The sequence below is a fragment of the Prionailurus bengalensis genome, chromosome C2, assembly GCF_016509475.1.
Source record: "Prionailurus bengalensis isolate Pbe53 chromosome C2, Fcat_Pben_1.1_paternal_pri, whole genome shotgun sequence".
NCBI lineage: Eukaryota > Metazoa > Chordata > Mammalia > Carnivora > Felidae > Prionailurus > Prionailurus bengalensis.
The window spans coordinates 158405494-158527389 of record NC_057350.1 but is presented as its reverse complement, the minus strand read 5'-3'; the positions used below and the strand labels follow the sequence as shown (position 1 = coordinate 158527389).

General features: G+C 44.5%; 1 protein-coding gene across 3 annotated transcripts; it reads right to left on the bottom strand.

Annotated features, from left to right (window-relative positions):
• Positions 1-4189: 4189 nt before the first annotated feature.
• On the bottom strand, positions 4190-63849 carry SNRK (SNF related kinase). 3 transcript variants are annotated; one of them, XM_043595915.1, is made up of 6 exons: positions 63721-63849; positions 45710-46404; positions 19672-19813; positions 14380-14592; positions 12008-12142; positions 4190-8152 (listed from the first exon to the last, which is right to left on the bottom strand). In XM_043595915.1, exons 2-6 carry the CDS (start codon positions 46296-46298, stop codon positions 6961-6963), a joined length of 2271 nt encoding a protein of 756 aa, XP_043451850.1. In that variant the 5' UTR covers positions 46299-46404; positions 63721-63849; the 3' UTR covers positions 4190-6960. The 3 variants fall into 3 exon arrangements, with proteins under 3 accessions (XP_043451850.1, XP_043451853.1, XP_043451851.1); XM_043595918.1 differs by lacking the exon at positions 63721-63849 and adding an exon at positions 37862-38364 and having other exon boundaries at positions 45710-45824; XM_043595916.1 differs by lacking the exons at positions 45710-46404; positions 63721-63849 and adding an exon at positions 20683-20828.
• Between the last annotated feature and the right edge of the window lie 58047 nt (positions 63850-121896).

The window sequence follows — 121896 nt, the reverse complement described above, 5'->3', positions numbered from 1 at the left end:
GCAGATTTAAACAACCAGGTTGATAATTATGCTAAATGCAATTGACCTAAAACACTCCAAATGAAAGGGAAAGATTCGCAGATTGCATAAAAAGACCCCACTATATGCTTGCTATCTGTAAAAAAAATCCAAAAGCAAAATAACTCTACCTTAAATATAAAGACAAAGGTTAAAAGTAAAAAGATGCAAAGTAAAAAGATGGAAAAAGATACAGTCCTACAAATCAAAGAAAGCTGAGTGGCTATATCACACCAAGGAGATTTCATGACGAAGAACAATTTACCGGCGATAAAGAGGAACATTTCATAATGATGAAAAAGATCAATTTGTCAGGAGGGTTGAACAGTCTTAAATGTGCGTGTGCCTGACGACAAAGCTTCAGCTCGAACTAAATAAACCTGACAGAACGAAAAGGAGAACCAGCAAATCCGCGATTACGGATTTCAATAGTCCTTCCTCCAAAGTGATACGAGGCAAAAAGTAAGCGTGCAGAAGTCTCAAATCGACACTGGTAAGCAACTTAACTGACTGACACCCAAAGAACACTTGGCCGAGACCCGTACTTTGCCGGCACTCACAAAAACATTCGCCAAGGACGTCCGCTTAGCTGAGCCATAAGAAGAGTTTTGGTAAGCTTAAAAACATTTAAATTATACAAAGCATAACTTCTGGCCAAAACAGAACTGCACTAGAAATTAGTAACAGAAACTTATGTGGAAAATCTCTAAATATTTGGAAGTTAAATACCTTTCAAAACATAACATGATTTAGCTTTTAAAAGGGTCACTCACACAGGAGACTCCGAAGAGCCAAAATAATGTTGAAAAAGAAAACCAAAGCGGGAGGCATCACAATCCCGGACTTTAGCCTCTACTACAAAGCTGTAATCAGCAAGACAGCATGGTACTGGCACAGAAACAGACACAGAGACCAGTGGAATAGAACAGAGAACCCAGAAGTAGACCCACAAACGTATGGCCAACTAATCTTTGACAAAGCAGGAAAGAATAGCCAATGGAATAAAGACAGTCTCGTCAGCAAGTGGTGCTGGGAAAACTGGACAGCGACATGCAGAAGAATGAACCTGGACCACTTTCTTACACCAGACACAAAAATAAACTCAGAATGGATGAAAGACCTCAATGTGAGACAGGAAACCATCAAAACCTACGGGAGGAAACGGGCAATAACCTCTTTGACCTCACCACAGCAACTTCTTACTCGACATGTCTCCAAAGGCAAGGGAAGCAAAAGCAAAAATGAACTATTGGGACCTCGTCAAGATAAAAAGCTTCTGCAAAGCAAACAGTCAACAGAACTTAAAGGCAACCGGCAGAATGGGGGAAGATATTTGCAGATGACATACCAGATAAAGGGTTAGTAACCAGAACTTAGCAAACTCAACACCCAAAAAACAAATAATCCAGTGAAGAAATGGGCAGAAGACATGAATAGACATTTCTCCAAAGAAGACATCCAGATGGCCAACAGGCACGTGAAGAGGCTCAATGTCACTCCTCATCAGGGAAATACAAATCAAAACCACACTGAGATACCACCTCACGCCAGTCAGAGTGGCTGAAATGAACATATCAGGAGACTCTAGAGGTTGGCGAGGATGTGGAGAAACGGGAACCCTCTTGCACTGTCGGTGGGGATGCGAATTGGTGCAGCCACTCTGGAAAACGGTGTGGAGGTTCCTCAAAAAACTAAAAACAGATCTATCCTATGACCAAGCCACAGCACTGCTAGGAATTGACCCAAGGGAGACAGGATGCTGATGCACAGGGGCACTTGTACCCCAATGTTTATGGCAGCACTTTCAACAATAGCCAAATTATGGAAAGAGCCTAAATGTCCATCTACTGATGAATGGAGAAAGAAATTGTGGTTTATATACACAATGGGATACTACGTGGCAGTGAGAAAGAATGAAATCTGGCCACTTACAACAGTGTGGATGAAACAGGAGGGTATTCTGCTTGAAGTAAGTCAGAGAAAGACAGGTATCATGTTTTCACTCATGTGTGGAATTTGAGGAACTTAACAGAAGCCATGGGGGAGGGGAAGAGGAAAAATAGTTTCAAGCAGGGAGGGAGGCAAACCATAAGAGACTCTTAAATACAGAGAACAAACTGAGGGTTGCTGGGGGTGGGGAGTAGGGGGAGGGGAAGCTGGGGGAGGGGCACTGAGGAGGACACTTGCTGGGATGAGCACTGAGTGTTGTGTGGAAGCGATGAATCGTGGGAAGCCCCTGCCGAAACCAAGAGCACACTGTATACGCTGCGTGTTAGTATGTCAGCTAGCTTGACAATAAATTATATTCAAAAAACAAAGAAAGAAAACAAAACCAAAACGAAACAGTAAAAGGATCACTTGCACTGCCGAATGGAGAACAGACAAGAGAAAGGCAAGGGCAGAAGCGGCAAGGTGCCCCAGGAGGAATTTCCAGTCGTGCACTCGAGTGCGTGTGAGTTGTGTGAAGAGGATGGTGGCATGGGCTAGAGTGTTTGTAGTGAAGGCAGTAAGAAAGGGTGAATTTGTGTGTGTGTGGTTTTTTATGGTCTTTTTTTTTTTAACGTGTTAGTTATTTTTGAGAGAGAGAGAGAGAGACAGAATCCAAAGCAGGCTCCAGGCTCCGAGCTGTCAGCACAAAGCCCGATGTGGGGCTCAAACTCACCGATCGGGAGATGATGACCTGAGCCGAAGTCAACGTTTAACCGACAGAGCCACCCAGGCGCCCCAAGAAGGGGTCAATTTTTCAATGGTGCATAAGATTTTCTGTTGGGGGGTACTTAGGTGCTCAGTCATCTGAGCGTCTGACTCGATTTCAGCTCAGGTCGTGATCCCGGGCTCATGGGGACCAAGCACACTCAGTGCGGAGCCTGCTTGCGACGGTCTCTCTCTCTCCCTCTTCCCTCTGCCACTACCCCCCCCCCCCCCCGGCTCACGCACTCTCCCTCTCGCTAAAAAAAGAAAAAAATTTTAAAAAAGGGAAGGGTGATACCAAGATTCTTGTACAAAAAGGTTGAGAGCGGCCACTTACGAGACGGGAAAAGTCAGGAGGGGAAGGACTTTGAGGGGAAGGTTGTAAGTTTCGAACACGAACTAAGGGGCTCATCAGACACGTCCGTGTGGCTGAGTCCAAGAGGTTGTTGGAGTCTGGTGTTCCTGGGATGTGGGCTGAATGTATCTTGGGTTCTACCAGCCCGTAAACTGAATGGGATGGCGGAGAGACTGAGCGCAGAGAAGGCTCCAGGAATGAACTTGCAGTACTCCCAAGTTCAGAGTTTGGGAGAACTAGCAGCGGGGGGATGGGAAGCCGTGAGTTGAAAGCGGGCCCCAGAACAGCAGGGGGTTCACAAGGAAGGCTGCCCAACTCCTCACACGCTACCGTGGGCTTGAAGCTGACCACTGGGGTTGTGGCCGCCAGGGCCTAAGGCTATGGCGGGGGGCCGACGGGAAGGGAAGAGGCGCAAACACGTGCAGATTTCTTTGGGGGTTCGTGGTAACGCTTGCGCAACATCTACACGGAACCCCCTGAATCGTACGAGCGGTGCATCTCAAAGCCGTTTTTAAAAAACGACCACTGGTTTTAGCACCTGGAGGTCACCGCTGACCTTGAGCAAAGCAGTTACCGTGGGACGACAGCAGCGAGAGCCTGACTGGAAGGGTCCAGAGAGCGAAGAGAGAGAACAAAGACATCTTTTTAAGACCGGGGAACAAAGTCCAGTTTGTTTTGTTTGCTGTTAGGGATGATCTAGCAGAGAAGCGAGAACGGCCAGTAGTCCCCACGGCTGCCTCACTTACACGTGGACAGGCTCAAGGTGTGAGCGAAGGAACTGACCTTGGGATCCCACCGCCGGGAGGAAGGGCGGGGCACGCGGCACAGGTGAAGGTGGGGGGCGCAGCGGGCGCCTGCGGCCCTTCCCTTCCGTCGCTTCGGTTCAGCCCACCGTCAGGGAGCCCGGTGGCCCAGCCAGGTGAGGAAAGCGATGGACCCGGGGAGCAAAGCATAGCTGATGGGCAGTCCTGGGGCCACCTGAGACTTGCGGTCAGGAGTTTCAAGCAAGAACAGTCACAGTTCGATTTTTTCCAGTCACCTCTGGCAGCACAGGCGCACACCACGCAGGCTGGGTCTCGACACAGCTGCACTCGCGAGAAGACACAGAAACACGGACTCGGCTTATATTGCTGAACACCAATATGCCACTTTATTATTTGGATTGTTTCTTCCCATCTGTCACATACCTGTCAATGTTTACACAATGAGGAAAATCCACCAGCAGTGGAAGCAACCGACCAAATCAGCTGATGATTCTGTACCCTCTTAACACACATCGGTTCTTACTTGGTAGGGAGACCCTTACTTCGATTCAGTCTCACGGCTATTCTTAAGATCGGTGTCGAGATTGTCACATCTTTAAATACAGATAGAATTGCCAGAAGTACATAATTTTATATATATATATATGTGTATATATATATAATATATGTACACACACGTACAGAAAAATACAAGACTAATTGTTTTTCCACAATATTTAATTTACACACTACTATAACTCTATGCAACTTCTGAAGACAGGTTAAGGGGTACAAGAAACTGTTTAGAGCTAGTAAAGAGTTTGGTCCAATATTATCTTCATGTAACGGTTATCTGCTCCCTCCCTTTTATGTGACGACATACTATGACATACGACACATGCACAGTCATTCACTTACGAACAGGTGAGTAAGACGCCACTCAGACTGACCTCTGTACACCCAGAGGGCCAACCAAGCACACGCGACTAATAAGGCTCTATGATACAGCTGTGCAGCATGAACGGTCAACACTGCCGCTCCTAGAGTGAGCACCACATATACGTCGGAATATAAAAAACCATCGGAGACCAAACACACGTGGGTTAGTTAAAAGGTGCCATTCCAAGGCTATACATAATCACAGGAAGAAGTATTTACATTACTTGGAAAACAGCTGCAACAAAGAGTTTATTGCCAATGCCCTTTAGAAACTTCTCTCCTACGTTTAATACAGATGTTACGCTCACTGTCTATGTGAACCACACATCTTATTTCTGGCCCTTTATAAGATCCCTGCTCAGAATTTCAAGCAAATATGTTCTATGGCTTCACCCACACATCTTTTCTGGTAGCTTTCAGTTATAAATATCACAATGAACTAGAGCTGTAGCTTAAAACATATCTAGCCTAGGTCTAGAAAGTAAAAGAAGTATTTTAAGTATCACCTTTACTTAGTTTAGTAAGTATACTGTGAAATTCCCCAGTGCGGACTAAACTATACGCATCGTGAGTAGCACAGTCAGCGTGTACTTGGAGGAGCCGAGAGCCATGGAATGCAGTCCTTGGGTGCTCTGCCCCCTCTGCAGACAAAGCAACGGTCACTTCAGAGACACGAAGGGAAGCTGCTGGGAGTGGGAAGGCCCCCCACCCCCGGCCCGGCCGCATCCCACCCACCCCCGGTGTGGATAAGCACCGCTTTGAAGACCCCCCCCGGGGCACAGCTTGCAGAGGCGGCATCCGGCCCCTCTCAAAGTTAGCCATCTGCGGTATAGTGCGTCTTACGAGACAAGACGCCACGAAAGAGGATTATCTGGTCAAAAGTCGCCTTTGTACAGGAACAGTTTAAAGCAAGAGTTCTTCGATTATTGTTTTGGCAGGAAGGCAAAGTGGAAAACACCTCCAGAAAAGAAAAAGAAAAAAAGAAGAAAACCAAAACAATAACAAAACACAAAGCAGGCTTTGTGCGTTTTGTCTGCTGTACGTGTGAATTTCACTCTTTTATAGGTGTATTTTTTGATCAGCCAATTCTCGTAGCTTACTGGACAGCCAGAGAACATAGACGAATGGAAAAAACAGAAGAGACCACCGAATTACCAAACTGCGAAAGATCACATCCCAGTAATTTTTTTTTTTAATTTATAGGCTTTTGACGTTGCCACCCTCTGTGTGCACCTTTGCTTCCATATCAGGCCCTACAGTTTCTTCTATCTACAAGGTTTTCAAGGAAACCCTAGGATGTGCCCTACGGGAAGGAATTTACACCGAGCATCTTTTTGTTCTGTTGGACAGACGTACACTCTATGGGTAGAGTTAAGACACCATCAGTTCACTTCATCACGTTACAAAATAAGATTGTCTGCTTGTAATTTACCACTACGGGGGAAGCTGCCTTATAAATCTAAGTACTTTATCTCACCTAGTACAAAACAAGAAAATCTTTTTCAGTTAAATTTTACGAGCCCAACCTTGTTTTCACACTAGAGCTTAAGACAAACAGGTGTGGGTGTATTGAAATCATGGTTTTAAGGTTCTCAGTGCAGACGCTCGCTGTACTCCGCCCCTCACGGGCCTCGGGAGGCGGGGCTCGCACGCGCTTGCTCGCACGCTCGCTCGCTCGCTCGCTCGCTCGCAGGCTCCAGGCCCGGCGGCAACACAACGTTATTGCTTTGGTTCGGTCTCGGACAGCACGGCGTGTGCCTCAGGGCACGGAGTTTCCGTTCTCGCAGAAGGTCAGGACGGGAATTTACGTTTCTCACCAGGAGACAGAAGCATTTTTTCTCCGTAGATTAAGTGCAGGACATCCAATTTCTAAGTGCTCCGTGTATCTTAGGTCCCAAATATACATTTTAATTTAATCCTGATCATCCACATTAAAATTATAAATGTAAAAATGACACAAGAGACTTTTCGGCTGGAAAAGAAAAGCAGTGTCTAGCAGCATGCACAAAGACCATGCATTGTCACGTCGGCAGGCGAACAAATGCGAAGGTAATAAATAACTGCTCCGAACGCCCCCTCGAAGGGAGGAAGCGCGGAGAGCGGCCGGAGGGGCGGGCCGGGCCGGGCCGGGCCGGCCGGGCCGCACCGCTCTGGGCGGGCCTGGGCGGGCGGCGGGCGGCGGGGGGCGGGGGCCAGGGGCCGGCGGGGCCGCGGTCAGATGACGTGGCAGCAGCTGGCCTGGCTGGAGGCGCACAGCAGCCCGTCCTTAGGGTTCCGCTGGATGTTCACAGAGATGGTCTTTTCGCACAGAGGTAGCTGGAGCACGTTGTTTTTCAGGTTCTTGCTCTTTATCCGTTCGAGCTCCGCGGCGCCGTCGGCCACGTGGTCGGAGAAAAACTTGACGCCGCCCGCGCCGGGGGCCGGCCCCGCGCCCCCCGTCGAGCTGATGCACATCTTCCACGTGGACTTCTCCTGCACCTTCACGCTGGAGAACGGCAAGCCGCCCTGCGCGTCGAGAATGTACCTGGCGCCGCCGTGCAGCTGCGAGCCCAGGCAGAGGCTCATGAGTTTGAGGCTCTGGACCAGCTCCCCGGGGCCGGGGCCGGCGCAGCGGCGCGTGCTGCCCGACGTGCCCGTGGGCTTGCCCCCCGAGCCGCCCGCGGGGCTGCCGCCGCCCGCGCCGCTCTCGCTCGGGCTGGCCTTGTCCGCGCCGCCGCCGCCGTCGCTCGGCTTGCCCTGGCCCCCGCCGTCGCCCTCGCTCCCGGGGGGCCCCTCGCCGCTATCCCGCCGGTGCCAGGAGTAGGTGAAGCCGCCGTCTTTGTCCAGCCGCCGGCGGCTCTCGGAGTCGTCGTCGCTGGTCTCCGAGCTGCTGCAGCTGGAGCCGCGGCCCTGGCTTTTCCTGCGGTGGTAGCGCTTGTGCACGGTGCCCGGGGAGGCGATGTTCATCTTCAGCCGGCTCAGCTTGGGAGGCAGGTTCTCATCCATGTCGAACTCGTCGTCGGACTCCCCTTCCTCAAAGATCTGGTTGAGGACGGGCGCGCTCTTCCTCGACGTCAGCCGGTTGGTGACCGAGGGCTTCCGGCGCAGAACCACCTGCGTGGAGAGGGACACGGGCTTCTTGTCCTCCTCATCTTCCTCTTCGTCCTCCTCCACCCGGAACAGGCACTTGCGCCCGCCGGCCGTGGGCTTCAAGCTCGCAGGTGACACCGTGGAGAGCGCCGGTCCGGCCAACTCGGGGAGGTCGTCTTTCTTGGCCGAGTCACACAGGCCTTTGCTCCTGTGGCCGTTGAGGACGCCGTCGGCAGCCCGAGCAGGAGACTGAGGGACGGTCCCGTGGGACAGAGGAGTGGCCGTGAGATCATCCTCCAGGTCCTGGGGCACGTCGATCTTGGTTGGCCACGACTGCCTGCGTAACAGATTGGAAGGAGAGAGCCATGTAATAATAGGCAGACTCTACCGACACGCCACGCCGCGCGATACTTACGGGGCAAAATCCACAGACTGACAAAGAAAAGAGACAAGAAAAGGAAAGACCACCCCAGCGGCCTTGCAAGCCCGTTCGACATCCTCTAAAGATCAGCAAGGGCGCCGGCAGGGCGAACGTGGTTCTGAACCACGGGTCCGGCCTGGGTCTCACTGGCCAAATGGACACATCAGAGCTGGCGGGAAAGAGGGCCAAGAGCCAGCCCCGTCTTCCCACACACATCTTACACCACAAGCAAGCAGTTTTAAACAGCACAGGGAGGTCACCAAAGCAAAACTCAAACACCACACATTCTGTTCCTTTGGGTCTTGGCGCACGACCTTTGAGGTATATGTTTTGCTAATAAAATTCACCTGAAAAAATAAAATACAATTCACCTGAAATGCCCAGTCTTCCAGATAGGACAGGATGGTGTAAAAGTGGGAACAGCTCAAGATCAAACAGGAGAGTACTGCAAAGGAAAGTCAGCGTACACTGGCCTGCATCTCTTCATCAATTAAAAAACACACCAAGCTAAATATAAATGCACGTATTTTTAAAAACTGCTTGTAATGTTTATTTTTGAGAGAGCGCGCGTGAACGAGCAGGGGTGGGGGGAGGGAGTGGGAGACACAGAATCCAAAGCAGGCTCCAGGCTCTGAGCGGTCAGCACAGAGGCAGACGCAGGGCTCGAACTCAAGAACCGTGAGATCATGACCTGAGCCAAAACCCAGAGTTGGACGCTTAAACTCACTGAGTCACCCAGGCACCCCTAAATGCACGTGTTTTTAGATGCCCACACAAGCGAAATGGGCGCCAAATCCATAACTACTGAACCTTCAATTTTACTCCCCAATCTAGAGTCACCTAAGAACAAGAACACTGCTTGGCAGCCAAAGAAAAAGACTTCTGAAAATGAGGTCTCTGGCCTGTTTTGTCCTCTCTGTCCGGGGTAATAGCAGATGCCAGAGATTTAAAGTAGCCCCTTCCACACTATGACACTTTTGTTTCACACCAATTATGTTCCTAGAAATAATCAATTAAATCTATAGTTGGAAAAAAAACCACCCGGAATTTATGATAGACCTCTCTTCTGCAGCTCAGTACCAACGGTCCTTTCTCAGCAGCCCGTTGGCTAGTCACTGCTGGGTAGTTTAGGACAGCCGAGTGCCGGATAAGGTCTTTGAGGTCACTAAGTGCCTCTGGACAAGTCACCCGTCCCCCAGCCACACAAGTACGTGAAGCCGGCGGCTCTGGGGCACCCTGGGGAGCCCCGGGCTGGGAGGCCAGCGGCCCACGGTGTCCGACCAGCAGAGCGGCAGCCGGCGCAGTCCAGGACGCGGGGACCCGCCAAGCGGCGGAGGCTCTTCACGCCTCACCTCCTGAAAAGAAAGCCAACGCCGTTCTCAGAACCCGCGCCCAGGAACAGGACGGCTGGGTGCTGCTGCTGGGGTGGCGCCTCCACTGGCCACGTCCGAACCGACCGCTTTTATAGGAGTGAATCAAGTTGTTAAACGGCTCACGTTAACCGAGCACGCATGTGAGCTCCTGTTGTGCTAAACTAAGTCACCTTTATTGTCACAACACTGTGAGCAAATCTGGCTTAACAAAACAGAGGAGAGACAGCTAAACAAGAATTAGGAAGGAGTCACATGGACGGCACGGTTCACTGCCTCAGTGCTCACCAGAGCCAGCGCTGTCCCGGGAGCCTGACGGGGGTTAGTGCACTTGGCCCCCACGGCTCCACAAGGGAGCCACATCTTCCCCCTTCACAGACGGGAAATGAGAACACAGTAAGAAGCCTGCCCAAGGTCATGCAGGCTTGTGAACAGTGGCATGTGGGTTGGGTTCCACAGTTACTCCCCCCCCCCCCCGCCCCCGAGGCAACCTAGGAAGCTTCCGGATGGCTGTGGCTGCACAGACAGACCTCTGCGGTCTGGCCTCAGTGGTTCTCCTCACCTCCAGGTCTCTCAGAGGATGCCGGCCCCGAGCCCTCCCGTGCTAGGGTCAGCTCCTCAGAGGACCCCGCGAGGCCTCTTCTAACACACAGACCGCACCACGCTTCCATCCCGCCCCGGCAGAACACGAAGAAGGTGCGCTGTCTACGGCCGGGGGTCCCTGCCCCTCCCGGGGAGCGAACTGCTGGTTCAAAGGCCCATCTACTGACTCTGGGTCACTGACCTGAGGGCATGTCCAGCAGCAGAACCAAGTCAGGTCCAGGGTTCTGGCAAAGTCACAGTGACGATAAAAAGGCAAGGAAGCAGACCTACCACCTTGCCTGGGCCCGGGAGGCGGCGAGGCCCTCGCAGCATCCCCAGGAGGATAAGAGGAAAAGCTGAGGGAAGGTTCTGATACTTCGCTATCGCCTCTGTCAGTTTTGTTAACTTTTAGAATAAAGCAAAACCAACTTAACTCGTTAACATACGTGACCAAGTTTAGATCGAGTTCTGATCTGTTTCCCCAAAAATAGCTCGAATGCAAACATTCCCTTCTCCAAGGCTGGGGGGACTCCAGACTCGGTGGCCCGACGTGTGGTGACCCTGCTCTTTCCCATCAGGGGCCTCAGCCCGGGACTAGGTTGACCTCACCACTCAAAGTCATGGTCCCGGTTGGTCTCACTCCCAAGAGCCCCCACCCAGCCCCCGGGGCCCCAGTCCTCTTCCAAGCAGATACCACACAGCATGCCTAGGTTTTATTACAGAAGACTCCATCCAGGATATAAATGAAGTTACGAAGACCACTTTCCAGTTCTAGATTTCTAAATCTTTATTCTCTGGCCACCCAGGAACATTTTCGTCTCTCTTCTCTGTCGCCCCATCCCAAGTAACAGCCTACACATGGCAAGCTGACAGCACGTAATGTAAATCCAATGGCTTTCTGCCTATTTTAAATAATAATTACTACTTAATATTCACACATACACACTTATTCCTATGCGGATGTAAGAGTAGAGAATTATTGAGAATTGGGAGCATCCTTCTCTTTTTGAATCACTACACTTCCACGGATTACTTCATCTGAAGAGGGAAAGATAAATTATATATAAGTTTCATAGTGGTGATGTCAAAAAGTAACCCTCTCCACGCTTTCATTTTAAATAGAAAGCTAATATGGCAGAAGAAAAAGCAAAGTGGGAAAGAGGGGGTGGGAGGGGGGAGGAGGAGAAGATGGAAAGCACACTCACGACTTTATCAAAGACAACGGTGGTGGTAAAATACTCATAACAGTGACAGCACACAGAGCAGCCCAGTTCAGGAGGCAGACCGTATTCTCACTCCCATTATCACTCCCAGTCAGGAAGAGGTTAAGTGACCTCCCAAGGTCAGGCAGCCAATAAATCAACTAGCTGATGTGTGTAATCACTGAAATCCTGAGCTAACACAATGGCACAGAAATGCCCTGGATGTTCTTAAAAATCATTAAAAAAAACTGAGGGGAAGTATGGCCTTGTTCCTGGAATGAAAAATTAAAGAAAATAACACATTAATACATCTCAGATCTGGAAGAGTTTAATGGCAAATAGTTGACACACACTCAGCTGCTTCTCCAAACGTGTTTTCCTGGCCAGGCCAGCAGCCACAGCCCCTCTCCCCTGAACGCAGGAGGGAAGGTGTCCTTGGTGACGAAGGGACAGGACCCCCACACGCGGAGAGCCCATGCACGGCCTCTCCCATGAGGCCGCCACCCCTGTTTATATTCTCTTGCCCCAAAGAGTGATTAGGAAGCATTTTTGAAAAAGGGGTTCACTATTTCAAAACATTAAACTTACTAAAATCAGGGAGGATTTTTTTTTCTCACCTAAACTGGGCCTTGATATTGCTAGGGCTTGCAGATCTGGTTTGTATTTCTTTCTCTTGTTTCTCCCTCAGGATCCTTTCAGCAAGCAGGAAGTATGTGGCCGTGATGTGGTTGTACCTGTTGGTTTCCAGGGCTCTGAGGAAAAGAAGGGGGAACAGACACAAGCCACGTCAGAGGGTTTGCTTTTTTACAAGCAGAACTGATTTTTTTTTTTTTTTTAGGTACAAGCAAATGAAATCCAATGCCCTAGAATCTTTAAAATTATGAAAAAACACAGACAAGAGGGAAAAAAAAAACCCAAACAAGTCATTATTTAGATCACTCCTGAAATTCTAAAAAATGACTCCATAAAAATGTTCAATTTGTAAGAAAAATAAAAAATGCTGATAGCTGCCGAGCTGGGTGTCAGTTTTCCACACATAAAAAAGGTAGCAAAGCTTTCCAAGAATGTATGTGTTATCCAAAAATGCAATGTGTGTGTCAAAGTGTTTGTTTTCATTAAACTGGTTCACGTGCTCCCACCAGAGTAGGAAATGGCAGTGCGTCTGAGACACTAATATCAATCAGAAAAATTAGGAAAAGTCTTTATTTTTACACGCTTTGCATTTATTGGCATTTTACACACTAACGAATTGTTAATGTATCTGAGAGCACGCCATTAGCCTCCTCTTTGAATAAAATCAACGTATTCATTCCTCCACTTCAAAAGAGCGCCCGGAGTACCTAGTCTGGGCACGCACCGTGCGGCCAGGGGCTGTCGCGGCACACGCACAGGGCACACGGCCACCCACTCTCCCGCAGCCGGCCTGGCCTGGGGACTGCAAGAGTGCGCGAAAAACGGTCTACCGGGCCCAGAAACACATAGCTGTACTTTGCAGAAAGTTTCCATAGTAGAAAATACACAATGAACACTCAGGAAAGAAGCAATGCAGCCACTGCTTTTCACAAAACGAACAGGGTTGCGGGGGGAAGGGTCGCAGCTCAGGGGCTGGGCAGGCTGAGGGGCCACTCTGAAGAGCCCCCGGATGCAATTCAGGGCTCAGAACGACTTCTGGGAGTGGTTTCCTAAGCGGAGTACCAGATAAGGACATTGGCCTGTGTTCGGGGAACCAAAACACGTGTCTTTGAGCTGAGGAGTCATGCTCAGGAGGAGGCGTGGGCCACAGGCGAGACCTGAGACCAGCCTGGGGGAGCCTTGGGCCTCCCTTTCACCATGCACGTGCCCACTAGTGGACAGGAAAACAGGGTCACCTGACCCAGTGAGACTGCCCTTCCCTTCGGATTTCTCATTGAATTTACAGGAATTACAAATCGTTCTAAATGATACCCCTGCATGTATTTATTTAAGCTAAGAACATTAAGCCACTTCAGCCAGATACAAAGAGCCTTCTATCCACTCAAAATGAAAAATCACTTTCTACACATTCCTAAAGCGAATGTCCTTGGCAGAAATAGCAAGTGTCCTGCTCTTCCTGTTCATTTAGGTCATTAAGTAGCCATGGGATCAATCTGAAAACTCATAATGCAGCTGGCTATCTGTAGAAATGTGTATTTACACCAAAATTTTGAACCTGGTCTTTTTTGTTTTGTTTTGGGTTTTTTGCCCCCCAGAATACGTCCTCTTTCCATTATACCTGTTTCATTCAACAGGTTAACCAACTTTTGATTGTTCATTTGTGGAAATACTTCATAATTTTCTAGACAGGACCTCTTATAGGAACCAATCATTGCTAAAACAAAGCAACAGCATCTTTATATTATCCCTAATTCCACATTTCTTAGGTTATTAAGACCTAGCTTTGGTTTTAAGGGATTTAATTAACAACTCTGTATCTTGTGGGTTCCAGGTTGCTGTGGCTCTGAAGGGCCAGAAAGTATCACAGCACGATGCAGCCAGTGACGATACCCAAGCCACCAGGCACGGCGGCGGCCCACTAAAATGTTACTTACAACAATGTGTGACTGGCCCCATAAGACAAGCCCTGATTTAGAGGCTGTGGTCTGCCCCATTCTCCCTGCCCACTGTGGGACCAGCGTGAGACACGGCAACAAAGAGGATACTGCTGTGGATAAGACGTGCACTGGGATGCACAAGAGGCTACTCCAATCCCCCCTGTAGGAAGCGAGAGAGGCCACATTACTCGCTGACACCGAGCAACGGTTCACTCGTTCACTAGTACAAAAATAAAAACAATAAAACAACAAAACCCATGAGACAGGCACCGGGCCAGGAACTCTAGAGATAAATGACATAACCCCCACCGGCTGGAAACTCTACCCATTACGGTGGCCACAAGCCCTGGCAAGTCAAGAGGAGAGCCCATTCCACGAATCCTAAACCCATGGCCCCATGCGCACGAGTGCCGACATACTCCACAATGGCGTCTCGGTCCGCTATGTCCCCGAGCACCATGCGCTGAATGATGCTGTTGTGTTCCTCCTCTGAGAGGTTTTTGTATGACACCAGGGGGATGTTATACTTTGTGGCTGGCGAAGGGTCCACTCCTTGAAGCCAAGGATGATTCTCAATCTCTTCCAAGGAGGCCCTTCTCTTCGGATCTCTCTGTAGCATCCGTGTGATCAGGCTGGAAAGGAACGTAAGTGCACTGTTAGAGCAAACTGCTGGAAGGGATTAGTAACGGTGGATTATTTTATTCATCGGAATTGTTCCCTACATTTAGACCATCAATTCCATTAGGTTCACCGGTGGTGGTGGTGGTGGTGATGGTGGTGTGGCAGATGCGAATAAAGAAAATTCAGCGTCATCAGATTAATAAATAGAAAAACACAATTGCCGGAAATACTGACAAGCCGAACAGCTTCCCATCATCTACAATTAACTCTAGGTGTCAATATCTGTCCTTGATTAACTGTGGCTTAGCGACATACCAGAACCAGCTACGATGATCAGCAATGACACACAGGATAGAGTGCATGAGCCAACTTCTGCTTCCGGAAAAATGAATGACCCTAAATGCCACATGCATCTTGTTTAAAATGCACCGTGCTGGCAAGATAGTAAATGCACACATACATCAAGATGGAAGGAAGGGGTACTCAGGTAAAAATGGAGTCAAAGCGGGAGTCTTAGGAGGCGAATGACAAAGCTAGCCTTTGACCTGACTGCTTCTGCTTTGGGTTAGAAGGCTACAGTGAGTGCATAAAACAGAATATAATGTGTAGGGCCTACTGAAGGCAGGGGGCACAACTAGAGCCCTCGTAAGGAGCTGGGATCCCAGCTTCTGTTGAGAAAGGAGAAACAAATCTACTGCTAAGGTATCAGGCAGGAAACCTGCCTGCCTCGACACTGGCTGTGGAGGTCGGGCATGGAAATCTAAGAATTTCTAGCCACAGGCGGCTCCTCAAACATGCCACATGTTTGTGGTCCAAATTAATAATATGTGCGTGGAACACACAGGGAAGAAGTTAACTTCAAGTGATTTTAAGCTGGAGGTGCTCCTGGGCTCCTACAAGAAGGAAATGCAAACACTCTCTGTAGCAATGGAACTGAAAGAATACATTACACATTGCAAAGAATACGACCTCACAGTCAAAAAATAAAAAGAAACAAGCACCTGTAGCAGGAACAAAAAAACACACAACGGCAAAATCAGAATGCAGTCTTCAAATACTGAATTTTTCAGACACAGACTGTAACTGTGTTGAGCATGCTTAAGACATGCAGAAGCCTATCAGATTCTGTATCTCCCCCTCTCTCTGCCCCTCCCCAGCTCACACTTTGTCTCTCTCTCTCAAAAATAAACAAACATCAAAAAAAAAAAAAAAGACATGGAGAAGCCTTGGGGCGTCTGGATGGCTCAGTCAGTTAAGTGCATGACTTTGGCTCAGATCATGATCTCACAGTTCATGGATTCAGCCCCATGTCAGGCTCTGTGCTGACAGCTCAGAGCCTGGCACCTGCTTTGGATTCTGTGTCTCCCTCTCTCTCAAAAATAAACACTTAAAAAAAAAAAAAAAAGGTGGGTGGAGGGGCCTGGGTGGCTTAGTAGGTTCAGCCTACTCTTGATGTCAGCTCAGGTCATGATCTCATGGTTCCTGAGATCAAGCCCCGCATTAGGCTCTGCACTGACAGTGTGGAGCCTGCTTGGGATTCTCTCCCTCTGCCCCTCCTCTGCTCTCTCTCTCTCTCTCTCAAAATAAGTAAACATTAAAAAAAAAAAAAAAAGCAATGGACAATTTTTAAAAATTAGGCATAAAGAGAATTAGAATTCAAAGACAGAGCCAAAGAAATAACCCTGCATTGGTGGACTAAGAGGTAGAAAATATGAAGGTTAAAAGACATGGGGGACAAGAGTGAAAATACCTAACGTACATCTAACCCACGTTCCAGAAGGGAATGAGGGAATGGGCAAGAAACTGTCTTTGAAAATACAGTGGCTAAGGGTTTTCCAAATTCATGGAAGAAAACAAATCCTGATCCAGGAAGCCCAACACATCCTAAGCAGAATGAACAGAAGCTCTCAAAGCAGCCTGAGAAGAGACAAATCACCCATGCACGAACAACAGGAGGTTGAACGGCTAACTTCCCAATAGCAACAAGACATATCGGAAGGTGTAGAACAACATCTTCAATAACCTGAGAAAGATCACATGTAACATAAAGCTATCTTCAATGAAAAACTGAGAAAGCTGATCACCAACAAATGCTCATCAAGGAAATTCTAAAGGGTATAATTTTGGCAGAAGAATGTGATCCCAAGTAGAAGGATATACAAAGTTCTTATGAAACATCTGGGTAATTCTAAACAATTTTTTAGTACATATAATAATACTGTCTAATTTGTGGAGTTAAAAAAAAAAAGGTTACTGAAATATTGAATGATACAGTATTCTAAGGATTTTGGGTTGTTTGGGAAGAGAATAAACATAAGGATTAACTTTCAATTTTATTAAATTAAGTATACAAACATGTATGTGTGTGTTAAAACAGACTGTAACTTCCAAGCTAGTTGAAGGGAGAGAGCCAAATAAGGTGAAAAAGAAAAACTTCCATCAATCCCAAAGAAGAACAGACAAAAATAAGAAAAAAAAAGAAAAGAAAAGAAAAGAAAAGAAACAGAGAAAAGGAGGACAAATATGAAGCATATAAAAAGAACATATATACATCTACATCTTTCAGTGAACACAATAAATATGAACGGGAAACTCTCTGATTAAAAGACAAGAATGCTTAGATGGCTCCGAAAACAGCTCCCAGCTGTTAAAAAAAAAAAAAAAAGATGTACTTAAAACGAAGATGATAAAAGGTTTATTTAAAGGAAAAGAATGGAAAACTATATAGCATACATAAATGCTAACCAAAGATGACAGGTTTGGCTAGCTAAAACTAGATAACACAGATTGACTTTAAGGCAAAAAGCATCATTAGAGATAAGGAGTGATATGTAAGTTCAATTCACTGGTAAGATACAACAATTCGCACCTGGTAACATTGCCTCAAAACAATCAAATAAGAAACTGACAGACCTCCAAGAATAAAATCTACCATCACAGTGGAAGAATATCTTAGTAAGTGATAATATCAAGTAATTAATCAAAAAACTCAGAAAAGATGTATGTAATTTTAAACGGCATGATTAACAAGCTTGATCTTAAGGTATATAGAACTGACCCCAACAATTGGAAAATATACATTCTTTTCCAGAACAAAAGGATCCTTTACAAAAATTGACTCCATGCTATGCATTAAGCAAGCCTCAACAATTTGAAACAAACAAAAAACTAGTTACTATATAGACTATATTCTTGAACTACAATGCAATTAAGTTAGAAATGAAGAACAAAAAGCTAATTACAAAAACTCTATACACTTGGAAATGTAAAACTCCCTCCTAAAAATTTACAGGTTAAATAAACCATTTGAAACTAGAAAATCCTCAGAACTGAATAACAGGTCTATAAATCAAAACTAGTTAAGATGCCAGAAAAATGGTGCCAGAAGGCAATTTATATAGCCATAACTCTGTCATTAGAACAGGAAAATTTGGGGCGCCTGGGTGGCGCAGTCGGTTAAGCGTCCGACTTCAGCCAGGTCACGATCTCGCGGTCGTGAGTTCGAGCCCCGCATCGGGCTCTGGGCTGATGGCTCAGAGCCTGGAGCCTGTTTCTGATTCTGTGTCTCCCTCTCTCTCTGCCCCTCCCCCGTTCATGCTCTGTCTCTCTCTGTCTCAAAAATAAATAAACGTTAAAAAAAAAAAAATTAAAAAAAAAAAAAAAAGAACAGGAAAATTTGTGAGCTGAGTATCCAACATAAGGGGGGGGGGGGGACGAAAAGAGGAAGAATTAGCCCATGAAACAGGTAGAAGGAAAATAATACAGATAAAATTCACAACATAAAACAAAAAATACAAGCAAATTAATAAAGATAAAAGGCAGTTCTTTGAAAAAGACTTAATAAAATGAACAAACCTCACGTAAGACTTATCAAGAGAAGGCAAAAACTATCAATATTGGAATGATAACGTGCAACATCCCCATTGATCTATACACTTTACAAATATAATCAGAAAATATACTTAAGGCCAATAAATTTGAAAATTGACATAAAATGGACAAACTCCTTAAAAAACACAAGTTAGCAAAACTGATATAGGAAAAAGCAGAAAAATGAATGGTCCTACGATTACTAAAAATAATCCCTCTAGGAGGGAGAAACAGAAGGCTTCTAAGATATTACTACTGTTCTATTTCTTAAGCTAGAACAGGTTCTACCACTGTCACATCATTAGTAGCTGGAGAAGCCAGTATCTGAATCCAGAGAGTTTGAGTATGTAAATTCTTAACCATCCACCACACGGCTTAAGATGGGGCTCCACTTGGAGAAAAGATGTCTCAAGCTATCAGATTTTCTTACCAGCTGATGGGAAAAACTAAACTCTTTGCTACTACAGCAAAATCCTTTAAGCAGTAGCTACAATCTCAGCTGAACTTACTTAAAAATATCACTCATTAAAAAAATAATAATAATACACACACACGCAATGTCAATGAAATACTGAGCTTCTAACAGTTCTTTTATATCTGTCACTACGTTTATCATAGAACTATAAAGTACTCTAAATTCCAAAGAGTCAACTTGAGTGTACTTTTGTTTGCTGGCTTCCCACGGTCCTATAAACCAAAACAGAGCTCTTCTGTCGACTGGGGAGAGTCATGTTGTGAATAAAATCACGGGACACCTTCTGTAACACCAAAATGGTGTGTTGGTGGTTTCAGGATGGGATATTTCAGGATGGAATATGCCTTAACTTTTCTCTGGAATTTAAAGTAATTCCAGGTGGTCTTGCTTTTTTGCTGATGCAAAAAGAGAAAGGTAGTTCCCATGGTAATATCTTCATTTCAAGTGAGTAACTAGCATTCTTGGAGGCTGAAGAGGCATGCAATGGATTTCAAGAAAACAAATATATTTAAGAAACAGACTAATACATTTTGTACTCTACTATCAAATTTCAAGTCATATTCTGGGTTGACCCCCCAAATACACTTAACAAGAACAAAATATCAAGTTTGAAAATTAAGAGAAACCCAGATGCTCAGGTGCTGAAGTCACCTCAAATTTTTTTGACGTGTGAATAAAATAAAACTTCTGGTTTTTATATGAGTACTTAAGTTTCCACATTCTTTTTTTGTTTGTTTTTACTTACTCTTTACACTCTTTGGACACATGGGATGGTACTGTATATTTGCAATCCATAATCATGGTCAATGTCTCACTGTCATTGGCCTCTTGAAAGGGTGGCTGTCCACACACCAACATGAAAAGGATCACTCCCAGACTCCAAATATCTACAAATTAAAAGACAGACTGTTAAATATTGGACGAGTTAGAAAACCAAAAACACTAAGAAGAGCAAAAGTAGACTAACAACATTATTTTATTTGAATAGTGAAAAGCATTTATATCTCAAAACAGTAACAACAACAACAACAAACATTTAGGGAAGAAAACTTAAGCCCCAGTAAGGCAGGGAAGGTATCTGTCTTGTTCACTGTTTTTCTATTCACTTCAGCCACAGGGTGAATGGTCAATAAATGTTCAACAAATTAATTCATTTATTCATCAGTGAATGGCAAGAACATCAAGTGGAAAGTAACAATCAAGGTTCCCAAACCACTGGACAACAGACTGCTGTTTTTCTCATGACATTATTTACCAGAGAAAAAACTATTAACACTCTGAGACATGAAACAGATCTTGCCTAATGTCACAATTATCTCAGTTGTTCTTTACCTCGATCCTGGTTAGAGAACCAGATAATGTTAAGTCACAGTCACAGTCATTTTATAGTTAAGAAAATTAAAATTCAGAGAGGACAGAACTGTTTCTGTGTTGTCAATAAAGAAAAAGACAGGTTATATATTATTTCCAAGGCCAGAGCTAGGTCTGAACGTGTAAGTAACCAGGAGCCACACTGTGGCTTAAAAACAGCAGAGGCTACTTAAATAAAGCACTGGAAAAGACAGTAGGTTTTCCATCACCGTAAGTATTTCAGCAAAGGCTGAGCAACTGTCTAACATTCTACATAAGACATTCCTGTACTGACTGTAAGTCTGGACGAGCTGACATCTGAGGACCCTCCCAACTGTAGCATTAGATTAACTCCCACAATAACAAATAACCCCCTACACTTCTTGCCATTAAATAACAAACTCACCAATCAGTTGGAAAAATGATGGCTTTTCAAATGAAAAAAGGAGGACTCCATTTAGGAAGGATAGCACAAATCATTCATTCATTCCAGAAACTAAAGTACAGACATGCTACATAAACATTCATATAACAAGAGATGATGAATTCAAGAAGCTTTCTACCAGAAAAAAGGCCACCACAAAGAACGGAGAGGCAAGCCACGTGGACTTTGTCACCACATCTGTTAATACTCAACTACTATTTTCACTTAACCTTAAACACTCAAACTAATGAAGGATCCATATTATTTTCCAGCAGAATTATAATTTGTTAATAAAGTATCTTTTCCTTCGTCCAAACTAAACGAAGAAGGCAATAAGGCAGAAACCCAAAATTATAAACACTTGTGACTTTTTTGTATGTATACGATAAATTTTACTAAGGATGCTTCAGTGGAAATTAGTGAAACAGATGGAAAAATCTACTAAAATTGAAACATTACATATGTAAGAATGAAAGAGACCTAAAGAGCATTCGGTCTGAACCTTAAGCTCTGCAGTGTCCCTAAGAGGCCTGCCTGGCATTGCTTATAGGATGCATGAATTATGTGACCTACCGCCCCAGGACAGCAAGCTGGCTCCACTCACTGACCCACATTTCTTTACCTTGATCTTGGAATGCAGAGGGCCATCCCCGTGCAAAGTCCAACAATCTGCATAATGGTGGCTAGCTGCACCTGCTCTTTAAACCTCTGGTGAGAAGAATTTATAATCCCAATTCTAGTTGTAACTTACTAGGAATTTCAAAGGAAATTTACCTAGTTGATGGTTAACTTAAACCCTCTTTGAACAACCTGAACCTGCTATTTTGGGGGGTCACCTGCCCCAACTCCCAAGCCACTACTGTGAACAAGTGGCAATTACATTTATTCTCCTTTAATGCAGTGCCCCTCCCTCATTTCACAAAGCAGTTATATTCTAGAAACTCACGATAAAGTAAACTCACCTTTTCAATGATGTTCACTACACAAGGAGGGAAACACACCACATTTTTTTTTTTTGGTTCGTTTATTTTATTTTGTGTTATTTTATTTTTGGCTATCTCTTCTCCGAAGAAGGGAAAGGGATTTTAAATGGCTCGCAATAAAAATGCATAAAAATAAAAATCAGGGTAGTTAAAATAAAAACTTTCTTCTGTTGTTCAAATACTGACAGTGTCTGAGGTTACTACTATAACCAAGCCTAACCATTAATACACATGTATTTGAGACACACTAAATTCGTCTTTCCATATAAATCCTACAAAACAACAATTTGTATAAAATGAATCTGGTTACATTATTTCTTCTACCATCTCGTATTTCAACTGTGAATGAACTAGTTTGTTTTTTAGCTTTTTACTTTTTCTCTATGCTAAATTGGAGATGATACCTGACAGTGCAACTACACAAAGCTTATGTTTTAAAAGCATAAGCAATAATATAAATATCAACTAATAATTACCCCAAGTTCTTATCAGGTTAAAGAAAACTTTCTGTTAAATATCAACCTCAACAGTAACAAGGAAGTCCAATTCTTTGGAAAGGTTCTCTGCAGGATCATTTCTCCAAGCAAACTCACACACTCCACTTGCTAGGAAGTGGTGCACGATCAGAAGAGTAAAAGAAGAAAAATAGCATAAGTATATATACCGTTTCCACTGCTTCCGGTCAGAGATCAAATAATTTCTGAACATACAGATGCTGAATATTTGAGAAATGTGGAAAAATAATTCTATGCCTGGTAGTCTGCAAAGCTAAGTGACATCAGGCGAGGCATCTAAACTAGACGAGAACAGCAGTGCGGTCAGGGGGACAAAGTTTTAGAAAGGGCAAATGACCCTCTCACTGGGACAACCTGATTATTTGCGGGGCCGCTTATGCCATTTATTTATTTTCCCGGCTTTTAATTTCTCTTCTTATTCTACTGTCTTGGAATGATTTTACTTTTCCATCCTAAGGCCAAAGGAAAGAGATAAAAAGTCACTAAATAAACACAAAGTGGTATGACTTTAGCCAAGTGATTTAAACGTGTTTCTCCACTGTTCAACGGGCACAGTAGCAATAACGCACTTCCTCTTAACGTTGTTGTGGGTATTAAACAGAAAACTCGAATGCGCGCCGAGTATTCGGACAGAGCCCAGCACACATTCTAAGGAGGCTGCAATGCCTCGCCCCCACCCGTTTGTGTTGGGCGGGCACTGCTCCTGAGCACAGGGGACACAGTGATGAATGGGGGACACTCGTGCCCTTACAGGACTCCCAATTCACTGTGAGAAACAGACGACAGATAGCTCAGAAGGCACAAAGCCAACAAGAAACACCAGTGGAGATGAGGGGAGAGGAACAGGAAAGGCCTCTTGGTAATACAGCTAAAAAAGGTGGTAATTCATAATCTTGGATTCCCCAGGACAAGACAGGTGGTATCACAGGGCTAAGAATGGCAACAAGAAAGATTATCTATTACTTTCCCCTCAAATGGGGGAGGGAGTTGGCACACATCTTAATAAAAATTCCTTTTTTAAGATTTTTAAATTTATTTATTTGAGAGAGAGAGTATGTGCTCATGCGTAAGCAGGGGAGGAGCAGAGGAAAGAGAGAGAATCCCAAGCCGGCTCCGACGCTGTCAGCACAGAGCCTGATGCGGGGCTCGAGCTCACGAACTGTGAGATCATGACCTGAGCCAAAACCAAGAGTCAGACACTTAACTGACTGAGCCACACAGGCACCCCTAAAAATTCATTTTTGTATTTTAAAATATCTTTTTCCATTAAAAAAACTTGCTTATAAAACTACACACTCCCGAGGTATAGATCATAGACTCAGCTTGAGATTCGCCAAGTCTTTATGGGGGAATGGATGGAGGGAGACAGGTGAGAGAAAGAGCATGGAATGGGGATTTTCTATTATTTTTTATTTTTTTTTTAATGTTAACGGAATTGTTTATTGTACACAGGTTAACAAATATCAGCCATCTGAAAAATCAAACTTAATGTTTTGACTTCAGACCCAGGTATAGGCCCTTGGTTAAAAAAAATGGAAAAAGAAAATATTACTTAATACATATAGTTCTTCTGGTTAAAAAAAAAAAAAAAAACTTCCAACTTATGGAACCGTGGGAAGGGGTGGAAAGATAATGAAGTCCTTCTTAATATAAAGGCTGGGAGTTACTGGTCTCCCTCGAGCTGCCAAAAATGAGCAGTGAAGTCTCCTTTAGCTGCTAACATTCAGTAGGTCAACTGTCATAACACAGTTTAATTATGCCATTTCTAGGGTTGGAGGTGGAGTTTAAACTACAAAGATCATTTTAGGAAGGCTAACAAAAGATCAAAATGAAAACAAAACAGTCTAAAAGAACATACTAACAATTTGAGGAAACACTACTGTCAAAGGGTGGGCGGGGGGTGGCTGGAGGGTGTCATGACTGCTGAGAGGTCTTCTAAAAAGTCACTTCTGAAGTGAATTATCTAGAGACCAAAAAAAAAAAAAAAAAAAAGAGCAGGGATTAGAAAGTAATAAAAATGGGAAGACCAGGAGAAAAGTTCTAGGCAGAAACCTCTATTTTTTTCTTCTCACTTTCTTTTATCAGTGTAGCCATCAGTCACGAAAGCAGCAACAGAATGTTCTAAAACCACTACAGACAAAGTATGGCACCTTTCACGACACCCCTTAAAACCGGCAGGATTTAAGCAAACACTTTTCAGTTCCAACTGTGGTTAGCAGCAACCGACATATGACCCAAAACGAATGTAGAAAGCAATGCTTTCTTAGAAGAGCAGCACTGTTACAGAAGCGTGTCGGTCTCACGACCTTTGTTTCTGGTACCGGGGTCTTCTGGTGTGAATTCCTACCTACACAACAGGATCTACATCTGCATTCAAAACCACCTACAGCTCCGGATGCTGGAGATTCTTGTTCCCAACAAGATCAGTGGTTGGTTCTGAGGGGCCTGACTAGAGACCACTCTCCAAGTGGTAAGAATGGGGTAGACAAGGAATGAAGAATTTGGACAAGCCCATGTTTTAGGGTATCTACCTTATTTCCGGTTTTACCAACACTCCAGTTAGAAGCAACTTTCTATTATTTAACCACCAATCATTTCTTCTCTTAAAAAGAAAGTTAAAATAGGGGCTAACTGGGTGGCTCAGTCGATTAAGCGTCTGACTCTTGATCTCAGCACAGGTCATGACCTCATGACTTCATGGTTCGTGAGTTCGAGTTCTGCGTCAGGGCAATACTCACTGTTAGTGTGGAGCCTGCTTGGGATTCTTTTTCCCTCTCTCTGTCCCTCCCCGGCTCGTGTGCGCTTTCTCAAAATAAATAAATAAACTTAAAAAAAAGAAAATCAGTGGGCTGCCTGAGTGGCTCAGTCAGTTTGGCATCCAACTTCGGCTCAGGTCGTGATCTCACGGCTCATGAGTTCGAGCCCCGCGGCGGGCCTTGTGCCGACAGCTCAGAGCTTGGAGCCTGCTTCCGATTCTGTGTCTCCCCCTCTCCCTCCCCTCCCCCACCCACGCTCTGTCTCTCTCTTCCAAAAATAAATAAACATTAAAAAAAAGAAAAAAAAAAAAGAAAGAATGAATGCCATCACTCAAACCTACTTCAAAACAGTTCTTTCCCACACCTGAATCCACCTGGGGACTTCAAAACTCAATGCTGTCCAAACTAAGCTCGTCACTTTGTACCCAAGCGTATTTGTCTCATTTGGGTTCTAGTGTGGTCTGTGGCACCTCCACCTACCCATCAAAACTCAGGAGGCATCCTGGACTCTGTACCACAGGTGTCCCCTCACTTCCACATCAGGAAGATCGTGCCAGTTCCGGCACGGGCCCACAGTCCTCCAGGGCTCCTACCGCTGACCTCCAGCTCCCCGAGAGCCCCCCAAACCGCCCTCCCAGCTGGCAACCAGGGCATCGCCGCGGTGAGCTGTAATCGCAGACGTTTTCCTCCATTACCCGGAGCTCCAGGGCAGCACATGTCCCCTGCATCCTCAGAAGTTTGCTGAACGAAACCGACCTGAAGCTAAAGAGACGGCAAACGCTTCTGCAAATACCGTTTGGACAGGACGCCCCAGAAAGGCAGCCGCCGCGGAGGTCCTCGGTGCGCGGGCAGTGACGGACGGCTTTCAAATAAAAGCTAGGAGGGAAAGGAGAGGGAGTATCTGGAGTGGGGACAGAGGGGTATCAGTGAAAACAAGCTGCAGTTTCTTTTAGTGAGGGGTTTAACGCCTGGCGCAAACCTGTCTTTTCAAGTCGAAAGAAAATAGGAAAAAGTTCAAGAAGTCCGAAGGTTATCACACGTGTGGGACGGCACACGTTCACGCAAGTGCAGACCCGACAAGCAGCAGACACCCTTCCAACTCCGCATTCTTTCATAAAACACCTCCCAAATCTGATTTTAGCACCCTCGCTAGATGGAGAGCGAAAGATAGTGATTTCCTTCAGTGCGGCCTAATGAGAAAGCATGCCTGGGCCAAAGCATCCAAGAGACCTGGGTTCAAATCCTACCTTGGCCATTTAATTAGCTCTGTATTCTTGGCCAAGTTATACCTGCCTTCTGTGCCTCTGAGTTTTCTCTCCTACAAAAGGTGGACACCACCGCTCAGCTGGCGATTTCCGTGACGGTGTCCAGGCAAAAAGTGCCACGCGGATCCCCGCAGGACGTGGAAGGGTTGATAAAAATCCTTGCCTCGAAGTGAAGGAGTGAGACTGGCAGGGAAAAGCGAAAGGAATTTTATACTTTTTATTCAACACACTTCTGTACTATTTGAATTCTCTCACAAGAATATTCATTTAGGGGCGCCTGGGTGGCGCAGTCGGTTAAGCGTCCGACTTCAGCCAGGTCACGATCTCGCGGTCTGTGAGTTCGAGCCCCGCGTCGGGCTCTGGGCTGATGGCTCGGAGCCTGGAGCCTGTTTCAGATTCTGTGTCTCTCTCTCTGCCCCTCCCCCGTTCATGCTCTGTCTCTCTCTGTCCCAAAAATAAATAAAAAAACGTAAAAAAAAAAAAAAAAAAAAGAATATTCATTTATATTCATTTATTGCTTATAAAAAAGTAATTAAAAATTAGCTGTGCTTAACAGAACATTACGAAGTGTACACACTTCAACGGGAGAAGCAGAAGCGTCTTTAGAAGAATGTCAAGGTAATGCGGTAATAAAAAAAAAAAAAAAAGCCTGCTCACTGAGACAGTGATTCTCAACCTGTACGTCTGGGGACACTAGATTCCGTAAGATTCCCTTGATAAATTCACAGACCCATCTCTCCACAGCATGAACAGTTACAATCAGCTTAGCTTTAATTTTTAGCACAAATAACTTCTGCCAAGGACCAGAAGTACTTCAAGTGTTCAACTCGGGGTCTTGTGCAGCGAGGGGAGTCCGGTCGGTGCTGCCGGCCACTCACCCTCCGGCCCGTCTCTGCGCCTCAGACACACCCGCGGGCTCCCAAGGGGAAGGGGACGCCGGAGCCACAACCGCCGCAGCGCGGCCCACCTCGGGGACAATCCCGGAGTCTGTTTCCGAACAGCCCCTCAAGGCACTGCTCAACATCCAGGCGAGGCAAGAGTCGTTTACAAATCCACAGCTTTCCAAAACTACACCTTTTAAAAAACACCTTGTGAGGACGAGATGCTTCCTTTTACAAGCTTTTGGAAAAATCAAAATCTCTAGTTTTTGTCCCGTTATTGTAACACCGGCCCCAAGTCTAATGTTCCTGTTTTAGAAACACTTTTCCAACGTGGAAACAAGGGCCATCAGCATGGCCCCATGCACACGAGCACATTCCTCTCCTAGGAATTTCAACACGGATGCTCTTCAAAGAGGGGGCTACTGCCACAGACGCACGGCAACCGGAAGTTCAGTTTTCAGAAGAGACTTCACACTTCAACTCCCGCAAGAGTATGACCGACGCAAACCTCACAAGCAGAACACTGGTCTAGAAAGGAGGAATGCTGAGATTTAGTATCAGGTCCAAAAGCCTCTGATTCGATTTGTCTAGACAAACAACATAAACCACCCCGATGGAAGAACTATACGAGTAGCATTTTATACACGTGAAGTCTGCTTGATGCTTCAGTTTAGTATCTGGTGGAGTGCTATGATGTTTTCTTAAATTTATTCTAAAAGCAGAGCTTTCTGTATAAGGTTGAAGTATGCTAACGTAAGACAAATATACAAGCCATGAAAATACCAGTTAATAAAAATCATCTGCATATGCCAACTCCTGTGGGTTTTCTTTCAAAAGGCATGCAGTGTTTAATGCAACACATACAGTTTTCTGGGTGTGGGGGATAAAAGTCAATTGAAGTGTGCCCTTTGACACAACACAGCATTGCCCTAGAGTCCCCAAAAAGGTTTAAGCTTGTCAAAAGACTTTTTTAATTCTCATTTGAGGATAAAGAGAAAAAAAAAAAACTTTAAAATACTGTATTTGCTATAATAAGATTCAAAATTCAAAATATTGGTTCTTCAAAGGTTTGATTTTGGCTAGTTCTCCATACCCAACACCTAAACAGGCATGTGGTTGAGAAGTGTATACAACTTCTTTTCCTACATTACAAAACACAAACAAACAAAAAAAATCAGCATGTTACACCTTTCTAGGAATAACAATCAACATACAACCTGATTGGTTCCACATAGGATATGACTTTCAGATTATTCCTCCATATTAAAACTTTAGCTAGAAAGTTCTCTCAAATATAACCGCACATTTCCCAGTTTTTAAGTTAACATTTACCTTTTTCAGATTATGAGAGTAATACATGTTTAATGACAGAAGATTCTATTAGCAGCCTGTAGGAGACTCCCACACACTCATCAACACCACAATCTTTAATATTAGCCTATTAGGCAAAAATATGATAGATTTGGTTTTATTTGTACTGTCCTGATTATTTTTCCCCCATTTCTTCAAGGTATAATTTACATACACTGGAAGTGACCGTTGTTAGTGTGCATTTCTGCTAGTTCTAACAAATGCACTCATGAGGTCACTGCCACAATCTAGATATGGAGCAGCTCTATCACTCCAGAAGGTTCCCTGTACCTTTACATTCCTCCCCTGTTCCCGGCCCAGCCCCTGGCAACCACAACTCCATTTTCTGCCCCTGGAAGTCTTGCCCATAAACGGAATCCTACAGGATGTAGTCTGGCTTCTTTAACGAATACATTTGAGATTCATCCACGGTGCCGCACATGTCAATAGGTCATCACTTTTTTTTTTTATAAATTTTTTTTTTTCATTTTTTATTTATTTTTGGGACAGAGAGAGACAGAGCATGAATGGGGGAGGGGCAGAGAGAGAGGGAGACACAGAATCGGAAACAGGCTCCAGGCTCTGAGCCATCAGCCCAGAGCCTGACGCGGGGCTCGAACTCACGGACCGCGAGATCGTGACCTGGCTGAAGTCGGACGCTTAACCGACTGCGCCACCCAGGCGCCCCTATAGGTCATCACTTTTTATTGTTCCAATGATCTTCCACTGCACAGATGTTTCAAAGCTTATTTCGGTCTGGGGCAACTATGAATAAAATCAATAAAACCATCTGTGTACAGATGTTTGTGCAGACTTAAGTTTTCATTTCTCTTGGGCAAATACCTAGGCAGGGGTGGGCTTCCTAAGCCATACAGTTAAGTGTCCATGAGCTTTAAAGGAACTGCCTGACGACTTTTCACGGTGGCGCTAGGATTTTTACATTCCCATCCTCAAAGTATGAGAATTCCAGTTGTTCCATTCACAGCCTTGTAAGCCCTTGGTACTGGCAGTTTAAAAAAATCTCACCCATCCTAACAGATGTACTTTTAGTTTGCATTTTCCCTGATGACTAATGATGTGGGGCATCTACATGAGCTTATTATTCTATTATGCCTTCTCTGGCGAATTGTTTATTTGCATCTTTCGTCCATTTAACATCGAGTTGCCTTTTAATTTACTGAGTTTTGAGAGTTATTTTATATATAACCTCTAGTAATACAGAAAAAAGCTTTATTTTAAAATGGTCATATTGACCGTATTTACATTTCCTGAAAACAGCTTCAAAAGCTTTCTCAAAAAATGACTTGAGTATAGTTGACATTCACAGTTATATTAGCTTCCACCATAGTGTCCAACATAGTGATTTGACGATTCTATACATTACTCAGTGCTCATGGTGAGAAGGGTAGTCACCATACAACATTATTACAATATCATTTGTACTTTCCATTTCTGTGACTTACTTGTTTAAATGTATACCTCTTAATTCCTTTTATATTTTTCACCCCTCCCCCCATGTACCCCACCCCTCTGGCCACTTGTTTTCTGTATTTAAGAGGCTGATTTTTTTGTTCATTTGTTTTGGTTTTCAGATTCCATATGTAAGGGAAACCGTATGGTATTTGACTTTCTCTGACTTAATTCACTTAGTACAATACCCTCTACGTCCATCCATGTTGCTGCAAATGGCAAGATCTCCTCTGTTTTTAATGGCTTAGTACTCCATTGTGTGTTGTGTGTATACAAACTACATCTTCTTTATCTATTCATCTATCGATGGACACTAGGTTGCTTCCATATCCTAGCTATTGTAAATCATACTGCAATGAACATAAGAGTACATAAACCTTTTCAAACTACTGTTTTTTTATTCTTTGGTTAAATACCCAGTAGCAGAATTACTAACTGTATGGCATTTCTATTTTTAATTTTTTTTTGAGGAACCACTACACTGTTTTCCAGAGTGGGTTCCACCAATTTACTTTCCCACCAACAGTGCACAGGGGTTCCCTTTTCTCCCCATGCTTGCCTAACACTGGTTATTTCTTGTCTTTTTGACACTAGTCATTCTGAGCAGTACGAGGTGATCTCCCATTGCAGTTTTGATGTGCATTTCCCAGATGATTAGTAAGGCTGAGCATCTTTTCACAGGTCTGCTGGCCATCTGTTGGTTCTCTCTGGAAAAATGTCTGTTCAGGTCCTCTGCCCATTTTTTAATTGGACTGTTTGTGTTTCTGGTGTTGAGTTATAGAAGTTCTTTATATATTTTGGATTTATCATTTGCAAACATCTTCTGAGCTCTGAGAATTCTTTATGTATTCTCTATCAAATATGTGACTTCCAAATATTTTGTCCCACTTGGTGTCTTAATAAGATCTTTCAAGAAGCACGAGTTGAGGGGCACCTGGATGGCTCAGTCGGCTAAGTGTCCAACTCCTGATTTCAGCTCAGGTCATGATCTTACAGTTCATGGGATTGAGCTCCACATCGGGCTCTGCACTGACGATGTGGAGCTTGCTTGGGATTCTCTCTCTCCCTCTCTCTCTGACCCTCCCCGGATGTCTCTCTCTCAAAATAAATAAATAAACATTTTTTAAAAAAGAAGCAGGTTTGGTAAAATCCAATTTATCAACTTTTTCTTTTATAGATTGTGCTTTTGATGCTCTATCTAAAATAGCTTTGCCTAAGTCAAAGCTACAGAGATCTTCTGTTTTCTTCTAGAACTTTTACAGTCCTATGTTTCACATTTAAGTCTATGATGTACATTTGAGTTTTTGTAAGTGTATAAGGAATGGACCAAGACTCATTTTTTGCATATGGATATCCAATTGTTCCAGTACATTGTTGAAGACTACTTAGGCTTTGTCCACTAAATTGCTTTAGCACTTCTGCTGAAAAATCAGTTGATCATATGTGTGGGTTTATTTATGGACTATATTCTATTCCACTGATTTATATGTATGCCCTTTTCTTAACACCATATAGTCTTGATTATTGTAGCTTTATACTAAGTCCTGAATACTCCAGTTACTTTTAAGGTTAAACTTTTCCATCTTTATTGGTTATTCACATGACCTTTTAATGAACTCTCTTTTCATTTGTCTTTAGTAGAGTTCCTCATTGACTTGTAAGAGCTCTTTCAATAGTGAGGATAGTAATCATCTATGTTACAAATTATTTCCTTGGTTTGTTTCCTAATTATAATTTCTAAAAAAATACATGTACAACCATACTATAAACTGGAATCAAACCATATCCATAAACTGGAATCAAATCTATTACCTTTTCCTTATGATTCCTGTTTAGAAAGGCCAAGATCTTATAAATGTTCGCTTTTTGGGGGGGGGGGGGGGCGTGTAATTCGTGTTATACAAATCCTTAATTCACCTGGAATTTATTTTGACACATAACACAGACAGGAACCTGTCATTCCTTCTTCCTTAAATGTTTAACTATTTCCAATACAATTTATTAAATAATTCCTCCTCTGATGCCTTCTGATAATTGAGGAAGTTAAAACTATTAGAGCCTGTTTGCCTACATCACTTAAGATCACCAGCTAAACAACCATGCTGAGGTACAGCGGTGTCCTTGGGGGAATCGGTCCTTATACTAAAGGGTCACAAAGCAGACACATACAAGTACTCAACAAATGTGTGGCACCACTATTTGCCAGGCACTGTGCTAGGTGCTGGGATGTAATCATAATGAGACCTTAGAGGTTGGCAACAAAGGGAGAATGTCCAGGACAGATGACACTATTGCCCTTTGTGTCCCTTGCCACAATTCATCTCTCTTGATTCATTTGCAGGAAAACAATGACCATCTGGCTTATAATTGATGGCTCCATCTTACCTTCCACCGAGGATACCCGTGTTAGAGTTGCTTCCAAGTATGTACCTCACCCTACCTCCAAGAGCCCATAAGCACTGCTAAAGGCTTGGGCTCCATGTAGTAAACAGAGGGACTATCATATTTGGTTTGTTCTCCTCCCAGTTATGAGAAATAACTGATATACGCCTGCATAACTTTAACGTGTAGAACGACAGTCTGGTTTACGCATGTTGTGAAATGATTTAGTTAACACCCATTATCTCATACAGAGACAATAAAAAGAAAAAATAATTTCTCCTTGTGATGAGATTTCTTAGGATCTATTCTCTTAACTCTCCTATATACCACACAACAGTGTGAACTATAGTCATCATGCTGTTCACTGCATCCCCGGTACTTATTTAATCTTATAACTGGAAGTTTATACTTTTTGAACACCTTTTTCTAATCCCCATCCCTTGCCTCTGGTAACCACACTCTGATCTCTTTCCCTGAGTGTGGGGTTTGTTTTGGTTTGGTTTTAGATTTTCACATATATAAGTGAGATCATACAGTATTTATCTGTCTTATCTCACTTAGCACAACATCTGCAAGTCCATATTGTCACAAATGGTAGGATTTCCTAATTTTTTATAGCTGAATAATATCCCATGGTGTGTGTGTATACATATATATACCACAACTCCCTTACCCATTTATCCACTGATGGACACTTAGGGTTGTTTTAATGTCTTGGCTATTGTCAACAATGCCGCTCTGAACACGGGGGCGAAGAGATCTTTTTGAGTTAGTATTTTCATTTCCTTTGGATATATTCCCAGAGGTGGAATTGTTGAATCATATAGTACTATTTTTAGTTTTCTGAGCAAACTCCAGTTTTCCATATGGTTGTACCAATTTATATTCCAACCAACAGTGCAGAAGGTTTCCCTTTTCTCCACATCCACAACGGCATTTGTTATCTCTTGTCTTTCTGATGACGGCCTTTCTAGCAGGCACAAGGGAGTATCTCATTGCGGTTTTAATTTGCATTTCTCTGATGACTAGTGATATTGAACATCTTTTCATGTAACTGTTGGCCATTTATATATCTTCTTTAGAAAAATGTCTATTTAGGATCTTTATCCATTTTTAACTGGATTATTTGGTTTTATTGTTGTTGAGCTGGAGTTATTCTATATATTTTTGATATTAATCGCTTATCAGATACATGGTTTGCAGATATTTTTTTCCCATTCCATAGGTTGCCTTTCCACTTTGTTGGTGGCTTCTTTCCCTGTGCAGAAGCTTCTGTGTTTGACGTTTTTATTTTATTGTTTGTGCTTTTAGGTGTCCTATCTGAAGAAATCATGTCAAGGAGGTTTTTTCCTGTCTCCTTCTAGGAGTTTCATGGCTTCAGGTCGTACATTTAAGTCTTTAATCCCTTTCAAGTCAATTTTTGTGAGTGGTGTTAAGACAGGGGTCAAGTTTCATTCTTCTACATGTGAATATCCAATTTTCTTCAACTTATTGAAGAGACGGTCTTTTCTCCAGTGAAGATTCCAGGCTCCCTTGTCAAACATTAGCTGACCACATATGCTTATTTCTGGACTCTTGATTCTGTTCCATTACTCCATTTGTCTGTTTTTATGCCTGTACCACTGTCTTCATGACTACAGCTTTATAGCATAGCTTGAAATCAGAAAGTATGAGCCTCCTGCTTTGTTCTTCTTTCTCAGGATGTCTTTGGCTATCTTGGGTCTACTGTGGTTCCATATAAATCTTAGGAATGTTCTTCTATTTCTGTAAAAAACGCCATTGGAATCTTAATAGGAATGGGCTTTTGGTAGTATTAACATTTTAACAACATTAATTCTTCCAATCCATAGACAAGGGCTACTTTCCATTTATTTTTGTATCTTTGATTTCTTTCATCATGTCTTATAGTTTTCAAAGTAGAGATCTTTCACCTCCTTGGTTTAATATGTTCCTAAGTGTTTTATTGTTTTTGATGCTATTGTAAATGGGATCAATTTATTTCATTTTCAGAAAAACTGTTAATGGATAGAAACGCTACTGATTTTTGTACATTAATTTTGCATCCTACAATTTTACTGAATTTCTGATTAAGTTCTAAGAGTTTTTTGGGGAGTCTTTAGGATTTTCTCTATATAAAATCATGTCATCAGCAACTAGAGACAGTTTTACTTCATTTCCAATGCTGATGTCTTTTAATTGTTTTTATTGCCTGATTGCTCTAGGTAGGACTTCCAATACTGTGTTAAATAGGAGACAGCGTCTTGTTCTTGATCTTAAACGAAAAGCTCTCAGCCTTTTACCACAAAGTATGATGGTGGTGGTGGGCTGGTCATATATGGCCTTTATTATGTTGCGGTACACTGCCTCTACACCCACTGTAAGTTCTTACCACAAATGGATGTTGAATTTTGTCAGATGCTTTTTTCTACATCTATTGAGATGATCATGATTCTCTTCTTTCAATTCTAGTAACAATAATTGATTTGCAAATGTTGAACCATCCTTGCATCCCAGGGATAAATCACACTTGATCATCATGGTGAATCACTTTAATGTGCTACTGAATCCAGTTTGCTAGTATTTCATTGAGAATTTTTGCATCTATATTCATCAGGGATATTGGCCTGTAGTTTTCTCTTCTACAGTGTCCTCTTCTGCCTTCAGTATCAGGAAAATGCTGGCCTCATGAAATCAGTTTGGGAATGTTCCCTCCTCCTTGATTTTTCCAAAGAGTTTGAAAAAAGGATTGGTATTAATTCTTTAAATGTTTGGTAAAATTAACCAATTGGATTTCTGATTACTGAGTCAATCTCCTTACTAGTAATTGGTCTATTCAAATTTTCTATTTCTTCCTGATTCAGTCTTAGGAGGTTATATGTAGAATTTTCCCATTTCTTCTAGGTTATCCAGTTTGTCAGCATACAGTTATTCATAGCAGCCTTTTTGACCCTCTGTATTTCTGTGGTATCTGTTGTAATAGCTCCTTTTTCATTTATAATTTTGTTGATTTGGGTCTCTCACTCTCTTTTCCTTGATAAAATCAGCTAAGGGCTTGCCAAGTTTGTTTATCTTTTCAAAGAACTGACTTTTAGTTTGGTTAATCTTTTCTATTGTTTTTTTCTGTTCTCTATTTATTTCTGCTCTTTATTATTTTCCTTCCTTCTATGTGGGATCTTTCCTGCTTCTTAATGTAGGCATTTATTGCTACAAACTTCCCACTCAGAACTGCTTTGCTGCATCCCAAGTTCTAGTTTTGCATACCCACAAGTTCTAGTATATTGTGTTTCCATTTTCATTTGTCTTCAGAAACTTTCACTTCCCCTTTAATTTCTTCTTTGATCCATTGGTTGTTCACGAATATCATGTTTTTTAAGAGTTTTTGGTTATGATTTCATGATTCTTTCTCTTCTTTGCTATCAGTGTGCCAGTCTCTAAGAGGTCTCTAATATTACCTATCTGTAAGTTGAAGGATGAAAATGTGAATTTGCTGAACTTGCTAGAATTTTATGTAAAATTAACCAAATAAGGATCTGAGTGAGACCCTGATGAAAACTACAAACAAAATACATGCAGTTTTACACGGGCTTAGGACAGTCCATTTCAGCATCCTAGGAGACTTTATCTGCTTGCTTCATGGTGCTCTGCTATGGGACAAATCAAGAAATGATCTAAAGAAAGTGATCAATAAATAGTTCTCTAATTGGTAAGAGACGCTGATAGCTAAGGACTCTGAAGTTCAATTCTCTTACGTGAAGTAACACAAGAATGAAGCCTTAGAAGCCTTCCTTAATGATTAAAAAACTGTTCCTTCTAATCCCCTGACAGCAGCTAGAAGAGTCAAAAGTAGAAACGGAACACAACTTCGCTAACTCTTCTTACCTCTGCTGATTAATGAACTAACTCATCTTGATACTGAAGCTGGATAGTAAATCCAAAAAAATTTTATCAAGCTGTTTAACTGACAACTTCAGAGCAACATAGCCCACCCACGAACTGATAACTGAGAACAAAATTAGGACTAATCTAAAACTACTGGGAATCTTCTACTTCTAGGTAGACTGCAATGTGTTGAGCAGACTGAAGGTCCTGCTGTTAACAACTAGAAACAAAATGATAACTTGCAGAAATCCGGTTTTCAAGGCCTTGGAAGCAACAGAAATAAATGAACTGAAATTCCAGAATCAGGAAGAGCTCTAAGAGCTGAGGCAGAAATCCAAACAAGAATCATGTGACCTCAGGAATATCAACAGATCACATGCGTTCCTAAACAAGGTTAAACCAAATCAACTTATACTATACCTAAAAGAAGAGCCTTTGTCTACCAACTTTTTAGAAACCTGAAAAATAGGTAAATTTAGGAAAATACAGCTAGTCTGATGCAAGAACATAAGCTTGCAGTGGACTGACATTCAAAGTCTCATGTAACAATCAACTGGTTTTTGTACACATTAGTCTCCTGAGAATTTGTTAAGCTGGTTTCAGTCCTCTAGAAACTAATTACCACTGAGCACAAAACTGAGAATCACACTTTGGAACTGGGGGATCACACCGTCTGAGGGGCTTTCCTGCCATCTACTGGAGCTCCTGATCCACGTTAAGTCTCTTTAAACTGTAACAAGGACCTAAAGTCAACGAAGAGTTGATACATACAAACTGTTCATGACACAAAATGGGTTTAAAAAAAAAATACCAAACACACCAAATACCTACAAATTAAGTCTTTGGCTTTAAAAAACAAAAAGGACACCATATCCCCAACGATCTGATGTTCCTTTTGGGAGAAGCCCTGTCTATAAGCTTACCTCCAGCTTTCCATTACCATCTTCCCAAGTCATAGCTAGGAAATTTAAAACACTATAAGGAAAATGAGAGATTAATGTATAAAACAAGTCGGTCAAGTAGCCAAAGGCACAAAAATAAGGACACAATTCCACACCTCTATTTTATGTTCCAAAGCTTACTTCAAAACTGCTTCAAAGTTGTGGGCCCATTTTTTACTCAGCCCCACAAGCCTGCAAGATCAGATCTAAAATAAGCTTCATAGCGGTATGTTAGAACATGCTTCAAACCGCAGACCTGCCTCAATGTGCAGAGAGGAGGTGAGTCCAGGACATGTTAATATATAGGCACAAGTCAGGGAAAAGGAGTTCCAGTATGAGCAAGGGTATCGGGCGGGCCATGGGGGAGGGGGCACGATTACACTTTGTAAAAAAAATTTAGCAGAATGTAAGTTTTCATTTCTTTAGTTCGTTTTCTGTAATATTTAACTCATTTAAACAAACATTAGGGCCTGTCATGTTTACCTGGTGACAGGAATGGAACACAGATAAGATATAAACAAACACACAGTTCTCTTTCTCAAGGACCTTACTGTTGAGCAAGAGGCACAAGCGAGCCATCTGAAATGAGTGAGGTTTGGCGTCATCCCATCTAATTCCAATGGGAAAAGGCCATTAGGGCATGTGTCCCCTTCATCTCATCATCCTCTGTTTTTAGCCATGTTTTTAGCCATCTAACACCCCCCCCCATTATTTTTATCCAACAAACCAGGGCACCTACTCTGTGCCTGGCTGCATCCCAGGCAGAATTTAGACGTATCTACCAAGAGCGTCTCCCTCCACAGTCTTTTTCTCCTACTTGCTGGACAGGGCCCAAACGCTGAGGTCCTTACAGAGTTTTTCTTAGGTTTCAGGGTTTAAAATAATTGCAAATTAAACTTTTATAATATTGTTAGGCGCTGTTCTACACTATCGCGGATATAATTTTTAAAATATCACCATCAGGCCAACCAATAGAAACGAGGTGAGATAAATCAACGTTTTTGTGAAGACGAAGTGGGTTAGACAGAAAATGAGTTAATCGAGGATGACGGGAAGAGGACATTTAAAAACAGCGAGTCCGTGTACTGGGATGACGGGCGTGAGGAAGGGCCGGTGCCACAGAACGTCCCGGCTAATGAGCTCGGCTTAGCCCCGCGGTGCCCTCTTCTAGGCCCACTCGCCATCTTCCTCCGCCGAAGCCGGCGGCGACGTGTGAAGATCCGGCCGAGGGAAGCCACGGCCCTGGAAAGAAGACGACCACACGGCCGTGTGTGTGACCGTGACCGTGACCGTCGAAAGCGTTTCCTGAGCAGCTGCTCCGCGAGTCCTGACAACTTCGGGACCCCACAGGCGACCTCCCGATGCGCGGGGACAGTCTCCCCAGAAACGGAGACGCGTCGCCACCAAGTCCCACCAGGCCATTTCGGAGCGAGCCCGAGGGCGCCGTCGAGCACAGCACCTACGTGTCAACACGTGTCACCCGTTTTTAAGAAGACCACGGTGACGTCGCTCAACATTCAGGAGTTCGGACCGTGTGGCGACGCGTATCGTGACTACCTCGATTCCGAGTTTACCGTGTTGCAGGTGTGCGTTAACGGCTGAATTTTTGTTTTGCCAGCGGGTCCTTCTTCAACAGGTTTCTGCGTCTCCCCACAAAAAAGATAAAAAAAATTCCCAAGTAGATTTGATACTTTCAACTCCCTAAGGGTTTCCTGAGGCTACAACCCGAAGTGAATAGATTTAATTTCTGTATTTCTGTATGGAGACAGTTACCTGCTTTAAGTGGCTGAGAGAGCTCTTCTGAAGTTCCAGGAACCCAACCCGTTACCAAGCAAATCCTTTCATTTGTTTTCATCTAACGTTAAAAACACACACTGAGAAAAATCCCGCCTTTAGAAGTTAACCTATCCCCCACCTTCCGAAAGTTCACCACCGCTAGAAACACGTGTGAGAAAAACACAAGGGCCAAGGGCCCGGCCGCCCTCGCTCCCGGCTTTCCCACGGCGGCCGACATTTCGGCAACTCCCCCGAGGCCAAGCTTCCCAAGGCGCCGAAAGCCCCTCCGGAGGAGAAACGAGGCCGCCATCTCCGACCGGCCTTCGGGACGGCGGCCCGGCTCCACGGGAACCCGGCGTCTGTGCCCCTTCCGCGAAGGCGGTGGCGACAGTTACGCCGGACCGAAGGCCGACTTCGGGTCCGGCGCCGGGCTAAGCACCAGCGCGTCCTCCTTCCTCGAGCCGCCGCCGTCCTCGAGGCGGCAGCCGTCACTACCCTCGTTGCACACACGCCGGTGAGGGGGCGGCGGGGGGCCGAGCGGGTGGCAGGCGGGCAAGAGCCGTCGGGCCAAGGGACGGGAGGCAGAAGGGCCCCGAGGCAGGACTGCGAGCGCAAGGTGACCGACCGCAAGGGGGCGGCCTCGCGGGGCCGCGCGGGCCACTGAAGGCGCGGGAGTCGCGGGTGAGGACGACACGGGGGAGCCGACCCTGGGGACCGCGCTGCCGCCCCGAGGCCTCCGCTTCCCACAGGGAAGGAACGGGAAGACCTCCGAGGATTCCGAGCAGAGCAGAGCCGCGCACTGAAACTTCAAAAGGAACGGGGAAGCGGTTCTCCCCGACGGGCGGTGACCGCCTGCAACGGCCGCGTCCCCGGCACGGCGCCCCCTTCCGGCCGGTCCCCGCTGCCTGTGCCGGCTCTTGGCGCCCGAAGACCCGGGGCCAAGTCTCTCCCGAACCGTCAACGTCCGGGAACCGGCGGCCGGAACAAATGACGGGAAGGCGGCCTCCGAAATCCCTGCCTTCTCCCTCCTTCCGAAGACGCACAGAGTCGTCCGGGCGGCCCGGCCCCCACCTCCTCGCGCCAGGAGCCCGAAGACTCGGGGTCGGGCTCGAGAGCGAAAAGCGGGCCAACCGTAACTTCCGGCGTCTATTCCAGCGGCACCTGCGACCCCGAGCCCTGCACGCCGCTGCCTTTCCACGCACGCTCTGACAGGGAGGGAGGAAGAGCGGCCCGAGGCCAAGTAAAAGCAAACGAGACCAAACCCGAGTCGCGTCAGTTGGCAGCCAGGGCCCTGAGAAAAGTACCAGGTGCCACAAATCTTCCGGACGAAGGACACGGTTTCGAACGAGGCAGCGAGGGAACCTTCCGACCTGCACGAGGCCAGGGGACACCTGACAAGAAGCTCTGGGAACGGCAGCGGGAGGGGAACAAGCAGGACGGCCTCCCGGCTCCCAACGGGACAGGCCCGGGTGTCCAGCCTGAAGTTCCAGGCGCGGGAACAACATCAGGAAAAATTTCCAAAGGACCTGAAATTTGGTTTTCACTTACTTAGCCCCGAATAAGCACAAGGTGTGATTAAAATGGGGCAGAGGGAGGCGAACGAGAGAAGTTTAAGCTCAATCATCAATATCAAAAGAAGAATTTTATGTTCTTGTTAAAAATTTTTGAAACTGAAGAGATTTAAACATTTTTTTTTCCTGAACACTTATTCCTTAAAGCATATGAGAATTAAAATGTCGGGAGTCTATTTTTCCACTAATAACCTAAAACATTTGATCCTACAATTTTAAACCAGAGGTAGACGAGGCTGGATGCACATCAGAATCTCACAGAAGCTTCTGGATAAGGGCCTCACCCGAGACTATCTGAACCTCTAGGGCGGGGCCCTGGCAAGGTTTGCTTGTTTTTGAAAAGTCTGCTCCAGGTGAAATTTACCAGTGGTGAGTAGAGAACCACCAATTTAGATCTTACCACTAGCAAATTACACTAGAAAGTGGCATCAGTATATACTTCACTTTATCTGAATCTTATAACACAGTGAGAACAATAAGCACCAGAGCTAAAAATGCAGTAGGGAAGACATTAAAGGACATCTGTCATTTTAATCACATTTTTCAGGCCTCTCGTTAAAAAAAAAATCAATGGTTGAGTTAGCCTAAAAAACCCCTACGTATGGTACCTATAGATTACACTCCCTATAACATGTCGTGCTCAAGAATCTTTATTACGAATATTAAGTTCTAGAGTAGCTTATTTATATCTCAAAAGATTTTACTCAAAGCACAGAATGGCTCTTCCCTAAATACATAATTATACAACAGTCACACTGTAAAGCCAGCACGTCGTGCATACAGAGCTAATACTGTAAAGTGCTTTTATTTACATAGGGTTCGTGGCAGATCAATTTTTACCTATGATCTCTGAAATAACTCATTTGTTTCACAGGCACACGGAACTTCAGAAAGTTTAGGAAAGGAGTTTTTTCTTTTGGTTTTACGTGACAAGTGGTGATGGTATACTCTGTAAAAGGTATCTTTCAGAATATCTGACCTGCACTCGACAGCTGGATTGCGGAAGGTGTGCACCACGTTTCTAAGGATACGTTTTTCACTTCCACACAACTGAACACCGCATGCGGCCGCCTGGGCCCAAGGAGGCAGTGCGGTTCATGCTGGATACGTACCATGTAGGCAGGTTTTATATTTACCTTTTTATTTATTTTTTTTTTTTTAATTTTTTTTTTCCAACGTTTATTTATTTTTGGGACAGAGAGAGACAGGGCATGAACGGGGGAGGGGCAGAGAGAGAGGGAGACACAGAATCGGAAACAGGCTCCAGGGCTCTGAACCATCAGCCCAGAGCCCGACGCAGGGCTCGAACTCACGGACCGCGAGATCGTGACCTGGCTGAAGTCGGACGCCTAACCGACTGCGCCACCCAGGCGCCCCTATGTTTACCTTTTTAAATAAGACGAACAAGATAGTGCTTTAAACAGACCAAACTTACTTCCCTATGCATAAAAGGGCACAAATGATCTCTCACTCTACACTCAGGCCTAAACTCTGTGACACAAGCCAAGGTCTTCTAATCTATAATCCATCAGGGCTCACGGTCCAAATGGCAAATTTTAAGAGTAGGTAATAAAAACTTAACCACAGTCTGACTCTGGGAAGAGAAAGTTCAAGTCGGAAAACACAGAAACATTACTAAAGCATCTGTCTCTAATAAATCGTAACTTTGAGCAGGAAAAACGAAACTATACCCCCTCAGATTTGGTGCCCCTTGGGAGGGACTGTAAAAGCAAATACGTTAACAGCTTTTCTGGAAGAAATCTGAAATAAAAGCAAGGAGTTATCAATTCACAACAAACTATAATAGCAGATTTAGATAAACCAAAGAGAAAATTTCTGATTTATGCCCTTCTGGACTAACTTCAAAGTTCTATCACAAAGGTATTACACCTTAGGTTGTACAACGTGTACAGTAAGGACTGATTTTTTTAAAAGTTTTCAAAGAAAATATTTACAATTATACACATGATGCTACAATCACAGTTCTGATGGCTGCCCATTTCCCAAACTGTCTAAAAAAGACTCTTGTAGGAGGGAGTATGTGGACATATTTCTTCATGGCGTTAAAGCAGAGGAAGGAACAGGCTGTCCCGAGTACATTCAATGTGGCTTCTAGTTAAACCACAACTCTTGGCTTGAACGTGCCACGCAAGATTTCCAAAAACTGGTATACTGCACACTCTATAAGTAGCACATAAATTAACAGTCAAGAATATCTCAATTTATGTTTTACTAATCCACTTTTTCACAAGATAAGGCAATGCTTTTCAGATAGACCGGCTAGTCACTTTTAAATTCACACTGGATTTTGAAATGTTCTTCGCATGTACTAAGTTAGGTCAAAAAAAGGAATAGTTAAAGATGCTTAGGAACACAATTTTAAGATATGCCCAGAGTCTTCATCCGCTCTTAAAGCATTATTGAGCCAGAAAAAGTATATATTAAGTAATAAAAGCAAACTAAAAATCTGTAAAAGGTACTACAAACTACATATAGTTCTTGTTCACAGGTCAGAGGGAATGATATGATACTGACTAACTCTGAACATTAAGGGCAGACGCCAATACATCCTAAAACAAAATGACAAAATAGAATCTATGGCAATAAGCACAGTTACACATTGATAAAAGGCATAGGTCATTATGCAAAATAAATTATAGAAATTTACATACTTTACACAGCTAGAAAATAACATATAGAAGCAAAAATTGATTAAAATACAAAATTCAGATTAGAGTAGGGAACTAGTATAATTCTCTCAGAATATAACATCAGAATAAAAACCTGACACAGAGGAACAAATTATACAATTAGCAACTTCAATTATGTACAAAAACTTTGTATATGCTAAAAATAGTCACCAAAAATCACTATGTATTAAGCCACACAGAAAATCTAAAAATACTCCCCGAAGCAAAAACCAGTAAGGTTGCAATGTAGACTACTGACTGCCATGTACTAAAATTAGAAGTTAAAAACCAAACAGCTAAAAAGAAACATAAATCTATCTACTTTGAATTAAAAAAGAAAAAAAGAACCTCTGGGTTAAGTAAGAAATAAAAGAGTAAAGATAAACTTCAGCAATGAAAAACAATGACCAGAGAGTGAAATCCTCAGGATGTTACCAGAGATTGCAGGAGAGAGCAACACACAACCTTAAATGTTAGAAATCAGAACAATGAAGAAAAAAAGCTTTCAACTGAAGACAGTAGAAAAGAAAACAAAGGGAAACTGAAAGATCATGGAAAAAATTAGTAACAACGAAAGAAAAAGTAATGATGTAGAAAACAAGTGCAGTTGTAGGCATCCTCCCACTTTCCTTTTCCTTTTTAAAAACTTTTTAAAAGTTTTTTTAAGGCAAGATTGAAGATATAAGAAAAAAAACAAGAAAATTATAGTGAATACCTGTGTACCCACCATCCAAATTAGAAAATAAACATCACCAATACAGATAAAACCTTCTAGATATGCCTGCCCCTCGTGTAACCTCATGCATTCTTCAGAGCTTTACTACATGTGCATGCACCCCTGAACAGTACATAATACTGCTTCATATGTTTTAAACTTTGATATAAACGTTGTAATACTATCAGTATTCTTAGGAATCTGCTTTTCTTAAATGTTTGTGAACTACAGCCATGATGACATCCATGGTTCATTAATCTTCACCAATATATAGAATTCCATCACATGAATATCAAACAATGTATTCCCCTGCTGATGAATACTCAATAATGCTGTTAAAAACATTCTCTGAAAATCTGTGTACATGAGTGAGAGCATCTCTAAGGGTGTGTACACAGGAAAAGAAATGCTAGGTCTCAGGATTGTGTACTTCTTTAACTTTAGTAGATAATTGTCTTCTACGCAGTACTAGTTAGATTTCCTGAAGATCTATAGTGTTATCTACACTTGGTTTTGTCTTAGTTTTTCCCAATGTGAAAAGTATGGATAGTATCTTATCAGGCTTTTATTTTCCCTGATTATTACTGAGGTTGAACATCATCATTTCCATGTTCAGACATTTATGCTTCCTCTTCTGTAAATTCTTGGCTTCATTTTCTGACGAGACCTGCTCCATTAATCAAAAATCTCTGACTCAAATATCCTAATGAAAGGTTTCGGTGAAGCCTTGTTATCTGCGGTGGGCAGGAACCATTCAACAACCCTTTCTTTTACAGGACACAGAAATCTAAGACGAAAAGCAGTATTTTGGTGTACAGAATATTCAGTATAAAATTGGTGCTCTTCAATGTGTGCCTTTAATCTTCCATAACCTGCATTTCAAATGATCAGAATGCAAACGGAAGACTCCTTAGAAGTGTGATATCATGTACATGTAATATTAGAGCATTATTATTCCAAGATTAAACTAAACATTGTAAAAGCTGACCACACCTTCAGCTTAACGACTTGTTAAAAATTAAGAATAAATTCCTAAATTCCTACATGACTTTCAAAGCAGATACAATCCCAAAGGGACAACACTGCCACAAGATGAAAAGGAGCAAACACTTCCACCCGGAATAGATAACTCAGGACAAGAGAGAACACAACGTTTTGGAGTGAAGAGAGGGTAGCTGGCAATGCAAAGGGCTACCAAAATTCTGGAATCCACCATAGAGCAGATGTCTGTATGTCAATTTCCTGTCCTATACAATGAAACAGACAATAACCACCACACTGGTCGCTGTGAAAAGTAAACACGGTAACACAGGATACAATACCTCTATCTGATTCAATTCTACTCTACGGATGAGGAAATGAAGCAGAGAGAGATCAAGTACACTCTTCAAGATCACAATAAAAGATCCCCATGCCCAAATTCTTCATAATGTACTGTAGCATTCACAGTACTTTTCCAATATGAGTCTCAACGAGTGTTAAAGGATATGTCCAGGAAGGAGCAGACTAGGGGCACTACCAGAAGGATCTAAGAAGATAGGAAATGTACTCAGACGTTCAAAAGAATTACAGTGAGCAGGTGATGGTTACCTTAAATGAGAACTTACTCATTTTTCTCTGTGCTGCCGAATATACTTAGATGTCTGCCACATAAGGGGTAAAACTAACTGCCAGCTTTAGGAATACACGGCATTCATGAAACCCAATCTGTTAATTAAGACACATTTAAGAAAGTCCCTTAAGAAATTATTTTCAGATAAACAGCAACCAATTTGACCAACTATTCTCTAGCTGGTGGAATTCAAGTGGGCAAATATTGGAGGAAGGTTACCTACCTACTGCGGGTGCATCATATTCATCACCAAGCAGAATTTCTGGAGCAGAATACGCAAGAGATCCACAGCTTGTTGTGAGCTTCTTCCCTGGTTGAAATTTGTTGCTGAAACCAAAGTCTGTCAACTTTACAAGACCTTGTTTTTCGAAGAAGACTACATTCTCTGGTTTTAAGTCTCTGTGAACCACATGGAGTTTATGGCAATAAGATATAGCATGAACGATCTGAGCAAAGTACTTCTTGGCCAAATCTTCATTAAGTCCCTCTTCGTGTTTCATTATGTAATCGAACATATCTCCTCCATCTCCAAGTTCCAGAATAAGATAGAGTTTGGTCTGGGTGTCAATAACTTCATAAAGGCGTACGATGTTGGGATGCTGCACTAGTTTCATGCATCTCACTTCTTGGAAAAGATGACCGGTGGCTAGAGTGTCCAATTTTGTCTTGTCAATAACTTTGACTGCTACTTTTTCACCTGTAAAGACATGCCTGGCAAGTTTAACCACTGCAAAATGACCTCGACCCAAGGTTTTATCCAGATCATATAATCCAGCAATCTTTCCATCATACCCTCGCTTGAATCCTGCCATGCTGGTCCAACAGAAGAAAAAATATATAGACTGTTCAAAATGGATCTTCTCATATAAGAATATTTGGTGAAAATAAGGAATTCATTTTCAGTGTCGCCACGGACATCTACAAAATAAGAGAAGAAACAAAATTAAGTTTCTGTAGCTTTTCCTTTTATAGTTTCCTGACTTTTTTTTTTTTTTTTTTAAGAGAAGCCTGAAGTAAATAAATTGAGACATAAAATGAGTAAGGGCCATATAACAACCTGTTTATATATTTGGGGTTTATATTACAAAGGCTGAGAATTTAAATACCATATTAAATTTTGCAAACTGAAAAAAAAAACTGATTTGTTGAAACAAGTTTTTGGTGATGTCAGAAATAAGAAACCTGGCAAGTTTGATAAACTATGTTTAAAAAAAAATTTTCCCCCAAAGTAATTTCAATTAGTGTCTTAAAAAACAAGGCAAGAATTGACAAAAGGAAAACAGAATAAACATTTGGACAGAAACCCAACAACTTTTTCCTGTTATTCCAAAACTAGCACTATTTCCTGTAAGTACCAAAAAAATCCCTTTAGTGAAGCCTCCTCTAGTTAGAATTCCAGCTGGAATTCCCTTCCCTTCTCCGTTATCTCCACAGCAGCTTGGACACCACCAGCCCATGAGGTCTTATTCTACAGATTTTCATATACACCATTTCCCTCCTAAGACCGTAAGGTTCTTGAAAACTCTAAGGTTCTATTTTTTTCCTTCTACCCTCCCCTCCCCTAAACAGTGTTTTACATATAACAGGTAGTCAATATTTTGTTACATTTTGAAATTCAACTTCTTTCCAAAATGTTTACATGCCAATTGTTTGCTCTTGTGTCACTAGGGCCTAGAATGGCAACTGACACACAGTAGGTGCTTAATAAATGTTTGCTGACTGGTACTCGCCCTTTGTACTTATCAGTTATGCCTCTATTACAGTCTTCACACTGTCAAACCAAACTCACCACAATCTGTTTATAGTTCAAAAACAAACAAGCATGCATTTTTAAAAAAAATTCTTTTTAACGTTTATTTATTACTGAGAGACAGAGAGAGACAGAGCATGAGCAGGGGAGGGGCAGAGAGAGGAGGAGACACAGAATCCGAAGCAAGCTCCAGGATCTGAGCTGTCAGCACAGAGCCCAACGTGGAGCTCGGACTCACAAACCGGGAGATCATGACCTGAGTCAAAGTCGGATGCTTAACTGACTGAGCTACCCAGGCACCCCAAACAAGGATGCGTTCTTAAACCATCTTAAAGATCCTTTGGTTTTAAAGACCATATCTCACATGGCATTTAAAATTCTAAACCTTTATTATGTAAACTCTAAATACAGAAATCAGCTCTTATAAATGACCTTCAGAAAAACAAATGTATAAAATCATACAAATTAAGACATCACTTTAAATCTCACAAATTCAACTCCCACTATTATTTTTTCTGACCAAAATTTAATAGAATTATTATAAAATCCAATGAGGAATACAGCCATCTCCCAAGACTAGCTCTCTCCCATGAGTGCATACAACCCTTCCCTTCTGCAAAGTCTCTTCTAATGCTCCCAGTATATACTTTCATGTTTCCAGTTGTTTTATTAAGAACAGTAGTTACATCATTTACTCCCACTTAGATGAAAACATCCCAAAAAAGTAAATCGTACATAGAACAAGGTGTTTTTTTTAAAAAGCACTAGCATTACATTCTTTCAATCTCGTTTTTGCTTAAAAGAACAGAAGAAAAGCGAACATTAAAAACCTATTATACGTATTTGTGTAAAATGAATCAAAGTGCTGCAACTATGATTCAAACTGTTCTTATTTCAAAGCCCACGCTCTTTATAAACATTTAATCACACTAAATGATGTTATGCTTAGGGTAGTATCTGGAGAGTTAAAGTACCAACTATAAAAGAGGCATAAAGTCATTCCCACATGCAAACTGAAATTATCTGAAACACCTATCTGGAGCCACCCTCAAATATCTATATTAGCTGTTAGTATGTTTATTAATATGTTTTTTATATTTTAGTAATTACCATAATAATAAATATAAGTTACCACTTACTGAGTAAGTATAATATCTCACTCATATACCAAACTCTTTACATCATCCTCATTTAATCCTTACAACTGCCCTCAGAGATAGGGATTATTAGCCCCATTTTGAGGCACAGAAATGGTCAGTCACTTGGCACAGGCTACCAGGTCCGTATGTAAGACTAGGATTCAAACCCAGGACCACCCGACATCAAAATCTGTGCTTTTAACCACTATCTACACTGTTTCTGCAATCTAAATGATTAATCCCGTTTATTCTATAAAGATTTTTAAAATAAGAAACCAACAGTACTACATACAGGTGTTGGAGAAAAAGCAAATTTCTTCTACACTGTGTATTATCTTGTCATATAAGCTAATAATTTTAATGACAAGATTAACAGGAAAATCCAAGTGGAAAGATGTTGCTTTATTTGGACAGTAGTTCCCCCAAAGAAAGTTTAATTCAGGCATATTTAATTTTCAAAAATAGCAGCTCTAAGCTAACTCCAGGGGGCAGAAAACTATCTTTGTATCTTTAATTTTGATTAATTAGAAGGGCAGTAATTATTCTTAAAGTTCTACCTCAGTCTATTAAGTCACAAGCTGGCAAATCCAACTTAAGCTTTCAAAACAACTTTTAGGCTGCCCTCAAGGGATATAACATTTGTTTTTCTCATCCCTTTAGTTTAGATGTATTCTTGTTAAATGGCATATAAATCAGATTTTAGAAATAAATCTGAATTTAAATTAAATTTTAATTAAATTAATTAGGTCATTCACTTTGTCTTGTTACAAAAGTAATAAATGTGTACGTAAATGAGGGGGAAAAAAGTAGTTTTTCAGGGTCTCTGACACCCAGAAACAATGACAATTAACACTCTGCAGTTTCTCTTCCCAGAACTGTGCCAGCAAAAGGGTACAATGAAAATAGTTTTTAATCCACTAGCAAGTTCATGGGAAGGAATCTGACAGGGTCTCTTCATGATGAGGCTACCTTGTGGTGAAAGAATAATCATTTTCACTACCAAGGAATTTACTCTTTTTGTACTTCGTTTCGTACCCACAGTGTCTATGAAACCACAGCGGTTTACCAAAAACCAGGACATTACGATTAACTGAAGGTCGAAAGGAAAAACATCCTCGTTACTGATCATCTCTTTAAGTACTAGCCTACTGTGCAACCCTACCATCAAGTACATTTTGTGTTCGCACAGGAAGTAACTACATTGTTTTTCGATCTCTGAGGACCTTGCAGGGCCTGAAAGTCATGCTGAACATCAACGCTGAATGTTAAGAGGTGGCTTATACAGAGTGCAGGTGCCTCTGGTGGCTCCAGGACATACCCTACAAACCCGCATACTGAATAATCCTCGTTACCACTGTGTTTTGTTAGTTGCTTCTTTTTCCTAAAGGAAAACACAGAAGGAGATTTTAGTTTAGTTCTATTTGTTTTAACTTTGCTTAGACTCAAAATACACATTCTAAGGCTGGATCCAGACAGACATAAAAATGGCAAATTTGTCTTTAGTGACCCAGCATCCCAGGATCTTTCTCCCCTCTGTGAATTACAACCCATTCAAAGAGCCTTGAGGAAACAGAAATTTAACAGTGAACACATAAACAGAGATTGTTCCAGGCGGCCAGGTCAGACAGATTCTACTAGAAGGAGGAGGAAGTAATAATAATAAACAGTGAATTCACCATTTTCTAAATGCTTCCTGGGTAACAGGCTCCAAATCCACATCTCACTGAATCGAAACCAAGAGCCTGCAAGCTAGGCGCAATGAGGCTTGACTTGCCCAGTTAGCAGCAGGAGGCAGCTCCAATCCTGCCCAGCCCGGTTTCCAAGCCCAGCCTGCCTGCAGGAGCCCCTGCCGGATCATGAAACACTCACTCCAGCAGCCAAAGAGGGCGACCTTCACAACATACAATCTTCTAGCAGGCCAGCAGAAATCAATTATGATGCCAGCACCTGGGAACACAGAAAACACCTTCACACGGAGGCTTTCCATTCGACAGGAAAAAAGAAACTATCACTACGAACACAGGGCACTGATAGCTAAGGCGGTGGCATACTGGCGGAGGTGCCTCACGGTACTCTCCACAACACTGAAATACCCCACAAATACTGAAAGGCCTAAGCATTCACACTAGGCCAAGGCGATTTACACAACACACCGAAGGTGAGCATCCAGGTAACCCTTAAGCTCACACACAGGGCCTCGTCTAGAGACAGGTAAACCCTGGAACGCTTACCTGCTCCTTCGGCTCCAAGAAGGATACGGCAGCTCCTGCCATTACCCTTGCTTCCCTCTCTCCACCAGCCCGTCTCATCCAGCCTCTGGGCAAGGCAGTGTGGTAGTCCAGTGTGGCCGAACACTGGTTCGGAGCGCCGAGGACTGGATCTGAAACCCAGCTCCCCTATCAGTAGCCATGGGCCCTGAACAAAAGCTGACCTCCCTGTATGATCGGTTTCCCCAGCAGGAAATGTTAGTAGTAAGAGTACAAGTTCACAGGTTGTGGGGAGAATTAAATGAGTTAGTACAGGAAAAAGGTCTGCAATTAAGCCTGACACAGAGGAAGCAGTAAACACTAGCTACCACCACCGTTATTAAAACGATGGTGTTCTCCTTCGTCCAAATAGAAATTCTTTTACTGTTCCACCCTACCGCGAGAGAATGAATTTACAGAGCTGTCCAGTTTCCTAAAACATATTAAACTGAAAATGATGGATGTAAGACTGTAATGCAAAGAAAATAATATCTCCAGTTGGGCATCAAAGCCTGATAATTTTTCCAAAAAAATCCCACAAAATCTAAGTATTGGCTTTTGAAATATCAAGAGGACCTTCTTTCAAGTCTACCCTTTCAAAAAGAACTAAATGTTCCTTTACATTTTTTCCCCCGAAAGTAATATATTCTTACAGAGAATCTAGAACATATAGGCTAGGGAGCAGGAAGAATTAAAAGGCATCCGTAGTTCTACCACCGAAGATCGGCGCCATTAACATTTCGGCAATCTTTCGGCAAATATTTATACAGTTTCTTCTTTGTTTTCAAAGGTGTGATCACTCTACACAGAACTTTGTATCTTGGAGCCTACTTTTTTCACTTGACATAGCCCTTTCCTTTTAATATTTTGCTTCAATTATGAAGTTATGAAAGAAATATCTGTACAATATAGGGAAAAATACAATTAGAACATATAAACTGACAAAAAGAATTTCTTTTTACAAATCATCCAATTTTCTACCGTCTGAGACAATCTCTGTTAGCAGTTTGGTACAAAGCCGTTCAAATTATTTTCCAAGTATAATATATGCCAAGGAACAAGTTTTTTTTTATAAAATGGAATAATACAGACAGACACAAAGAGAGAGAGAGGTTTACAACCATCTTAAAAGTATTTCTCTCTACAAGTTGATACAAATTCACTTTAGAAAATTTGGAAAATGCAGAAAAGCACAATATAGGAAGAAAAAATCACCTTATACTTTCTTTTTTTAATTTAACTTTTTTTTAAGTTTATTTATCTTGAGAGAGAGAGAGCGAGCGAGAGAGCAGGGGAGGTGCAGAAAGAGAGGGAGAGAGAGAATCCTAAGCAGGCTCCACACTGCCAGCACAGAGCCCAACACAGGCTCAAACTCACCGTGAGATCATGACCTGAGCCGAAACCAAGAGTCGGACGCTTAACCGACTGAACCACCCAGGCGCCCCCGTTCACCTTATACTTTGATCCAGGATGACCTCTCTTCATCTTTGAGTATATATTCTTCATACCTATGCTTCTTACAAAGCTAAGATACTAGATGTGAAGTCTCACAACTTCTTCCTCTACTTCATATGATGAATATTTTCCCACTGCACTCAATTCTTCTACGTCAATATTTTTAACGACTACGCAATAAAGATGGTATCTTTTACAACAGCAAGACCACTAAGTGAGGCCCTTCTAAAGTGGTCTTGCTTAGCGTATGCTTCCACATGCACATAACTGGGCTGGACCAGAATGAAACAGGCCAACTAGCCTCAGAGCGTTTCTAATATGGAAATTCATGTTTGAGACACAACTACCAGTACATGTTGCAAGAATACACTGATGTTCTCCCAGCTAAAGAGAAGCAAACTGAAGTGTGCGGGTGTGGCTGGAGAAGAGGAAGGAAGTGTGGGTGGCCCTGCACACATTTTACAAGCTGCTGAAAACAGTTGTAGAACCAGCCTCTGTTAAACCTACTGTCATTTGGAAGTCACCCCGTTTTGCTGGTCAAATTCACTTTCAGACTGGAGATTTGCATGGACATCACCACCACTACAGTGTGGTCTGTATGTCAAACAGATACACGGACACACTACTCACACCTCCCCCCACCAGGAGAGGGGAGGACAAACAGCACACTGAACACCGCCACCCATGGCATAAGCAGGGGAGTGGAAATGAAAGGGCCACATGCGTGAATTAGGCTACTTCTACTGCCTCTCCGCATTTTACTTGGGATATTGTAAATTTCCTCCTAAAAGCAGACCACCAGCAGTTACATACACAAAAACCTCCCAAATTAAATGCTTAAAAAAAAAAAAAAAATCCGTACCAACGCTCTCCCTCTAATACAGATAACTGAAAGATGAGTTTTGCAAAGCCACACTAAAACTGCATTTAAGCTTGTTACATACGAAAATCATCTGGTATCTTTCATAGATACCAAAAATGAAAACTATAATTTTTCCTCATGGAAAATACTAGGCTAACCTGTATGTTTATAGAAAAATTAACGTAAGTGGAGAACTGACTCTCGATGAGTACTACCACACTGATCTTACTGCTAAAACTTCAAAGGTACCCGTAACAAAAATGGCATAGGCTGAAGAGAAGAGAGTAGACTAAATCCTCTGAGAATATCAGTAACCCCCAGGTCAAGCAAAATAAACACAACTCTACACGCAGTTGCCACCGCTGTTCCGTTTATCCAAAGTAAACAATATTCCACATTTCTAGAATAGCGCTCCTCCTCCTGGGAGTTACCAATATAAGCCATAAATCAAAGATGAAGAAATCACAAATAGGTCAAGAGGTCCTTAGTTACGGAAGGATCCAGAGTTTTTCACTGATCAGCTTGATATTACCACATGGTTCTCACGTAGCATTATGTGGTCACCAGTCTGCACTCAGCAGATGGACTCGACATAGAACTATAAATTCAAAGGTTAAGTTATTTATTATCAGAAATGCCCAAGTAGGCAAAATTATACCTCCAAATGTCTAGGAAAGTATTTTCCAAGGGAAGGTAACCGCCTACTATTCTGCAAGTTTTCTTCCAAGTGGTCACTTTTAATGGACACCTCAGGGGCAACTGAGGTGACTAGGACCGGCAGGCCAAAAGGACTGCTCCGCTCTTCAGGCAGTGACTGGGTCACCAGTGCAGATCGATCTCAGGAAGCACTGACTCACGTAATTTTACTTTCCCCAAGTGAAACAAGCAATGGTCCAGGATACATCAAGGAATTTTAATGTATCCAGTAGTCAGGCAATTTATTAACTGATATAGAGTAGTGCTAACTATTTGCAAAGAGAAAGGGGTTAACATTCAAGCCACAAAACTCGGATCAGCAGTGCAGATAGTAAGTTCCAAATTCCGAAACAGAATCTGCCTCTTGTTAAAATGATGAAAAATGCTAAGTGTGTCACCACTTCTGGTGACAGCCTGGTATAAAAGTGCTCGCATAACACATAGTGACTTAAGCGAAAGCTGGTATGTAAAAGTTACTCCAAAATAAATAAAGGCAACTCACAATTACTCCTTGTTGCCAGGAAAACAATGAAAGTGGAAGCTGGGAGAATTTAAAAAACCTAGTAATCTAAATCACTCCTCCAAATTTTTATTAATGCTGTCAAAATCCTGTCATCTTTTTCTTTCCTTGCTGATATCATGATGAAGATGCTCATTAAAAAAAAAAAATGGTCAAAAAAGAATACTGGAACAGAAAAAAGTAAACTAATCTATAAACAAAAATACTGGTATCTAACATTTCACTTACTTTTGCTTAAAAGACTTAATCATTTGAAGGGTGCCTGGGTGGCTCAATCATTTCAGTATCCGCTTCGGCTCAGGTCATGACCTCGCAGTTCATGGGTTCGAGCCCCACGTTGGGCTCCGTGCTGACAACTCAGAGCCTGGAGCCTGCTTTGGATTCTGTGTCTTCCTCTCTTTCTCTCTCTCTGCCCCTCCCCCACTCATGTTCTGCCTCTCTCTCTCCCTCCCTCTCTCGAAAATAAACATTAAAAAAAAAAAAGACTGAATCATTTGAGATGCTTTTACATTGGTAAGTCTGCAAATTATCTGATTTCTGAAAAGCAGTGTGGTAAAACATATATCAAGAACCTTAAAATAATACCCTTGATTTAATAATCTCACTACTAGATATACATCTTAAAGGAAAGAAGATGTTGAAAATTTTTACAGTTAACAACATTCAATGATATTTATGTATGCAAAAAAATTAAATAACCTAAAGGTCTACAGTAAGAAAACAATTAAATAAATCACAGTATACCTAACATTAACACTATGCAGTCATATTTTCAGGCTATTTAATCTCATGGGAAATTCTCACAATAAAATGTTAAGTAAGAAAATTCATATGCCAAATTTCATGGCATATGATCTCAAATTTTTAAGCGTATAATTTGTCTGCATATATATTTTAAAAATACCAAAATGTTAAGATGGTGAGATTACAGAATTTTTTTCTCTTTATGTTTTTCTGTTCTTTTCAAATTTTTGGCAGTGAGTGTGTGCTGCTTTTATAACCTAAAAAAGACAGAGGTTATTAAAATTTTGACTTTTGGGGAGGCTCCTGGGTGGCTCAGTCGGTTGAGCGTCCGACTCCTGAGCTCAGGTCATGATCTCACAGTCCGTGAGTTCGAGCCACGCATCAGGCTCTGTGCTGACAGCTCGGAGTCTGGAGCCTGGAGCCTGCTTCGGATTCTGTTTCTCCCTCTCTCTCTGCCCCTCCCACACTTACCCTCCTCTGTCTCTGTCTCTGTCTCTCTCTCAAAAATAAAAAAATAAACATTATATAAAAAATTTTAATTTTTACTTTTTTGTAAACAATTATCCAATTTACTTTTCCACTAAGATCTATGAAAAGACTAATTCCCCTAAAAACATATTGTCCAAAATCTATTTATGTCATCTTAATAAACAAGACATATTCAAGGAAATATTTTGCTTCCCTTGTGGGACAAGGCATGCAATTCCTTCAGGCTGAGGAAAGAAGAGGAACACTGAGCCTATTTTCATTAGCAAATATTTGAGCCCTAATTGTGTAGGACATAACACAGTATCCTCTACAATTTTACAAATAAGTTATCTACATATAAAAAGATAAATAACTACACAGGTTAGTCTGGGTGAGGCGTGCCAAAGAAAGAGTAGAGGACTGTAAGAAGGCAGGATCCCAAAGACAGGGCAGCCCACAGACCAGAGCTTATCCTTGAACAGGGAGCAGTGGAACACCATTCTCAAAACTGGGGGAAGGAAACAGCAGAGCGTGCATACGGCTGGTTTCAGAAAGGACAGTATCAGCTTGGGTGAAGTTACGATTTGGGGTAGACGAGAGATAAGTCAGCAGGGTTGAGAAGGCTAATCCTGAAAAATACCTCCTGGCTTACCATTTAGGCAACTGTGATGAACTCTTACTTTCTCAAAACTAATGGAAAACTTGCCATACTCAATAATGCACCATCTATCTATCTCTGAATTACACTCGTTTTGTTAAAGTGTCACTAAAGAGTTAAAAATGCACAGAAGCAGCTTCTAATCACAGAGCTGATAAGAGGTCTCCGCAGAAGAGTAAAACTCTAGATAGTACCATGAAAGCAACACACAAATACGGTCATTAGAGGATTTAAACCAATTTTAAAAGCTCACTGTCCACTTCACAGTTCGATAAAACAGCAGTTTTTGTTTTGACTTAGATTAGATCTCTCATTATCAACCATATTACCATCCTAAAAATCTACTACTGACCTAAATACGATGATACAGATATGAGTCCCGTCCCGTAACAAAACCACAGTTGACTTTGTTTCATTTCAAATTTTAAAAATGTCTTTTACTGCCACAACTGCTCCTTTTAGAATTCCAGGTTTGTGGTAATGCAGGTCTCAAAAAGAGTAAACCATGTCATTTCTGGGGATCTATGTAGGTAGTGGACTCTACATTTGTTTCATCACTTATTCCTCACCATCAGCAATGTAATAGAAATATCACACCCATTTTTACAGAGGAGAAAGCAGGACCAAAGAAGAAAAGGACTTCTTTGCCCCAGTCCTCCACCCAGGAAAGAGCTGCCTAGGTTGGGCTCCAGGTTCCACTGACTCTTGGGTCCTCCATTTTTTTCCTGCAACAATACGAGATCTCCCTTTTACCTAGGCCTTCCTAATTCCAAAATAAGTCTATTTTGGGGTGGCTGAGTAGCTCAGTCGGGTGAGTGTCCAACTTCGGCTCAGGTCACGATCTCCCAGTTGGTGAGTTCAAGCTCCGAATCTGGCTCTCTGCTGTCAGCACAGAACCGGCTTCGGATCTCCTGTCTCCCCCTCTCTCTCTGCCCCTCCCCCACTCATGTGTGGACGTGTGGACGTGCTTTCTCTCTCAAAAATAAAACAGACACTTAAAAAAGTAAAAAAATTAAAAAAATCTATTTTGGTATTTGTCGCATTCCTCTAATTCTGATATGCTAAGCTACTTACCTAGCCCGGCAATCAATTAAATGGAGGAAATTCCCTAACATCACCAAAGACTTAGCTAATAAACATCATTAACAAAAAATTCCATTACAGACTTCTTGAAACTTCTTTTTAAGAAATGAAATTACAGGCAAATAACTATTCAAAAGACAGACTGAGATATTTACTGATCATGTAAAAATGGAATGGCACCTTAAAAATAACTTCACCTTAGAGTTTACACACAATTTTGCGATGGCAAGAACAGCCAGTGGCACAGAACAGCCAACACAAAATAAGTAATTCAGATAAATTTAGGAGGTTCTATTTTCTGCTTAAAAATTGTATCCTTTCCGAAACGCAATTTTAATATACTTTGCAAATTACATTCTCTCCATTTGTTTCTGAAAAGCATTTTCCTTTGAAAGAGGATTAGCAAATACCCATAAAACAGGAGAGCAAAGGACAAAATCAAGCCCTGAAATGGAGACTGAATGAATATTCTCACTCCACATTTTCTTTAGTACACATAATACTTTACGCCAATAACGAGAGAACTGTTTCACTTGTAGAAAATGAGGTAAAACAGAAAGCCAAACTTTACTTTAAAATTCAATCACTCTGCTTTTGTCCACTGTTATATAAAAGGCTATAGAGTATTATGACTGTTTTAAAAAGAGATCCATGAACAGTACGCTCCAGCTTCATAATCTCTCCGTGAATATTCGTTAGTATATCGTCCTAAATCTGAAATGAACTTTATCTAGGTAACTTACGCTGCAAGAGTAAAACCTACATTATCTAAAACATAATCTCTCTAATAAAGAAAAACCAACACAAATGAATATGTATTTTTTTAAATCTTTTTTTAAAGTTTATTTCTGACAGAGAGAGAGCGAGCGAGCGAGCGAGCTAGGGAGGGGCAAAGAGACAGAGAGGGAGACACAGAATCCGAAGCAGGCTCCAGGCTCTGAGCTGTCAGATCATCTCAGAGCCTGATGCGGGGCTCGAACCCACGAACCGTGAGATCATGACCTGGGCCAAGGTCGGATGCTTAATGGACTGAGCCACCCAGGCACCCCGGATGAATACGTATTCAACCCAACTTATTATTCAAACATTTCCCCCTAGCTATGCAATATAAGGACAATATACTGGCCTAAGAGGTGTGTACACAGAGCAGGAGGAACATCAGAGAGGAGCTGGGAGGGTATCCTAAGTTTCAACATTTCAAACTACCGCATGGTCAACCTTTTTTTTTTTTAAAATGATTTATTTATTTTTCAAGGGGAGAGACAGAGCGTGAGCTGGGGAGGGGCAGAGAGTGAGGGAGACACAGAATGTGAAGCAGGTTCTGAGCTGTCAGCACAGAGCCCAATGTGGGGCTCGAAGTCGTGGGCCGTGTGACCTGAGCCGAAGTCGGACACATAACCGACTGAACCACTCAGGCGCCCCTGGTCAACCTTTCTTATAATCCTCACCACAGAGGTGCACTTTAACAATGATCAAAATTCATTTATTCAGCAGATGTGAGCAGCGGCATCATAGCAACAGAAAGAGTACCACAGAATCTGGAGCCCAGGAAGTTACTCAACTTCTATGAATAGGTACATCTCAATCTATAAAACAAAGATAATCACCACCTTGGACAGTTATTATGAAGGTTAAGTGGGATAATACATATTAGCAGGATGTGAGTAGGATCAAAATCACCCACTGTTTTTCCTCCAACTTTTCAGAACTGGCCTTCCTCCCAGGAGACTCTGACATCTGAGAGGGGTTATATACTTAGCTCCCCACCTTCTTTTGATATCCCCTAACAGGCCCTAGTTACCCCCCTAACTAGACGCCTCTACTGCACGTACCAGGAAGATCACTGCCACGAGGTCTGTGCAATCTCTTACAGGGACAGATACGCTACAAGAGGCGTCCCTTTCCCAAAAGCTACCTTGGAGAGTTCATTCAGGAGGCGTCTCAGAGACATTCATTTTCTCATCTGAGCTAACAAGTGAAATTGGTGATGACGGGGAAGAGGCTTTTCAGAAGAGAAACCTCAGAAAGCTTACTGTGACCGGGGCAATAATGCATGCAGAGCGTAGGAGACGAGATCAGACAGGTAGGCAGGGGCCAGATACCCAAAGGGCCTCGTATTCCAAGCAAATCAGCCGCGGTTCCTCAAGTCTGGTGAGCCCTTACCGTGCTTCAAGGCCCAGCTTAAGGTCAACCCTCCTGAGCGTGTCCTGGCCCTCCGCCCACCCCACACACCAGCTCCCGTGCCCTCTCACAGTGCCATTCCTTTCCCATCAGGGCCCTTATCACAACTGCGGTTATAATTACTCAGGTGATCATGTGAGTAACAATCTGTGTCTCCACTCAGCTAAATGAGAACTTCAGTCCGTGTTAAGGCCCACGTCCATTTTATTCCGGTCTGTATTCCAGGGCCTGCCCAGTATAGCATCTACCCAAAAGAGAGAGATTCATACTATTAAGTGAACAAACGAAAGCTGGCACTCAGAAGCCAAAGAAGAATCCTGTGCCGGGGCATGACAATCAGAGATGACAGTTACACAAACCACTCTGGCAGCAAAGCGACGACCAGACTGGCAGGGCAAGACTACAGCTGGGGGGTCTACTGAAAACGTCTCCAGGTAAATGATCGCTTACTGACCTAAACATGAAGGCCGCCAATGTGTGGGCAGTGATGACGAGGATGTAATGGAGGAGACCCATTCAGGAAGCAGAAGCCAAGAACTCCATGCGTGGGGTGAGGGGAAGAACAGGGAAATCCGGAACGGTTCTGGTGGAGAGGGGTAGCAAAAGTGGTGCCATTCACTCAGACGGGAAACGCGCAGGACAGGAACAAACATTTCCTGAGCATGGACTACATGCTGGTAGCAAGTGAAGACTTGCCTTCAGCTCCAAAATTCTATGACTGAAAAACAATTTAAATTTAGCCCAGCTGTATTACAATGGCTGTTAACAGGATGATAAAAACCCACAAACTAAAGTTTGGAGTTTTGAAGTTTTTTCACCAAGACACCACTTGGGTACACGGACTCTGCATGAGGCATTACTTCGGTCTGGGTATGCTGAAATCAAAGAAGCGGTCTCTGCCTTCCAGAAGCTGAGTCTTCTCAGTTTCAGAAAAATAACTGCATGTCGACAAGGAGACCCTGAGGCCCAGGGAGCCTATGATCTGACCATTTCTATGACCTGTAACCCACGCTTCTGGAGCACAGGCTTGATAACCTACATGACATTTCCAGGCCAATACACAGCCGAGGGGGTATTTAGATAGACCCAATCCTGTTTTGAGCCTAGAGACGCTGCAGAACCTAAAACTCGCAGCACAGGGTCTGTGACGGACTCTGAAGTAACTGCCAAGGTACAGCCACATGGCAGCACTTTGGAGGGTGCAAGCAGGAGAGAGAAAGCAGCCTGGTTTGTCACAGGAAGAGCCTACCTGAGCAGAGGCCAAGTGCTGGAGGTGCCAAAGCAGGATCTCAGGAGGTTTTGGAAGCAGCAGAGAAATGAATGTTCACGGAAGGTACGGCAGGAACCCTCTTTTAGACAGGCTCCTCCCCTACCACCGGCAAGAAACGGTTTCCCACGGGACAGGAGGCCTCAGCCCAGGGCAGATGTGCAGAAAAACAGATGAGGAAACAATCCAGTGTGAATAACGAAGCTCCAGATCAGCCAGAGCAGACGACACACTTCCAGTGCCTTGCGAGGCTATTAAGCCGGGGAGATTTTACAGCAGCCGTTTCTAAACAAAAACAAAAGACCAAAACCCTTCCCTCTCCAGGCCCAAAGCTCCTGGCCCACGCTTCTCCCTTCCTTTTCACATTCTTTAAAACCAGAACTGTCTTTACCTCCGCTCCCTTTCACCCACTCGGATCTCAGTGCTTCCTCCACCACTCCACCTCATCTTTTCATCCTCCCTGAACCTTCTGAGCACCTTCCCCTTTTCTCTGCCTGGGATCTCTCTCTACCTGTCCCTCAGGACCAGTTCAACGTCGCCTCCTCCGTGAAGCATTCCCAAGTCAGACTGTTCCTTGCTCCCATCTTTGTGCTTCTACAGAGCTGTGCCTAAGCCTCGGCACGGCAGTCGTTGGATCCCATTGTTAGCGTTTACTTCAGTGGCCCTGACAGCCTGGAAGCGCCCAAAGGCAGGAACCGGTTTTTACTCAATTTTATATTGCTGCCCAGAACCCAGGGCTGCGAAAATAAGCACGCAAAGGTGCCGTGAATATAGCATAGGTTAAGCTTACCTTCAAAACTTCCAGAATCTACTCAAGTAACTTTTCCACCTAAGTTGCTCTAAGAATTTACCTGCACACACAAATACCTAAATTATGAAGAACAGTTTTATTAGAAAAGCATCTTGGTTAAAAACTCTGTCTTCTCCTACTTAAGCAAACAGCGTGCATGCAGTTAAAACAGGGCAAGTTCCTCATCTATGTTTTTAATTCCTAAAATTCTGATCATGCGGAAAGTTCACTTGTGCCCTTTTCTTCCTGGGCAGCTACTGAGCTCTTAGGCCCAGACAAGCTGCTACAGGGGAGACACCAGGCCTTATTTATATCAATACCTAGAGCCATGGCTGTTTAATTATCTCCAAAGACAAGTAACTTCTTTCCCATTTAGTTTCACTTTCTGTATGACAGAAACAAACACCCACAGTAAGGGTTAGATAAAGACTATTTCCTGTGACCAGTAAAAGTATCATGAAAGCCCCTCAACTTTACTAAGGACATACAAAAACCTTCCTTTTAGGACTATGGGATTAAATCTGAATATAAAGTCCAATTTATATTTCTATTCCAGAAAAATAAAAATTAGGATAACTTCTGAGTTCTTGTATGTTTTAAACTAATGGATCTTACTGCAACAATACTGAAAAGTTTCCTCTTAATGGTGAAAAATTAATAGGGTGAGAATCATTTCTGTGCCTAAAATAATATAAAAACTGGGCAGATTTTAAAAAGACAAAGGTGACACTCAAAGTTCCCTGCCTGGAAAACCTTGAAGATGTAAAAAAAGTTAGCACCACGCACTTAATTTTTCAGTTACTACACTGCTTCAATATGTGACCTTGGGAATGTCATGTAATTTCATTTCTAGTTCTGTAAAATAGGAATGTCATCTATTTTCCAAATAGGGACAATACAAAAGTCAGATAAAAGAATCAATACGCATTTTTTTTCTTTTCTTTTTTTTTTTTACAGAAACTTGTCTAATTAGTATGCTTAAATCACCACTTGTACAGTGCATTCCTCCTCAGGAATCCAATTCCAAGAGAAATTTTAAGCAGACGCTGAAGACAGATTTCCTTAAGGGAATGGTTTTATAAATCTGGAAAGCAATGTAATAAGATCATAAATTAATAAGTTGATTACATAAACCTTGACAGCTCCTGGCTTTAAAGCACACTAATACACATTCTGATAAATTAGACTGATTTGAGACACAGTGTCCCAACCCAGTACAAGGAACCCAAACTGAAGCATCTGATGTTTGAAAGAAATGTAGTGAAAATTCAGCAGGATACTCAACATCTGCAGTTCCATCACTGGTAAGCCATGCTTCACCTTAAAACCTGGTAAGATGGGAAACGCATTAAATCAGCTTTACCACCCGCTCCTAAGACTGAGAATGCACTCAATTTTATAAAAGAGAAAAAAAGTAACCTGACAATTTGAAAGGTCCTATAATCCTCAAACCTCTATAGAGAACCCTACTGCTAAATTCTCCCCAAATACTGAGCGTGAAACCGATCTCGCCAAGAAGCTATCTGATTGTACCTGGTCCAAATGTCAGGAACAGCACAGCTCCAAGAACCCCCCACTGCCCTCCCCCCAACCCCAACCAGGAAAACAGACTGTCACTTTCCTAGATCCCAAGTCCAAGTTAAAGGCAGGAAGGTTTTTGCAAAATGGTCCAGAAAGAATTCAACAGGCGATGACTATGGTAAAGAACGGATTGCTCTCCCAATCCGGAAAAAAAAAAAAAAAAATATTCTCGCTCTCCCCTGGGAAGGGCACTGCTCCTCCTTCCTTACCCCGATGCCCTTTCTCTACAGACAACAATATCCCCATTCTATTGTAAGCCTGCAGTTTTACCAAGGAAGCCCCTCGCTGCGGCCAGATTTCCAGATTCGTTTGAAAAAGGAAACACATTCCGAGAACACACACCCCACGAGAGAACCCAGGCGCGGGGAGCCCGGCCGGGGCGCGGGGCCCCGCGGCGCCGCACTCGGCCGGCTCGGGGCGGGGCGCTGGATGCGGGCGCCTCCCGAGGTGCCGCAATCCGGCCGCGGCCGCAAGGGCAGGGCCTCCGGGAGCCCGCGGCCGGCCGCCGCAGTGCCGGCTCCCGCCGGGCCCGCCGCCGCCGCCCCGCCGCCAGGCCGCGCCGCCGTCGCCGCCGCGCGGGCTCGGGCCGCCGCAGTCGGGGCTCCGCGTCCTCCCGGGCCCGCGCTGCGGCCGGCGCGGGAAGCGCGGAGCGCGCAACTTACTTTCCGCCTGCGGCGGGCGCCCCGGCCCGGACGTCCAGCCCGGCGACGGCGCAGGCTACCAGGCGGCGGAGGCCAGCCCGCACCCCCGGTCCACGGCCGCCGCGCCCGACCGCACTCCGCGCTTGTCCCTACCTCAGCCGGCAGGAAGGCGTCCGTCTGCAGCGGCCGCGGCGCCGACGACTCCCTCCCGGCCGCCGAATCCCCGCACCCAGCGCAAATCATAATACCGAGCGGGCGGCCGGGCGCGGGGAGGGGGTGGGGCCGAGCTGCGCCTGCGCGGGACGCGCGTCACTGTGACGCAGCGCCGGGGCGGGGCGGCGGGGAGGGCGGGGCCGGGAGCACCTGCGGGCCCCGGCGTGCGGTCTGCTGGAGGGCGTCCTGACGGCGCCTCCACCGCGGCGAGCCCGGGCTGTGGCCGGCGGTGGGAAGCAGGCGAGGCGCGCCCGAGGAGAGGGGACCGTGAAGGAAGAAGCTCCAGGGACGTGGGACAATGGCCGAGAAAAGTAGCGCGAGCTGTCGGGGGAAATCGGAGGGAAGGGACTGCGTGCGCACCTGACTGCGTCCTGGGGCAGGGGGCCGAGGGCAGCGCGTGCTTTACCCTTTTAAAGGTTCACGGCATTTCCCGCGCAAGTTTAAGCAAGGCGAGAGAAAAAACCAAATATACATTCATGTGTATATCTACACTTTTGTGTCGACAGTTTTATTTCTGGGAACCCAATTTGAAGGAATTTTGTTGATTTTATTGCTGCTTAAACAAGAGTAGAGAAGCCCACCATCTGAATGCAGCGTTGGCTAAAGGTCAGCGGGAGACCCTGGCCTGGCCCCATCAGTTAGCTGTCTCCACTGCAGACTGGGTGGAAAGGCAAAAGGTCGTGGAAAATGTGAAGGCACACGAAGTCCGGGATTCAAAACAGCAGACATTAACCATGGCACTAGATGGTTGAGTGACACGGTCACCAGGCCAGGTGGGTCAGAAAGGGAGCTTAGCCAAGGCTGGAGAGGGGTGCGGGGGTGGGGGGGGGGGGGAGGATCTCCTGACTCCTACCTACCCTTGCAGGCTTGTCTTGCAATGGCGATCAGCTCCGAGGTTCCTAAAAAGAGAGAGCCATCAAACCAGATGCCAGGTTTCTCCAATATGCTTTTCACTTTCTGTTTCTCCTTTCTTTCCACCTTTCCAATAAAAGACGCCTAGTAAAGAAGGACACAAGAATGAATGAAGGAATACATTTTAAAAAGCTGCTTTGATGCTCCAAATTTGCTTAAATTGACTGGATGCAGAAGAGAAATACGTGGCTTTAGCAAGTGTCTTTGACCTGCAAATGTCAGGGATGGTTTTTTGTTTTTTGTGTTTTTCAGACTCCACATCAGCACTTTTGCGTGTCTGAAGATGATTGAGAAGAGTGGATTGCTGGGAGGTGCAGATTCTCAGGGTAGTAACGTCAGGTTTTCTATTAAAGGGGGCCTCCTAATGCCCTAGTGTGGGGTGATGGATCATGGGCTGGGGAAAGCCTCAGGCTCTAGGCCTCTGGATGGGCCTCTGCTCCTTAAGGATGGGTCAAAGCCCAATGCTGGGATCACTCTGATTTAGAAAGAACATGAAGGAAAAATCTTACTTAGAAACTGACGTTGTCACTCTAACTGTATGTTAAGCAATAGCTCCTCATCACTTGGCTTGTGGAATTTGGTCCTTTGTTACTAGAAAGTTGGAAAACCATGCACTTTTACCCTCAGGGAGATACACTATTTAGAGGACCCTGTCAGGGGAGGGGGCGACCACCAACACTAATGGTTTCCCAAGAGAATTCCAGTGGTTGATGGCCTCTGCCACCAGGCCTATAGCCCCTGAGATGTAACAGTAACCACAAAACAATGGCCATAATAGATAAGCTCTTGGAAAACAGTATTTATGTTGTTGCTGTGTAGCTCAGGTTTTGAATAAAATCTGTAAGTGTAACAAGGACACGAGAGGAGCAAAACAGTAAATAAAAAAGAACAGAATAATAAATTGATTTGAATAAAGTCAAGGATGCAGTCGATGCTGGCCACATGGCAAATCATTTATTCATCCCCAGTGTTTCTTGGGAAGCTGGAGAGCTGCTGGCAAGAACATGACCCATTTTCAGTTCCACACCGTAAATTTGGTCACGTGATCTGATTGATGCTTAGGCAATATTTAAAAATCTACAAATACAAATCAATATATTATGACTTAACTTTGAATTGAAGCAAATAGGTGTATTGTTAATGAAGAAGCCCCTCCTCCAGTCTGCCCTGGGGCTTTCTCCAACACAGACTGCTTTTTTAATGTTAGGTCTTTTTATGGACCCGTAAGAAGCTTTAATTAGATATACAGCACTCTACAAAACGACGAGATGGAACACGCAGGTTTGCATTACAGTCTCTGTGATTCAGATCTCACACATAACATAATGCCACCAATTTAAGGAAGAAGTTGTTTACTGGAAGGCAGCCAGGGAGATGCTATAAATTAGATCAAGATGTGAAAAGCAAGCAGAGTCACGGAAGAATTGCCATTTTCATCTTGGGACATTCCCCGCTACCCCCCTGCAAAAGCAGCGTGTTCTCTTCTCTAGATATTGTTGGTTTTCATAATTGGTAAAAAAATTTAAAATAGGTCTATTTAAAACAACAGATATTGAATACTCACGTACAGTTCAATTTTGAGTTGTGATATTTAAAAATTTTTCTTTTCCATATTTAATTAGTCATTTTGTACATTGATATTTGTGCATCTCTAAATCCTGGCTTCCTCCCAGTAGGAGCAAAATAATACTCCATTGGAATGGCTTACAGAGTTCCTCAAAGACTTTCCTCACCGCCCCCTTGGCATCAGTTGGCATCTTTAACTCTTTTATCTCAGGTGTCAGTTAAGGCCAATGTGTGGTGTGTGTGTGATACATTTTTGATGGTGGCACACAAAGATCGAAAATGCCAGCCCTTGACTCTGCTTCTTTGCAACCTGTGAACTAGGAGACATGGCAGTCATTGCCTGGCGTTGAATCCCAGCCCCACCACTTAAGGCTGTACGGCTTTGGGCAGGTTGCTTAGCTCTCTGTTTGTTTCCTCCTCCGTAACATGGGGAAGGGTAGTGATAATGATACCTTTCTTACAAAATTGGTAGGAAGCAGTGGTTCTCAAATTGTGTTCCCTGGACCGGCAGTATCAGTTTGTTCTGGGAACTGAATCAAAATGCAAATTCCCTATTAAAACGGGGCCTGGTACACAGTAAGCGGTATATTAATGAATATTTTTAGATGAGTGCAATATGATCTTGCCAAGCTATACCAAGTTTAATTGAGGCCAGAAGAAGCCTGCCCGTGTCCTCCAGCAAGTGAATCCCTCCTTCATCCCACATCCGAAAACTGTAACATGGCCTGCCAACCCCTTCGTGATGGGGCTCCCACCTTCCTTTCTTGCCACTTCCGTTCTCTACGTACGCCGTATCTCCATCCTCCCCAGTTTTCAAAGGGAACCGCTTTTTCACACCTCCAAGACTTGGCCAGTTCTGTTCCCTCTGCATGGAAGTGTCACCCACCCCTTCTCTCCGCTTTCCGCACTTCGAATCTCACGAATTCCTATTTATGCTTCAAAACCTAACTGCAGTGTCCAGCCTCTTCTGTGGTGTGCCCCAAGCCCCGCCCGGTCACAGCCAGGGATTCTCTGGGCCCACACCTCTTCGCACATCCCACATACAGCATCTATCATTGGGTGCTGTAACTGTTTACTTTTCCATTTTCTGTCGTTGGATCTTCAACTCCTAGGAGACGAGGATTTTAGTTCATTCAAATTTCTATTCCTGCCACTCGGCTCTGACATTTCAAGAGGGTAGCCCAAGGGCTCACACCACAGACTTGGGGTATTTTTTTTTTTACAAAGGTCTTTTAAGAATTTGAATTAATGTGTGAGGCACCTGGGTGGCTCAATCAGTTAAGTGATTCTTGACTTCAGCTCAGGTAATGATCTCACTGTTTGTGGGATCGAGCCCCACGTTGAGCTATGTGCTGACACAACAGCTGTCCCCCCCAAAAGAATTTGAATTAGTCGTGAGCATTTAAACTTGAGAGATTTAATTTTCATGTTTAACCACTTTATTGAGGCCTAATTAGCAGATCATAAAGTTCACTCAGACTACATGGTAAACTCAATGATTTTTAGTGAATTTATAAAGTTGTGCAGCCATCACCTTAACCCACTTTTCAAATGTTCCCATCTCTCCCCAAAAGTCTTCTCACGTGCATATGCAGTCAATCACACTCCAATTTCAAGTCCTCGGCAACCAATAATTTGTCTTACATCTCTGTATATTTGCCTTTCTAGAAGTGTTACATAAATGGAATAACACAATGTTGTAGTCTTTGATGTCTGGCTCCTTTCACTTAGCAAAAGGTTTATCCACGTTGTAGTTCATGTAATTGTATCAATTCATTCTTTTTTATTGCTGAATACTATTCCATGATACAGATAAACTATATTTTCTTTATTTCCAAATTTTTGCTATCGTGGATAATGTTATGAATAATTATATAAACTCTACACGGGGACATGTTTTCATTTCTCAAGTATATTGCTGGGTGGAGTTGTTGGGTCATGTCATAACTCTGTACACTTTAAACTGACAAATTATTTTCTTTTTTTTTTTTTTTAATTTTTTTTTTCAACGTTTATTTATTCTGGGGACAGAGAGAGACAGAGCATGAACGGGGGAGGGGCAGAGAGAGAGGGAGACACAGAATCGGAAACAGGCTCCAGGCTCTGAGCCATTAGCCCAGAGCCTGACGCGGGGCTCGAACCCACAGACCGCGAGATCGTGACCTGGCTGAAGTCGGACGCTTAATCGACTGCGCCACCCAGGCGCCCCAAACTGACAAATTATTTTCTAAAGTGACTTACTTTCTTATATTCTCATCAGCAATATATGAGGGTTCTAGTTTCTCTGCATCCTTGGCAACACTTGGCATTATTTGGCTTTTAGGTTACCGCTGTTCTAATAAAAGTGAAGAAGCATCTCACTCTGATTTTAATTTGCATTTCTCCGGTGACTAATGATGTTGATCATCTGTCTGTGTGCTTTTTAGCCATTCATATATCTGCTTTGGTGAAAGATCTATTCAAATATTTTGCCCACTTTTAATTGGGTTGTTTGTCTTCATGAGTTTTAGGAATTTGTTTTTGTATTTCAGATACAAGTCCTTGATTAGATATATGACTTGCAAGTATTTCCTCCCAGGCTGTGGTTTGTCTTTTCATATTTTTAATGATATCTTTAGAGGTGCCAAAGGTTTGCATTTTGATGAATACCAATTTATCCAATTTTTCTTTTATGAATCTTGTTTTTGCTGTCATATCTAAGAATTTTTTGCCTAAGCCAAAGTCAAAAGGCTTTTTGCCTGTGTTTTCTTTTCAAGTTTATAGTTTTCAATTTGACATTTTAGTCTATTACCCAATTTGAGTTAATTGGTACGCATGATGTAAAGTAAGGATCTATTTTATCAATGTATTTTATCATTGATTTGTTTTTTTGCATGTGGATAGTCAGTTGCCCCTGAACCAGTTGTCAGAGTGTCATTTTCTAATTGAATTGCCTTGACACCTTCATTGAAAATCAATTTACCTTCCTATTCATTTCCGTTGATCTGTGTCTGTCTTTACATTATTGTGACATAGTCTTGACTATTGTTTTTTTTTTTTTTTAAGTTTACTTATTTGTTTTGAGATAGAGAAAGAGAGAGAGAGAATCTCAGGCAGACTCTGCACTGTTAGCACAGAGACCAACCTGGGACTTGAGCTTATGAACCCCATGAGATCATGACCTGAGCCGAAATCAAGAGTCAGACGCTTAACCGACTGAGCCACCCAGGCACCCCTGTTTTATTGTAAGTTTTGAAAATGGGGCAGAGTAAGTACTCCAACTATATTGTCCTTTTTCAAAATTGTTTTGCTATGGGAAGTATGTTGCACTTCTACGTAAATGTTAGGATCATCTTGTCAATTTCTACCAAAACTATTTATTTATTTATTCTTTAATATGAAATTTATTGTCAAATTACTTTCCATACAACACCCAGTGCTCATCCCAACAGATGCCCTCTTCAATGCCCGCCATCCACCCTCCCCTCCCTCCCACCCCCCATCAACCCTCAGTTTATTCTCAGTTTTTAGGAGTCTCTTATGGTTTGCCTCCCTCCCTCTCTTTTTTTCCCCCTTCCCTCCCCACCCATGGTCTTCTGTTAAGTATCTCAGGATCCACCTAAGAGTGAAAACATATGGTATCTGCCTTTCTCTGTATGACTTATTTCACTCAGCATAACACTCTCCAGTTCCATCCACGTTGCTACAAAGGGCCATATTTCGTTCTTTCTCATTGCCACGTAGTACTCCACTGTGTATATAAACCACAGTTTCTTTATCCATTCATCATTGGATGGACATTTGGGGTCTTTCCGTAATTTGGCTATTGTTGAAAGTGCTGCTATAAACACTGGGGTACAAGTGCCCCTATGTATCAGCACTCCTGTATCCCTTGGGTAGATTTGTGGCAGTGCTATTGCTGGGTCATAGGGTAGATCTATTTTTAATTTATTGAGGAACCTTCACACTGTTTTTGAGAGCGGCTGCACCAGTTTGCATTCCCACCAACAGTGCAAGAGGGTTCCCGTTTCTCCACATCCTCACCAGCATCTATAGTCTCCTGATTTGTTCATTTTAGCCACTCTGACTGGCGTCGGGTGGTATCTGAGTGTGGTTTTGATTTGTATTTTCCTGATGACATATCGGACAAAGAGCTAGTATCCAAAACAATTTTTTTTTTTTGAGGATGGGATTTTTATTGGAGTTGAGTTGTATATATAGATCTATTTTGGGAGAATTGCCATCTTACCAGTAATGAATCTTAACAATTCATGAACATGGTATATCTTTCCATTTATTTAGATCTTTTAAAATTTCTATCAGCAGTATTTTGTAGTTTTTGGGTCTTACACGTCTTTTGTCACCTTTATTTCTAAATATTTTCCTTCTTAGTGCTATTATGAACTGCATTATTTTCTTTATAGGTTGTTCACTATCAATATATAGAAATATTGATTTTTATATCCTGTGGCATTCTCATTTATTAGTTCTAGGTGGTATTTTCAGATACACTAGTATTTTCCAGATATAGGATCATATCATCTGCAAATAAAGACAGTTTTATTTCTTCTTTTCCAGTCTGAATGCCTTTAATTTCTTTTTCTTATCTTCTTGACAGCCTATAACTTATAGTATGATATTGAATAGAAGTGATATTGAGTAGTTCTTTGGGATGCCTGGCTGGCTCAGTCAGTGGAGCAGGAGAGTCTTGATCTCGGGGTTGTAAGTTTGAGCCCCATGTTGGGTGTAGACATTACATAAAAATAAAACCTTTAAAAAAAGAAGTGGTGAGAGTAGATATTCTTGCTTTGTTCTCAAAAACACTTTTAGTCTTCCACTACTAAGTACGATATTTGCTATAGGTTTTTTTAGGTGGTTTTTTTTATCTGTTTGAAGAAGTTCCCTTACATTCCGAGTTTAAGAGGTTCATCATGAATGAGCGTTAGATTTTGTAAAATGCTTTTTCTGCATGTGTTGACATGACCGTGTAGGTTTTGTCTATTACATTAATACGACACATTATTTTTATTTTCAGATGCCAAAACAACCTTGTATCCCAAGGTAAGTTCTACTTGGTCATTGTCTCATGCTGCTGGATTTGATTTCCTCGTTTATGTTCATGTGGCATAATGTGAAGACTTTGGCCTCGACGAGCTTGGAAGTGGATTCTCTTCCAAAGCCTCTAGTTAGAAGCCTGGTCCAGCTAATGCCTTGATTTGAGCCATGTGACACACTGAGCAAGAGAGCCCTGTTGAGTCTGCCGGGACTTCTGACCTACGAGAAGGTGAGTTAACAAATATGTGGCGATTGAGCTGCTGAATTTGTGATAATTTGTTACGTAGCAGTAGAAAACTAATATACTTTGTCCAGTTTTACTCTGCCGTAGCTGGAAGTCCACCCACACGGCAGACTCAATTTCAAAAACTAAAATCAAGATTTCTGGCCCCTCTTGAAAAATGAGATCTTGCAACTTGAGATTTGAATTTCTCCCATGTCAAACCACCTGCTAGAGCTGAGCAGTGGCTCTCTGCCACCCCCCCTCCCCCCACACACCCGCCTTGTTAGCCAGGGCCTCGCTTCTCCTTCATCTGCTCTGGTCCTTCACCCCAGGCCTACATCTCTAATTACTGGCCTGGCCATGGGACATCTGAATCCGGAACACCTGATCAGCACAGGCCCAACTTGTCGTGAGCGCTCGGTAAGTATTTGTTGAATAAACGAACCAAACCACAGACCCAGTGACATGGGGGAATTTTACATAAGAGTGCGTGAATGGACATTTGGGATGAGTGAGGTTGAGGGCGGTATACCCTTCCGTGCACTCCCAGAGGAGTTCTGGGTGTGGCGCACAGAGCCTGTCTGCCTAAAGGAGATTCCCTGGAAGTCCCGTCGATTTTCACATGCATCTCATTGGCTGTAGTGTGTCATATGACCAGCCCTAGTTCCAAAGGAGGCCGCGAAATGTGGTTTTCAGCGCCTCACGTGCCATCCCCATTCCCACAAGGAAATCAGGTTCTTACAGAAAGGAGAAAGGAAGATGGATATTGGGTTAGTGGTGGGCAGTTTCAATACCTAGATATTGAAAAGGAATAAAACCAGCACCCCAGAGGCCCTTGTGCCCTTCCCCTCTCAGTGTTTCCCCCAATGGTAGCCACTCGCGACCTCTTGTAGCGTTGCTTACTATAAAATGGAATGAAATGGAGTGTGTTCTTTTGAGTCTGGCTTCGTCTGCTTGCAGCATGAATGTTAAAGAAAAAATAGAACCAGTATCAGAACAACTCAGGTTTTCTAACACAAGACTTACGAGCCTTGAGGAAATCAAGATTGTCAGCGATGAAATTATCCACTTCCATTCCTTGAGTTAGTTATCACTAACTACCCATTTGCCCTTCAGCCACGGACAGTCCAGAAAAATGACCAGGAAGAATAGTAACAATGTTCTTTCTCATGGAACGTACCAAAAATATTTTTATTTTTATAATTTTTAAAAACAGTTTTATTCATTGGAGAGAGAGAATGATCACATGAGTGGTGGAGGGGCAGAGGGAGAGAAAGCGAGAGAATCCCAAGCAGTCTCCACACCGTCAGCGCAGAGCCCGGTGCGGGACTTCATCCCACAAACCATGAGATCATGACCCGAGCCGAAACTGAGAGCCGGACGCTTAACCGCTGAGCCACACAGGCGTCCCAGTGAAAGAATCCTTTTTAAAGGGCCGGTAAATGTATGGACACAGAATGGATGGCCTAGTGCTGGTGGGAGGAGGGTCTCAGGGGCCCCTGCTAGGCCAGGCTTCAGCCTTCAGCTACTGGATGGTAAGGGGGTCACGGGCAGGTGGGAGAGGAGAGGGGATGGCCCGGCCATGGGACTGGGAGGCTGCAGGCAATGGCTGTGTGTCAGTCTCTGCAGAATAAGCTCAGGGTTTTGGTGTCGGTGGAGTGCTGGCTGTGTGTTAGCTCTGCTCTTGGCTTCACAGTGTGAAGCTTGGGTGGCCTCTGTGAAACCAGCAGCAAGGTATTCTGGCGCCGTACGGGCCACTGCAGCTCAGATGAGGAGTCTGTCTCGATGAAGGTGAGACCGCTCTGTCCCCTTACAGACGGGAAGAGGAGGGACACTTGGCATAGCATAGACCCTGCGGCGGGAGCTGGCATCTCAGCTGAACAGGGCTGAGCTGAGCCGCTAGGGCAGGGCTGTCCAAACAGCTGACACTCCTTTCCTTAGGGCGGTCGTGTAAATAAAGCTCCACTCGTTCCCAGCCCACAGTTGTTTTCAGTTGTCCCACCGACTCCAAAACAAGGAATATTAGACATTCTGTAAAAATTAAAGAAAAAAAAAGATACGGAACATTGATTCAGGACTCAGGACCGCTCTCCCAGAACTCGTAGCCTCTGTTCACTCCCAGCCCCCACTCCCTTGCTTGCTTGGACCACGGAACCCAGCGAAACTAAGTGCTCACTTTCCTGGCCTCCCTTGCAAATAGGGGTGTCCATCCAACCCAGTCTGGCCAATAAGATCTGAGTAGAATTCAGCTGGGCGGGAGGGGGGTGGCATGGCGGTTCGGGGAAAGCTTTTGCTTTTCTGGTACAAAGGGACAGCTGCAGCTGGCTCTGGTCTTCCCCTTTCTTCCTGCCCCAGTTGGGCATGATGCCTGGAATAGGAGCTGCCATCTTGCAACCAGGAAGGAGAGGCCAAGAGAATCACAGCAATGCTGGCTCTGGACCTCAGGAGCTGCTGAACAAATGCTAACAGCTGCCTGCTGCAGACTTCGTGTTCTATGAAAAAATTGAAAACTCGTTTGTTCATTATGCTCACTTATAGCTGAAAGCCTTCCTAACCAAGACAACTAGTATACATTCTTGTCATGGACAGGCAAAAAAAAAAAAAAAAAAAAAAGGTAGTGGGGGTGGGGGGCTAAGGATTTTCCAAGTCTAGTTAATTCATCAGAATTTGTAGAAGCTTGTTCTCAAAAGCACGGGAGGTATCGAGTCCTGCTGGGGTCAGGTCAAAACGACACAGAAGCCGACTAGAGGAGACCTCACTGGCCAAGGAGGGGGACAATTTGAACATTGGAAAACAATGTCTACACGGGATTAAATTGAGTTAAGAGTGGACAAAGGCACTTATCCAAGCACTTACCTTGCCCTTCTGGTATGAACTGTATTTCAGAGCAACCAAAGAGGTAATAAGGAGTTCTTTAGAGAAGAATTCCAGTTACTACAGACAGAAGGAATGATACAGTTAGAAAACCCCCACGCGGGAACACATGATGAAATAAGGAATCCAGGCAACCACTGTCAGGAAGTATTAGGTGAGAGGTCGACAGGGAACCTTTGGATGGACCGTGCTGATAACACCTGAACCCACTGATCGATTTTTACATCTCTAAAAGTGGGACAGTCAGACATCATGTACCTCGTGATGTAATACGTCAGAAAGTCCACAGCGTCTGTGAATCTAATCCAGCTTACAGTAAATACAAGAACAGGCTGAATGACACGAGGAGGAAACCGTCAGCCAAGTCCAGAAGGTAGGATATTACACTGGACAGTGACTCATTTCTCCCCTTCCTCAAGTAAATGGCATGAAAACAGGGAGGGGAGAAGAACTTACAGAGTAAAAGAGACTTAAGTGTTCTCTCGATCAAATATGATGTGTAGATCTTATTTGGATCCTAGTTTGAATGAGATAACTATAAAAATACTATTAGAGCTTAGGAAAATTTGATATGTTCTGGGTATTACCTCACATGATAATTGCATTCTGGGTTTGTTTGTTTTTTTTAATGCTTATTTTTGTGAGAGAGACGGAGACAGAGTGTGAGTGGGGGAGGAGCAGAGAAGGAGACACAGAATCTGAAGCAGGCTCCAGGCTCTGAACTGTCAATACAGGGTCCGACGTGGACTTGAACTCACAAACCGAGAGATCATGACCTGAGCTGAAGTTGGGCGCTTAACCGACTGAGCCACCCAGGTGCCACTGTGGTTGTTTTTAAAGAAGTTATTCTTTGATACAGATACCTCCTGAAATATACAGACAAAAAATTGTGTGTATGTGATGGGGGAGGTTATAGAGACAGATCCGGTAGCCTATGAAAGGGTTTGTTGTATTTTGTTCTCCACTCTTATGTATGGTTGAACATTTTGTATAAAATTTTTAAAAATGTTACTATTTTAATTTGATTTTCCTGCATTCTAGATGCTAACAGCAACAAAAATGAGAAAGCAATTTAAAAAAAAGAACAATCGTGTCAATGTCCCTAAATTCTGTTTCCTTTCCTTCACGAGGTTATCTTCATTAAAGCCGAAATAAATGCTATCATCGCAAAGCTAGGATATAAAACAATGTCGTGTGGCTACTTGAAAGCATAGGATGTTAGGGGCACTTTAGAGATATTAGTCCTGCCTAGCATGCCTTCAGTGTTCTCATCCATGCGTGGGACACCCAGCTTGCTTCTCCATTCTGTTCCTGCATGTTGACAGAGCATCTCGCACTTTCCATTGACTTGTAATGACTTGTCCAACCTCTTCTACCAGACTCTGAGCCATCCCCTCCTTAAATCTCAATCAAGGGCCAAAAATCAGTGCCAAATGTGCCGTCTCCAATGCTCCCTCAACCCCCAACCTCTCACAACAAATTCATAGTGTCTCTGCCATGACACTCTTGTATCTTCCTAGAAGACATCACTCCAATTTGTTTTAAGCAAGGGAGATGATAAGTAATTATATTACATAGACAAGATTGCGCTATTTTTAAAACTGGTAACAATACATGAAATCGTTAGCACTCACGTTTTCAGAGCTAGTAACTCTTCCTTTATTTCTCCTCTAGCCTCTAATTTGCTGAGTCAAGAAAAGGAAACCAGAAAATATCTTTAATGTTTCTTGAATTTTGATCCCAAAGTCAGGGGCACTGTGGTATACATAGCAATCCACTCCTAATTGATATTAACTTTGGTTTTCTCTGAGCCTCGATGACCACTCTGAGGCAGCCTTTGGTAGGTCATACTCAGGTGCTACACTCGGACCCCCTTCAGGAAAGACCTGTCTTTTTTCTGATACCCCCAAAGTTACCAATCACAGTGATGGAAAGGTAAACTGAATATGCACGTCCTATCCTCATTTCTTACTTCCGTGTCCCTCAGGTCTTAGCTGCAATGTAGGTTATAGCCTCTGGTTTACCTCCTCCCCAGTCTGGGTTGGGTGGCCTCCTTTGTGTTCCCATAACACATCACAGGCCATGTGGCATGACCTTTCCGACACACAGTTATAATAATCTCTTACATTCGCTCTAGATTATAAGCTCCTCCGAGATGGAGACTGGAAGTGTTCACCATTGTATCCCCAGTGTTTGCACGTGGGAGCTACTCAACGACCATCTGTTCAGTAATTATACGAGTAGTCGAATGAGTGGCTTTCAAGACTCAAAAGTTCAGAATTGAGACTCTAAATTTAGGGCATCCTACTTCTTAAGGTGTCAAATACCCTTTGTCCTCAAAGTTTAATTTAAAGGAACGTTGTTAAAAGGGGAGGGACCTAGTCCTCAGAAAGCAATGGAAAGATTGGATGGGAGAAGTGGGGGGGGGGGCATGTTATGCAGGTGCCCACCACACCTCTCTCTCTTTCTCTTCTCTGTCTCTCTCTCAAGCCACTCCTGGAATGGCCAGCCTGAGGTTTTACTTGTCTTTATACAGTCCTCTGTTCTGCCCCTTTGAGTGGAGGAGGGTTGGGGGCATAGGTAGTGGTAAAAGGAACAGACTGCTGGCAAGAATTGAGCCCTCCTTTAATGACACTTAACACACTCCCGTATAGCGCCCAGGGGCTTGACTCACCAGAGCTGACTAAACTCTGGTCCCCCATCAGCATTGGGGCCCTCCCCGGGGGGGGGGGGGGCTTTGCCTGGACCTGACACTAATCAGTAGATCTCAGTCTGCAATGAGGGTGGCTGTGGGTTATTCATGAGAATCCCCCATACTTCCTAAGTAGTAAACTTGCAGTTACTCATGTTAATGGAGTATTTGGGTGAGTTCAGAGCCAACAGAAGGGCCAGAAATTATCATAATCCAAAGTGAGAGTGAAGATAGAAGATGGTTTCTTTTATAATCAGTGAGCTAAGTCTAACTCCACACCAAATGAAATCGACCAAAATGACCTACATCAGATTTCAGGGGCTAATCATGGGTGTAAACCAGGGAGGGAAATCATTAGTCTCAACCAGTTGAGGTTTAATGAACATGAAATGCAGTGCCCTGAACGTCTACACACTCAGGACTGAATTGTTCAAATCATTAATATTAACAAAGGTATCTTTGCACAGATTCACCCATCATTAGTTGTGGAGGAAAATACCAGTTTTATTATCATGGTGATCATATATTCAACATCTACAATGGCCTGCCCCAGCTGAAAGACCATTTAGGAAAGGAAAAAGGGTAGGGACTCTTGGGCCCGAGGCCACATTCGGGGCTCAGGGCCAGCTACCCCACCATCCCGAGCATCAGGAACATGCAAATTCTAAAGCTGTGCATTTGTCCTTGAGGAAACTACAGTTCATTGCCGTTAAAGTGTCGTCAAGTAAGAGCCAGTGCATAGTGGAGACATGCCGGATCCTTGGTTTTAGAGAGGGGGAAAAAAGAATGTTTCCATAAGCAGATATGCATATTGCTTTTGACTGATACGGAGTGTTTGTCCTTGCAACGTTTTGATATCCACCGATCTCTAAATTCCGTAAGGGCAGGAACCTTGTGTATTTCGTTGACCACTGTAGCTCTAGCACCCTGCACTGGTACAAAGCACAGACGAAGCCCAAAAAATATTTGTCCACTGGATGAACCAATGGGTACACTGTGTCATGCTCATTTAGGGAAAGAAAACTGAGAAGCAGAGAAGGGAACTGATTTATTTGAGTCGGCGGTCACTAGCTCAGCACTTGCCCATATGACTCATTACTGTTAGCTGCTCATAAAACATAGCCGAATGTCTGTCCTGGTGTTCCTGTAATATTTTTCCAAAAGGTAGGAAAATACAGAGACATGAATACATGACAGGTACATGCAGAACTAGGGAGAAGTCTCGTGTCTGAACAGCGGTATCTACAGTCCACTTTTCACACAACTATAGACGTGAAGAAAAATCTTAGGAAGAGAAGAAGCAGGGGCCAGAGCACGGGTGTTGATGTCTTCAACCACGGAATGACAGTCTCCAAGCCCCTTTCTGTTATGCTGCGCTACAGCTTTGCTCTCTGGCCCCGGTGTATGTCAGCTAATCTTCTCACGCTGGTAGAGGACACAACGAGGAATTTATGTAGGTCAGGGAATATTTTGAAATTCCAAACAGAAGAGCTGCTAATGAATTTAGTTTAGGGTGTCTTGCCACCACAAAAATGGTAGACCTTTCTAAACACCTTTGGCTGTTTGCTCATCAAGAAAAGCCACGCATTTTTCTCTCTGTAAAAAGTGTCAAAGAGAAAAAACAGGCAGACTGCAATTGTGCTCCTGAAGGCCCGAGGCCTGGGGCTGTTGTTAAATTCAGTGTCTATCACGACAGCCCCAGAGAACTATAAGAAAGCTCCCCTCTGAAGGCACGTGAGGTCAGCGTCTTGTTCCCAGTCACGGAGATGACTCAGAGTGTAGAGTGAAATGCCCAGCCCGTGGGACAAAAGCAAAGTTTGGCCGGGTTTCTTTTGTTTCTAACAGTGCTTATGATGACTTCCCCCCAATTTCCGTCTCTGCCGCAGCAACTCGGAGGGAGTCTTTCACCAGCATCCAGACGAAGATCTGAACTGCACTTCTACCCACTACAGCATCACCCGCACTGCGCGTCCTATCGGCTTTTCCGTGTGGGTCATTTCCTAATGGATTCCTGAGATGAGTCAACTTTGAACATGCCTTTGAAGAAGCCTCAGTCCAGGTACGTGCGTTTAGGTCCCGTGGGTCCCTTGCTTACCCAGAATCTGAACAGCCACCGCCAAGGGAATGCAGAGGACACTGGCTTTGAACCTTGCAAGGACTGCTTCGCTACCTTCCAGGCTTGGTGAGGGCTTCGGTCTGGCATTGGTATTCTGGGAGTACCTGCCTCAAAGGACCAGCGATTTGAGGATGAAATAAGGGAGCCCGTGAAGAGTGCAGAGGAGGTTCAGTTCGGGCCAGCTGTACTAGTCCTGGGAAGTAAGTGCAAGCATCTTTAGATGCCATAACAGAATGTTCAACTCCAGACTTCGTGTGAAATCAACCCCAAAACGAAGAGACTGAACTTGAAAGTGCAAAGCCCTTGAGCCCTCCTTTAATGACACTTAACACACTCCCTTATAGCGCCCAGGGGCTTGGGTAAGAGCATTTAAAGTTTAAAATGCTCAATCAGTTGAGCGGCCGACTTCAGCTCAGGTTATAATCTTGCGGTTGGTGGGTTCGAGCCCCGTATCGGGCTGTGTGTTGACCCAGAGCCTGGAGCCTGCTTCAGAATCTGCGTCTCCCTCCCTCTCTGCCCCTCCCCAGCTCACGCTGTCTCTCGCTCCCCTTCAAAAATAAATAAACATCAACAAAATAAAATACTCATCCCTTAGGGTGCCTGGGTGGCTCAGTTGATTAGGGCCTGACTCTTAACCTCAGGGTCCTGAGTTGAAGCCCCACGTTGGGCTCCATGCTGAGTGTGGAACCTACTTTAAAAAAATAAATAAAATAATAAAATGCCCATCCCTGCATTACCAACCGCGTTTCAGCTTTTTGCTGTTTCTGTCCCCAAAGAAACCTACACGCTCTGGTGCAGGAGGTATGTTCAAGAACGTTCCCTGTAGCACTGCCAAAAAACTGTAAATAACCCAACTGTCCGCTAATGGCTTCAAAATATATATACAAGGGAATAGTTGGTGGTCCTTGTACAAGGTGGCCCACTGCTCTCTAATAAGGAAAGTTCCTCAAAAGATATTGCGGAGTATGAAAAAGAGAGTGGCAGAATGACACAAAAGATACCATTTGTGTAAAATCCCGAACAAAATAATCATATGCGGTTTCCCCAGAAATGTGTACATGTGTGTAAAGACAATGACGTTGTTCTGGAAACAGGACAGCCGCAGAGTATACAGTGGCTGAACGGGGCGGGAGCCCTATCCCTGATTCTGATTTGCTAAATGTATTTCAAGTATAAAGTAAAAACTCATCACATACAGTGACGAATAACCTGTATTCCTATTTAATACCCAATGTCTATAGCAATGTATACTAATTTGTAATTAATATAATTTAAGTTATTATTGAAATCGGTTATTAAAATTTACTATTAAAATCATAGGGATTTGTAATTTGTGTTTATACAACTTACAATTTATAAGGAAAATGCAGAAGAACCACATCAGGGTGTCAAACGTGCAGATTCCGGGGTCTCACCCCCAAAAGTTCTCATTCCTTTATGTTTGGAGTAGGACCTAGGACGTTGCGTTTCTGGCACGGCGATTCTGCCGTTGTTGATGTCCCAAGCCCACGCTTGGAGACTAGTTCATTTAAAAGTTTCTTCTCCCGTCTTAAGGCACATGCAAATCATTCAAAGGCCTGCGGAGGTGCAGTTGTGTGGCTGAAGGTCCGGGTGGTCCTAGCATCCTGTGTCCTTAACACCCCGATGATGTCTGTCCTTGGGCCCCGCTACACGGCTGGACTTGAGTCAGGCTAGGCAATGGGCAGAATCTCGGTGGGAGCAGGGAGGACCTTAGAAAAAGAGGGGCAGATGTCTAGGGGTAGGAGCGAGGGAGCGAGGGAGACTTGTCTGACAGCAGGAGAGCCTGGGGGAGCCCCAATGCCAGGCTGAGGACGGGCACTTGGTCCCACTGCAACTGCTGCTAGCTTTGGGGAGGGGCCCTGTGTCCCGGCAGCAAGGAGAGGGGAGAATAAACATGGGGCGGGAACTGGAGGCGGGGGCGGGGCAGGCAGAGGCGTCTGAGAAGCAGCCAGTGACCCAGGGATGGGCCTGGAACCCGCAAGCCAGGCCACACTGCCCCAAGCGGGGGGGAGGTCATTCCGGCCCCCATGCTGGGACGGAGGCATGATCCCAGACGACAGGGGGTCCAGAGCTGCGGCTACTCTGCGGGGGACAGAGGGCTGCTTTCCGCATCTATTGGACCAGCAGAGGATATTCAGAGAAACACCACCGGCGTCCCTTCGCACAGCCTTCTTCGTGTGAAACGGCACTTCTTCCAACTTGGGAGAGGAAAGCTTTCACTGAGCGGGATTCAGACCAGCTCGTACCGTCTTCGAGAGGTCTGGAAGAGACAGCTGACGGTCGCGGCCACGACGAGGAGAGAGGGCAGAGCGCCGCAAAACCGCGGCCCTCGGGCTCACGCCGGAGCCTCCGGTTGTGTGACCGCGAATAGCCGCCTCTGGCTTCGCTTTGCCAGGGGGACGGGGCCGCCCGCCGTTTTCCAGCGTCGGGTCCAGGAAGGCCTGAGAGCGGCAGGCTCATTGGCAGCCGGTTGGCGTCTCCGGCCTCTGAGACCGCTTCTCCCCCGCCCCGAGGAGGCAGCTGAGCTTGGGCCTGGCGCAGGGCCGGCTCTGGGAGCGGGCGGCACACCCCCGTCCGGGTCCCGCCTGGCCTCCCGGGCCACACACGCCGGGACAGTGATGGGAGGTCTTGACGGGGCCGAGGGGACCAGAAGAACCTCTACGCGATCGCGATTGGCAGCTTGGTTGGAGCAGTGTCCTTTGAGGCGCCCGCGCCGTCGGCCTTGACTGCCCCCGCAGGAAACACGAGCGGCACCTGCCTTCGGACCCGAGGGCCCAGCGCCAGTGCAGCTTCCGGGCATGAGGTTCACACGCGCCTTCGTGCGCCACTGAGAACCCGCTTTTGTCGCAGTCAGATGACGGATGGGTGGATCTTTTACCCTCTGATCTTAACGGTGCCCACAGGGGGCGCCTTGGGTGGCTCGGTTGGTTGAGCGTCGGACTCTTGGTTTCAGCTCAGGTCGTGAGCCCAGGGTCATGGGATCGAGCCCCGTGTGGGGCTGTGCTGAGCCTGAAGCCTGCTTGAGATTCTCTCTCTCTCTCTCTCTCTCTCTCTCTCTCTCTCCCTTTACCCCTTTCCCCTGCTTACGCTCTCTCTCTCAAAACAAAACCCAAAAAAACTTATACGCCCTTGAATATTCTCTAAACCAAGCTATTTAATTATTTTTTACTAAAAAACACTTTCTTTTCTAACTAGAAAAGCAATACATGCTATTGTAGAACACAGGGAAGGCGTAGTAAAGACGATAGAAGTCACCCATCACCTTTCTGCTCAGAAATCTGCATTTTGTAACACTTCGAAATAAGAAACTGGGCAAACCCTGTTCTTGAATAAACTTTTTATTTTGGAATAGTTGTAGATTTACATAGAAGTTGCAAGGATAAAACAGAGTTCACGGGTACCCTTCCCCCTGCTTCCACAATGTCAACATCTTACATAACGGTGGGACACTCATCGAGACCAAGAAATGAACACCAGTGCAACACCATTAGCTAAATTACAAAGTCTATTCAGATTTCCCGTTTTTCCCCTAATGTCCTTTTCCTGGTCCAGGATCCCACCCAGGGTATGACATTGGGTAGACTTAGTGCTCAGTTTTTGTTAAGTCTCCTTTCTTCCCAAGTCTTATGAGCAAAATACTAACAAGAAAATGTGGCCTTTATATTATCTGGTCTTTTTTGAGCTGCAGAATAAAGCATCAAATATCTATAGCCCTCGCATCTGAAGTGGGGCATAGTAGGTGCCTTAAGTCCTTTCTGGCTGCTAGAAAATACCACAGACTGGGCAGCGTATAAACAGCAGGAATGTATTGCACGCATCCCAGTATTTCCTCTTTAAAGGGTAAAGAACAGAAGTGGGGACGATATCATACTGTGGTCACCGAGAGGGCCGGGAGGGAGTGTGGCAACCCTTCATTCCTCCCTCGCTTCCTTCCTCTTCGCCTCCCTTCCTTTGTTCATTCGTTCAACAAATATTTCTCGAACGTCAGGCCCTGTGGTGTGCAGGGCGGAGGACGCATCTGTGGACAGGACAGGCACCGTGCCTGCCCTCCTAGAGCCCTGCCACGTAGCAAAGGAGAGGGCCTTTCTTCAAATGACCCCACCAGTAACTAGTGACACAAGCACAGCGCTGACGTGTGCCACATGGTGAGGTCCGGGGGTCCAGGAGACCTCATCTGGGCATGAAGGAGAGGTTTTGCAGGGAAGCGACATGCAAACGAAGTGTGAATGATGGGTAAGAGCTGTTCGGACAGAGCAAAAAGACAAATCCGGGCAGGGGACCCAGCTCGGGCAGAGGCCCTGAGGTTGGAAAGAGGGCTGGCGTGGTACCTTGTGCAAAGGAAGAGGCCCTTCGCAACATTCGCTGAGGGGACGAATGCACTTTCTGGTTCACGGCGTATTTGAAGGGATGTTTACTGAAAAGAAGAGAAACCTGGTCAAAAATACTTGCCATTAGCACACCAAATCCCACTGTGGTCTTCAGTTTCCCAGTCCCTATCAAAACAATTCCTCAGCATCACCCGGAGTCTCCGGGTAGCCCCCCACTTCTCCGTCAGTGCAGGGGGTGGCCCAGCACACGGTTACCCGGCTATCCCGGTCCCTCTTGTTGGAGCGGATGGTGCTGTGCTCTCCCGGCCTGGGCCAGACTCCTGGCATGGTCACTTACGCCTCCTCCTGGTGCCAGGTGGGTCCCCGTCGCCTGCCTGGGGCGTTGGGGGAGGGGGTTGTCCTCTGTTTAGGCTTCAGCCTCAGCCTTGTGTGTGGCGACAGCCCAGCCCTGTCACCCATTGATTCTCATGCAGAAGAACACGGTCTCGCCTCCCACGGGGCTCCGTAGCCTTGGGAGTTCTCCGCATGACTGCTACTAAGGGCCAGTTGGCGGCCAACCACCAAGAGGTAGCCAGCTCGCGGCAAATCGGGGCTTCCCATGTTTGACCGGATGCTGGAGAGCCCGTCTCGGAGCTCTGGCAGACCAGTGGGCACAAATGACGAGCGTGGCCTCCATCTGCCCTGGCGTCACCGCATCCCTCGCGCTCTCTGGAAGGATGGCCGGGCAGCGAGAGGAAGATCTTCCCTTTTGACTCCCCTGACTCCCGAGGCCACACCAAAGAGAAGTCCCAAAAGAGTGACAGTAGGTTGATTCTGCACGGGGAGGGCGGGGGTGGCTGATAAAGCTTGATAGGAGAGGTAGCACCGAAGCCGCGTGCCGAAGGGGCGTTGTTTGGCCGGCGGGCAGCTTGCGGGCGTGTTTGGGCAGGGGACGAGAACATTCCGGGCAGAGAGAACAGCGGATGCCAGTGCACGGAGGTGTGAGGTGGGCACAAGGTTTAGGGAGTTGTACGTCATTTGCTACGGCCGGAATTCCAGTGTGAATGAATGCTGGCAAATAGGGCCAATAGCCCTCAAATAGGGCTGAGACACGCCTGGCACTTGGGGTTTCATCCTCGGGACCCGCGCCGCCTACTCTGTAGCCCCCAAACATATGTGGCGATTGCGATTTCAGTGAGTTGAAATAAAATGCGACTGAAAGCTCCGTTCGCCAGACACGCTGCCCGCATTTCGAGTGCTCGATGGCCACACGTGGCTAGGGTCACGGCCTCGGACAGCACAGATGTAGCCCATTCCCGTCATCGCGGAAAGTCCTGCTGAGCAGTGGGGCTCTAGGCTTCAGGAATCACAGGAGGATTTTAGGCAAGCGAATGGTGGCTTCGCGTTTCACACGGCTCAAAACTCCCGGCGGCCAGTGAGAATGGGTCAGAAGGGGGCACGACAGGAGGCTAGACTCTGGTTAGAAAACTATGGCACCAGTCCGGCCAACAAGCTGCTGTCACACGACAGGAATTGGCCCCCTCTGCCTGGAACTTGCCCTTCCCCAAAGCTGAGTGGAGAATTACTCAGGGTGACCGATGTTTCACCTAAGCCCTGATGTCCCCCACCCCAGCTTGAGAGATAGGGCTCCCCAAAGGGTCAGAGCAAGCCGGGCACAGTGAAAATGCATCTCCTCTCATCTCCAACAGGTCCTGAGGCTTGTTAGACGAGGCAAGGGTGTGTCTGCAGACACGAGGTCCCCCAGTCTAGGAGTCACCCACCCAAGACCCTGCTCACGCCAAGCGGACGAAGAAGACTCGAGTTTTGCCACCAGAAATCAGGTCAGACGTTCAACGGAAAGCCCGGTTGCCCACTGTCCTTGACACTGAAGCAGCCACAAGTTGGGGGGCTGAGAAAGCGGGAGTGCCCACCGAACCCTGAGAGATACACAGTGAGCTCCGGTCAGCTTCCCTGGCTGTTTGCAATTGCAGACGTGGAACCCCGGGATCTTGACACCCCCCCCTCCCCCCGCTTTGAGTATAATTAATGGCAACGTGCCCCTTGTGCCATCGACTCAGATGGAGCACCTGACAGAGAGCTGACTTGAGGCTTCTGCACCCCGGGGGTGTGGGCATGCCGCGTGAACTCTGGAATGTGTGACCATCACCCTGGTGTCCCTGGCTGAGCCCAAAGACCTGGTCCGAGGCCTAGCCTCGCGAGTAAGCGGAACACAGTCTGTTAAGAATGCTTCTCCCATCGACCTGCGGCCCTGGCTCTTAAGCCAGGCCCAGTCCTGGACGTATTCGTTCACTTAATCCTCGTAACTACCCATGAAGCCGGTGCTGTTGCTTTCCATATCTGACACACGAGGAAACCGAGGCATGGAGGGTAAGCCCCGTGCCCATCCTGACACAGCTGCCCGTATCCAACCCCCGCCTCCTGGTTCCAGTGCCCACCTACTGTGCACTACTGACAAGCGCATAGGAGTGCGGGCCAAAGCCCTGTGGAAGCCTTCATCGCCAGGCGAGTGTGAGTGCAGGTGCAAGGATCCCCCCGGTGATGGTGATCCCGTGGATGGTGCGAGCTCCTCTGGGGAGGGGCTGGCTCCAGCACCCCAAGCACACACCCAGTCCGCACCCCTTGGGACCACCCCAGGCAAAGAGGTCTTTCTGCCCTCCTGACTGCATTCCGCGAGGACGGGGCTCCTTTCCTGCCTCCTGGCCCCTCCCATTTCCTCCGTGGCAACATCACAAGCCTCCACAGCACCTCCTGTGGAGGGACACGTCTTTGAGAGGTGACGGTAGCACATGCGTGCTGGCACAGACATGGCAAGGCCCACGTGCAAGCCTTCCCGGGGCGGGCTGAGCGAGGCCTGCCTCCCACGCAGCTCCTGCTGCAATGAGCTGGGCCCACCCATTTCCTCACTGCCAGCTTCAGTGGGCCAGCACGGGTGTGTCTGAGCATGGCGTTGACCGCTGAACCCGCTGCCCAGAGGGGCGGTTGCTGCAAAGGAACAAGTCCTTGGAGAAAGACATCACAAACCAAACTCTGGCCTGCAGTCAAGGGAGTTGATTTGAGAGCTCAGCATCTGCAGAGCTTGTCTGTTGCTATTGTTCTATTGGGTGAAACTAGAAACCTTTGTGAGAATTTAAATGTAATGGGAAAATGCAGTGATCTCTCTCTGGCTTCAGGTATAGCTTGATCTAGGGGCTGCATGAGTGTCATCAGGACTTGTTTCGCCTTGGTTGCATAGCTCTGCCCTCCATTTCTGGCTCCACGTTTGAGCTCCATTGTCTCTCTATTAAGGGCTGGATGGCTGTCCAGGGTTTCACTCAGTGAGAAAGAATAAACAACTCTTCCAGCGACTTCCACAAAACTTCCCACGATTCACCCTGATTGGACTGGCTTAGGGTGTGTCTGTCCCTGAACCAATCATTGTTGCCAGGGGTATGAGCTCCACTACTGAAGAATGAAGACAGGACAGACCCCCACACAGAAATCAACGGTCTTACTAGACAAAAAGGAACTGATTCTTAGTAGCCAAACCACAGATGTCCAAAACAGGTGGATAAGGAAATTCTCCTCAAGGAGACCTGGACAAATAATGTGATACTTGCAGGGCAACAGGGCAAGAAAAGGGCAGAGGGGGTAGGGTCTTAAGTAGATCTTTAAGCTCTACTCTGCACATGTGACCTGCGCTACCTCTGGGTGTCCCAACTGTGGCTAAAATGTCAACGGGAAACCCAGATAGAGGCTTTGCAATGCTGGATACATGCAGAAACTGTCCTCGTGGATCCTTCTACTTTATGGCAAGGTCTGCCGTGGCCGATCCGTTCGCTAACCTCAGTTCCACACCCCCTTGGCGTTTGTCTCGCCTCTTCTCCATTATAGCAAGAGCCTTCTGGCTCTCACCCTGCTGTACCTCCACGACCCCTTCCGCTCACCGCAGGGAGCAGCGGTTCCCCCACTGCAGCTCTTCAACACAGAGCACCTTCGAGAACGGCCCTGCTGAGGGCGCCTGGGTGGCTCAGTCAGTTAAGCTTCTGACTTTAGCTCAGGTCATAATCTCACAGTTCACGAGTTCGAGCTCCACATTGGGCTCTCTGCTGTCGGCATGGAACCCGCTTCGGATCCTGTGTCCTCCCCTGCTCTCCTGCCCCTCCCCAACTCGTGCTTTGTCCTCTCTCTTTCTCTCTCTCTCAAAATAAATAAACATTAAGAATTAAAAAAAAAAAAAAAAAAAGGACGGGCCAGCATGATTAATTCAAAGTGCTGAAAGGGAAAAATCCACAGCCAAGAATACTCTATCCAGCAAGGCTATTATTCAGAATAGACGGAGAGGTAAAGAGTTTCTGAGACAAACAAAAACTAAAGAAGTTCATGACCACTAAGCCAGCGCTACGAAAATTATTAAAGTGGACTCTTCGAGTGGAAAGGAAAGACCCCAAGTAAGAGTGTGAAAAGTAGGAAACACAAAAGCAATAAAATAAATGTTTCTCTTTTTTTAAGTTTGTTTTTTATTTTGAGTGAGAGAGAGCCTGAGAGAGAGAGCAGGGAAGGGGAGGAGAGAAGGAGAGCGAATTCCAAGCAGGCTCTGCACCATCAGCACAGAGCCTGATTCAGGGGTCAAATTCATCAACTGTGAGATCATGAACTGAGCTGAATTAAGAGTCGAATGCTTAACCAAATGAGCCACCCAGGTGCCCCATATTTCTGTAAAAAAATCAGTCAAGAGATTCACTAAATAAAAGGATGTAAAGTATGACACCATATACCTAAAACATGGGAGGGAGAAGAGTAAAGAATGAGTTCAAACTCAAGTGGCCATCAACTAAATATAGACTGCTATTTGCAGAAGATGTTATATACAAACCTAATGGTAACCACAAATCAAAAACAAGTAATAGATATGCAAAGAATAAAGAGATAAGACTCTGAGTATATCACTAAAGAAAGCCAGCAAACCATAAAAGAGAGAAGGAGAAGAAAGGATCAGAGAAAAACTACAAAAACAACCATAAACAAGTAACGAAATGGCAATGAATACATACTGTTAATAATTACCTTGAATGTAAGTGAACTAAACACTCCAATGAAAAGAAATAGGGGGATGGAATGGATAAAAAAAAATTCATCTATATGCTGCCTATAAGGGACACATTTCAGACCTAAAGACACCTGCCGATTGGAAGTGAGGGGGTGGAGAAACATTTATCATGTAAATGGATGTCCAAAGAAAGCCAGAGTTGCAATACTTACATCAGACAACATAGATTTTATTTTATTTTTCAGGCAAAATAGATTTTAAAGTGAAGACTGTAAAAGGAGACAAAGAAGGGTTCTATATAATTACAAAGGGGACAATCCAACACGAAGATGTAACAATTGTAAATATTCATGCACCCAACATAGGTGCACTCTAATATGTAAAACAGTCAATAACAAACAAACTAATTGATAGTAATACAATAATAGTAGGGGACTTTAGCACCCCACTTACATGAATGGACAGATCATTCAAACAGAAAATCGACAAAGAAACAATAGCTTTGAATGACACACTGGAACAGATGGATTTAACAGATATATTCAGAACATTCTATCCTAAAACAGCAGAATACACATTCGTTTTAAGTGCACACGGAACATTCTCCAGAAGAGATCGTATATTAGGCCACAAAACAAGCCTCCACAAATTCAAAAAGATTGAAGTCATACCATTCATCTTTTCTGACCACAATGCTATGAAACTAGAAATCAATTACAAGGAAAAATCTGGAAAGAGCACAAGTACGTGGAGATTAAATAACATGCTACTAAAAACTGAATGGTTCAACCAGGGAATTAAAGAAAAAATTAAAAAACACATGGAAACCAATAAAAATGAAAAGCTTTGAAAGCTTTGGGATGCAGCAAAAGTGGTCATAAGTGGGAAGTTTATAGCAAAATAGGCTTACCTTAGGAAGCAAGAAAAATCATAAATAAACAATTTAACACGTTAAAGGAGCTAGAAAAAGGACAACAAACAAAACTCAAAACTAGCATAAGGAAGGAAACAATAAAGATTAGAGCAGAAACAAATGATACGGAAACTATATCTATTCTAAACTATTCTAGAACAATAGAACAGATTGATAAAACAAAGAGCTGGTTCTTTGAAAAGATCAACACAGTTGATAAACATCTACTTAGACTCATCAAAAGAGAGAGGTGGGGAGAGAGAAAGGACTCAAGATTTAAATCAACAATATCACAAATAAAAGAGGAGAAACAATAACCAACACCACAGAAATATCAACCATTGTAAGAGAAGATTATGAAACACTATATGCCAACAAGTTAGACAACCTAGAAGAAATGGACAAATAACCTACCAAAACTGGAGTAGGAAGAAATGGAAACTTTGAACGGATTCAAATTCTAGCAAGGAAGTCGAATCAGTAATCAAAAAACTCCCAAAACAAATAAAATTCCAGGACCAGATGGCTTCACAGACAAATTCTACTGAACATTTAAGGAAGAGTTTATACCTATCCATCTCAAACTATTCCAAAAATGGAAGAAGAAAATATTCCAAATTCATTTTATGAGGCCAGCATCTAACCTGATACCAAAGCCAGATAAAGAGCCCGCTAAAAAAGAGAACTACAAACAAATATCCCTGATGAATAGATGTAAAAGTCCTCAACAACATATTAGCAGACTGAATCCAACAATGTATTTAAAAAACCATTCACCACGATCAAGTGGGATTTATTCCTGGGATGCAAGGGTGGTTCAATATTCATAAATCAATCAACATGATACATCACATCAGTAAGAGAAAGGGTGAAAACCATATGATCATTTCAGTAGATGCAGAAAAGACATTTGACAAAATACAACATCCATTCATGATAAACACCCTCAACAAAGTAGGTTTAGAGGGAACATACTTCAACATAATAAAGGCCATATATGAAAAACCCACAGCAAACGTCATACTCAATAGAGAATAACTGAGAGCTTCCCCCCTGAAGTGAGGAACACGACAGGGATGTCTGCTCTCACGACTGTTATTCAACATAGTACTGGATGCCCTAGCCACAACAATCAGACAACATAAAGAAACAAAGGACCTAAGGAAGTCAAACTTTCACTATTTGCAAATGACATGAGTCTCTATATAGAAAACCCTGAAGACTCTGTCAAAAAACTACTAGAACTGACAAATGAATTCAAAGTAACAGGATACAAAATTAATGTGCAGAAATCTGTTGTATTTCTATACACTAATAATAAAGCAGCAGAGAGAGAAATTACGAAAACAATCCTATTTACAATTGCACCAAAAACAATAAGATACCTGGGAATAAACCCACCCAAAGAGGTGAAAGACCTGTACTGTGAAAACTATAAAACACTGATGAAAGAAATTGAAGAAGACACAAAGAAATGGAAAGACATTCCATGCTCAAGGATTAAAATGTCTATACTTCCCAGAGTAGTCTACACGCTTAATATAATCCCTATGAAAATACCAACAGCATTTTCCACAGAACGAGAACAAACAATCCTAAAATTTATATGGAACCACAAAAGACCCCCAAATGGCCAAAGCAATTTTGAAAAAGAAAAGCAAAGCTAGAGGCATGACAATTCCAGAATTCAAGTAATATTACAAAGTTGTGGTCATCACAACAGTATGGTACTGGCACAAAAATAGGCACATAGATCCATAGAACAGAATAGAAAACCCAGAAATAAACCCACAGTTATGTGGTCAATTATTATTCAACAAAGCAGGAGAGAATATCCAACGGGAAAAAGACAGTCCTTTCAACAAATGGTTTTGGGAAAACTGGTCAGCTTCATAAGAAAGAATGAAACTGGACCACTTTCTTATACCTTACACAAAAATAAACTCACAATGGATTCAAGTCCTAAGTTGATACCTGAAACCATAAAAATCCTATAAGACGTCATAGGCAGTAATGTCCCTGAAATCAGCTGTAGCAACATTTTTCTAGATTTGTCTCCTGAGGCAAAGGAAGCAAAAGCAAATATAAACTATTGAGACTACATCAAAATAAAAAGCTTATTCTTATTTCCTCTGCAGAGTGAAGGAAACAATCAGCAAAACTCAAGGGCAGCCTACAAAATGAGAGAAAATATTTGCAAATGACATATCTAATAAAGGGTTAGTATCCAAAATAGATAAAAAACTTATACAACTCAACACTCCAAAAATGAATAATCCAATTAAAAATGCACAGAAGATATGAACATTCTCCAAAGACATCCAGGTGGCCATGAGGCATATGAAAAGATGCTCAACACCACTCATCATCAGGGAAATGCAAATCAAAATTTCAGTGAGATATCATCTCACGCCTGTCAGGATGGGTAAAATAAAAAACCCAGGAAGCAAGTGTTGACAAGGATGTGGAGAAAAAGGAACACTCGTGCACCGTCCACAGGAATGCAAGCTGGCACAGCCACTGTGGAAAACAATATGGAGATTCCTCCAAAATATAAACCTAGAAGTACACTATGATGTAATAATCACACTACTGGATATTTACCAAACAAATACAAAAACAGTAATTCAAAGAGATACATGCACGCCTATGTTTATGGCAGCAGCATTTACAATAGCAAATTATGGAAATAGCCCAAGGTTCCATTGATAGATCAATGGATAAAGAAGATATGGTATTTATATATGTGTGAAATATTATTCAGCCACAAAAAAGAATGAAATCTTGCCGTTTGCAATGACATGGATGAGCAAGAGATGATGGCACTTAAGTGAAATAAGTCAGAGAAAAATAAATACCATATGATCTCACTCATATGTGGGATTTAAGAAACAAAACAAACAGGCAAAGGGAAAAAGAGAGAGAGAGAAACCAAGGAACACCCTTAACTCTAGAGAACAAGCTGATGGTTACCAGAGGGGAGATGGGTGGGGCATGGGGGAAACAGATGACGGGGATTAAGGAGTGCACTTGTGATGAGCACTGGGTGATGTATGGAATGGTTGAATCATTATGTGGCACACCGGAAACGGATATTACACTGTATATTAACAATACTGGAATTTCAAAATATATACATTAAAAAAAATGGCCCTTCTGGCCTCATCAGGCCTTCCCCCACCCAGGCTCTGCAAGCAGCCTAAGGAGAGGCCAATTCCCCGCATTCCAAGACGTCATGACCTGAGGTCACACCGTCAACGAAGTTACTCCTCCAAGAATAGGAGCCATGTAAACCCCTCCAACTGGAGCTGCCTTCTTTCCTTCCTGTTTCCAGGGCCCTTCTGTAACCTTCTTGTGATTCTGTCGCTCATTATCTTTTCAATAAAGTCAGTTTTGCTGCTTTTGGACAAAATCTGTTTCTGTTACCTGCCATCAAGGTCCTTGACTGACACATCTCATTTCTTTCAATTGTTTTCCTCTGTGTCCCCAACATCCCTCATGGTCCCCAACACAGAGGAGGCATCAAATCGCTGTTGCATGAATGCTTATGAACTGGCTTCTGTGGACCCCATCCCTTGCTCCAGGCCTCCATCAGCTGGCATCCCAGTCTCAGACCACAGTGCCACCAACTCGGTCACATGGCAGACCTTGGGACCCCTACCTCCTTGTCCCCTGCTCACTGCAGTAAGGACTTTGCCTTTCTCCTGAACAGTGCTACTCCCCATCCAGAGGCAGAAGCTATCTTCCCTTTGGATCAGAACCTGTAGGACCAGTACCTTTCAGAGCTTCCACTCAGCCAACTATCCTGTTTCTCAAATTCTCCTTCCTTGTCATTTAACTGAAGAACGCATTGGGTGTTATTGACATTGGATGGTATTGTTGAAAGTGCTGCTATAAACATTGGGGTACAAGTTCCCCCATTGCATCAGCACTCCTGTATCCCTTGGGTAAATTCCTAGCAGTGCTATTGCTGGGTCATAGGGTAGATCTAGTTTTAATTTTTTGAGGAACCTCCACACCATTTTCCTGAGCGGCTGCACCAGTTTGCATTCCCACCAACAGTTCAAGAGGGTTCCCGTTTCTCCACATCCTCTCCAGCATCTATAGTCTCCTGATTTGTTCATTTTAGCCACTCTGACTGGCGTGAGGTGATATCTGAGTGTGGTTTTGATTTGTATTTCCCTGATGAGGAGTGACGTTAAGCATCTTTTCATGTGCCTGTTGGCCATCTGGGTGTCTTCTTTAGAGAAGTGTCTATTCGTATCTTCTGCCCATTTCTTCACTGGATTACTTGTTTTTCGGGTGTGGAGTTTGGTGAGTTCTTTATAGATTTTGGATACTAGCCCTTTGTCCCATATGTCATTTGCAAATATCTTTTCCCATTCCGTTGGTTGCCTTTTAGTTTTGTTGATTGTTTCCTTTGCAGTGCAGAAGCTTTTTACCTTCATGAGGTCCCAATAGTTCATTTTTGCTTTTAATTCCCTTGCCTTTAGAGATGTGTCGAATAAGATATTGCTGCAGCTGAGGTCAGAAAGGCTTTTTCCTGCTTTCTCCTCCAGGGTTTTGATGGTTTCCTGTCTCACATTCAGGTCCTTCATCCATTTTGAGTTTATTTTTGTGAATGGTGCAAGAAAGTGGTCTAGTTTCATTCCTCTGCGTGTTGCTGTCCAGTTCTCCCAGCACCATTTGTTAAAGAGACTGTCTTTTTTCCATTGGATATTCTTTCCTGCTTTGTCAAAGATGAGTTGGCCATACGTTTGTGGGTCTAGTTCTGGGGTTTCTATTCTATTCCATTGGTCTATGTGTCTGTTTTTGTGCCAATACCATGCTATCTTGATGATTACAGCTTTGTAGTAGAGACTAAAGTCTGGGATTGTGATGCCTCCCGCTTTGGTCTTCTTCTTCAATATTACTTTGGCTATTCGGGGTCTTTTGTGGTTCCATACAAATTTTAGGATTGTTTGTTCTAGCTTCGAGAAGAATGCTAGTGCAATTTTGATTGGGATTGCATTGAATGTGTAGATAGCTTTGGGTAGTATTGACATTTTAACAATATTTATTCTTCCAATCCATGGACACGGAATGTTTTTCCATTTGTTTATATCTTCTTCAATTTCCTTCATAAGCTTTCTATAGTTTTCAGCATACAGATCTTTTACATCTTTGGTTAGGTTTATTCCTAGGTATTTTATGGTTCTTGGTGCAGTTGTTAATGGGATCAGTTTCTTTGTCTTTCTGTTGCTTCATTATTAGTGTATAAGAATGCAACTGATTTCTACTGAAACTTGGCAGGCCAGAAAGGAATGGCAGGAAATCTTCAATGTGATGAACAGAAAAAATATGAAGCCAAGAATCCTTTATCCAGCAAGTCTGTCATTCAGAATAGGAGGAGAGATAAAGGTTTTCCCAAACAAAAACTGAAGGAATTCATCACCACTAAACCAGCCCTACAAGAGATCCTAATGGGGACTGTGTGAATGAAAGTTGCAAGGACCACAAAGTACCAGAGACATCACTACAAGCATGAAACCTACACACATCACAATGACTCTAAACCCATATCTTTCAATAATGACACTGAATGTAAATGGACTAAATGTTCCAACCAAAAGACATAGGGTATCAGAATGGATAAAAAAAAAAAAACAAGACCCATCTATTTGCTGTCTACAAGAGACTCATTTTAGACCTGAGACACCTACTTTCAGATTGAAAGTGAGGGGATGGAGAACTATCTATCATGCTACTGAAAGTCAAAAGAAAGCTGGAGTAGCCATACTTATAGCAGACAGACTAGACTTTAAATTAAAGGCTGCATGTAATTTTTTTAGGGTAGGCCTGAGGAGGCCAGGAGTGAGGGGAGCAAGGCAGTAGGGGAAGGATCTGAGCAAACATGGGTTCTTGACTGGAGTTGGCCGGGGGTCTGATCCCATGGAGAGCTCTGGAGTGTAAACTGTATCACAGAGCTGATCCCCTCTTGAGGCAAAGGGACTTCGGTCAGTTATGGGCTGAGGGCTGCCCTGGGTGGTGGAGGAGGGCACATAACATCCTGGGGAAGTCAGCTTAGGGAAGGGTCAGCTGTCTGCTATTTGCAGGGGTGGGAACAGTGTGCTGGCATTGTAAAGGGGGTCTGGGTGGGGCACTAGCAGTCCCCACTCCACCCTCTTTGGGTAATTTCTTTGGAATATATTCCAAGAAGTGAGATCATTGGATAAAATGGGGCGGAACAGGCTTGTAACTCTAAATACCATTTCATAGTGTGGGAAATATAGGCATTAGCCCAGGCATTAATACTTGGCCATGAGGTAATCTATCAAATGTGACAGCCAGCCAGGGAAGGCCCCTCGGCTGGTGGAATAGAATGTGCTCTGAGTAGGTTTGGGCAGCAGAGGAGAGCTATCGCCCAGGCCTGGCAAGCCAAGGGTTTTTTGCAGAGCGCTGCAGAGAGGGTAAGAGGGAAATGGCCACCGGTGGGATAAAGGCGTTGGACATCTGGTCTGGGTGGGTCCACAGCACTAAGTGGGGGCTTAGGGTTGGGGAGAGTCTGCAGGTGAATGGCTCCATGCTTGCTAAGTAACTAGTATTGTACCTTTATTTTGTTTTTACCTTTACTGGGTTTCCTTTATCAAATATTTTCATGTTATAAAAGAGTTTAAGCAATTCAGAAGGGTGAGATAACGAAAGACATTCCTTTCCATTCCCCACCGTGAACTCATATGCCAACAGCAACCACTGTTACTATGTAGCTGGGTCATGATAACTGTTCTTTGGTTTTGCTGACCTTTTTGAGGGAGGCAAATTCTTCCTCCTCCTTTTAGCTAGCTTACAGGTGTTTTCACCTTCCAGACTCCATGAAGGACAAAAAATAGTAGAGGTAAAGGACACAGATCCCAAGCAGAGGGACCCCTACTAGGCAACAGGGACCCTGGAGAATGCTGCTCCTGTCTTAGGCAAGAGTCTGGGTGCTCACGGCTACTGTCGTGGGAACTGCTGCTTTGGGCTATTGTTTGGCTGCTACGTCTCTCACATTCTGCTTCCACGCGCATGTCCCTTTCGGAGCACAGAGGCAGGTCTCCTAAGGTTTCCCAAACACTTCTTCCTCTGCCATGGGTCATCAAAGGTGCACCAAGACCATGTTTCCAGTTTGCAGTTCTCAAGATGCAGTGTCAGGGAAGGAGCTCTGTTTCCACTCAAACCAAAATGATAGCCAACCGGTTCAACCCTAGAAAGCCATAAAGGAAACTCCTGTGTATCCCCCACCTAAATAATAAGGAAGCTCAAAGAGCCAGATGGTATTCTACACGTCGCTTCTCTAAGTAGCAGATATGATGGAAATGGTTGGAATGGGGGATTTTGTCCCCAGAGCAAACCCCAGAGCCAGCAGCAGTCTTGCTTCTAGTTTCTGACACTCCTAAGTCTACAGGACCATGTGAGACAAACAGTAAGGAGGAAAACTTCCAGGCTCTGCCACGCTCTGGCCCAATGGAGTCTGTGACGCTGTTGTTTCATGCAGGCAGAGTTTGGCAGATCCACCCATGTATTGAATTCATCTACTCTGTGTCTGGCTGAGTGCCAAGCCCCCTGTGTGATCCCAGATAAATCAGGCAGTCCAGGTGTTTGGTTTTGAGGACACACTACGACATGGTGTAATCTCGGGACAAGGACCCATCACACAGAGCAAGGTAGGTGAGAGAGCTGGCGGAGAAGTTCAAGGTGTTGGAGACACAGGCAGGCATGGTGTCCACACGGGGCTATAGGGAGGGCTTCTTGGAGGAGGAAGGGGCATTTGCATCGAATTCTGAGGGCAGGTGATAATTTGGCAGGTGGATGTAGGCACGGGGTGGGATAGTGAGGGGTAGACCTTCTAGATAGGAGGAGTCAGGAGCAAAGACCCACGGGCTTAAGTTAGAGTCCCACACAGCGTGGCAGAGCTTCGCACACCCAATACTGAGTGAAGGAAGCTGCTGGAGAAAACCTATGGTAGGGCAACATTTTCTAAAGTTTAAAAAGGCAAACTCAGCGGTAGTGATTTAGAGACTCACACTTCGTGGTAAAAGGATGATGAAAAGCAAGGGAGCCTGCACCATAAAGACCAGCAGTGCTGTTCTTCCTGGGAGGGGAGGGAACATGGAGACCTGTCAGTCGCCCTGGGTGGCCATGATACAAGTGTTTACTCTCCAGTAATTCATGACGCTCTACAGGAATGTTTTATTTTCCTATTTTTATGCTGTGTTTCATAGTGGCCCACAGGAACCTCACCTGTCCCTGTTCTACCAAAGGGGGACCAGTACATGTGTCCCTTACCTCCTTGAAGGGCTTTGTCATCTTCGGAATTTAGTTCCCCTGGTGTCCTTGTGAATTTAGTTCTCTGATGGGCCTCTGTAGATTATGGTTGGCGCATGGGGGACAGGCGAGTGAAGTTCTCTTGTTGCTGTCTACATCCTACGTGGGATTTTTTTATGTTCTATCTCATAATGAAATATGTTTTTTTTTAAAGGGGGAAAGAAAACATTAAAATTACAAATAAATAAATAAATAAATAAATAAATAAATAAATAAAAGGGGGAAACAAAACAGAATCAGCGAGAGCACATAAGGTTGGCCAAGAAGGCGCCCGCGAGGTTGTCAGGGAAGTGAGGTTGAGGGCTGGGCTGCAAGGAGGAGGGCTCTGAGAGTCAGGCTGGGGGATATGGTCGAGTCTGGAAGGTAGTGGGGGGCCTCTTGGCAGCAGGAGAGGACAGAGGCTGGGGCACAAAGCTGCCAGCTCAGGGAGCTGAGCAGTGGAGGGCAGGAGACTCGGAAAGGAGGGGTTGTACGTGAGTGGCACACGTGATTGCTGGGGGGAGGGGGGGGGAGGGGTTCCGGGCCTCAGTGGTGAGAATTCAAGAGTGTCCTGGGCAGGGGTGGTATGGCAGCATGCCAAGACATTGTCACTCAAGAGGTGATGATTGGGGTGACATTGACACCACATTTGGTGCCAGCCTAAGGACATCTGCAGATAGTTTTAAATGGGGGAAATAGTAGACCCCTCGGAGGGCTGCCGGGGATTAATTGAGAAGGCAAGGAAGGGCTTGTGACACTCAACAGGTAATGTTCCTCCTGGAAGGTGAGGAGTCCATGCTGCACACAGGACTTGTGGAGAGTTGGTTTGCCCCTGGCATTCCTATTTAATGTCCTGTCTTCTACTTTGCAACCCAGTAACATCACTGAGTTGTGTCTCACACCCACCGTCTGTTAGTGGCAATGTTTTTCTTCATCCCTCATCCCTGTGGCCCTGGTGGGAGCTGTGAGCTCAGGTCCTGGGAGCCCCAGAGATCCCTGCTGGATGTCAAGTCATCTATACTTGCTTTCCCCTGGTCGACCTCACTTTCACTGCAGTACAAACGAAAGGGCTTATCCTCTACATTTGCAATTCAGCTTGGGAATCTGGAAGAACAGCCTGTGGTCCTGTCACCAACGGCTCTGTTGGTTCTCCCAGTTTCAGAGATGCCTCGCCCCCAATCCTGAGCCTCACTCTCACTCTTTATACTTGACTTCCTTGAATATTTAATGCCTCACAACTGATGTCAAAAAGTCAGGCAAAACACAGCGGGGGGGAGGGGGTGTGTGTGGGGAGTTCCATTTTGTTCCTAGAACTACACTGAATTAAATTCTTCAAAATATAAAACAATCAACACCAGTTTGTTGGTGAGGGAGTTTTTGGTTTCCTGATTGTGTTTGGGTTTAATTTGCATAATGGGCTCCACTGCCCCATGGGAGAGAACTGAGGAACTTTTCTTGTCTTATTCTGAGAGCTACTGGGGACCAGAATGGAAGACAATCCCACCAACCTTTAGTGGGTCCCCCCAGGGGGCATCGGGTGGGACAAGTTATACCCCAAGACGAAATAGACCATTACTGAGAGGCGTGTCACTAGAACAGAGGCATGGTGTGTGTGTGTATGAATTTGTTAGTAAAAAAAATTTTGAGAGAGAGAGAGAGAGAGGGAGAGAGGAGGAGGAGGAGGAGGAAGAAGAAGAAGAAGAAGAGGAGGAGGAGGAGGAGGAGGAAGAAGAAGAGGAAGAAGAAGAGGAAGAAGAAGAGGAAGAAGAAGAGGAAGAAGAAGAGGAAGGAGACGGAGACGGAGACGGAGACGGAGACAGAGACGAAGGAGAAGAATGAATCTTAAGCAGGCTCCATCCCACAAGCCTGAGATCATGACCGGAAGCTTAACTGACTGAACCACCTGGGTGCCCCACTATGCCCACTGAAGTTTTAATATTTAGGGCTAGCAGTGGTCTCGTTTCTCCCAACCTCCATGAGCACTCTAGGAGTGGACAGGGCCCCCAAAATTCATACATTCGGGACCCTCTGAATGTACAACCTCTATGGATCTTTTCTTTCAATCTTCCTTTTTAGCACAGCGATTATGGCCTTTTCATAAAAACCAGACGCTATTCCTAAGCCTGCCTGTGGCATCGCAAGTGAACTGGCAATGAGAAGTTCCTGGTTCTCATATTGCCCAATGAAACCAATGGTGCATATTGTGTTTTACCATATTCGTTACGTTTCCTTTACTTGTCTTAATATTGTTCATTTTTTCTTTACTCAGAAGGTTGAGCAAAGTAAAGGTTTTAAATTTTTTGGTGGGTAAGACATACAAACGGCACAAAGAGCATTGATCAGTACGTTTTTTGCAAGTGTGAAAATGAATAAAATGAACAAATGGGAACAAGCAGAGGCTATTTACTCGGAAGTTGCTATAGCAAGGTAGTTAGCACGTGCCTTTGGTAGAGGCTCCAAGGCAGGCAGAGGAGTGAGAGAGCTTTACAGTGGGAAGGGATGGCTTCAGGAGTCTCCTGATTAGAGATTGGAGGCAGGAGACTGTTAACTAGAAGCAGGCATCCTATGTGATTGGTGAGGGGAGTGAATTTGACATTTGGCTTCTTCCGGTTGGCCTTGAATTAGAAGCAGGCTGTAGGGGCAGTGGTGGCAAAAACAAAAGGGGGTGGGGGAAGCTGGCAGCTATTGACGAAGCCCTGACTCCGTTCTGGGCCAATTGCTGCAGAGACTGTGGTTTGGCTCCCTGGGCTTCTCATGCGAGTCAGAGTTCTATTGTCCTACGTGGTCTGGCCATCGTCTGTTTGCTATTTGGTCTCTCACATGTGTCCATCCATGTCACCACCACCCAGAACAAAGCAGATCTCAATTCATGTGTTTGAAATTTACTTAGTGTTTTTGAGCACACGTAGCACAATGTGAGAGCCCCTTCCTATTTATGGAAGGCCTCCACTGTATTTAGGGAGGTAATTGTTTAAAGTGGTCAACATAATACACGGAGTTACAGCCAGGAAAAAATGCTTGCCAGATGTGCCTGCAAGATGTGACTTTGTCTTTCCTTATTTTTAAGCTTCTCCAGTTTGTGGGAAGAAGAGAATATGAAAAGAGGAGGACAAGAAGAGAGTTCTGAGTGGGGCCATGGCACCCACGAGAAGAGGGTGTGAAAAAGAAGTCGAAGTACTATGTGGGGCACGGGAAAAGAAATGCTGGGGGTAGGGGTTCCTGGGTGGCTCAGTTGGTTAAGCATCCGACTTTGGCTCAGGTCATGATCTTGCAGTTCGTGGGTTCGAGCCCCGCATCGGGCTCTGTGCTGACAGCTCAGAGCCTGGAGCCTGCTTCGAATTCTGTGTCTCCCCCTCTCTCTGTCCCTCCCCTGCTTGTGCTTTCTCTCTGTCTCTCAAAAAATGAATAAATGTTAAAAAAATTAAAAAAAAAAAAAAGAAATGCTGGGGTAGAGGAGGAAGAGGAGGGGCAACTGATGAAGGAGCATGAGGTGGGAGGTTTCTAACAGGGAGCCAAAGATGTGGCTGCCATCACACCTTATGCCTTGAGACTGCCTCTCTCCTGCTTCAAAAGAAATACAATTTTTGGCTGGGTGCATGGCTACCTAGGGGGAAAAAGAATTACATTTCCCAGTCTCCCTTGCAGGTGGGTGTGGCCACATGGCTGTCTCCTGACCAATGGGAAGAGATTTGCAGAACATCCAGGCTACTCTCCTATTGGGTAGAGGAGTACCCTCCTCTTCTCCTTTGCTGCTGGAATGTACACATGGTGGTGATGAGTCCTCTTGGACCATTTAGATGACCATTTAGACTATTTAGGGCAGCACCTTCGGGACAGCAGAGAATAAGACTGAAGGGGATTGGGTCCTTCCATCATACACCATAAGACCTGCCCTAGACTGCTGATGTCCAGGTTGTTACAGAAGAGAGAAATAACTTCCATCTTGTTCAAGACACTGTTATTTGAATCTCTCCTACGTTATGTCATCTCTGTCTCTGAGGCTTCCCTTTTCTATCTACCCATTTATAAGCTCTGCCATATGTAATAGAATTTGGTACTTTGCCTCCCAATATTCCCCTTGAAATTTTCCCAGAGACAAGCCTACTGGTCTTATCCCCAAGGCATCCACGGGGAGCAGCCTAAGGGGGAAGTGAAACAATCACAATGATGCCATGTGTGACTTTTGGTTCTGGCTTCATAGCATCCACCAACAAGCCAAGATGTTACCACACTTGAACCCCAGACTTTCGCACACCGGCAGCCAAGCTCACTGGACACTTATGGTCTAAGAATGATGGTTTGGGGATTTCATTGCCATCCTTTCTTGTACACAGCTGATAGCTTAAAGCCTCAGGACAACTTTTGTGGTCCCGAATAGAAGCATCTGTGCTGAGCGTCATGGTTCTGTTCCAAATCTAGTTTCTGCTCATCAGCTGTATTATTAACAATGTAGGTTTGCTTCTTCACTTCTTTTTAAAAAATATATCAGCATCATATATTTAAAAAATATATCAGGGTCTAGGGTCAACTCATCCCAGGACATTTGTGAGTCTCAAGGAAGCCCAGTTCCCAGCAAGCCTAGTGTTTGTAACACAAGTACCACTTACTTCCCTGGGCTATTGTACAACTAAATTAACATTCATAAAACTTCCTGAGATGTTCCAGGCATAAGCCATTACTCACAACATGTTGCTGTGTTCCAGTGGGTCCCTTATACTGCTAATTGCTAGAGTTCCATAATTCTTCGCCCTGGTCTGTGCAGAGGGTGGCCAAACAGAGATTTCTCTACAGTTTTCCTCTTGCCTGGTTAATTGTTGCCAGACTTGCTGTTCTCTAGGCTAGAAATCACGCCAGCTGAATCGGCTTTGTGTTTAGGGCATTTGCCTCAAATGATGCCAAATCCATTCTTGACCCTAATTATATGAAATATGCTTCAATAATTTTCCACTAGGTGAATTAAAATAATGCCAGCACTGCTGCTTGAGCCTCTCCCCCTCATCGTAACTTGATTAAGAAGAATTCAAGGATCTGGAAACATATCATGTATTTCTTCCCATGCTATTATACTCAGGATCCTTCAAGGAGCTGCCACAACTCAAGTCTAGTGCCAGGACTCCACTGAAAGGGACTGAGATGAATTGTGGGCTGAATTTTAATCATAGAGCATTTCCAACAACTGAATCTGGGTTTCCCTTCCCTTCTCTCCTTCTCTCTCTCTCCTTCTCTCCCTCTCTCTGTCACACACAAACACATACTATTTGGCTGCTAAAAATCCTCACTCCCAACTTTTTCCTATACAACTCGTTCTCACATGCCCATCCTTTTATATCTGTCATCCAGCAAAGTTTTGCTAAAGAGGTGCTCCATTTCCAGAGCACTGGTACTCCAGCATTTCAGTGGGCAGTTGTTTTTTTTGACTGCCTTCCAGATGGATGCTTCCGGCCTCATTGTTGACCATGGGACACACACGCAGGCTCTTGTTTCCCCTCATTCTTCTTTGGGCACCAAGTTCCTCTGTGTTTCAGTGGCCACGGAAATCTCTCCTCTAAACACATCCTGTTAAATACAAAGACCAAAAGAGTCCAAATTGGAAGGCTGACTTGGGGTTCTTATGCTTGCTTCTTACTGCCCAATATAATCAGATTTTACACATTCTAACAGCATGTGTCCTGCTAGCCAAGAAGGGGCATACTATTCTATTGTTAGGACAAAAATGTCCTGATTTTACTTCGTATCGCTGAATGGATGCGAAACCGTGATACATGGCTAGTTCTTTAAGATGCCCAAATGAGTATAGCAAAAGCTGGTCCAGTTGCCAAGATGACAACTGGCTTGACAATGACACTCCTTGATCTCCATGTTTGTTTCAGCTCTTTGCCAAAGCCTCATACTCATTTATCTTCTCTGCATGAGGTTGGGAAGCTCAACCCTGACTTTGTCTCACTCTGTAATGAGCCTTGGGCCAGCTGGATGGCAGGAACCTCCTCCTTCATTACTTTGCTGCTTTAGGGAAGTTCTGGAGGGTCCATTCGTTCCAGAAAAGACCAAGGAATCCTTAAACTGGCCCCAAGACTCCAAGTCCAGGAGAGGGGTTGGTGGTGATTTCTTTCAATAGTGTCCTCTCTATAAACTTCTTTAGGGATATTTCTTCTCTAGGTGAGTTTGGTTGATCCTGGCCTCTGGGCTATATATCCATCTGGAAATTGTCCTGGCCTGCTCCCCAACCTCTGCATGTATTCTCTGAGTTACCATGACAGGAACTCAACTGTGGCAGCTCTGAGGTCATTCCCCACAGGGCACTCTTCTGGATAAACAGAGTGCTAGCCCTCTGAGACCCATCTTCCCACCCTACCCCCACTCCCACCCATCCTCAATTCAACTCTGCACGCAAATGTCAAACATATTCTCTCGGCCAAACAAAATAGTTAGTGTGTTCTTAACAATTTTTGAGGCTTGTCTCTCTTTGGAAATCCCATGACAGCTGTAGATCCCCTTTCTAGAAAAGTCCATGTACATATAAGTTTTTCCAGGTGATCTCTCCAAGACAGACAAAAGGCTCTAGGTTAAGAAGCTGCTGAATGAAAAGAAAGCACATGAGACTTAGTAGCTCTGTCATTACCAGCAATAGGACCATGGCGGAGCACCCTCAAACTTTCCAACCCTTAGTTTGTTCAACCATAAGATGAGACTGGTAATATTTGCCCCATCCTCGTGGGATTGCAGTGAGGCTTTACTAGAGAAAGGATGCAAACAGAAAATGTTATATGTGAGCACTTCCCACACATGAGAGTTTCACCTTTCGGAAAGGAGGCGGGGGGTGGGTGACGATTTGTGATTGCTAATGATTTACAAATGGAAATCCCAAGGTCGACTGGATGACAGGCTTCACCAAATAGAATCTAATCTTATAATGACACAGGGACAAGAAGACGACCAAATATTGGGGGTTATGGAGTTTTCCAATCACGTTCAGACTCTGGCTCTGATTTCCTTAGGAAGCCCCTCACTTGCCAACAGAGTGAGAGCTACCTTGACTTTCAGCCCTGGATTTGTCCTTGTTGGTCGATGTCTCTCCGAGGACTGCAATACTTGCGTGGGGAAACCGATACGGCTGGAAATCCAATGCAACCGTGATTCACTTGGCTCAGAAATAATCCAGGGGTTGTTGGGGTATTAAAATATATCCCCTTCACCTTCAGTGATTTAAGAGTATTCTTCAGGGGGTTTGCCCTTACTTCAGCTTTCCCAACATGATTTTTGGTTGACAGTTTTGATGGTGCTGCCAGAAATGTGACTGGTTCAGCATATCTGAGCCCACATTCTGTGTGAAAAAAGTGGCGAAGGGTCCAAGGCTTGGCTTCCATTTGCCTTTGATGGTTTTGTCGACACTGAGACCTGGAGCAGATACTCCACTAATAGGGTAGGAAGAACCGGACATTTTCTGCTCAAAATCTGTCAGAGCTGGATAGACTCTGTTCCCCCAGAGGTTTCCAGAAGCTCTTTAAAACAACATGTGATTGTGTTTACTTCTAAAAGTAGAGCACAACAGCTTGGTGTACAAAAGGTATGTCAGCAGCCCTGTATGCCAAAGGTTTCAACATCACAAAAGCTTGGGAAGCCGGGGAGGGAGGAAGGAGGTAACGAAGGCCAACCGAAAATCAAAGCCAGTGCAAAACTCAGCGTCAGCAGTTCCCATACGAATAGAAACTGGAAGTGGAGCGGGAAGTGGTCGAGGAGGCACCTATCAGTGCAGGCCCAAGCATCCTCTCACAGGGGCGTTTCATGGGAGGTATCTGAGGACACTGGTCCCCTCCTTCCTTATTTAAAAGTTTTCTGGGTAGAAAAATACTGCACTAAACCTTTTGTTCTTTAGATGAGAAAACAGAGAGCAACGCTGGCTCTTTGGAGAGTCACTAGAGATAGTGTGTAACATCAAAAATTAAGTTATATAAAAACAGAGAACAGCAAGGAGCATTTGTAGGATTTTTTGAAAGTTTATCTATTTTGAGAGGGATCGTGCATGCGAGTGGGGGAGGGGCTGGAGAGCAAGAGAGAGCCCCAAGCACGCTCCTCACTGTCAGAGCAGAGCCTGATGCGGGTTCGAACCCACGAACCGTGAGATCGTGAGCTGAGCCTAAGTCGGACACTTAACTAACTGAGCCACCCAGGGGCCCCAACAAGGAGCATTTGCATTGGGCTTTCCAGTGAACCTCAGACTTGGGTAGACTTTGATTCCTTCGATCCCATAACGGCCCTGCAAAGCCGGAGAAAACAGGTGGCTTTTGTTAATGTCATTATGGAAAGAAGCTGAGACTCTGTGGGATGTCCAAGGCTACTGACGGTCTGATCTCAGCCCGGTGGTTCTCTCGAAGTCATCAGGCCACAGCAGGAGAGAAGGGAAAAGCCCTATATCAACATCTGGTCAAGGGAAAGAGGAGGGAAGTGGGGACCTGGGCTCTTCAGGAGGCCCCGGGAACACGGGGTGCAATCAAGGATGCTTAGGTCTTAGTGTTCCAGACAAGTACCAGGAGGGCTAAGATGAAAAGGAGGCCATGGGAGTGACTGGCAGGGATTCCTGAGGAGTTTGAGGAGCCCACGTCCTGTTCTGGGAGGTTTTCGGTGGAGGCTCCAAGTCTGCTTCCATTTGCCTTTGACGGTTTTGTTGACACTTGAGCTGGGGCTGGTAGTCCACTAGTGCATGAGCAGAAACTTCAAACCCGGGGTTTTCTACATTCCTTAGTCCACTGTTCTTTCCACCTCGGTAAATGGTTTGTGTAGGAAAACCAGAAATATGTGTGTGTCTCAACAATTTGTTTCCGGCAGCAAAATGAAAACCATCAATCAGCTGCAGACAAGTCCTGCGTGTAGGATACACCGGACCCTAGTCACACGAATGTGCTTGTCGACAAGGGGCTGGAAATGCTGGAAAGGGTCTGCATCCTGTGCCTGAGCCACCTGGGAACTGGGACCACCTGCCCGTTGGAGCCTAAATGTGGCTTCTCCTGGGTGAGCCCAGCAACCTTTCTTTCCCACTGAACAAGATTCCAGTGTGTTCCTGAGAACACACGTACTTGGGACATTAATGGAGGTCATCCGAAGGGAGACGCGGGGGCCAGGCACGGGGCTGAGATGAACAAAGATTCAACAGGTTTTTCACTGCACACCATTGGGAACCCTCAATATGTCAAGGTGTCTTGTACAGTTCCCGGAGGGGCACCCAGGATCCAGGTGGCCACAGATGCATTTGGTCATTGGACTCTCGTCACGTGAGCATCTTGGGAGAAGGATGTGTCCCGGGACAAACTTCGGCTGTAGCACGATTTGGATCTTGTCACCTAGAATTCAGGTGAGCAAAGAAAATGCAGTGTCTTCACTTTTTCTCCCACTGGTCTACTCTTCATCAGGAGAGTCCACTCTGTCGGGCAGGACCGGCCATGTTCACGTAGGTCCAGCGTGCTGGGTTGAACGCGGTCATTTGAATGGCCTTCCTAGGTCGTTCGGGGAAAGCGCTCCACTTTCAGCTCCTCTGAGGTGACCTGTAAATACAGGGGACAGCGCTGTGTCTTACGTGACCCTGTGGTGTCAGAGGGAGGGGGGGATGGTTGGGGAGATGTGAGAGCCAGCCTCGGCCGTGCGGCAGCTGGCTGGGAGTGTTCTGTGGGCACTGGCCACTGGGTCTGCTGTCCTGCTGATGTCTCTGCTGTCCTCCGCTGCTTCTGTCGCACACAGACTGGTCTCTTTCAGGTTGGCTTGGCCCAGTGTTGCTTCTGTTGGTGCCTGAGAGTCTTCTGAGTTTCTGTCCCACTCTCCTCTGCTCTGAGGCCACCTCTCCTTCCACCAGGGGCTCCCGGCAGGCCCAGCGCCTCTCAATTCAGCTTCGCTGTCCCCTGAGAGAGTACACGGCGACTGTAGGGTGCCTTCCACATCACAGAAGAGCCAAACTCCCTCTGCTAGATCACGGGGCCTCTGAGCCTTCTCCGACGTGGCCTCCCAAGGAAGGTCGGTGTGGGGAGCTCGTGGGGTCATCTCCTCCCGGGGTCCCAAATGAGACACGGGCGGAAGTGGTGTCCCCAGTTTCTCTGCATCCACCCGCCACACTGCCCGAGCCCAGAGGCCATGTTGAGGACACACACTCGACGCTGGCTTCCCCCTTCCTGGCCCCCTTCCTCTTCCTGCTTAAATGGGGCTCTGTGACCTAAAGGGCTGGGCTCACCAGGTCCACCAGGACTGCCATTCTCCCTAAAAGGTAGGGATAGAGGGACTTACAAAACCCCTTCCCCAAAGACATTTCTAAAATCCTAGTTTGGATGCTAGAAGCTAAGGATTAGCTCCTCTTCTTCTCATTTATAAGATCCCTACAACTCCCCAAAGCTAGAGCACTCCCCTTGAAGAAAAGGGGCAGGCATCAGTACAAGAAAATACTGATTTAAAAAATATTATTTTGATTAAATGGTATCTGCTGTTCAGAGAATAGTCTAACATGCCAAGCGCCGTTAGACGAAACCAAAGCATTTGACTGAACAAAACGGAGGGGGGGTGTCATTCTTATGGGGTTGGTGCAAAACAGTTGCTTTCAGTCTATACAGTTGCAAAAAGCACAAAAGTAAACCGGTGAAATGTGTGCTGCCCTCAGCTGCCTCCAGCTTAACCAAGAAAGCCCGAAACGCCTGCCCTCAGCGACTTCCCCCTCCTGCCCACTGCAGACTTAACCTGGGGGATCCCCACGCACACACAGGGGCAGGCAGAGCCCTGGCTTGCCGCGGACTCTGCGATATCCAGACGTGTGCTATCACAGGCCTTCCCTGGGACTATAACATATCGATAGGTTTACAACTTTTTGAGCAATACGGGCCCAGATTTTAGGGGACGGAAACGAACAGTGCTACTTGAGATTGCCCAACCCAGAGCTTTCATGGCTGGGAGTTTCTTTTAAAAATTACTACCGTGAGGGGCGCCTGGGTGGCTCAGTCGGTTGAGCGGCCGACTTCAGCTCAGGTCATGATCTCATGGGTCGTGAGTTCGAGCCCCACGCCGGGCTCTGTGCTGACAGCTCGGAGTCTGGAGCCTGCTTCGGATTCCGTGTCTCCCTCTCTCTCTGTTCCTCCTCCACTCGCGCTCTGTCTCTCTCTCTCTCTCAAAAATAAAGATTTAAAGAAAAATTTTTAAGTGAATCGATGACACGTAATCCCTAAATACTTCTTTACGTGGCAGAAACGATTCCCTACGTAACCATAATGCCATTTCTTTTGAAATGGGCTACTTTTTTTAAGAGCACTTTTAGATTTTTAGCAAAATTGAGTGGAAAGTACAAGAGGGTTCCCCCACCGCCTGCCCCCACATATGTATAGACTCCTCCATCATCAACATCCGTCACCAGAGCGGTACATTTGTTAAAACTGACGATCCTACGTTGACAAACCATGATCACCCGAAGGCCATAGAACATCACAGTTTGCTTTTGGTGTTGCGCATTCTGTTGTTTTGATGCGAGTACGATGACATATATCCACCCTTACAACGTTGTGCAGGATAGTTTCACTGCCCTAAAAATCCTTGGTGCTCTGCCTTTTCATCGAACTCTCTAACCTTTGACGACCACTTATATTTTTACTGTCTCCGCAGTTTTGCTTTTTCCAGAATATCATATAGTTGCAATTACACAGTATGTAGCCTTTTTAGATTAGACTCTTTCACTTTGTAATACGAATTAAGGTCTCTCTATGTATTTTCATGGCTTGGTAACTCATTTCCTTTTCGCACTGAATAATATTCCCTTGTCTGGATGCACCTCAGTTTATTTATCTGCTCACCTACTAAAGGACAGCAGCTCTAGGCGATTTCCAAGTATAGGAAATTATGAATAGCTTTACCATATGGTAGCTTTACCATAAATATCCATGTGCATGTTTTGTGTGGACATAACTTTTCACCTAACTTGGGTAAATGCCAAAGAGCACAGCTACAGGACTGTACGGTGAAAATACGTTTAGGTTTTCTTTTTAAGTTTATTTATTTAATTTGTAGAGAGAGCACAAGCAGGGAGTGGCAGAGAGAGTGGGAGAGAGAGAGAATCACAAGCAGGTTCTACACTGCCAGCGCGGATCCTGATGCGGGGCTCGAACGCACGGACCGAGAGATCATGACCTGACCTGAAATCCAGAGTCAGACACTTAACCGACTGAGCCACTCAGGTGCCCCAATATGTTTAGTTTTATAAGAAACTGCCAAACTGTTTTTCCAAAGTGGCTGTACCGTTTTGCATTGTCACCAGCAGTGAGGGACAATTCCTGTTACTCCATGCCCTTGACGACATTTGGTGTGGTCAGGGTTTGGGGTTTTGGACATTCTTACAGGCGTATGTATGGTGGTATCTCCTTGTTGTTTTAACCTGTAATTACCTAATGATTAGAGGATGTTGAACATCTTTTCACATGCTTTCATATGCTTCATCTGTATATTTTCTTTAGTGAGGTATCTGTTAAGATCTTTCGCTCATTTAAAAAATCAGATTCTTCATTTTCTTACTGTTGACTTTTAAGAATTCTTTATTTTGGGGGTGCCTTGGTGGCTCAGTCAGTTGAGTGTCCAACTTCGGCTCGGGTCATGATCTCACAGTCTGTGGGTTCGAGCCCCGCATCAGGCTGCATGCTGACAGCTCGGAACCTGGAGCCTGCTTCGGATTCTGTATCTCCCTCTCTCTCTGCCCCTCCTCCACTCATGCTCTGTCTCTGTCTCTCAAAAATAAATAAATGTTAAAAAAAAATTTTAAAAAAAGAATCCTTTATTTTGGAGAGCAGTCCTTCCTCAGATAAGCTTTTTGCAAATGTTTTCTCCCAAGCCTGTGGTTTGTCTCCTTACTCTCTTGACAGTCTTTCGCAGAGCAGAAGTTTTTAATTTAAATGAGGTTCAACTTTTCAGTGATTGTAAGGCATAGATTGTGCTTTTGGTGCTCTATCTAAAAAGTCATTGCCATACCCAATGTCATTTAGAGTCTCTCCTGCATTATCTTCCAGGAGCTTTATAGTTTTGCATTTTACATTTAGGTCCATGGTCCATTTTGAGTTAATTTGTGAAGGGCGTCAGGTCTGTGTTTAGGTACCTTTTTCTTTAATGTGGATTTCTGATTGTGCCAGCATCACTCGTTGAAAAGATTATCTTTCCTGTATTGTATTGCCTTTGCCACTTTGTCAAAGATCAGTTGATCTTTGATGTGGGTCCATTTCTGGACTATTTATTCTGTTCCATTGATCTATTTGTCTATTCTTTCATCTATTTTTCTCTAATCGCACAATCTTGATTACTATGTCTTTATAGTAAGTCTTGAAGTCAGGTAGTTTCAGTCCTCTGAGTGTTCTCCTGCAATATTGTACTGCTACTCTGGGTCTTTTGACATTCCATATACACTGTAGAATCAGTTTGTTGATATCCACTAAATAACTTGCTAGGACTTTGGATTGCCAGGACTTTGATTGAAGTTGAGAAAAATGGACATCTTGACAATATTGAATCTTTCTATCCATGGATATTAAATATCTCCATTTGCTTAGTTCTTTGATTTCTTTCATCAGAGTTTTGTGGTTTTCCTCAAATACAGATCTTGTACATTGTTTAGATTTATATCTAAGTATTTTATTCTGGGGGGTGCCGATGTAAATAATGTGGTTTTTAAAATATTTTTATTTAAGTATAATGGACACAAGTAATAATGTGTTTTTAATTTCAAATTCCACTTGTTCATCACTGGTGTATTGAAGAGTGATAGACTTTTGTATGTTAATCTTATATCCTGCAACCCTGCCGAAGGTTAGTTCCAGAAGGTTTTTTTATTGATTCTTTCAGATTTTCTACACAGACAACCATGTTGTATAAATAAACACAGATTTATTTTCCTTCTCAATATGTATCCACCCTTTGTGTTTCATTTTCTTGTCTTATTGCGTTAGCTAGGGCTTTTTGCATAATGCTGAAGAGAAGGGGGAGCATCCTTGCCTTGTCCACGATCTGAGTGGGAAAACATTGTTTCTCTCAAGTATGATGTTAGCTATACGTTTTTTGTAGACGTCCTTTGTCAGGTTGAGGAAATTCCCCTCTGTTTCACCATGATATCATTTTTACACCTAAGAAAATTAACATGAGTTCTTTAATATTATCCGTATTTGGTTTCAAATTTTTCCAAATATTTTTTACATCCAGTTTGTTCAAACCAGAATCCAATTAAGGTTGGCCTACACTTCTTTATTTTTTTTTCTTCTTTTTTAATTTAGTGTGTTATTTACATTGATTGTGATAAACGGACATATATTTGCCCCTTTTCAAAAGGGATAGATCCAGCATGTGGTGGTAAATGTTTAGCTGGATCCCTGGGTTGGGGTGGGAGACCTCTACTTGCAGATTTTGCTGATTTCTGTGGTGTAATTACCTTAACTGTGCCTGATTTCAAGCTACCAATGCGATGCTATTGAACATGACATTGTGAAGGGCTATGCACACATGGCTTTCTAAGCCAATGGGAGCTGGCTCCAGCCCACTGTTGGTTGAAGAGAGGGACTAAAGTAGCAGATAGAACCAGGCTGTGGCGGCTCAAGTGAAGCTGGAACTGGCTAGAACGGTTATGAGAGAAGTAGGTAGGAAAGTAGGCCGGTCACAAATGAGAAGAGCAATAGCATAGCAAAGTGGACGTACACGGGGTTGGTCACCCACATGTTTCGTAGGTGGAATCTTGGTGCAGCTCAGAGTTACTTTCCTGTGATGCAAACAGCCTTCAGAGACACAGCAACTTGCTCAAGAGGCTGCTGCCAATGTTCTGTTGCACTATGATAACAGTGCAGCCAGCCAGACCCGACTGTTTTCTGGGCCGTGAAGTACTTGCCTGGGCTGACTTTGCCTCCAGGGGCTGAACTGAAATCAAAAAGACAGGATAAATGGAAGCTTTCCCTTCTTTTTGGTGTGGGCCTATGTGATATAAGCATATTTTCCATCAAGAATTCGTCACTTAGAGAAGAAGGATCCAAGCAAATCTGGACTAGGTTTTCACTCCACAGAGTCCTAGAGCCAAGAAAAACCATTTTCTGGGCACTGAGAAGCAGAAAAGGGGGGAGGCCAATTAATGATCATCTTTCTAATTGTTTCTGCTTGTCCCAGAGACTGGACTTCATCTGACCCTTCAAGCTCCAGTGGGCGGCGGAAACTTATTTGTGCAGAACACTCTCTGATGGTCGTGAGGGGAGTCACCCTGCGGGGAGTATTAAAGATAGATGACTTCCTCTATGAAGTCAAAGCTCTACCTGCAGCAGTGTCCTTGGGACACCAATACTGACAAGAGAAAATAAAAAATTCAGTTACCTGATCTGGGAAGGGCAAACAGAAGGCTGTGGGATGTCACATAACCAGGCTGAGGGATTTTTCACACAGTCGACGGGTGTTTTGGCGGAATTGTCCTGAGTGACTGGTTGCTTAGGAGATGTGAAGGCACAGCTTTCTTCTAACTCAATAGGATGCCGATTTTCTTTCTCTTTACCTGCTAGATTCTAGGGGAAATAAATCTGTATATTTTAAGAGGGTGCATATATTTCCTTTGTGAGTGAAATGAAACCAAGGGGATAATTTTAATAAATTATGAGTGCTCACTTATCCTGAAGGGGAGAAAAGAAAGGTTGATTCTCCTTCCAGAACACTCTCTTGATCTGTCCAATCTCTTGAAGAATAATTGAACCAGCAACAATCACTTCCATGAAGTATCTATTAATTACGCCGCTCTATAAACAGTCTCTGCATTCAGACATGCTGACTGCTAAAAACGGATCATTACATCAACAAGAGTGTCGTTAGACTTTTAACTACTCCCAGATTCAGGAGATCTAACCCTGAAAAATGAGGGCTGATGCTTTATTTTCCCTTTCCTTACTGTGCCCCAAATCTCATCTCACATATTCCGAAGCCTTTGCTTTCCTCCAAATTCAAGTCTTTTATCTTCTTTTGTGTTATCAACCTCATAAGGTATCCCAAAATACACCATTTCTCTTAAATGATTCATTTTTTTTTTCTTATTCAGCAAACTCCCAGACAGCTGGCAGAAAAGGCACCACGAACCAAGCCTGATATAGTCCATTCAGGCCTGCATTTTTCTTTCAAATGAGGAAGTTGGATTATGTGTCACTTAGGATTAGGTTCAGCTGTAACAGAGACCAAAATAACAGTGGATTAAATTAAACATGGGGTTGTTTCTCTCCCACATGGTGAAGCCTGGCAGTAAAGATTACAGGGCTGGGACTGTAACTCCATGATCATCAAGGACCCAGGTTCCTTCTATCTTGTTGCTCTGACATCCTCTGAACTTGACTTCCACTTCCTGGTCTAAGATGGCCGCTTTAGATCAAGCCAGAATGTCCACGTTTATTTATAGCATCAGTAAAAAAGGACACATTGCCTCTGAAATGATGCCACCAGAAGTTACACTCAACACTTCCACTTATAAGCCATTGGATAGCTGCAAGAAAGTCTGGGAAATGCGGTATTTATTCTGAGAAGCCATTGACCAGCTAAAGATTGGAGAGTCTATAACCATGGAGGAACAGGAGGATAGATACTGGGAAGGATTAGCTGTCTTTACCACAGATTAGATGAGTGGCTCTGAAATCGTGTCTTCAGAGTCCCAGGGTTTGGGTTTGTTACGCAGGTTTGAGAAGGGGTGACGTGTGGGTAAATTTGCATAGGATCCCAGAAAATTTCTCAAAATTAGAACATATGGGTCCCCCATTTTTTTTTTATTTTTTTTAACGTTTATTTATTTTTGAGACAGAGAGAGACAGAGCATGAACGGGGGAGGGTCAGAGAGAGAGGGAGACACAGAATCTGAAGCAGGCTCCGGGCTCTGAGCTGTCAGCACAGAGCCCAGAGCGGGGCTCGAACACACAGACTGTGAGATCATGACCTGAGCCGAAGTCGGACGCTCAACCGACTGAGCCACCCAGGCACTCCTGGATCCTCCATTTTGAATTGTGTCAGAATAGTTCTTCTGGGTGGCAGTGGAATGGACTGAGAACCACGGGCAGCTGACTGGTAAGAACTGTCAGGGCCCCATGGTAAAAGGTGCTTCAGGTAGTGCCCTGGGTTGGTTAAAGTGAAATCTGATTTTGGAGCAGGGTGCTAGTAGTGGACAAAGACACACTGAGCTGGTGTTTAGACTGGTTTTAATCATTAACATCATGTGGCACTGACAGAAGCAACAGCAGCTGACAGCTGGGCCCTGAAATTGAACTGATAAGATTCTGTGTTTTTCTCCCTGAATGGGTTGTGGTCCAAGTCATGGTTACAACAGAGTAGCGTTCTCAACCTTGACCCCATTCTCATTCTGGGCCAGATGCTTCTTTGTTGTATGTGGCTGCAATATGCTCGGTAGGACACTTAGCAGAGTCCCTGGCCTCTCCTCAACAGATACCAACAGGAATATCCCTCCTATTGCGAAAACCAAAAATGTTAGACATTATCAAATGCCCCCTGGGGGCAAAATCACTCCGTGTTGTGAACAACTAGACTCGGATCTAGGTAATGGTGCCCCTTTCTTGTATTGGTTCATGGTTGTGTAATTTGGAACCAGTCCTTTCAAAAATTAGATGGGCTGCATATCAAAGGCCTTAATATGTTCAGGACTTTGACTTAATAATCTTATTTCTTGGACTTTGCCTTAAGGGAAAATATTGTAAGAGGCATTCTGTCTAAAGATGTTCATTGGAGTACTGTTTTCAATAGAGAAAAGTTGGAAACAACAAAAAAATGTTTAAAAGTAAGGAAAGGGGGCGCCTGGGTGGCGCAGTCGGTTAAGCGTCCGACTTCAGCCAGGTCACGATCTTGCGGTCCGTGAGTTTGAGCCCCGCGTCGGGCTCTGGGCTGATGGCTCAGAGCCTGGAGCCTGTTTCCGATTCTGTGTCTCCCTCTCTCTCTCTGCCCCTCCCCCGTTCATGCTCTGTCTCTCTCTGTCCCAAAAATAAATAAACGTTGAAAAAAAATTTTTTTTAAAAATAAATAAAAGTAAGGAAAGAATTGAGTAAACCATGGTAGAGACATGCACCCACTGAAATGCGTGGATGATTTTCTAATAACGTGGGGAAACACTTATATGATGTGATCACTGAGCACATAAAACACTATGCCAAAAAAATGACAGGAAGGAATTCACAAAAATGGTAGACTCTGGGGGGTGGGATTAGAAGTGATTTTTCCCCCTCCTTCCTTCTATTTTCCTACAGTTTCCAAATGTTATAAGCTCAGTACGAATGATGCTATAACAAACTACAAAGTCAAACTTAAAAAAAAACTGATCAGAAAAAATCAGGTGCTCAAAGGAGGAAAGCTATGCTCGCTGCATTCCTTGGGGAATAGTGCCTCTCCGGGAGGACCCACAGACCCCTAAGAGCAGTCCTGTAGGTTCATGCCATCGGCGGAGAGGCCAAACCATGCGTCGGGTGACCCTGCCACTCTGGCACGACCCATTGAATCAAGCTCCGATAGGCTAGGTGGAAGGAAGCCAAACCACCTCTGAGAAAGATGGACCCAAGGCATTGTCAAATAAGGGCCTTCGATATCGGATAGTGAAAAAACAGGGCCAATCAGATCCTGTGTGTGGAAGAGTGCATGAAAACACTCCTCGAGGAAGTTCCTCTGCCCACTCCTGGCAGATTAACAAGGACAATCAGGCCAGTAAGCAGCTGAGTCCTGAGCAGTGAAAGCTGTCGCTCTGGTTCCTCACCAGACAGGAAGATGGCTTTGCTCACTCCTTTGCTTCCTTACAAGAAGCTTTTGCTGCAAGTGGAGGGCAAGGCAACCCGGGACCCCGTGTCTAACAAAGCTTGTCGCTCTTTGGGTGTGTGTAGTAGATGCTGCTGGGGCAGATGAGTGGCATGAGGAACTTGTGTTAAATTCCAGATTCCCAGCTCCCCCCCAGATAATCTCATTTAATAGTCTTGGACAGGGGGACACCCAGGACTTTGTGTAAGAGTTCCCGGGTAATTGTGGTGCATAATTCAGTTTTGGAAACACGGTTTCCCCCACTACTGGAAAAACTAACCCACATGCTCTTCCTCCGAAGGAATCCTTGACGGTATGGAGGTCCCTCAATACAGAGGCTCTGCACACCCACGTTCGTAGAAGCGTTATTCACAATAGCTAAAAGGTAGAAGCAACCCAAGTGGCCACCACAGAAGAGTGGGTGGGTACATAAAATGTGATACAGCCACGCCACACAGGATTATTGCTCCACCTTTAAAAGGAGTGAAATTCTGGGGCGCCTGGGTGACTCAGTCGGTTGAGCGTCTGACTTCGGCTCAGGTCATGATCTCACGGTCCATGAGTTCGAGCCCTGCGTCGGGCTCTGTGCTGACTGCTCAGAGCCTGGAGCCTGTTTCAGATTCTGTGTCTCCATCTCTCTCTGACCCTCCCCCGTTCATGCTCTGTCTCTCTCTGTCTCAAAAATAAATAAACGTTAAAAAAAATTAAAAAAAAAAAAGGAGTGAAATTCTGACGCACACTACATCATGGATGAATCTTGAAGACTTTATGCTAAGTGAAATAAGCCAGACGCAAAAGAACAAATGTTGTAGGATTCCACTTCTATGAGGTTCCTAGAGAAGTCAAGTTCATCCAGACAGAAAGTGGAATGGGGGTTGCCAGGAGCAGAGGGGAGGAAGGAGTGGGAAGTGATTTAATGGGTACGGAGTTTCAGTTTGGGAAAATGAAAAAATTCTGGGGGTGATGGTTGTACAACAATGTGAATGCACTTAATGTCTGTAAACAGTGTAGTTAAAAATGATTAAAGTGGTAAGTTTTATGTTATGTATATTTTACCACACACACACAACCCAACAAACCAGCCAAGTACCATCAGCAACCACCAAAACAAACCATGGGATTCTTTCTGGCAAGGAAATAAGCCACCTCAAAGAACCTATAGTCAAGAAAATAACTTTTTTTTTTTCTGGTACAAAACACTATCAAGACACAAAAATCTTTAGGAAAGAAAATTAGTACAAAATAAGCTCCTTGTATCGTATCGGGGTTCCGTGTAAAACAAACAGAGAGAAACAGGAAATGGGAGATGAAAGTAAATCTTCTGTTTAAAGAAAAAAATCATCCCTAAAAGTTTATGAGTGGGTCTTTCTGGATCTTTAAGAAGGTCCCTGCAGTGTTGGCATTTAAGGCGTTCAGAATACCTCAGAAGGCCTCACCCCCTTGCCCCCACTTTGTGGATGTGCATTGCCTCCTCTCATGAACATAATCTGACTTTGATGTTCGAATAGATTCAGTGACTCTGGGCTCTTCTTGTGTTGGGTGCCCACAGAAGAGCCCTGTTCCTTGAATTAGCTGGAAAATCCTTCTGGGTGCACAGTGACTTGCTATAGACAAAAGAGAGCCTGGCCAGTGGGGGACCTTGGGATATAAGAGACTGAGTCGGGGGAGGCATATATCAAAAGGAGAGGCGACTCTTAAGATGGTAAGCTGCTAATCATTGTTTTCACAGCTTTAAATACAGCACGAGTGATGTTGAAGTTAGGACTGGACCTGTCCGTGTATGACTGAAAATCTAAAACAGAAGTGGCTCAGACAGCACAGAAGTTTATCTTGCTACCCTGTAAATGAACCCAGACGTAGGGAGTCTGGGCTCTGGGAAGCTGTCAGGGACCCAGGCTCCTTCCACCCCATCACGGCCGTCCTCCAGGCCGATGCGATTATCTGACTAGTTCAGGTTCAGCCAGCTAGTTTACGCTCTGGCCCCGGTGGGCGGGGGGAGGAGGAGAGGGTGCAGAGGCCCAGTCCTCCCAGTAACACCAGATGCATGTGCCACTCCCATATAAATGGAATGTCCCACCCAGAGCATCTTCCCATGGCCACAGCTAGCTACAGGATAGGCTGGGCAGTGAGATCTTTATTCCAGAGAGCTGTTGCCCAGCTAAGCAGGGAGGGCTGATATTGGAGTAGATGATTAGCTGTCTTTGTCCCCAGGAAGACCAGTCAGAAGCTAGGACTCCGGGTGTTCTTCCCCAGCCCCACACGACAAATCTCTGTGACACTCTTCTAGGCCCTCTGGCCCAATTGTCTCATTTAACACTTACAACTTCCCTGGGTTTATGTCATTTTCACTTGACAAACAAACGTACTACAACTCCAAGAGTTCATGTCACTGATCCAAAGCAGCTCCATAAACTGTGCCTTTGGCCTCCAAATTCTTCACAATCGACTCTGTGTGGTTCCAGAGCCCCGTCCTCTCTAGCACCCAGAGGCGCTCAGTAGAGTGTGGCCCAGGGGTGGCTGTGTCGGTCTCTCAGCTTTGGGCACCGTCACCTCTAAACATACATGTCTTCCTACATCTGAAGTCTGTCGTGGCAGAGGCCAGGGGCCCCTCAGGTCGAAGCCGCTTTAACTTCAGAAGCTCAAAGCCCTTGGCTGGGCTGCTGCCTTGCTTGCTGTTGGAGCTGATGTGAGCATTCTGGGGTGGACTTTCCATCCGAGGTTGGGCTGTTGTACCCACTTTTTGTGAGACAGAAAGAGATGGAGTAGGGGAGGGGCAGAGAGAGAGGGAGGGAGAGAGAGAGAATCCCAAGCAGGGTCTGCAGGGCCCAATGTGGGTGGGGCTCGATCTCACAAACTGAGATCATGACCCGAGCTGAAATCAAGAGTTGGACACTCAACCGGCTGAGCCTCCCAGGCACCCTGCTGTTGTCCCCACTTTAACTGAGGACATGTGTTATGCCCAGAATTCGTGATCCCCAAAGACCACCAGGGAGCCCAGTCCGATGCAAAAGCAAAGAGCCTTTATTCGAGCTAGCTCGAGCTCAATCTCCTACCTGCACTGACGCAGCGGTGAGATACCGGAGAGAGAGAGCGAGTTTCAAAAGCACAAAGGTTTTATAGGGATCATGGCCTTAGCCGATTGGCTGGGGAAGGGTCATGGCCTCAGCCTATTGGCTGCCAAAGTGTGGTCCCAGATCAGCAATTATCAGGGTCACCTGGAACTTATTAAAAATGCAAATGTTGGGCCTGGTGGTCATAGACCCACTGAGTCAGAAACTCCGGGGGTGGGGCTCAGCAATCTGTGTTTGAACAAGCCTTCCAGGAGATTCTGATGCCCCTGAAGTGTAAGAACCACTGTGTCTGAGGGTCTCTAACATGTTTGGCCTCAGTGTATACAGAACGTTTCTCACTGGTCACCTATGAACCATTGGCTATATAAATAGCTAGCTATATAAATACCTATACAAATACCTATGCTGTGCTATATAAATACCTAGCACCAAACACCATCCCCAGAGACTCTGATTTAATTGGTTTGGGGAGGGGTCAGTTATTAAAATGCTCCCAGGTCATCCTAAGCCTGGACAGGGTTGAGGGCTCCTGCCTCCGGCCCCTACCTGAGAGAAGGCCTCCCTCTTCCACTCACACTTTCCACGCCTCTCACACTCCCCTTCCTCCCCCCTCAGACTTGCGAAGAATGCATCAATCGGTAGCCTGCTTTCTTAGAAAACGTAAGTTACTCAAGGGGAGGAGGCGTGGTCTGAGGTTTGAGCGGGAACTTCTTTCTGCGGCCACGTCGGGGACATAGTCACTAGTCAGCCGGCCTGGGTCTGCCCTTTCACATGCGTGTGCTAAGAGGGGGAGGGTGCTTATGCCAGACCTCAGAGGGGCAAAGGGGAGAAGGCGCATCCATCCGGATCGAGCTGAGACATCTGTTGGTAGAAGGGAACACCTTGAATGGGGAAAACTGAGGAAAAAAAAAAAATCCTCCCTTGGCTGGCTCTGTTCTCTCTTGGTCCTTCCACACTTTCTAAGACCTCTCTTGAGGGACTAGGAAATTACATGTTTAAATAGATGGAAGGAGGGGCGCCTGGGTGGCGCAGTCTGTTAAGCGTCCAACTTCGGCCAGGTCACGATCTCGCGGTCCGGGAGTTCGAGCCCCGCGTCGGGCTCTGGGCTGATGGCTCGGAGCCTGGAGCCTGTTTCCGATTCTGTGTCTCCCTCTCTCTCTGCCCCTCCCCCGTTCATGCTCTGTCTCTCTCTGTCCCAAAAATAAATAAACGTTGAAAAAAAAAATTAAAAAATAAATAAATAAAAATAAATAGATGGAAGGAATAAGCTAAGAAGAGTAACTTTTTTAAAAAATCTTTTTAATGTTTATTTATTTTTGAAACAGAGAGAGACAGAGCATGAACGGGGGAGGGTCAGAGAGAGAGGGAGACACAGAATCGGAAGCAGGCTCCAGGCCCTGAGCTGTCAGCACAGAGCCCGACGCGGGGCTCGAACTCATGGACCGTGAGAACATGACCTGAGCCGAAGTCGGACGCTTAACCGACTGAGCCACCCGGGCGCCCCAAGAGTAACTTTTAAGGAGGTCGCTGGTGGCCTGGTTTTTTTCCTGCCTGGCAACTGCCCCCCACCCCCACCTCCCTCCGACCATATCCTCTTCCTCCTGTGGCAGGCTCCTTCTTTGGGTGCTGGGGGCAGCCCGGCAGTTGTAAGGCACGTAGACAGCCCCCCACTGTTAGGGAAGATCGACAGAGGCTTCTTCTCGGCTCCACGGCAGGGTCATTCCACGCGAGCCTGGGACTCAGTGCCCTGGAATCACATCTCCCTTGAAAGAGCAGAGTCTGGTCGCGCGTCCCCTTTGCACACCTCCTTCCTTCCGTGGACCACACCTCCACCGTCCTGCCTTTGGGCCACTACAAAGAATCCTCCCGAGCAGCTCCTGCTTTGTGTTTTTAACCAGCCTTTCCACAGCAGATGTAAAAGTAAATTCTTGTTCATTATAAAAAGTTTAGAAAACAGAGGTAACTCGAAAGAAGGAAAGAAAAGTTGCCTCTTATTCCATGACCCAGAGATTACTGTGTTCGTGTATCTTTCTCAGCATGTGCATATGCCCGTGTGTATAAAAAGCTTTTGAGGGACACCTGGGTGGCTCAGTTGGTTAAACGTATGACTCCTGATTTCAGCTTAGGTCATGATCTCATAGGTTGTGGGTTCGAGCCCCGGGTTGGGCTCTGAGCTGACAGTGCAGAGCCTGCTTGGGCTCATTCCTCCCCCTCTCTCTGCCCCTCCCCTGCTTA

Excerpts from the sequence above, each read along its gene's own strand:
- SNRK (XM_043595915.1), bottom strand. The coding sequence starts at position 46,298 with ATGGCAGGATTCAAGCGAGGGTATGATGGAAAGATTGCTGGATTATAT. Across the intron at positions 14,593-19,671 it reads GTGTCCAAAGAGTGTAAAGA|CCTGATCACACGGATGCTAC; the intron begins GTAAGTAAAAAC and ends GTTCCTTTCCAG. Across the intron at positions 8,153-12,007 it reads AATATCAAGGCCCAGTTTAG|GCAGTCGTGGCCAACCAAGA; the intron begins GTGAGAAAAAAA and ends TCTGTTACGCAG.